Raw genomic sequence first — 129313 nt, 5'->3', positions numbered from 1 at the left:
TGGCTTCTGAGATGCAGGTCCTCAACATCTGAATTTTTTCCCCAGGTACATATGCAAAAATTAAAAATAAAAGTTCTTTCTATTTCTGCTGAAAAACCATCATGGTGTTACACAATTTGTACTGTTATGGTCCCATCTCCCACTTCCAAACGCAAGTCAGATTCAAGCTGGCTCCAACAGGGACCCGCCATCAGTCTAGGTAAGCTAACTTGGAGCACGATGAGCTGAGCCTTGAGGTCCTCGTGAGCTCTTCAGTCGCAGAAGAAAACACCTGGCAGGTTAACACACCTGAGCTGTGGTGTGGCTCCGGTGAACATACCACAGCTGCCAACAGTTGGCTGGGCCTACAGGGGTCCACACGCATCTTTAAGAGGGTTGACAAACCCACTTTTGTAATTCCTCAGTCTGATGAACCCACAGTGTGAAGACATAGCTGAAAGTGGTTTCTGAGCTTTATCGAGTGTTCCTAGTTTGTGCAAATGAGCTGGAAACCTAAAGCCAGGTTATTGAGTTTTGAATATTTACGTAATTGAGTTGGTTATAAATAAGACTACTGACTTACAAAAATGTATTTTGTTCTTGACATTTGACAAATAACAATTCTGCTTCGGTTATTTAAGGTACAGCTTCTTGCAGTCTGTAAGGAAACAGTCCACGTGTGTGTGTGCAAAGCAGTGACATTTGGGTAACATGGGCCCTTAGGGCAGCAGCCATATGGCTCGTTTCTGTGATGAGTAAGATCTCTGAAAGACTGTGTGTGAAGAAGCACAGGCGTTATTGGAATTTCCGTTTTACCAAAGGAGAATTAAGGAATGTTACCGAGTGGGTTTTCTGTGTATCCATCTTTATTAGCAGAATTCCGCAGTGTATAAGGCCATAAAAGTAATCATTTAGTCAGTATTCTGTGTGAGGCATTGTGCTGAGTCCTGACACTAAAACATTTAAGTAAATCTATTTGCTCAATAAAAAAACCACAATATGTCCTACAGAAAGAACAGAATATTTGAAATAACTGTCCTAATGTGTGGTTAGCTTACGTGGAGGACATAACGCCTGTAGCTCTTTGCAGCTCCCAGCATTGCAAAATCTATGCAAAAAAAAAAAAAAGTGAAATAACACTCACACACACACACACACACAGAGCAGTGTGTGATGGGAACGGAGAAGGAAGCTAGGTTTCCTTCCCTTACTAACTGATATATTCTCTAACCTTTTTGATATTTGAAAGCTAATTTAAGCTCTGAAAACAAGATAAGACTCATCTATTAAGTGATCTTTGGGATGCCCAGGGTGACTGTGGATCCCAAATATAATCACTGAAATGTCAGCATTTCTGTTCTTCTTTTCGGTAGTGATACAGAGAGCCCCATTGTCTATTCTCTCCAGCAGCTCTTGCTGGCAGATTCCATGTGAAATCACAGAGGCCAATTCTCCTTCCTTGGGAAAGGGAATGCTGGGGGAGGAGGGCTCCCCTTTAAAGTTCCTTCAAAGTAAAGGGAATTTTTTTAATAGGAGAATGAAATTTAATTATCATATACACAAGCCACGTCTGCTACTGAGAAAATGCTATTTACGTAAAACATTCAAGATTAAGAAGACATTGTATTTTAATATAATAATAGGATCCCAGGATTCTAACAAGAAAGTTTGATTCCCAGTTTGCATTATAGTTATTTGCTCTGCTTCAAGAAACTATAGTGGAGGTAGTCTTTGGCAGTGTATTTCTCAAGATTCAAATATTAATGGATTTCCTATGCATCTGTAGGTCAGATGGAGGGTTTGACCCTTGGTCTGGCTCACACAGCTCCAGCCCCCAGGGAGGAGAATGGGCTCAGCCTCAGGTCATTGGGACAGGTTGAGGACACCTGAAGCTGAGGTTGGACCCTGGCTGGGATCACACTGCTGGGCTCCTGGCAGGCAGAGGCAGGGCCGCCAATGTCCCGGCTTCATTGGGCCAGCCAAGGCCTTGCCTCTGTGCTGAAAATCTGCACTGGAGGGTCTCCTCTCGGATAACAGCTAGAGAGGATTGAGAAAACTGAGTTCTGGGCAAAGGGAATGAACGAGCAAGGAATGAAAGGAAGTGTTGTCTCCCATTTGGGTGCGTGCGCCCACGCACAGGTGTGGATGTGTGTGTGGATGTGTGTGCCTGTGCGCTGAGTGTGCTCTGGTAGGGGGTGGGAGTTAGAAGAGTACATTGCCAACTCTTCTTAGAGCTTGAGAAAAATCCAATTAGATTTTGACCTCACAGGATGCAACAAAAAAATGAAAAGTTTCATATATGTATTCTATGGTGTATCTCCCCACAGAATAAAAAAAGAGAACTTCTTAGAAAGACAAAGAGATTGTGGGCACATCTGAGAAATATTTAGGAGCATCAGCAGGACTCTGTGACTGATTGGATGTGGAAAGCGAGGGAGAAGAAGAGTTATAACCAGATTTTTGGCTTTGGCAACTGGGGGGCATGTGTCCTATTAGAAGTGGAGATAGGAGGACATCGCCCAAGTCACCTATCCACTTCCTGTCACCCACACTTTGTCTGCTCTTTGTCTGCTCTTTTGTCTGCTCTGTCACCAAACTCTCAAATAAGACAGTTCCTAAATTCCTTACTATGACAATTACTTGATTTTGCCACAGATAATAATTTTTTTTCTTGAACTAAAACTTGAGATCCCTATGTGGCCTGACACGGGGGCAGAGCGGTCTTCCAAATGAGTCCTCGAGGTAGTTCTGCTTTTAGGAAGCCAAGGGTGTGCTCCATGGTGGGATCTGAAATGCTAGGAGCTCTTTGGTGGTGTGGACTCTAGGTTCTCAAGGCCTTAGGAGAACCATAACTGACCTCACAAAGGCACACTAGTAAGAAGACTAATCTGGGTAAATCTCAGGATTCCATAATCCTCACAAGAGGCCAATCCTCTTCCCAAAACCATTTTTAATCTCATAAGGCCCAAAGAAAGTTAAAAAGGAACAAAGCTGCTTCTTTCTTTCTTTCTTTCTTTCTTTCTTTCTTTCTTTCTTTCTTTCTTTCTTTCTTTCTTCCCCCTAGGTATAAAACAAAACAAAACAAAACAGAAACCCTAGTGCATTTTCTTTCAATGGGCTACAGTTCCATTTGACATTGGATTGGAAATTGCATGATGATAAAATATCACTGTGGGCCCTTCCGTGGTGACGTGAGCAGGAGGTGCTCTGTTTGTTCCATTCCGCACAGTTGCGGTGCTGTGATGATGTGCGAGTGGTGGCTTCTAAGCCTGTATACGATGGAGCATTAACTGTCTCTCTCTATAGTCTCAGGCAACTACAGGAGCTTTGTTATTTAAGATTCCATGTGAGATTATCAATTTTATTGATTGATTAAATAAATAAGTGTTTTAAGACATCTCACCTAATTGCAGCATTTTCTTTTGAGGTTTGCCTCTGGTCGTATCTTAGTCATTGGAGATAGGGGACAATGCCTGTGGTGTTTTTAAATGTTGTGCGATAACTGTTGTTCCAGATTGTCTTTTCAAGGATATTTGTATACAGAAGAATCTTGAAAGACAGAAGTAGAGTCTCTCTCTGGGGCAAAGGGCAGATTTGTTTCCTGGTGAGGATAATATAGTGTCCCTCTGGGACAATGGTTAGGTGGGTTTGTTAATGTCTGTTAATTATGGGGCCGGATCCAAGGCCCCAGAGAGGATCCAGCAGGATCAGCCACGAGGATCCTTGGCCTCTTGCAGGATAGAAATCCAATGCAAGCCAGCAGGAAGTGGGAGCAGAGTTTATTGAAAAAACAGAGAGTACAGATACAAGTGAAGCACCTGGAAGACTCAGAAAGGAAAGCAGAGTGCATCTTGTCTTTGTTTATGATCTGGGGATTTTTATTGAGGATTGTGGTCCTCTCAGACATCCAAGAACCAGTTCGAACAAAGATGAGGATCCAGGTGTTATTCCTTGGATCCAGGGGGTCTTTGAGGTATCTGGTGGTCTGTATATAATAGCTTCATCTGGTCATTCTCACTGGGTCCTTCTTTAGATGTTATTTATTCTAAAGAGACCATTAACTCCTTGTCCTTTACGAGGAGGACATACGTAATTTGCCCTCTGAGGCGTGTGTAAAGTGAAGTGCTTCTTCCTAGCAAGAATAGAAACAGGAAAAGGAGTAAAAAGCAGACTTTTATGGAGTCCTTCAGTATCCCTGTCTCACTAACACCCCACTATGAGATTGGGTGTTTCCCAAACTTACGGTCTCTTAGTTATGATATAAACCCACTGTGTGCACAGTAGCCACCTGTGTCCACCTCTGCATCATCCCCATGGGACTTGAGCTCATTCTGCCTTCTGTGCTGTGATAAAGTCCTTTGTCTCTGGCCAGGAGTCTCATGTCTTCGGCCAGCTCCAGTGAAGCTGTGATTGGCTGCTTTGTTAGCTTGAGAGCAGGGTAAAAATGGCAGACCCTTCACAATTCTTGACATTATTTTGTCTTATTATCATCTCTTGGGTCATCATTTGACTTGAAGTTAAGAAGAACAGAAGAACAATAAAAGAACAGAAGAACAATAAAAGGCAAATTAAATGAGTTTAATGTTGCTCTCGCTGGGGCCTGCTAGTTTCCTGGTTATCTTTACTTTTTCCTTGCTCCCATCGTGCTGAGCACCAGGCCAGTGCATCAGTGGGCACACAGTTATTATTATTATTGTTCATTTCACCATGTACTGAGTGCCTCTCTGTGCCAACTGCTCTTCAGTATGTGATCTCTGTTTCTTGCCACAGTTTGGAAAATTTGGAATTATCCCCAACAAGAGGCTGAGAAGGATAAAGAAACTTGTCCAATCTCAGAGCCTAGTGATAGAGGCAGGGTCCCTACCTGTACTTACCTGGTAACCAAGCTCATTTCCACTCACTACAACCCTACGCTACCCCAATTATGCAAATGAGGTTTCAGAGCAGAGCAAGAAACATTTTAGGGGTGACTTCAGTCGGCTTTACTTCCTCTCCTCAAATGGCTGCCATTACCCCATTTCCTGATTTGTTTTCCCATTTTATTTGATTCCTGCTATTGCCAGTTCAGAGCAGCTCCTCAGCCCTTACCCATTAACATCTCTTCTGGAGTGTACAGATACTGATAGTATTTTTTTCACAGCTGATTAGAAGTCTGCGTGTGAGGAAATGGGCTAAGGAGGACTGAGTCATGCACGATCTAAGACAATAATGACAGGATGTATAAGTTGAACTGCCCCTTGGTGGCAACGAGAAAGTAATCCATGACCTCAGCTTCCAGGAGGTGGGATTTAATAGGCCGCAACCGGAAACCTGAGTTGGGAGCTCACGTCTCCAAGTCTTCTCCACGGGGGCTCATTTGAGGGATGGCTGCCGTCCAGCCCTGTATTTCCAGGAAATGAGACTTCGATTCCTTGCAGTGTTAACTTGAAAGGAAGGGCATTTCGATGATTCTTGAAAGGAGACACACATTTGCGAGAAAGCTGAATGAAAAGATGGAAAAATCTAAAACTCACTTCCATTTTCAGCTGCCTGGCACCCTCTGCCACATATGTACTGGCTGTGAAGTTCCCCATGGTCTGTGAGTAGGTGGTGGAACATCCACTAAAGGAGCTACCAGCACACACATCCCCAGAATTCACCAAACTCCTCAGCTCTGGGGGTGTCTTGGGGAATGGAGACTCGAAAACAAAAGTATATTTACAAATCAGCTCTCACCACCAGTTGCATTGCTACTGTATTTTCCCAGCAGATTTTTTTATTTGTTGCTGCCTCCAGAATAATTTCAAGGTAAACACACTCAACAGTTAACTGTTAAACTATCAGCAGAGTTGAGTTGGTGAAATTATGCAGCTAAGCCACTTGGAGAGACAGAAATGCCAAAAGACCAGTATACTACAGAAAGACCACTCTACCACAATTCTTGTAAGAGGAATAAGGGAGAGGCTTCCAACCAGTGTAGAATGGGAAATATTGGTACATGGTACTTACAGGATTGATCCACATCTCGGAGGCTATTCGAGAAGAACCAGTCAAGGGCAAGGAATTTAAAAAGCTTTCTTCTCCCTGCTTGGATGTTTCTTCTCACTTGACTATTTCCATTCTGTTCAGGCCATGAAGCACAGCCTCTTGAACAGTGTGGGAGTGCCCTAGAGAGAAGGTGAGGCCAAAAAGAGGGGAGGCCTGGCCAGAGAGAGTGCACCCAAAGCAGGTGCCTAACAGAAAAGAAGAGAAAATCAGAGATTTTCAGAAAGAAGGAGTGCAGGTTTGATTTTGAATACAAGTTTAAAACAGGTTCTGGCCACTTCTACATATAGTCAAAGCAGCTCTAGTTTGCATCCCTGTTGTCCCGGCCAGCGGCTGGCAGATTTTGGGGTGGATGTGAGACATTATCACAGCGAATCTCATTCTGGCTGGCTTTGCAGAGCCACCCTATGGTTTGATCAGTAGAACAGGAGAGTCTCTCATTATCCAAAAACATTAAGGATGTGTGTGTGTGCACGTGCGAGTGTGAGTGCACATAAACGTAGAAGAGAGGAATCCAGTCCATTCAGATTTGGCCTTCCATATTATTTTATTTTAGCTTGTGGAACAGGGTTAATTTCTCATTTATGTTTTTCATTTGTGTTTTCTGTTTTGGTTTTGGTGTGACAAATGTGACACAGCTTTTAAAGCAACAGCATGCTGAAGATGAGGTGTAGGATGTCACAGAAGTTTGGGTATATGACCCCAGAATGACTCTGTGTCTTTCCTTCTCATATGTGTGTGTATCTGTGTCCACTTATCTCTGGGCCTGCGCACATCTTCCTCTGCTTTTCTCTCTGTATTACTTCTCTTTTAAACCAGCTGTCTCTTTCTATTTCTCTCCTCTGGTTTTGCCACGTTTCCCCATTTTCCTCTCCTTTTCTTCCCATTCATTTATTTAAAGTTGGACTGAATGCCAGCTACTGGATATGGTCTCCAGAAATTATGAAACTCCTTCCCCCAACTCTGAATCTATTAGCTTTTTCCTGCAGGCACTTCACTTGATCTTATTATCAAAGTCAGTGACATTTGAGGTGGAAAAAAATTGTTTTGACCATTTCCCTGACCTGTGATAGAGTTTTCTAGCGACATATGCCACATCAGCCCTGTGTTACTCTACACAGAATGTTGATGCACTTCAAGGCCAGTAAGAAATAAGTTGGTAAAAGGAGAACTAGAGCTTTTAGGCCTAGAGAGAAATGAGACAATAATTTCTGTAAAAATGGAACATTTAACTAAACTGTTTTTAAAGTTTTAACAACCTTTTCCAAACATAAAACACATGGCTCTGTAAAGCATGGAGTGGGAACTGAAAATGTGACCAACTGGCCAAAGTTTGAATTTTTTCAAATCTACAAACGAGGCTTTGTGATCTTAAAACAATTCAGATTTGTGTCTGAGATACTTGCTAATTTATTTCTCAGAAAAGAGGCATCCAGTGGCCTCAGCCCTGAGTATTTCCAGAATCCTCCACACAGTGAAGCCTCCACAGCCACCTTGCAGGTAGTTGGCACTAAATAGATGTGGTTTCAAATTCATTAGAGAAAATCATAAATATGCTGGAAATTATTTTCCCCCGGAATACGACTCTACTGCACTTTCTAAGAATCTCTCAATTGCCTGTAACTACTGGAAGGCCTCATGTTTCACACCAATAATTCCAGTGAAGTGGGAAACTCAGAAGACATGAGGAAAGACAATATTCATTATTAATGAAAGGACTGTGCCCTCTAAGGAAACAGTGCACTTAATGTTCGGCTTACCTCATCTTTCCATCAATAAATCCATGCTCTCTAATTGTTTATGGCATCCCTTGGTAGGCTCACTGGAGAGGATGACAGCTAATTAACAAACAACTTTGGCCTTAATTAAGCTGCCCTTTCCTGTCTATGATACTACTTCTGTATAAATGAAGACCGTCCCTGCTTTATTTTACTCCCATTATAGAACTGAATTCCAGATTAATTTGCTTAAAACATGATCCAAGTAGGCTTCACTTAACTAATGAAATGTACATATTTTGTATCTTAAATAAGGAAGGGAGTTCACTTAAAAGATTAATTTCTATTTTGCTTCCCCTGTCTCCTGCTTCTTCTTAACTGATGGTCAATGAGGGCATAGTTTGCTAGGGCTGCTGTAACAAAATACCACAGATGGCATGGCTGAAACAACAGAGAGGTGTTTTCTTAGAGTTTTGAAGACTAAGTTCAAGATCAAGGTGTTGGCAGGACTGGCTTCTTCTGAGGCCTCTCTCCTCAGCTTATAGACGGTCCTCTCCCGCTGTGTCTTCACACTCTCTTCCCTCTACATATGTCTGTGCTGAAATTTCCTCTTCTTAAAAGGCCCCTGGCCAGATTGGATTAGAGCTCACCCAAATGGACTCACTTTAGCATAATTACTCTTTTCAAGGCCCTTTCCAAATACAATCATATTCTAAGGTACGGAGTTTATGAATTTTGAGGGAACACAGTTCAGCTCGTAACAGTGAAGAAGAGATGGTATTTCCAAGGAGAGGTAGTGGAGTGCGTGGTTAAGGGCGCCACTTCTGGAGCAGACCATCTGTGTTCAGATCTCGGCTGTCCCACCTGCTACCTATGTGACCTTGGGCACGTCACTTAAGTTCTCTGTCTTTCAGTTCTTAAAATGGGTTAATAATCATGTCTACTTCAGAGGGCTTTTTTTTTTTTTTTAAGATTTCATTTATTTAATCATGAGAGAGGCAGAGACATAGGCAGAGGGAGAGGTAGGCTCCCTGCGGGGAGCCCAATGAGGAACTCAATTCCAGGACCCCAGGATCACAACCCGAGCCAAAGGCAGACACTCAACTGTTGAGCCACCCAGGCATCCTCTTCGGATGGCTTTTATAAAAGTTAAATAAATGCCTTATACACTTGAAAGCCCTCTGTAAATTGTTTGCACAATTATTTCAAGTTTTTTCCTTAAAATGTTAGAAAAGCACTTACACATTTTCCTCATAGGGGAAATGAATGCTGTGTCAATATACTATAAAAATGTGAAGAACATCTTGATCCTATGGTTAGTGAATTGAGATGATTATCTTTTAAATTTATTTTATAATCACAATTTTTTTCTATACTTAAAACATAATGACCCTTGCATTAGGGCATGAAATGGATTTGGGCCATATGTCACCGATTTCAGTCAAGACATATCCTGCCACCCTCCTTGCCCCTGTCCTCCCTCCCTCATTGAACCACAGGAAGGTTGCAACTGCATGCCTACTTCACCTGAGCAAACCTGGTCCAAGATCAGGTGTTCCAAATTCAGATGTCTGAGTTTATTTTCACAACAAAATTCTAATTCTGGACCAATATCCTTCCTTGTTGCTATACATTGGTATCTAAATATTTCTGGAGAAAATCTGATGGCTATGTGGCTGGTTCCACTAAAATATTATGGTACCAGTCTTTCCTGAGCCCTCTGCACCCCTGAATCTTTTTCCTTATCCTTGGTCCACACTGTCCCTCATTCTTCTAGGCAGCTATTCCCCACTCTTACCTCACATTCAGTCCTGTACCCATGACAACTTTCTTATTCTTCACAGAGAGTACAATAGTTCTGGCAATACCAACTTGTGTAATTCCACACACCCGGGTTGAATCTCTCCCCTGAGCCTTTGCTCTTGCACAGGGAGTGCCTTCTATTCCTCTGAGCCTCCTCTGCATTGGTCTAATTTATGTTTACTCTTCCTTGAAGACTTGGCTCAAACGCGGCATCCTCTTCTCCAAAGACTTCTTCAGTCAGCATCCCCACCTGCCTTCAGCTGGGGTGTGTCCCTCCTTGGCGCTTTCACCACACCCTGCGCATGTTTCTAGCTTTGTCTTTATGACATTGCTATGCCATTATCTGCTGATGAATCCATCTCTCCCAATAGACTGAATTCCTCGTGTTCAACAATCATTTGTGTTCATTATTGATTCTCATTGTTCATTATAGTAGATAACACCAACATGCCCTATCTTTCCTTCATTCCATGGACTATTGAAATCATTTGTATGTGGAGCTCCTAAGTGAAGAGGTCAGAATCTTACTCATTTTTCCTCCTGGGTCAATTGGGGTCTTAGCTGCATGGAACAAAATCTATCTGTGTTGATTTAAGCACACAAGGATTTTGCTAAAAGGAATTGGATAGCTCACTGAACCAGTAGGAAGATCAGAAAGTTAAGCTTGAAAATAGGTGTGAAGAAAGGAAATTAAAAGCAGCTATGGTCACATTCAAAGCCACACCACCAAAGAGACCACTTGCCACCAAATTGCCCTGCCTTCCCACTAGCATTGCCAACTGTTGCTAGAAACTAGAGGCTGTCACAGCATCTGCCATAGCCCTCACCCATGATGGATTATCCACCTTCCCTACTTCCTTCCTACTTCCTTCAAGCCCTCTCTGGCTCACAAATTACACTGGGGTACATGTATCTGACTGGCTTAGCCTCAAAGTACCAATACTCTGAATGTAGAAGAAACTGGGAAGGTGACTTGTTGATGTTTTTAGCCTGGTCAGAGAAGGTGGGGAAATTTCTCAAGTAAGGAAGGTGAATTAGATAATGGTGGTCAGAAAAAAATGACAAATATCTACTATAGATCCCTCAAGATTAGCACTGCCTGGCAAATAGTAAGAGCTAAGTAAAGGCAGGCCCTTTAGTAAAGTTGAATGAATCTCCTCTGTGTTTCTAGAAACCCACATTACCAATGGGAATCTTGACCTGGCCTTATAGCCTATATTTTTGAAGAGGAAGAGACAAGGAGGAAAAGGATGGGAGAAAATGAGTACCATGTGTGAAGTGCTGTGATGTGCCAGGCGCTGTGCAGTCACGTTAGATAAGTCCCTCCTGGTGATATGATCCTCACTACAACATGATGTGCAAGAGGCAGGGACCAGCCATGGCTGTGTTATCACCTAGCACTTCCTCAGGACCTAGCATAATGCTGGCACACAGTAGGTCTTTGGTAAATATTTGTTAGTGTTCAACAATCCTACAGAGGAGAGTCATTTTGTTGGTGTTCAGATTATGTGCTCTGGCAGTCACAAAGCCAGTGAGTAGCAGCTCATCCAGCCCCCAATCTCATGTTCTTTTCATTATCACACCCGAATGGATGCTAAAATATGGATCAGTCCAATGTAGGCTATTGGAAGGAGTGACATCAGCAACATGGCAGCCTAACATGTCCCTCATTTTGTCCCCTTTAACATCTTAAATTTGGCAACTATCTACAAACAGAAGAGCTTCTTTGAGAGTTGTAGGGCCCACCACCATACACCAAGGGACCTGAGAGAGTCTCACCCACCTGTGCATTGGGCAATCGGCAGACAGACCCAGTATGGGCTGTGGAACTGCCAGCAGCCTGTAAACTAGTTCCAACTCCTTTCAGCTGGCTGTAGACTGGGAGCACATGGAAAATGATGACTTGGGCAGATATGCACAGACAAGGGAGACTATGTAGAAGTCCAAGTGTCCAGCACACTGTTGGAACAAAACCAACCAAACAACAACAAAAAAGAGTTTGGATGCATTTGAGTGGGTAAGAGGAATTTGGCCCACATTACCCTTTCTCTCCTCCCCTAAGACAGCACAGCTTAGAGAAAGAGGAGGCCAAGGATCCTTCCCTGGGAGACAGGGAGAGCAGTATGTACCTGGGATGGGTTGGGGCAGTGGGCACAATAAGTGAAAGGGATTAAGAGGTATAAACTTCCAGTTATAAAATGAATAAGTCATGAAGATGTAAGGTATAGCATAGGGAATATAGTCAATAATATTGTAATAACTTTATCTGGTGACAGATGGTAATTAGACTTATTGTGGGGATCATTTCATAAAGAAAAAAAAAACCACAATCTGATTAAAAATTGGGCAGAAGAATAGAATAGATATTTTTCCAAAGAAAACACGCAAATGGCCAACAAGTACATGAGAAAGTGCTCAATATCACTAATCATCAAATGCAAATCAAAACCATAATGAGATATCATTTCGCACCTGCTAGAATGGCTGTTCTCAAAAAGATAAGAAATAAACCTGGTGAAGATGTGGAAAAACAGGAACATTTGTGCACTATTGGCAGGAATGCAAATTGGTGCAGCCAGTAGAGAAAACAGTACGGAGGCTCCTCAAAAATTAAAAGATTAATAATCTCTATGTTAGAGCAATTCCACTTGGATATATACCAGAGCAAATGAGAGCAGAATCTTGGAGAGATACCTGCATTCTTCATTGCAGAATTATTCACAATAGCCAAGATATGGAAACAACACAAGTGTCTATCAACAGATGAATGGTTAAAGACATGTGAGACTTTATACACACACACACACACACACACACACACACACACACACACACATATATATAAAACTTCAATGTAAGTTATATAATGATGTAAGATGTTTATATATATAATGGAATGTTATTTGGCCATGGGAAAGGACATCCCGCTGTCTGTGACAACATGGATGGATCTTTGAGGGTGTTCCAACTAAGATAAACCAGACAGAGAAAGACAAATATTGTAATGAAATTACTTATGTGTAGAATCTAAAATATCTGGACTCATAGAAATAGGGAGTTGAATGGTGGTAAAACAGGGGCTGGGGGGCTGACTGAATCGGAGAGATGTTGGTCAAAAGGTACAAACTTGTAGCTAGAAGATGAATAAATTCTGGAGATCGAATGCACAGCATGGTGATTATAGTTAATAACACTGTATTATATACTTGAAAGTTGCTAAGAGACTAGATCCTAATTGCTCTGGTAAAAAATAAATGATAATTATATGACATGATGAGGGTGTTAGCTAGAGTTAGGGTGGTAATCTTATTGCAATATATAAATTATCCAGCCAGCATGCTACACATTTTAAACTTATACAACATTATATGTCAATTATATCTCAATAAAATGTATGCAGGCTATTTCTTGTGTGAAATTCTGGGAATTTTTTAAAGCTTCTGATTAGTGAAATCTTTCTGAGGATCGTGTAGAATTGGAATCTGACTGCTTGCCCTCCACCTCCCAAAGAAATGACATTATTAAATGCATATTCTTTCAGATTATAGGCTTTTATGAAATGGACTCTGATGTCATCGCTCACAGGGTTTCAAAGCTCAGTTACATCCTGCTCTTTAGGTAGGCATTTTCAGAGCCTTCAGAAGAGGGAGCAGGTTTTCTGTAATGACCAAATGGCATGCCCCTTGTGGCACCCTCACCATTCTCCAGGCCCACTCCTCGGTTGGCCTGTGTGTCTGCTGGAGGTGCCCAAACGAGACTGGTTTTGGAAGAAATGTTTTCATCATGACAGTTGAACGCAGGCAAGCCTCCAGCTTTTGCTGGACAATTTACGCGTTCCAGCCTTTTCAGTTCTTCTATCAGAGAAGCTTCATGCCCCCTAGTGGTGTGAGCCGCAGAAAGAACAAGCTGACCTAGATTCCCTTCCATCCGGGCCATGGGCTCGTTAGAGCAATTGTCAGTCAGTCCAAAGCAAGCAAGTGCAGGAAACCAACAAGCAACCCCCTCCCCCAGGATGGTCGTTCAGGGCCCAGCAATTGAAAACTTTTTTTAATGGGGAGAATTTCTCCATGGACAAAAAAGTATTTGTGCACATTCGATGAAAATAAAAAGGCAACTTTGGCAGGGCCACGCCTTGCCGTCCATATGTGGACGATGCCCGTAGTCCAATACGCTGTGAATGGCCTCGCTGGGAGTGGCACTGGGCAGCCACCTTGCAGCATTGCTGCAACTCTCGATGACCTGAGCCGAGGCCAAGTCATTGGGGCTTCGCAATGTGGGCCCGGGGAGAAAAGGAGACCTGCCATCAGCCTGGCACTATCGTCACAGGTTAGGGACCATGAGGAAAGGGCTTTTCTTTATGGAAGCACACAGCGACTCAATGGGAGATGACTTTGGCCTGGCCCTGATACAGTCACATCTCTTGTGGGAGCTGTCCTGGTACAGCTGACAGTGCACTGGCTTTGAAATCAAATAGATCCTCTCCGACCAGACACCACCAGTTGGTTGTAGGCTCATGAAAAATTAGCTTAGTCCCTCTGATCATGTTTCCACCTGTAAACAGGGTTAATGATACCTTTCTCACAGAGTTCCTGTGAGAACTAAATAAATTATCTATCTATCTATCTATCTATCTATCTATCTATCTATCTAATCTCATAGAGACACACACATTCACAATTGCGTATGTTCTCAAGTCTCTCTGCGCTAGAGAAGACAGCAATCCATACACATCATTGGGTGGGACCCATCGACATTCCTGCAGTGCACATATATGGCTCTTGCTCCAGAGAGAGACAAGAAAACCAGACTCAGTTCACCTGCTTATGAAATTTCTCAGGTCTAATTAAAAAAAAAAATCCAATATAGTTAACCTGTAGTGTTAGAGTACAGTATACAGTATAGTGATTTAACAATTCTATATACTACTTAGTATTCATCGTAAGTGTACTCTTAATCCCCTTTATCAGGTCTAAATCTGTATTTGGCTGGCTTGTTTTTGTTTTGTTTTGTTTTGAAATGACAATGGAGATCTGAGTCTTGGGATTTCTTCTGTAATCTAGCCTGGGTAGGACACAAATATCTTTGGGGTGAATATGAGTTGCCTTTAATGCACAGAGATTCTTATCTGACCCAAAGACTCCCAAGTTCCTCCTACTGGCAAAGGAAGTTAGAATTGGTTGGGGGTGCGAAACACGTAGGGTATGGTGACACCAGGCCTTGCAGTGAGGAGGGGACCTAGTAGTCAGGACCCGGCAGCTCTGGCCACATGGTCTTCCAGCATCCCGTACAAAAATGCCAGCAAGCCCATACCCAGAAGGGGTCTCTCCATGAACTAACACCAGCCTTAGGATCCTAAGAGCTCTCACGGGGACAGAACACAGGGGAGGTGGGCAGCCTGCTGCCCATTATGCTTCTACCTCCACATATGTTTTTCTGTTCAACTTTTGGTCCTGGAATCCTAAGTCGATGTGCATTTGAGAGGCAGGGCAATTTTCTAGGATCAACAGAGTATTTTCTGAAAACTTTCTCATAATTATGCAAGCTGACTACTAAGTGTGGTTAGTGCAGTGACATGTACTACATATGTCCCTTAGATGTGATAATGAGATCAGTTAAGAAAATGTTTTTAAACACCTCAAAATTGACCTTTGTAATAAAATACATTCTATTTTTGTCAGGTGCTTTCCCTAAGTCGTGCCTAACTACCTCCAGGTCTCCCGGCTCTAAGGTGAAGGCAGCTTCTCATGTACAGTCAACACTAGTGAACAAACACTGGGGAGAGAAAAAAAGAGAGGCAGAAACGTGGAAATGTAGGTTAGATGGTCATTCTTCTCTCAAATGTCTTAAATGTCTCATTCAGTATGTATTCAACATCCACTATGTGCCCGGCACTCTGCTAAAGTACTGGGGACACATCAGTGGGTTAAAGGTGATGAAAATGCTATGGAAAATTGGGAAACGGGGGAGGAATGTTTAGAAATTTGAATAGGTTATAGTAGGCTTCACTGAAGTGACGTCGAACAAAATCTTGAAGAAGGTGAGTGTGACCACCTTCAGGGGATGAGCACTGCATAGATAGAACAGTAAGGGAAAAGGCCCGGAGGCTGGTTCATGTCTGGAGAACTACAGTAACAGCAGTGCTGGTGGTAGCAGGTGGTAGCATGTGGCCAAATGTGTAGGGCTTTAGAGGTCATTATTATAAGGACTTTGGCTTTTACCTGGAATGGGTGGGGAGCCCTCCAGGGGGCATCTAGCGTAAAAGTTATCACGACCTGACTTTATTAACAGCATCACTTTGATTATTGTGCTGAGAACAGCCTGTAGGGAGTCAAGGAGGGTGGTAAGGTTAAGAAAGAGTGGTGGTTTGAATTGGGGGGGATAGCAAATTTGGTGAGAAGTGTCTAGATTCTGGATATATTTTTAATAGCCCTTTGGATTTGCTGAGAGATGGGGTGTGAGATACAGGAGAAAGTAAATTGTGAAGGACAATTCAAATGGTTGACCCAAACATTGGAAGGATAGAATATCCGTTTAATTTACCAGGATGGACAATCTGGGAAAGGAACAAATCTGGGGGTGGGGGGTAATTTGGAATACGTTGAGGTCCAGATGTCCTTTAGATAACCAGGCAGATATATTGGATAGGAGTTTGCTACTGGCATCTGGAGCCCAGGAAAGGGCATCATCAGCCAATAGGTAGGCTCTGAGAGCCCCAAGATTCCATGAAAATAACGGGGATAGAAAAGAGCCCTGGGCCACTCAAACATTAAAGGTCTGTGGGAAGAGGAGAAACTAGAGAAGTTGCATAAAGACCGAGGAGGCCGGAAGAGGTCAGTAGGAAAACCACAGGCATGTGCTGTCCTGGAGGACAAATGATGAAAGATTTCAGGGAGGGGAGAGTCATCAGCTCCATCAAATCAAGTTGAGATCAGGCCAGAGAATGAGCACTGAAGGTCACCTTGATAAGTCTGCTTGGATGCAGTGGTGAGGCCAAAAATGCCACGGGGTGGGCTCTGCAGTGGGGATAAGAACTGGAGACGGGGCACAGACAACTCTGAGGGAAACACAGACACAGTGAGGGAAATAAAGTCAAGCGAGGTGTTCTTGTTTTGTTTTTTTGAACCAATGGGGAAATGATACAGGAAGGCAGGGGCCCGAGGAGGGTGCTGGGCTGTGTCCAGAAGGGGCAAAGCGAGGACTTTCTTCTGGGTGATACTTTCCTCTCTCACTGTAGGAATTAACACCACCAACTATGGTGGGAGGACTTCAGTCTAAAGCAGAAAGGAGGATATGAAATGGAGAATCTCATTCAAGTGCCTCCGAAGAACGGAACTTAAGAACAGAGAGCCTAATTTCCTGGAAATGCAAGACACAGCTTTACCTTCTGACCAGGGAACATCTGCCAGGAGTCTCTCCTCATCCTCAAGCCAATGACCTTACTTTTTGAACCCTGGCTGGATGACCCCATCTTTGGACTCCTTGCCCATACATACAGGTCATCCCAAAGCCCTCATCAGAATCCCCGGGACTTGCAATAGCATGTGTTTTCCAAATTGCAATTTCTCTGGTTTCTGGTAATTCAAGCTTGCCTCAGTTTACCTTTTTATTTAGACTGACACTAATAATGTAACTTTGGTCAGGTTATTTAGTATCTCTAGGCTACAGTTACCTAATTTATAAAATGAGAATAACAATACTACCAATGTTAGAGATTGCTGGGAGGATTAAATGAGTTAATACTACTATCATCTAAATATTGAGAAGTGCTTCAGGAATAATTAGCAAATAGTAAGCAATCTAAATAGATAACTTTTACCCTTTATCAGTAGATATTTTTAATGGAGCAATAAAAAGTGAGGGGAGTTGAGAAGTATGTTCCAGAACCTGATTTTTCAAATAGGGTATGTTAAAGACATTCTTTAAAAAAAAAAAATTACTTAGAGGCACCTGGCTGGCTCAGTTGAGAGCATGCGACTGTTGATCTTGGGGTTGTGAGTTCAAGCCCCGTGTTGAGTGTACAGATTACCTAAATAAATAGACTTAAAAAGAACACTCTAAAAAAAGAAACACACATCTCTTCTTTAAAAGAAACTACTTAAATGTCTGAGCTTTTCTCCTATTTGTGGAGAATCACAGTGGATGTCACCTGAATTATGAATAGTATGGATGTGAAAATCAAGTGGCATGTATTAAATATGTTTTGAAAAGTAAGTACTAATATTGATTGATCCTGCTGTGTTGTGATTAAAATTTCATCAGGGTAAACAAGTACTTAAAACCAATTCAGGAAAATTTCAACTGCTATGAATTTAATTCGTGGTCAAAGTTTCTTTGAAATTCAGTTTATTGTAGCATTTTGGAGAAAACTATTGTAACATCCATATGTTAAACTGAAATTAAAAATTCATGGCTTCTATAACTTTAATGAAGACATAATGATGTTGGGAAGAAAAATGACTGGACAGTGTTTGGCAGGTGACTTCCCATTCAAGGATGGGTTGTTACACAGATAACGTTATTTTTCCATCTTTACTAGTTCTTAGGAGCAAAGTCTGTAAATTAAGGAGTCTCTCCAGGAGTTTCCTGTGCTCCAGGGAACAATGTCATCCCCCTTCCAAGAGTCCTCTAGAAGGCGCAAATCAAAGGTCTCTGATGTGCCAGGGCCCTCAAGGCAGCCTGGGGTTTCCCTTCTTACAAAGCAGTTTAATTTCCCGACAACGATAAAACAAGATTGTTAACAATCAATGTTATGTGAATCCTCGATTTAAAGTTATCCTGGACTAAGGGTTACAATAGGCCTATAACACGCATCTTCCTCCCATCACAGTGGATCTAGTCCCCCGCTTTGTTGGCAAAATCATGAAGTCGAAAATTTGGAAAATGTTAAAAATCTATCTTAACTGCAGAGATTATTCCTAAAGCAGAGTTTCCGGGTAATATCCTTTACATACTCCCATCTATTTTGATTTTTGTCCAAGTATTTCTAAAACCTATAGTAGTTATGATGAGAAATTTATGCAGGAAAATGGAAGCCTGGTAACGAGTGACACGGCGAACAGCTCCCCCCGTGGCCGCAAGCCTGAACTGCACTTCCAACAAGCCCAGAGTGGTTTGCAATCCTTGGAAAACACCTGGTGGCTGTCAGGTCAGGTCAGGCCAGAATTTACATGGCTCCCTCAGGAAAGTTGATCCAAGTACGCTTAGAGACAAGCTCTCTCAACCAGTAAATAATAAAGGTTATAGAATTACAGAACCTAAAACACAGAAGTGTGACAGACTGGCCAGGGCAGGCCTCCCACCCCATTGTGGAGACTGACTCTGACTCTGCCCATAGCCCTGGGTGCTACTGGCACCAGGTGGCTGTTCACTCCCACAACCCTCCACATCCTCTTGAAGCAAGTGAACACTGACCCTGAATCTGTAAGATGAAGATGGGTGAATTCTCTGGAAAGATGAGAAAAAGGGCACAGCTGGGAGCCAGGCCCCAAGGTAGATTAAAATCTACAAGGAACCCGGGGCAGAGAAACCCTGAGTTAGCACACAAAGCAAGGCAGCAGAGAGAGAGAGAGTAAATGGGAGCACTCTCACCAAAAGCAGCACGACAAGGGACCTTGAGAACCCCAGAGAGGCCGAGAGAACTTTCTAGTTCTAGGATCATGTAGCCTGGTCAGACTTTGTTTCCTGCTCTTAATGAGATTCCCTTACAGGGAATTTTTTTTTTTTTTTTTGTAAGATTATTTGAGAAAGAGAGGGTGGGAGCAGAGGGGCAGGGAGGAAGGAAGAATCTCAAGCAGACTCCACACAGAGCACGAGCCCAACTCGGGGCTCAATGCCAGGACTGGGAAATCATGACCTGAATGGAGACCAAGAGTTGGGCACTTGACTGACTGTGCCACTCAGGTGCCCTTACAGAGACCCGTTTATTCCAGCCAGCCTCTGAGTTTTCCCTTTTTGTAACTTGGTAATACCTGAATCGGAAATGTCTAATCCTCTGCTTCTCTGGAAAGATCCTTGAAGACAGCAAGGTCACACGGCTGGCTAGTGATCGTTCTAGAACCAGATTTGCCCGATTCTCAATTTGCTAGGCTACCTGGTCTCCTTTAGGTATCAGCAGGCTGAGAAAGTTAGATCTGAAGTATTAAGCAGTATTTCAATACAGGCTGGCTTTTTATGAAAGTCCTAAATTAAACCATGCTTATTTGCACATAAAAATGCACCTGCTACGAATGTTGCTTTCTGGTGGTTCAACTTGGCCAAGGCTTAATTAAGGTTCTAACCAAACACAGAGAAGAGTAGCCTAAAAACTGCTGGTGTTCACAAGATGAATAACATACCCTAATTCTTGTATATCCTATTTGCCTTCTGGGACCTATCTTGAATTGGCATATTTACATGGACACATCAACAATTTAGGTAAGCCTAATTTAACATTTGTCAAGTTCACTTTAAAATATTACATTTAGACTATTTTTAAGCCTTTAAGAGGACAGATAGTATAGAACCAGAGAAAAGCGAATCATAGGGAGAAATTACCACCGCTTCCTATGTAGGTCTTCTGAGAAACAGTGAAGGGGATGTGTGGTAATGGCTACCCATATACCTGGGGGGGGGGGGGGTATGGCATTTACACATGGGACATGGACTCCTATTGCAGTGAGTACTTACATGAGCCAGGAGCCTTCTTTTACCCTTCTTGAGTGTTAACAATATGGAAAGCAGACAAGAAAGGTGTTGTTCTGAACACTGAGGAATATGCAGTGGCCTAGCCTGCCACACTGTTTGTTCCATTTGGAACTAGGCTGTCACAGGGAGTCCCCGGTGCCCTAGGCTTTCGGTGTAGGCTGGTTCTGAATTCCCAAATGTTGTGGATTGGCTAAAAGTGAGCTCTAGGTATCCTCTCTGTGGTTGACCTAGAATTGGTCTTCCAGTCATTCTACCAGCTGGGTGGGTTTAGCGCTTGAGGAAGGAATGGAAGTATAGTGTGTGTTACAATTAAAATTTGTCAACAAGAGTAGATACCTATTATTAAAGTTTTGGAAAAAAAAAATAAAAATAAAGTTTTGGTATACCTTCAGGAAAAGTTTAAGTTTAAATTAAGCCAAATAGTTAAAGATATCAGAATAATGTTTATTCTGTCTGTATTTCTAAGAAACACTAACAATTACAATAAAATCCCTGTTCTAGACTATCACATATTCACTGAAGACACTAACTTTTACAGTGTCAGAAAACTCGTTTCTTTTACATAGTTATGATAGAATTAAAATTCTGGTTTGGTCTTCTCACAAAGAAAATTGGGTATAATTTTCTTGTGCTTAAATAATTTTACATTATTAGGGCACCTGGATGGCTCAGTTAAGTGTCTGACTCTTGACTTCAGATTAGGTCATGATCTCAGAATCGTGGGATCGAGCCCTGCATTGGGCTCTGTGCTCAGCGGAGAGTCTGCTGGAGATCCTCTCTCCCTCTCTCTCTGCCCCTACCTCCCACCATTCTCTTTCTCTCTCTCAAATAAATAAAACTTTAAAAAATAATTTTACATTAAAATGTTTTCAAGGACTTCACTGGCCTAAAATAAAAATGTTCTGACATTTGATTTAGAACTAGTTATTTTTACACTTTCCTTCTCTGACCAGAAATATGATTGTACCTATTTCCCCCAAGATGCCTATGTGCTTCTTTGGTACACACTAAATACCATGTAAGAGAAAGTCTTGTAAAATCACATAGTGTAAAAAAAATAGGACACAGCAGGATTAAATGTGACCTCAGGACATTAGACATTTTCAGCTCTGAAACTACTACAGGGAGCCAACAACAGTGGTTCCTTTTGCCCACTGCTGACTCCTCTGTGCACCCTCGAGACCAGGAGTTGGCCTGTAATACCATAGGCCCATAAAAGGAATAGACTGCCTTAGGGGGTAACTGATTCTAAGACTTGAGGCAGGAAAAAAAATCAAAACGTGTCTGGAGCATACTGTTGTCTTCAGATACTATGGATACTTTTAGAAATGTCAGAGTCCTCAAAGGACATTGGCATCAACATAAAATGGGGCTTCCTATTGACCAACTGTGAGACTTTAGGCATCAAATTCAAGCACAGCAAGTTAATTGTAATACAAGAGTAGGCTGTGATACAAGTTTAATTTTTTGGTAAGTAGGGGAGTGTTCATATTGGGTATTTTTTTTAAGATTTTATTTACTTATTTGTGAGAGAGAGAGAAAGAGAGCACAAACAAAGCAAGGGCAGAGGGAGAGAGAGAAGCAGACTCCCTGCTGAGCAGGGAGCCTGACATGGAACTCCATCCCAGGACTCTGGGATCATGAGCTGGGCTGAAGGCAGATGCTTAACTGAGTCACACAGACACCCCCATAGTGAGTATTTTATTCCTTCTAATAATTTTGTCTGTTTACAATATTTACATATATAGTTATTTCTAACTGGGTAAGCATCAAAGAAAAAATACATGGAACTTGGAACTTGGCCAAGCGATCTGGCAGAAGGTACTAAAATAATAAATAGAGTGGATTTATTAGCCTAAGTAATAGGATGTATGGTGAGCACAAATCATAACCAGGTAGCAGGTGACCTAGGTGGTCATATATAATAATAAAGGAAGAGAGACAATTCAACACTGTATTTTAAAACATGATTATTCAATGTCCTGAAGAGAGAAGTTAACTACATAACCTAAATCCCTCACTACCAAGAAATGAAAGCCCTAGAATCAAGATTCCCAATAAGGAATACAGCCATTTTAAATAATAAAAACAGAATAAATCAAAATGCCCAAGTGACAAGCCAAAAGATTAGACTTGTCAGCAATGCAAAGCTTAATACACCATAACTGCAAGATACCAAGTGTCAAACATTTATAAGAAGAGGAATTAAAAGTTTACCACACACACACACAAAACAAACAAAAAAACCAAGCTCAGCATGGTGAGTCAGGTTTGAATTACCCCAATCTACTACGCAATCAGACCAGATCGTGTCTAGACCAACATTCATCTGGTCATCTGCTCAATAACCCAGATCCTCTCTTTTTCCCTCATTTCTGGTCAGACTACTGAAACTCAGGAAAGTACTAATACTGAGACATTCAGAACAGATCACATTAAGAATCATATCACACTAGGAAGTTATTAAGTATGGAAATAACAAGACATTACCTAAACCATGGTCTTCATGTCTTAGAATAGGTTGAAATGAATGCACATTAACACATTTTATAATCACTGCTTACATATGTCTTTCACCAGCTGTTTAAAGTGTTATTTCAAAAGACTCATCCATACTAGATTTGAACTCACAGTTTAAAATTTTTCAGAAAATTGAATTAATTTTGGAATTAACATTTATTTATTTATTTTTTTGTTTTTTTTGGAATTAACATTTAAATGCTCAGGAAAATTTGGGGTTCCTTGATTTTTTTCTGGTATGAATTTAATGAAGCAACTCTTTTTTTTTAAAAAAAAGATTTATTTATTCATGAGAGACACACAGAGAGAGAGGCAGAGACATAGGCAAAGGGAGAAGCAGGCTCCATGCAGGGAGCCCAATGTGGTACTCAATCCCAGGTCTCCAGAATCATGCCCTTGGCTGAATGCAGCACTAAATCGCTGAGCCACCGGGGCTGTCCTAATGAAGCAACCCTTAAATGAAGTACATATAGTTTTGGGTATTCTTCACATTTATAAGTGCCTCAGACGATGAAAGATTCTTTATTATTTTAAAAATTCATAATTCAGAAGAGAAAGTCTGTAATTATAGAATCCTAACAGCCCTTGCTAGAATCCAAAAGAAGTGATTTTAAAGAACTTAAGACAAAGCTTGAGTTGTCTATTTCTACCAAACAGTCATCATTCGCTTCGCTTTAAAGACAAATGAATCATAATTTAGTAGGAATTACATTTCCATATTAACCACTTGGGTAGATGCCATGATATATGATTGAGATTACTGTACATTCTCCTTCTAGCCACACACAGGATTTAAGTTGTGTTGAAGGTACATCTCCTAATGATACAAAGAATCTGAAGGACAAAATGTTTGCTCAAGAAAACAGGGAAAACTCAAAAGATCAATACTTCTGAAAGCTACAGTTTAACCTTCAGAAAGTTGCCAGATTTTTTAGGAATACCATGTAATTGTAAGGATACCTCTCAAAGGAGGAAAAGCATTAGTCACATCTAATCTGACACATGAGAATAAACAAAAATATTAGAAAAATCACATGATTTTGGCAAAGCATAATAAATATTCACTACACTTTGCACATCTTGGGTGAAGAAGGAAAAAAGAGTTCATCTAACTTGTTAGCTTTACGAAGGCTACTTTCTGGGCATTTGTTTCTGAGTGAATGGAGGAAGCATTCTCGGGAAGATCCAACCCCCAATTAAAAAAATAATAATAATAAATAAAGGAGAACAAAGCCAAAAAAACAAACAACCCCCCCCCCCCAAAAAAAAACCTAGAAACATCTTTGGGAATACAAGTATTCCATATGCAGCAAAATTAAGCACAATGTCAATTCAGGTGCTGGTATCATGTTGCCTGACATTGATTACACAACTTTTCAAGTCACGAAGATAAACCTGAAATTATAAAACCTGTTGGGGAAGCTGGTAATTCAAAATGGTACTCAATATGGCCAAGAGTTCTGCACATATATAAACACCATGTCGATATCCTGAAGGTGGTATGTGGAGTTGGTGTGATGAAATTTGATCAGTAAGCTTTTCATGATTAAGGTTTTTTTCTCATTTCTTCATCCCAATCAAAATCCAATGCTTCGTCATCTAGTTCTGATAAAGAAAAGAGAGATTTTTTGGAAAGAATCAATCTCTCAGTGGACCCTTCCAGCTGAAAAGTTTTCCTTTTCCTGCCAAGCACTGTAGCCACAGCCCCAGGGGAAGGGCTTGGGCCTCTCTCCCCCAGGTTCTTACTTTCAGGAGGAGGAGGGGATTCTGATTTGGATTCAGAGGGGGAAGTAAAGGAGAAGTTTGCCAATCTGGCTAATGTGCAAGCATGAACTTTGCTGCTTTTGTTATGGCATGAGACCTCTTCCTTTCTGTCTCTTTGACAAGCAAGATGAGAATGCCCAGTCTGGTTCCCAAGCTCGAATTCAGGCTGGGTCACTCTCCCTTCAGGGCCATGTTTGCCTTTCTCTTTTGATCTGTCTTCCTCTGGTGCCTGCTGGGACTTCTCCTTTGCCTTATCCTGTGGCTGATTTGAGCTTCTGCTTCCCGAGGTAGACACCAACTTCTGTGGACCCTTCCCAGGCAGAGCTGCTTCTCTTCTTGTTCTACGGGCAATTCTAGCACTCAGAACTGCTACTTTAGTTGCATGAATCACAGAACTGTGGTCTTCAGGGGAGTGGATCAGTTTTGACTTCTGTTTGAAAGTAAATTTTGCCAGTTTGGCCAATGGGGGACCTGGACTCTCAACACTTTCAAGTTTGGGCTCTTCCAGCTGAACAAGGGATTTTTGCCTCTTTCGTTTGGGAGTCTCCAATGTTCCTTGTGGGCTACATACAGGACTGGACGGAGCATGAGAAGGGCTTGTGGGCTGTAAAGGCACCCTGGCGGGGCTTCTGCACAACTCCTGGGCCCTTGCCTTGCGCAGCTGGTGCAGTTTCCTGGAGACATGATGGATTAGCACTGAGTCCGACTCACCTATAGGTATTGCTGCTTCAGAAACTATTGCTGCCTTTTTTGCCTCTTCACCGTCAACATGGTCTGGCCTCAACGGAGCTTCTGTCTCTCCTGGTGCTGAAAGCTGTCCAGTTTCCAATGCATTCCTTTGGCCTGGCTCCCCCTTTTCTTTACCCTGAGATTTGTTCTTGAAGGTCTGCAAGGCCATTTTTCCTCCAATTGTTTTGGGAGATACAGGAAGAGTGTTTTTAGGTTCAGGCTGATAAGTTGCTATGGAGTCAAACCAATCCATACCGTCATCTTTCCTATTTTTGCACTCAGCTGAATGTTTTCTATTTGTTGATCTACTAGGACCCTGATGGGATAAGGGATTGGGACATGGGCTTCCCTCAGGACTGCTTCCAGTAAAGGATGTCAGCATGCTACAGTTTACTTCCTGTTGTGCTGACCAGATTCTGGACTTTGACGCTTCTCCTGAATCACTTTTTGAGGATCCTGGGTTAGTCTCTACCTCCACTGCCTGTGGCTGGGATTGGTACACACTCTGATTCTGTAACCTGTAGCAGAGATAAATAAGGAAAACACGTATTGAAGATAATTTGCTTTAACCTTTCCATTTGCTTAGTCTCTGAGACGCCATCTAAAGGGCTTGAGTCCAACATAATTCCAAGTAAATACCAAATACAGTCTCTTTACAGCAGCAGGAGAAAATTATCCTTTTTCATCAGTATAGAATCTAAGTGCTCCAATAATCATTCTTAAACCTAGTGAAATAAAGGAAATGAAGTAACAGGTTTGTCTACTTTTTTAGCTCTCACTGCAAGCCCATTTAAATCATTTAAGATTGTTTGAAGGTCAATGTAAAATGCTCATTCTTATCTCTCCTGTTAAACGTTCCGCTACAAGACAGACTTGTAGCTATTTGCACACTGGCCAATCACTGATCAAGTTGTTTCATAACTGGTTTGCAGATCAGAAACAAAGTGGAAGAGCAGAAATTATGATCTCCTCACGTCTCTACCTGAGTACTGAATGTTAGTGCACCTAGAAGTCTCCTTCCTTGGGAGTAGAAACCATAATTCCTCTGTACCACAGCTCATAGTGTCCCTGTGGCATCATGCTCATGGTACTCCTCCCCTAGGCAACTGTAACATCTTTCCTGCAGAGGCAGCCACGTTTCAAAATGTGCTCTGGGTAACTACTCTCTATCAAGTTGACACAGAGGTGAAATCTACTGACCTCCCAGAATGAAGGATCTGATCAGTGATATTTATTTTTAATCTTGGGCAGATTAGAAACATGAAATAATGCCAGATGACCAATTTGTAACAAAGATGATAGTTTCTCAAAAGGAAGTCCTTCAGAAAGCCCTTCCTAACAACCCAGAAATAGCTTCTCAGTGTAAGGGGCAACATGACCCTGTTTCCATGTGTTAAATTTGAAAAGGAACTAAACCAAAAAGAAGATGAGTAAATTATTCTAAAAATCATGTGTACTCATAGAAAAAGGCATAGAAGAAAATACATTAAATTTAAATCAATTTTAAATTTAAATATATTTAAATACATTAAAATGTTACTGGTAGGCCTCTCTGGGAAATAAGATTATAAGTGATTTTTGCTTTCTTAATTTATTACTGTTACTTTCCAAAATATAAGGAACATGTATTACCTCTTATGAACAGGAATAAACCCACAAAAAATTATTATAAAAATACTGGGTTATATTCACTCACTGTAGATTTGGACACATCAATACAGCAAAATCCATATTCACTGTAGTGATAACCAAACAAAAATGAAATAGCTTTCAAAATTACTACTATCTACTATGCTCCATAAAAATGTTCTAAAAGATAGGGAATTTTAGAGGGATAGAATAATTTAGCCCTACCATTTTAGTTTAATTCTGACTTTGGGAATTAAATTCTCTTTGATATAAAATGTCTGCAGTTTTACCAAACCTTCCTAAAATACAGCTTATTTGCATTCTGTTTCCAGGTGGATATGAATGGCCACGATTTGAGGCTGGCCATCACTAGTAAGCATTTTCCAGAAGGAAAGTGTAATAAAAATACAAATAAGTGTTATTACTCATATATCATCCCCTTAAGGGATAAGAACTCTTTCCTAAGGGGATAAACCCATATGCTACTTATATGCTACTTGGACTCTTCTCACATGGTAAGACTGGCTTTAGATGTGTCTTGGAGGTCATTCACTTTCATTTGCAAAGCACCCAGTTTTGTGGCTTTCTTTGAGGATCAACACCCATTATGCCTTTGCATTTCAAAGACATACCAGAAGAAAAGTATATTTTAAGGTAGAATCCTGTTTTTTTTTTTTTTTTTTTTTTTTTTAAGATCATTACCAATTCTTTTTTTCTTTCCCTCCAGGAGGGTCATTTTGAATTTTCTATCACATAACACTGATTCTGAGCTTCATATTCCTTTCCTTCTTGAATCCGGCATATGACAGCTTTTGGTAGTCTACATGACCAGCGGACTGGTCAGTCAAAATGAGCAGCCTCTCCAAAAGCCAAGCCAGCCCCACAGTAGGCCTGAAAAGGCCCAGCTATATCAAATCATAAAAGAACTGAAGGAACAGCTTTCATCTTAACACCATGTTCTGGATCATTAAAGACCCAGGAGACCAAAAGTAAAGTGGGTTGATTTCATACAAAGGGCAAGTTTACTGCAAGCTGGCACCTGGGTGTCAGCAACACAAAGCCAGTCCCCACACTTCCCCAGGAAGGCTGTGCTAGAGTTTTAGGATTTTTGGAGAGAATGCTACTGCATGGAGGCAGCGAGCAAAAGGAGAAAAGCAGAAAAGAGTTATCAAGGTTTTACTTATTCAGTCAACAACCCCATGGCAATCCCCAAATCCTCCTTCAGCAGCTGCTCTGCTTCCACATGCATCCATTTACTAGCTCCCAGCTTGAGAGCAATGCCAACTGCTAGACTCAGGGCATTGCAGGGCCATTTGTGTTGATCACAAAGATACTCATATGGACACCTTTGCCATTGCCCAGTCACGTTTCACAGGTATGCACTCAACATCTAGCTTTTTAAAAGCTCATGTATGCACGGAGCACACAAACATTAAAGCTGGGCAAAAATTCTTTAGGTAATGCACACGCCATGTTCCTTCCCATGTGTCCACGTTTCAACAAATCATTAGAAAGCTGAGTTTTGAAACACTGTTTTTGTCATTCTTGAGTTGTTACCCTGTGGGATGAGAAACAGATTTTCCTCTTTAACAAAATACATCATTCTCATTGGGAATTTTTTTAGTTTATGAAATATGTAAAAATTTAAAAGGCATGAATTTGGGCATGTAGGGAAGGAAAACCATGATGCTGAGGGAGGGTCAAGAACTGTTACTAATGAACCAGGAGGGTACCAGTTATCTCCACTTGTCTAACTTTCGCCACATGCTAGCTTCAGCTGGCCTGAAAGCAGTCTGGGCCTCAGTCTTCTGTGATTTTCTTTCACCAGGGTTACATCATAAAGATCACATATTTATTATGCTTGGAAGAAAGCTTTAAACACATTGAGAATAAAATTAAAATATTAGTAAACTCTAAGATTCTTTTTTTAAAACATTTTATTTATTTATTCATGAGAGACGCAGAGACAGAGAGAGAGAGAGTCAGAGACACGGGCAGAAGGAGAAGCAGGCTCCATGCAGGGAGCCCGATGTGGGACTCGATCCCGGGACTCCAGGATCACACCCTGGGCCTAAGGCAGACGCTCAACCACTGAGCCACCCAGGCATCCCGATAAACTCTAAGATTCTTTATGTAAAATCCCTTGCACATGTCCTCTCCTGGCAAGGAAAAATGATAAAGCCAAATTATGAAAATATTTTGTGTCTGGGTCTGGCTTGGGGTAGATCACTTTCCTGGAGTCCAACTTCCTCCTCCTCAACAGCATTCCCAGCCACCTCTCTGACTAGCAATGCTCTACTTATATTGAGCCAAAGAGAGAAGAGGAAGAAGTAGTGGCAGTAAACAGAATGAAGCCCATTTACTGAGATTTCTTGATTCCATGGAAACTGTTTGTCTCGGGGGTAAACTGGGAATAGCCAACCTTGGTGCTTCTTATATAATTGGGAACCAGTGGTATAAATTTGGTAAATTAATTTATAGCTTGCTATACAGACCATAGGAGCAGCCAGTGTTCTCTATGAGGCTCACCAAGCAGCAAGCCAAGGAAACGTAGCTATGGAAGGTGGTCGCCAAAGATGGTAGCCATCAATTCCTCTATTCCTGTGTGTCTCTGTCACTCCTCCCATCAAGAGGTGGTGTCTACTCCCCCCCATCTTGCATGGGGCCTGACCTTGTGACTTGCTCTGAACTATTAAATGTGGCAGAAATGATGTAGTACCAGTTCTGGCCCAGCTCATATGAGGCCTGGCAGCTTCCATTTTTGTTCTGCTTGAGCCGTAAGCTATTCCCCATTATTAGAGGAAGCCCAGCCAGCCCCGAGCCATTTAAGCCATCCCAGCGAAGGCACCGTCTGTGTGAATGAAGCTATTCAGGATGTTCCAGTTCTACCTGGACTCCCAGTTGAACACAAGAGTGATCCCAGACAACACTATGTGGAGTGCAGATAAGCATTTCCACTGAACCCTCCTGAATTTCTGTCTCTCAGAAAAGTGAGCACTAAAATGGTGGTGGTGGTGTTTTTTGAATGACTGAGCTCTTGGGTAGTTGATTATATAGCAATAGATAACTGAGCCTATCCCCTACAGATAGTACACACAGGTTTTCCACTTAATTTCCACTTCCTTCATTTCACTAAATGTCAAAAGAAGGATTTTCCATTATAAGCCTTTCTTAGATCTCTTTTCTCACCTTTCGAGTCTTCTTAGCTCTTCACTCAAAAGGTTGTGCAGCTCCAGCTTTTCCAGAATAAGTTCGCACTGCCTCTGGTACTGCTCCAGAGGGTTTTCAGGAAAGGAAGTGTGGAGTGCATTCACACCTCCCAGCAGTGCACCTCCCTGAAGGGGTGAGAAAATGGAAAGTACCAGGGAGAGACACCAGGTCAGTCTGCTTGGAGGAAGCACACACTAGAGACCACTGCTCCCAGATGAGCCCTCTCCACTGCCATCTTGGATATTATAATCACCTGGGGCCTGTTTCAAATTTCAGCAGTTCTCAATTCCTGGTCATGAGCACTGCTCCAGGAAGCACATTGTCACTAGTGGGACCATGAGCATCCCTTGGAAATGCTGAGGGAAAAGAGTGAAACCCCCCACTGTACACCAGTGGGCAAAAGCAATGCTACTGATACAAAGGATGTTTCCATGATAATTTTTTCCCCTTTTAAATAGTCTCCTTTGGATATCCAAAATATAATCATTTTTATAACTTCTGATATGATATAAATTGTCTTTTTTCTTACAGGCGTATAATTAGGGTTCAAATATTAGGTGCAAAATACCCTTACCTGCATTGAGGATTCCATTACTGACACTGCTGTAATAGCGTCTTCCAGAGTCACAGTGTCACGAAACATCAGGCGAGCATGAGCTAAGAAAATTACGAAGACAGAAAAATTTTTAATGAGTATTTGAGATGATTATGTAACACTTTATCTGATCCCCCTCAAAAATTATATTTAATGAATGAGCTACTAATAACGAATTCATTTTACTAAAACAAATACAAAAGTCTAGTTTCAACTAGCTTTAAAGTGGTTTCCCTAGTAATGGGCCTAATCTTGCACAGCCCGTGGCAATTTTGGGCATTTATATGAAAAAGTACTCTGGGCTCCAAAAACAAAGGGGTTATAGAAGCATATCTCTAATATTCAACTACTTGTCTTTGCAGTAGTTCTTGTCTTATTATCGGCTCTCAATCCCTAACAAAGTACAATGCATTTGTCTTACAGACCTTTTTATTAAGCATATATTCTGTCGTGATGCACTCAGTCCACGTGGAATGTGTTTTTTTTAGAATTATTTTAACAAGGGCTAAATATAAAAGCCAGTATTAGGGGAAAAGTCTTGAGATGTGCATTAGTTGTATGTATGTATGTAAGGCTCATGCCTTGGGCTGGGCTTTGCTACGGTAGTGGTGGGCTGTGAATGGCAATTAGGAAAAAACAAGAGATGCTCTATGGGAAACAACGCTAATCAAGAAAGTGTTCCATCCAAAATGCTAACAGACGGCCATTGAGAAAGAAACATTAGTAAATAAGGCTTTCTAAATGAAGGATTTCAATAAGATTCCTCTTTCTTAATGATACTACATTCTACTCAATACCCATAATCTGTCCCCAGAAGGATGGAGGTTTGTTCCATAGCTCAAAACCTTCACTTTTTAAGTAACCATGAGCACCTTAGAGATTCTTCTTATTCATCTTTGAATTCATGGTGCCAAACTCCATGCCTTGTACATATTGCACACCCAAGAGAAGTATTATTTGTTGAATGAAATAAACCTTCTGCTAATCGGATCAAGCTTTCCAACAGGCGGATGGTGGTCCGGGCAGCATTCCGGGAATCACTCTGCCTCTGCATCTGGTAGTACCGGAGAAGGACCTGATTACCCACGTCAGACAGTGTGGGCTGTAGATTCCTAATTAGGCAAAAGTAGGTTTTCATCTTTTCCATGCTCCAGAGCTTCTCTGATTTGCTTGGATAACCTGTACATATCAGGTGTTAGGTCAGTAATTTCTAAGAACAGGCAAACACCTTACTTGAAGGGTTCTGATAAAGTTCTTACACTCATTTTTAAAAAGATAACCTCCAGGTTTGTGGCCACTGAAACCTAGATCTGACTCTGCATAGCATATAGTTCAAGAATAAGTAGCTTTAGGATTGAAGTTTAATAAAGGTAAACTTCCTAAAGGTGCTAAAATTACTGATAATAACTCTCATCTGTCCTAGTAATACATAGTATTTGAATAAATCTAATTTAAAGTTTACATTTAGGGGTTTGTTTCATAAATCAGTCCAGTTTTCTTTGTGTACAAGAGGTGAGTGGCAATTATGTATCATGACGTTGCCCCCTTTCATCACAAAGAACATTCTTACCAACTATAATATCATCAGTAGGCCCTTTTCCTTCTGCTCATTATTTTGGGTGCACTAAATGGCTTCCCTTACTGCCTTCTGTGCAAGCGTCTATTGACCGTTAGATACAGTACCTTGGGTATTTACCTAATTTTCTTCAAAGAGAATTTCATTTGGTTATGTCTACTTTTTCTTTGTTACCTTGAATGATTTATCTCCACGTACCTTTGTTTTCTAAGATAAAGGAAGAAATTATACGATCCCAGTCTTCATTCTTGGTATCAAGCAAAACCAGGATCAGGTCAAATCGACTTAAGAGTGGGCTGCCAAGGGCGATGTTCACAGACACAGACTCGTGTGGATCATACTGGCCTTTGGGGTTAGTTGCTGCCAGGATGGTGGTCCTTGTGTTCAGCTTACACACAAGGCTATTAAAAGAGAGGGTACAATTCACTGACTGTTGAGATTAAAATGAAAAACAAAATTAAACTTGTTAATGAAAAGGGGCTGCTCCTGTAGCTTAAAAATTGAGAGAGACTTGTGTGAAAGAGCATGTGGAATGATACAAGGACATATCACAAACATTAAGTTTGAAGGCAGTACGTTTATAGAAGCCTATCCAGAATGGAAGTAACTACTGAATAAACATTTCTAATGCCCCTACAATGAGCAGATCCCTCTACTGGGTGCTAAGAGGTATACAAAATTAACATGGATACTGCTCTGAAAGAGCTTGTAATCTATGAGCTATAATGAAAGACGACTATGGTAAATTCTAGAAGGATAAAATTCCCAGGGGAAGTAAAGATGATGTGTATTCATTTATGTGGATGGAAGAGATAATTAAAGAAACATGATCAAGTAGCTTTTGAACTCCTTCATAACATCTGGACTTCTTTAAGTGAAGGTGTCTATCTATCTATCTACATACAAATATACACACATACATGCACACACATGTATTTGTGAAACTGCAGGTGAGGGGGTAAGGGTAAGGGTGACTTTGGAGAACAGTGAGTAGTTGAAGTAAAAACTTCCTGTGTGGTCACTTCTCTTGATTTTTCTAAAGTTAAAGAAACAAGAGTCAGAACGAGAGAGAGAGAGAACGAGAACAAGAAAGAGACAGAGGGAGAGAAAGAGGGGAAAGGAGAGGGGAAAAGGAAATCAGGAAAAATAAGGATTAATTGGTATCACATTCGTTTGGGTATAGTTGACACACAATGTTACATTAGTTTCAAGTACATAATTTAAGTGATTTGACAAGTTTATACATTATTCCATGTTCACCATAAGTGTACCTATTACCTATTCCATTACATCTCTACTACAATATCATTGACTGTATTCCTTATGCTCTTCTTTTTATTCCTGTGACCTACTCATTTCCAAATTGAACTCATTCCCTCTTCCTTTCACCTATTTTTCACAAACTCCCATCTCTCTCCCCTTTGGCAACCATCAGCTTATTCTTTGTATTTATAGTTATAATTCTGCTTTAGGGCAGCCCAGATGGCTCAGCGGTTTAGCGCCACCTTCAGCCCAGGGCCTGATCCTGGAGACCCGGGATCGAGTCCTGTATCAGGCTCCCTGTGTGGAGCCTGCTTCCCCCTCTGCCTGTATCTCTGCCTCTCTCTCTCTCTCTGTCTCTCATGAATAAATAAATAAAATCTTTAAAAATAATTCTGCTTTAATTTTTTTTAGATTTCGTTTATGAGTGAAATCATATGGTATTTGCCTTTCTCTGACTTGTTTTACTTAGCATAATACTCTAGGTTCATCCATGTTGTCTCAAATGGCATGATCTCATCCTTTTTATGGCTGCGTAATATTCCTGTGTATGTGTATATACACAGATCACATTTTCCTTATCCATTTATCTACTGATGGACAGGACACAGGCTGCTTCCCTATCTCGGCTATTATTTATAAGTAAGGCTTCAATAAACATTAGTGTGCATATATCTTTTTGAATTAGTGTTTCTGAATTACTAGACCATATGGTATTTCTATTTTTAATTTTTTGAGAAACCTCTATACTGTTTTCCACAATAGCTATACCAATTTGCATTCTAACCAACAGTGTATGAGGGTTCCTTTTTTTCTACATCCTCACCAACATTTGTTGTTTCTTTTTTTTATTCTGGCCACTCTAACAGGTGATATTTCGATATAGTTTTGATTTGCATTTCCCTGATCATCGCTGCTGAGCATCTTTTTATGTGTCTGTTGGCCATCTGTATGTCTTCTTTGGAAAAATGTCTATTCAGGTCCAGAAAATCCTAACGCATCTACCCAAAGTACTAGAATAAACAAATAAGTGAAGTGGTAGGATACAAAATTAGTACCATGAAATCTGTAGCTTTTTTATGCACTAAAAAACGAAATTGCAGCAAGAGAAATTTAAAAAACAACACCATTTACAGCTGCATCAAAAAGAGTAAAATACCTGGAAATAAACTTTACCAAAGAGGTAAAAGACCTATACTCTGAAAACTATAAAACACTGATAAAAGAAATTGAAGATGACACAAATGGGAAGATTTTCCATGCTCATGAGTTGGAAGATCAAATACTACTAAAATGTCTACATTACCCAAAGCAATCTATAAATTCAATCCAATCTCTATCAAAATGTCAACATTATTTTTCAGAGAACTAGAACAAATAATAACAAAGAATCACAGAAGACCCCAAATAGTCAAAACAAACCTGAGAAAGAAGGAACAAAAATGGAGGTATCACAATTCTAGATTTCAAGGTATATACTACCAAAGCTGTAGTAATCGAAACTATATAGCACTGACACAAAAATAGACACAAAGATCAATGGAACAAAATAGATTCATAGAAATAATCTATGAATAGAATAGAATCTATAGAATAGATTCCAGAAATAAATTCATGATTACATGGTCAATTCACCTATGACAAAGAAGGCAGGAATACACAATGAAGACAAGATAGTTGTTTTTTTTTTTTCAATAAATGATGCTGCAAAAACTGGACAGCTACATGTAGAAGAGTGAAACTAGAATACTTTCTAAAACCACGCACAAAAATAAAATGGATTAAAGACCTAAACATGAGACCTGTCACCATAAAATCCTAGAAGAGAACACGGGCAGTAATTTCTTTGACATCAGTCATAGCAACATTTTTCTTTCTTTTTTAAAAAATTTTTTATTTATTTTATTTGACAGAGGGAGAGTGAGAGAGCACATGCTTGCGTCAGCAAGGGGCAGAAGGTAAGGAAGAAGGACGATCAGATTCTGTGCTGAGCAACTGAAGTGGGGGGCTCGATCTCAGAACCCTAAGATCATGACCTGAGCTGAAACCAAGAGTCAGACGCTCAACTGACTGAGCCACCTAGGTGCCCCAAATAGCAACATTTTTCTAGATATGTCTCCCAAGACAAGGGAAATGAAAGCAAAAGTAAAATACATCAAAATAAAAAACTTCTTCACAACAAAGGAAGCCATCAAGAAAACAAAAGACAACTTACTGAACAGGAGAAAATGTTTGTAAGGGATAAATTCATAAGGGATTAATATCCAAAATATACAAAGAACTTAGACAACTCACCACCAAAGAACCAAACAATCCAATTAAAAAACTGGGCAGAGGATCTGAATAGTTCTTTTTCCAAAGAAGACATCAGATAACCATCAGATGTATGAAAAGCATCATGTTCTTGAGGAGCAACAGGGAAGGGTAGACTAAGGAGGTCTGGGCAGGTAAGATGGGGAACTGTGGACATGAGGAGAGGCATGCAACAGAGCAAGGGTGCCGCAGGTATGGATATGCCATCACATAGATACTGTTTTTAAACTTATTAATGATGGGCAAGTCCTCAAAATAACATGGCATATTCATTAACAACAACAAATGTAGGTTCTTTTCTCTCTATAAATTTGTATACTCTTCATTCAATAGCCATTTTTAGTTATAGTGGCATGTCTGCCTCTCAGCAGTCACAGCCCGGTGACATCAGCAAACATGTGCTACATTCGTTAATGTCTGCTCTATTTCCAGTTGGCTCTAGCGATCAGACCATGCTGTAAGACGGAAAAAGTTTGAGAATCTTTATTTGTGGTAAAGACACTTATCAAAGAAGAGAACGACAAACAAGGCACTAAATCCCCCTTTAAAACCAAATCCCCTTTTAAAAAATTACTGAAAGGGAAAAATGCTGAACAGACGGTCTACATCTTATAATTTATGTGCCAGAATGGGTTTGTAAAGGCAGTTGTTTGGAACCTGGAATCCAGTTTGCCAAAAAGAATGTAGTAAATTGTTCCTAACTAATCCCACAAAGCACATTTAATCCCATACTGAAGCGAGGCTGTTTGCATTTATCATAGAAAAGGAATACTGCTGGAACACTGGCAATGAAACAAAATACAACTGCATATAAAGTGATACTTAAAAAAATTATTTTCAATGTGAGGTGAAATTGACTGTTCTTCTCTCTGATTGACAAATATTTATAAACCATTTCCTGTGTGCAAAGGACCAGACTGAGAATTCAAGAAGGTGTAGTGGTCCTTGCCCTCAGTTAGTTTACAAGAGAGCTGCTGGAGGACAGGGAGTTCCTATACGGCGCCTGCCAAGCAGCAGGATGATGGCATCCGTGTCAGCATTAGCATCAGCAAAGAGACCTTCTAAGGAGACTCCTGAGTATCTATGAGGTACACAATCTTACAGCTATACATGATGATGTGAGAAGGAAAATGAACTGGCAAACACAGAAAGAAGGTGGTGAATTATTCCAAATTGGGACAAAATGAATATGAGTTAGTGTAAGGAAGGGGGCCAAGGACAATTCACATGTGAAGAAAAAAGGCTGCCTCATTGGCAGTTAGTGGAAATGTGAGCAATGAAAAATAGAGGCGTGGTCATCTGAAAGAGGGGAAGGAAGTATAAATGCCTGTGATACAAACACTACTGCATAAGAACAGATATGCAAACACAGTATAATCCCAGGTACTTTGTGCATAGTGGTGGCTTACTAAATAACTACTGAATGAATGAACTCATGAATTTGTGTAAGGTAATGGTGATTTTTCCAATCCAGTATGACCTCCACCTTCTTTGATAACAATAATAAAGGGAACTACCATATCTGTAACATCAAGCATTGTGCTAGGCTGTATGTATACATACTATCCCTAATATTCACAATCACAATTCACAATTCACAAGGTAGGTAACATATCACCAACTTAGAAATAAAAGTAGAAGTTAAAAAATGTTAGTAACTCCCCCACCAGTGAGAGCAGCAGAGCTGCCATTCAAACCCAGACCTGCTTAGCTCAAAACCAGTACTCTTTCATTACCTGTAGACTGTCACCCCGATGGTTTAACATCTTAAACAGTTCCTGTAGTCTTAGAGAACCTGCCTGATGGTTTAGGTGTTTACTGACTTGCCTTATCTTTTTCCTACTTGATTCGATACTCCTTGAGGGACTATGACTTATTGTTATCCTCACATGCCTGTCACATAATAAATGCTCATTAAACATTCACTAAATACATGATAAATGAAAAATTACTTAGTTCAGTGTTTCTAAAATTCAATGCCATTCTATACTTACAGATTTCAACATTCATAAAATAATCACGCTAATATATATTGTTTTCTACATGAATATCAAGGAATGAAAACATCCCGGTTTCTAAAAAGCTAGTTTTTAAAAATTTCAATTAATTAGCATATAGTATATTATCAGTTTCCACACATTTTCATATTATCAGTTTCAAAGGCAGAGTTTAGTGATTCATCAGCGGCATATAATACCCAGTGCTCATTCCATCACATGCCCTCCTTAATGCCCATCAACCAGTTACTCCATTCCCCTCCCCACTCCCCTCTATTGATTCTCAGTCTGTTTCCTAAAGTTAAGAGTCTCTTAATGGTTTGTCTCCCTCTCTGATTTCATCTTATTTTATTTTTCCCTCCCTTCCCTTATGGTCCTCCATTTTGTTTCTTAAATTCCATACATGAGCAAAATCATATGATAATTTTTCTATTTGTAGTCCACAAAAATTTTTAAATATTTATTTATTTACTTATTCATGAGAGACACAGAGAGAGAGAGAGGCAGAGACATAGGCAGAGGGAGAAGCAGGCTCTATGGAGGGAGCCCAGTGTGGGACTTGATCCCAGGACCCAGGATCACGGCCTGGCCTGGGCCAAAGGCAGACACTTAACCACTGAGCCACCTGGCATCCCTTTAGTCCACACATTTTCACTTTCCTAAAAGCATAGTAATAACTTTTATAAACGTTGTAAAAGTTAGGTTACATAAATTATATTTAGTATTACAGGCTCCCTGGAATGTGCTCTTGTTTTTGCAACGCTCTCCCAGTACTCTCATTACATCTTTTACAGGGCGATCCCCATCCCCACTCATGGCTTTAATCACCATTGATATGCCGGTACCCCTAAATTCAGTTCTTGCGTGAGATAGTGGCCGTTGTGTGTTCACCAGGCCTTGTTTCCCTTTCTCCCTAGGAGCAGAGCTGGGCCATGTTTCGCTTCCTCCTTTATGGTTGAGTAGAACTGAAGTAAGTGCTGCCAGTGGAATGGGGGTGGAAGAACACATGCCACTTCCAGGTGGGTCCCTAAAAGCCTTCCTGTGCAACTCTCCTCCTTTTCCCGGTCTTTGCCAGTATCGACCAGGATAAAGCCATGGAGTCAGAGAGCCACCTGAGGGAGGAAGCCTGGGCCCTGGATGATTGTGTGGAGGAGAGCACCCCACCCTCAACCTACATCAGACCATGACAGGAGCTAGAAAAACTGCCTTAAGCAAAATATTGCAGGAAAGAGACGAGCATAAGAAAGAACTGACCAGTTCCCAAGGAGTAATGAAAGAGAACAGAAAGCTCAGAAATTTGAAGTTTTGAAAGGCTATAAAAAAAACAGTTTCTAGACCCTAGAGATTAAGAACAAGGGCTGAAAAGGCTTTGATCAACAAACAGAGTCCTAATAAATCTTCTCAGTTGTATAAAATGACCCAGGTTAAGGGTGAAGGCTTCAGTTTAGATGGCCTTAAGGCAGCCGCAATTAGGTTGAATAAAAGAGGAATGGAGGCCACACCCACTTTCACGGGGATACTATTCACAATGGCCAAGAGGTGGAAGCAACACAAGTGTCCACAGATGGACGAATACATAAACAAAATGTGATATACACACACATACATGCACACAATAAAATATTATTCAGTCCTAAAAAGAAAGGAAACTCTACTATTAACTACAACAGGGATGAACCTTAAGGGCATTATACTAAGTGAAATAAGTCAGTCACAGAAGAAAAATACAGAATGATTACACTTATATGGGATTTCTAGAGTAGTCAAATTCATAGGGACAGAAAGTGAAATGGTGATTTCCAGGGACTGGAAGAGGGGAAAATAGGGAGTTGTGGTTTAATGGGTATAGTTTCAGTTCTGTAAGATGAAAATAGTTTTGAAGATTAGTGATATGACAATGTGAATATGAATACACTTAACAACACTGAACTGTACACTGAGAAATAATTAGGATGGTGAACGTCACGTTACGATTCTTTTTTTACCACAATAGAAAAAATGGAGGCTATAGTAGCCTGAATGTTTGTGATTCTCCCAAATCCACATGTTGAAGCCTTAACCCCCAATATGATATTGAGTTGGGGCCTTAGGGAGGTGATATGTATAGATGAGGTCATGAGGGTAGTGCCCCCATAATGGGATTAATGTTCTTGTGGGAAGAAGAGGAGAGACCAGGGCTCTCTCCGTCTTTCTCTCTCTCTCCACACAAAGATACATACATGCACACACAAGCTCACACACATACACACAAAGCAAGGAATGACCATGTGAGCACTGCGAGAAGGCAGCTGTTTACAAGCCAGGAGGAAGTTCCTCCCTAGGAACCAAACCTGCCAGCACTTTGATCTTGTACTTCCAGCTTCCAGAACTGTGAAAAATAAATGTCTGCTGTTGAAGCCACCCAGCCAATGTTATTTTGTTACAGCAGCCCAAACTAAGATTAAGACAAAGAAGAAAAGAAAACAAAAACCTAACAAACCAGGCTTGAGAAATGTGAAGAAAAGAACTCTGGATACTGACACATACAATTGATGGGAAGCAAAGAGATGAGAAAGGCCTAAGTTTCCAGGGGATCAGTGCTGCTGAAGAAACCACAATCTCACTCTAAAGAAAGCCTTTGTTGCTTTCAAGTTGTAAAGCAACCTGTGGCAGATAAGACACCAAAAGCACAAGCAAAAAAAGACAAAACCAATAAAATTGACTTCATCAAAATTGAAAACTTTGTGCTTCAAAGAACACCATCAAAGAAGTGAAAAAACCCACAGAATGAAATTATTTGCATATCATATATATATGAAAGGACTTATATATAGAATATACATATAACTCTTAAAACTGAACAAGAAAAAGAAAACCCAGTTGAAAAATGGGCAAAGGATTTGAATTAGCAATAATCGCGTCTCGGATAAACCTCATTGGCTAGGATACTGCCACTGGGCAAAGGACTTGAATAGATATTTCTCTAACAAAGATACAAATGGCCAATAAGCACATGAAAAGATGCCCAGTATCACTAGTCATTAGGGAAATGCAAATCAAGACCACAGGTAAGGGGGGTCCCTGGGTGGCTCAGCGGTTTGGCGCTTGCCTTGGCCCAGGGTGCGGGACTGGAGACCTGGGATCGAGTCCCACGTCAAGCTCCCGGCATGGAGCCTGCTTTTCCCTCCTCCTGTGTCTCTGCCCCTCTCTTTCTGTCTATCATAAATAAATAAATAAATCTTTAAAAAAAAAAAAAAAAGAAAAGAAAAGACCACAGGTGAGATACTACTTTAGACACACTAAGAGTGTTATAATCACAAAGACAACAAGTGTTGGCAAGAATGTTGAGAAATGAGAACCTTCTTACGCTGCTCCAGGTACTGTAAACTGGTATAGTGGCACTGGAAAACAGTTTGATGGTTCCTTAAAAAGTTAAATACAGTTACCATATTACCCAGGAATCTCTATTATATACCTCAAAGCAATGAAAACACATATCCACATAAAAACTTCTATGTCAATCTTCTTAGTAGCATTATCCATAATAGCCAAAAAGTGGAAACAGCCCAAAGTTCCATCAACTGGTAATGGATAAACAAAGTGGTTAAAAAATAAAAATAAAAAAACCCAAACACCCCTGGTATATTCATATAATGGAAAACTACTGGGCCATGAAAAGGAACAAACTATGCAACAACTTGGGAACATTATACCAACAGTCTTCAGGACCAGTTCCAAAGGCTAAAGAGCCCTAGGAAGGGCCAGGGCCCCTAAATGATTTCATGGGCTAGAATAACTCCTTTCCCACACACACAGGAGCAAGACACAACTTAGAATGTGTTAAGCCACTGTTTGCTACAGCAGTTAGCTTATCCTAAATAATACAAGACAAATCTAATGAGCTCCAGATCCTTTGGCTGTGGCAAACACTACTCCAGTGTTTGAGTAGTCTCCTTGCCAAAACAAGCCAAACAACAGCCTGCAATGCAAAAGTCATATATGTTTCTAGATTATCCAATTATCCAACATTTCTAGACTAGGGTCTCAATTTTTTAAAAAACAACCTGTTAGCACCCCCCAAAAATGGGGTAAAAAGCCTTACAAAACTATACAGAATAAAAATATGTTAGTGATATTCTCACAATCCATTATATACATATTTGGTAATCTTAAATGCCAGATATACACACACTCTCGCTTTTTAATAATAGGCTGATTAAGTTAACAAATTGCCCTTTACTCTAGATTGATTCAGTAAAGGGTAACAAAGTCATAAGCCAGAACAGGAGTCAAAATACTGCTTACATGGAGCATCCAGAAAGAACAGAAACTCTCAAAGTACATGATCTGAACTTACATCTTCACATCCAGGTGGCATACTGAGATGCCTCTAAGGATACTTCTCAACCTGCTCCAGTGTCTCCTAGTCCCCTAGGAGTCAGAGCCCTCTCAGTGGGACTGGGTAGGAGGACTTGCTCCCACCTCTCCCTGTCTCCCCACCTTCACCTGAGGCTCTTCCGAGGAGGATGCCACCAGAGATGCAGCTTCACAAGATCCAGAGGAAGAGGAGGACAGGTTGCCTGGTGTGTAGAGCAAACCTGGGGGCTCATCAAAGAAAACTAAGGTGGGTTTTAATAATACAGATTCCCAGGTCCCGCCTCTGAGAGGCCAATGCATAGGCCTGGCATGAGGTAGAAAACTAAAGATCACCTAGGTGGGACTGGTGCTGTGGCCCTTCTATGGCTGTTAGAATCGCATGTACAATAGATGTCTACTTGTCTGTCTCACTATAAAGTTCTGAGTATCTTGAAAACAAATGCTTTGTCTTTTCATCCTTGTGATGTGAGGAGCTAGCAGAGAGCATGATGTTGCTTAGTGCTCAAAATAGGTTTACTGAACAAAACAATAAATGGCCATCATGCTTGTTTTTGATTTTTTTTAAATTTAGACTGTATTTCTTACCTGGCCTTATGAATATAATTTAGTAGCACAAAATATATATTTTGGTATCAGATTTTCACCTACTATGGTCCTCAGCAAATAGCAAAAGTTATTATTTATTACTGAAGAGTCTATGATACCCTGCCCTAGAATCCTAACTCCTGAGCAGTGTAAGCAAAGTGACACATTAAAAAATAAAACCTCCAAGAAATCCTCTGTAGCTGTGGAGGTCAGCCAGCTATTCATTCCATGGTTCATACTAATGTCCTTAAAGGATATTATAATTCAGGTTTAAAAATTCTTCACAGAGAAATCAGATGTTAGTCACTTGAAACATGAGAGAAAGAGAGACAGAAAGCAAAAGCAGACCCATTTAAGAATTCCTAGATATGATGTCATAAAGGTATCAAACATCTTAAAGAAAAACTTGAAGTGTTCCCAAGAAAAAAAGGCCCAAAACATCAGGATGATGATGGCTTTTGTATTACTGGCCAAATGAAGAAGGCTTTGAACTGAGAAGTGAGGAGGAGGTAAAGTGTTTTAAGGTTAAAATTCAGAGTATCTTTATTTTACTTTGGTAGAATTTATGATTAAGTATTCCCTTTTCACACTTAACCCTTCTAATCTGCTTACTAATTAACAACTTGGTATGCTTTATGCCTCTAGAGACATTTTCTCAAGAGCTCTGCATTTGGCAAATAACTATATACCTTACATCAGGAAAACTAACAGGCTTCTAATTAGGGAAAGAATGAACTGAAGATTATGAAAACTGTTAGCCAAAAAATTAGATGAGCTACTGTTGGAGGCAAATCCAATTCTTTCATAAATTGTAGAGTGACACACAAAGTAAGTGTCATGAAAAATGAACACAAGGGGCTCCTGGGTGGTTCAATCGGTTAAGTGTCTGCCTTCAGTTCAGCTCATGATTTCAGGGCCTTGGGATTGAGCCCCCAGTTGGGCTCCCTGCTCAGTAGGGAGTCTGCTTCTCCCTCTCCCTCTGCCCCTGTCCCCCTCTCCCCTACTCATGCTCACTTGTGAGTGCACATGCTCTCAAATGAATAAAATCTTTTAAAGAAAGAAATGAACATGAGCTACAGGGGAGCTCAGATGTTTTCGTTGCAGATGATACATGAACACTGTGCACCAAAGGCAAACTTGATGGCCATCCCAAGAGCAAAACCAGAGTGTGCTTTTCTTCCACCACTCTGTAAGTGGTATTATGTCAATTGGGACAATTCCTCCAGCTGGAGGGAAAATATCCCATAATGGTGGTAGATGTGATGTGGGAAAAACTGTAAAAACTACTACAGAGCTTGACTAGGAAGTGACTAAGTATTGTCTTTATAAACCCCACCATCCTTTTAATCTGTCTCTTTGAAACCCACTGAGCTCAAGACTTTCCTCATCAAGAAGTAACTCCTAGTTAGATTGAGTCACCAGGCTACTCTGTCTACACTCCTGGTCCCCAGCATTGACAATTCCATCAGCACGGACAACTGTTGTATGACTTGTTCTTCAGTATATTCCTGAAGTGATTCTTTTGTCCTCATTACAGATCTGGACAGGCCAACCACTGGAACGTCCACCAAGCCCATAACTCCACACTCCAAACTCCAAACTCCACTTTGTGAACGCCATGTGAACGCAAACAGCAGGCTCGACTAGGGACTGGGAACCCACTAAGGGCAGCCACTCCCTAGGCTCCCCAGAGGACTCTGAGCTGCTGTGGCATGAATCTACTAGAACAATCTAATTGTCTTTCTTTTGAGGGTATCTGAAATGGACACAAGAGGGAGAACTGAACTACTAAAGGGAGCTGAACAAATCTGAGAAACAGAAACAGTCATAGGATAGTATGAGTCCTAATAATGAGAGGGCAGGAATGGCTGCTGTTTTATATCTACTTTAAACAAACTCCCATTCCCCAAATTATGTTTCAGTCACCAAAAGAAATGGCTTTTTTTCTGTTCCTCTGTTTCCACATTTGTAAAAAGCAGGTTATAATGATGGTGGTCTGATATAGAACTATTGTGAGGAAGAAAAAGTTACATGTGTGCAATACTTAAGAATAGAGCCTGGCACCTACTAAGTACAAGATAAATACAGATATCTCTTATTATCCAAACTCCTGCTTTCTGAAAATAGGATTTGAATATAGTAAGATAAATCTGATAAATTCCTCAACTATCCAAATTCAGGAACAAAATAGATTTGGCCAGAGAAAGATACTTGTGTTACTTACTATACTTAAGCACCTGATCATGTGCCAGATACTATGCTGTGTGATTTACATGTAAGAGTAAACCAACTTTTTTTCTATTGAATTCTATTTAACATGTAACATTATATAAACTTAAGGTATACAATATATTGATTTGATACATTTATATATTGTAATAGGGCTGCCAATGTAGTGAAAGTCACTACCATCATGTTATGTAATTACCATTTCTTTTTAATAGTGGGTGTACATCTTCTTTGGAAAAATGTCTATTTGGTTCTCCGCCCATTTTTTTTAATCCAATTGCTTGTTGTAGGAGTCCTGTATGTATTTTGGATATTAACCCTTTATCTAATATATGGCAAGTATTTTCTCCTATTTTGTAGGCTGTTTTTTGAAGATACTATTGCAGCAGAACATGTTCTACATGATTGAGATGGGTACAGGCAAGTAGAGGCACATGTTCCTCTTTGAGCAAACTGTCACCTTAAGCAAACTACTCAAGAGGGGGTCCTTCACCCTGGACTACATATTCAAAAGGAGAATCAAGATGAATTACTTGGTCCTGGATGAGAACATGGACAGTGACCCTAGCAAGTCTGCATTTATGAACAGGGAGACTTCTGAGAAGACCATTCTGTAAGCCACCGATACAGACACATAGCAAACCTGGGCACAGAGCACTAATCAAGTCTTAGAAACACAATAAGACTCCTTAAATGCTGCCACAGGACCTCATTCATCAAAGATTATTATGTGCTGACAGAGAGTGACATCTGTGTGAACCAAGGTGAGGTGGTCCAGGTCCTCACTGTCAACAAGCAAAATATGTGCCTGATGTTATCACCCTGCCAGCAACCATTCCCCACAGCTGAGGGCTGGGTCTTGGTATCCCTCACCAAAGCCACCGTAGCAGCAAAAAACAGTAACAAGAGCACTAAATAAGTGCCTCATTGGCTTCCTGAGGAGTGTGTAGATTTAGAAAACTGAAAAAGTAACAACACAAAAATATGAACACATGTTTGGGAATTACTACTGCTTATTCTCAATGGTGTCACTGGAACCGATGTTTTGAGTGTTGAAACCACATGCAGCAGGCCATCCAGGTTGGATCTTTCCAATTTTTGTTGTTGCTGTTGGTGGTGGTTTTTCTTTCCTTTTTATTTATAATCTTCTGTTCATTTTTTTTCTTTTTTTCCCCCCACTTCATTAAGAAACGTCCTGAAGCCCAAGGTGATGCAAGGCCTGCCTTTTGTTGTTCCAGTTGACCACAGGATTCATTGGACTGAACTTCTATTTTTCTTGTAGTAAGTTACCCACATATATACACCTGAAGGTGATTTTCTTCCCACTTCAAAACAGGAGTTTAGATATCAGCTGAAGAAAAAGTAAAATGAATCATACAGCTTTAAACACCAGCAGTACCATTTATATAGAATTACAGTTAGCAAGTACTAACCACTAAAGAGATCTGAATGAGTCTGAAAGACCCACAGACACATATAAAGAATCAGTCAGAGAAAGCATCTGAGTCAAAATAATGGGAAGGCAGGTTTGAAGGTGAAAACCTTTTTGATGCTAAGGCAGTAATGAAATAATACAGATGCTATTTTATATCCACTTTGAACGTTCCCGTCACCAAACGATGCAGCTTTGGTTGCCCGAGGTACCCTAGACCCTAGCAGGCCTGGTGTAAGATGCACTTCAGGTAACAGGAGCTCTTCTCATTATAACTTTAAAAAGGCCTTTCCAGTTATCATCCACCCTGTAGCACTTGATATTTCATCCTGGAGCAGAATCATGTTTTGGCTGACTGATCAAAGTTCCTGGACAGATGGAGGAGGCCTAATGATGACAGTGACAATGGTCCATATTCATGTATCCCAGTTTCAAAATCCAAAAAGTTCTGGAAAAGCAAGCTGTTCAGAGTTAATTTGGCAGGAAAATCTGACCTAAATTTATGTGTCTTTATTCCATTTAGTGTGAAGTTTCATAAATTTCACCACAATAGGATTAAAATGTTTGATTACCGGGTGCCGTCTGCAGTATTGCTAGTAGGTTTCATAATATAGGACATATGCACTGAGTTACTTTCTTAAAATGAAAACAAATCTGAATTTCAACATGTATTTGGCCTCAAAGGTTTCTAAAACGAATTGTACACCTATAACAATAATGCTTAACTAGCATTTATTATATGTCAGGTTATATCAGAAGCACTTTATATGGATTAACTCATTTAATTTTCACAGTAGCCCTATAAAAATGTAGTAATTCTCATATCTTAGCAATGAGAAAGCCAAGGCAGTAGTAAAATGCCGTAATTAGCTAGTAGGTAGTAGAGCCAAAACCTCAGCCCAGCCAGACGAGCTTTGAGACTCTTCCTCTTCATTATCATAATTCTTTCAATACCCGATGCATTATTGTGGTCACTAAAGAAAGGTGGAGCTCTTGATGCCGTTTCCTGAACTCATTCCATGTCTAGCATAGATCATGTTCAGTATTTCATGATATAATTTGACACTGTATTTTATATAAGTACATATTCTGCAATAAACCAGCTAGCAGCTGAATTCATTTGTCATGGCTGAGGTTTATAGCATCTCAGGTGGCACCTTAAATGCTATTTACTCATTAGATGCTTGAATTCCTTACACAATTTTTTTCTAGTCTACACTGGAATGTCTCTACAACTGTATAGGCAGCCTACTTGGGCTCTAGGCAGCTCTAATCACTAAGAAGTCTTCCTTGTGCTAATTCTAAAATGCTTCCCTGAACTTTCTAGCCATTGATTCTAAACACAGAAAAGGTCATTTCCATTTCCATATGTTTGAACCCTTTAAAATCATTATAGATAACTATTTCTCCAATTACTCTTTCTAGAAATGGTTCAAATAAAACATGGGTAATATTTTTAAAATACACAGCAGGGATGCCTGGGTGGCTCAGTGGTTGAGCATCTGCCTTCGGCCAAGGGCGTGGTCCCGGGATCCAGGATCGAGTCCTGCATCTGGCTCCCGGCAGGGAGCCTGCTTCTCCCTCTGCCTGTGTCTCTGCCTCTCTCTGTGTCTCTCATAAGTAAATAAATAAATCTTTTTAAAAAATACACAGCAAAAGTTGATATGAGGAGTTAAACAATGAGAAAGGATAACTTAAAAAACAAAATGTTGATTTCCAGGTTTCCAGATGATGGTAGCTGCTTATACCCAAATTTCTCCACATATCCTCCAGAGACTTTATAGATAAACAAGGAGAACAAAAAAATCCATAAAACAAAACTAAAAAATAAGAGTGACGGAGAATACTGCAAACTGCAATTTACATGGAAATCAACAAATGGACATTAAAAACCAGCAAAGCTAATCTAGAGCTCATAATGGAATAGAAAAATCAGTGGAGAATAAGTGAAAAGGAGAAGAGACCAATGGGTTCCTCATGATGGCAGAACACAGCTAACATCACCCTTAGAAGGACAGAGTCCCACAGGAATAGGGAAATATTGAGAAAAGGTTTGAGACCTTGTGGATCAGAGCAGTAACTACTGGGGAACAGAAAGAAGGACCTGAAAGTTCTTGAGAACAGAGGTGGCGGTGACCAGCAGGAGTCCCTTGGAATCTCGGTGATCAGGGGAAGGGAGAGAGAAGCAGTGGATTTTAAAGATCCTATTAAACAAATAAGAAACACAAAATCAGAAGACCCATCAACCACCACCTTAACTTTTAGAAAAAATGCTACCTGTTAAATAATAGGCACTCAGCTGAGATTACTCTAAACTAAAAACTAGTACACCATCCAAACTTCTCACCATCACCATAGTAGAATAACTACTCTTGATTTAGGAAAAGATAAGACATTTTAAAAGTGATGGGAATAACAGGTAACATCCATATAAAACTACTGTAAGAATCAAAATACCTCAGGTGATAAAGCCCCTTATCTGATACCCTGCCATAAAACCCACAAAGCAGAACTCTGTATATAATCTGCTCACATTAATATCCTTAAACAAATATTTGCATATGTGAAAAAAACACTCTAAATCAGAAATTCAAAAACTCAAAACAGAAAAGTACAAAAAAGATCCCAGAGATGACTCAGGGAAGAAAAGGAGAAGAGAGAGGAAGACAAAATAATTTCAGAAATGAACATTCAAATCTGAGATGCCAAAGAGACAAGACTGGAAATATAACAGCAGGTGCTATGAAGAGGAATAAAAATGCCAAGAGAATAAAAACAAAATACAAAAGAGCTAAAAAATCTAAGACACAAATTGGTTGCTATAGAATCTAAGCAAAGAAGACCTAAACTGTATGTAATTAAAATTTCTGAAAAATAAAAACAAAGGACAGAGCCTGTATATATATAACTGTAATTCAAAAAATATTTTCAAAGGGCTTGCTAACATCTAGACAAATTGACCAAGAATAATCAATCATCTGAGACATAGCCTACTAAAAATACTGCATTTAAAACAAAAGAAAAAATCCTTCTGGACCTTAGGCAAGAAAATCAAATCACTACAAAGCAAAGGATATCATAATGGCATCGTATTTGTCAACAGTAACACACATAGCAAGAGTACAGGAAAGAAAGTATAAGGCTAGGTCTTTATATCCAGCCAAACTGTTTTCAAGTATCAAAGCTATGAAAAATAGTTTGAAACCTGCGCAAACTCAGTATAGTACTCAGGAGCCCTCTCCATGGAATCTGTAAGAGAATGAACTTCATTTAAGTATGAGGTGTCAGTGATGTTCTGGACTATGGTGAACACTGAACACATTTAATTTTTTTGAAGATTTTTATTTATTTATTTGAGACAGAGACAGAGAGAGAGAAAAGGAACAGGGGGAAGGGCAAAGAGAGAGGAAGAAGCAGATTCCTCAATGAGTGCAGAGCTTGATATGGGGCTCAATCCCAGGACTCCAGAATCATGACCTGGGCCAAAAGCAGACGTTTAACCAACTGAGCCATCCAGGTGCCCTTGAATACATTAAATTTTAGATCAAAGACCAAAACATAGGAAGGGATAGAAGTAGAAGAGTACATGTTATCTGTCCTGTCAAAGTATAAATAATACAATCATTTATTTAATAGTAAAGAGAAGGGAGTAGAGGGAAAGTAGAATAAGCTCATTGGTTATCATACGGGTATAGAGTCAATGGTATTATTTAAAGCTCCCAACCTAGGATAAAGGGGCTGCTGGCATTACAAAAGGTCTTTTTTAAAGGTAAATCCTAGAGTAGGTGTTGGCAATCTTTAGGTGGCAGGTCAAATACAGTTCACCTTTTTTGTAAATAAAGTTTTAGTGGCACACAGCCAAATCCATCCAGTTACATATTGCCTATAACTTTTGTTCTGTCTACATCATAGACATTAATGTAGTCGTACTGTCCAAATCAACAGAGGTATTTGTAAGAGATGGTATGACCCACAAAGCCTTAAATACTTACTATGTGGGCCTTTACAAAAAAAGTTTGCCAACTCCTAATGTATAACAAAAATACAAAACTTTCCTAAAGGCCAAAAACACAGAAAAAGAAACATAGTAAGTTTTTAAAAAAATGAAACAGTTAATATCAATCATATATGTAATATCAATAAATGTAAATGTGCTTAATTCATACATTAAAAAAAAGGGTTTTGGGGCCATTCATAAAGCAAAATAAAATAAAACCAACTGTATGCTCTTTAAAAGAGAACAAATTGAGGCAGCTTTTTCTGCCCACAGATCCCATCCCCATGATATAATAAAAGCACCTCAAAAGTAAAATAATTTAAAAATTTAAAAAGAAATCTAAAAGTTAAACATGAAGGAATGAGCAAAGATATACTAGGCAAATGCCAATAACATGAAATCAGGAGTTGTGATTTTTTTTTTTTAAAAGATTTTATTTATTTATTCATGAGAGAGAAAGCGAGGCAGAGATGTAGGAAGAGGGAGAAGCCAGGCTCCATGCAGGGAGCCCGATGAGGAACTCGATCCTGGAACCCCAGGATCATGCCCCGAGCCAAAGGTAGACGCCCAACCACTGAGCCACCCAGGCATCCTAGGAGTTGTGATTTTGATACCAGGCAAGGCAACATTCAGACCAAAAGCATAAAGACAGAGAAGTACAAATGCCAAAACCACAGCAACTATCTTTATAAAGCAGAGGCTATGAGAGATGCAAAGAGAACCCGGAAGAGACACAATAATAAGAGACTAAAACACCATTCTGAGCCTGAGACATGTCAAACAAACAAAAAGTAAATAAAGATATAGGGGACCTAACCAACATCATTTATAAGACATACTGTACATGTGTGTATATTACATTGATTATAGAAAATATAATTTCTCAAGCATACACAGGCCAGTCATGAAACTGTCCTTATATTAGGCCATAAAAAAGCAAAACAAAACAAAAACAAAAACACCTCATGAAGTTCCTAAAGTACAGACCTTTTCTGGCCACAATGCCATAAAACTAGAAATTAATAACATCAGAACACGTAAATTGAAAAAGGTTCTTCTACTTGAACATTAAAAAACTCTTCAAAGCTGGGATCCCTGGGTGGCGCAGTGGTTTGGCGCCTGCCTTTGGCCCAGGGCGCGATCCTGGAGACCCGGGATCGAATCCCACATCGGGCTCCCGGTGCTTGGAGCCTGCTTCTTCCTCCGCCTGTGTCTCTGCCTCTCTCTCTCTCTGTGACTATCATAAATAAATAAATAATTAATTAAAAAAAAAAAAAAACAAAAAACTCTTCAAAGCATCCTCTTGCGAGAAAGGGGGATATACAAACCCAAACTGCAGTATTTCTAAAAAACATATGAAAAGATGAGAATGAAAATACTACATATACTAATTATTGAAGCAGTACCAAAGAGAATATATATAATATCTTTTGCATAAGAGAATAGATGCAAACATATGCACACTCAACCCCCCTCCCCAAGTACTTTGACTTATTTTTTCCGAAAAAAGAAATATAAAAGAAACCAATGAAAACGGTATCTGTAAAGGACAGGAAAAAATAGAATGGATGAGGTAGGTATAGGAGTGTGATACCTTTGGTATATTTATTTATATAGTTTTGACTTTTGAAACATGTTTTACAAATTCAGAAAATAAAATTTTAAAAAGGTTGAAAAAAACAAACTCTAAAAGTGGACACAAGCGTAAATTTAAAACTCTATTTTCCAACTGTATATCAAGTCAATAACATGATCACACAAAGAAAACAATTCAAATTAACTTTGAAAATATACTCTGATCAAATATGACTTTAGTGGAATATACTCTAAGCACAAGAAAATCTGCAAAGAAGGCTTGAATATTACTTAGTGTTTTTTGTGTGGTTGTTGTTATGCAACAGTGTTGGTGTACTAATTCTGAAACTATTTTGCAGATTCAATGGAGTTCAGAAATACAAGGAGTTCTGTAAACTTTCATATACATATGAAATAAAGTAATTTTGGAGAGTGTATCTTCTCACTCTAACCTAAGGATTGGCTAGAAAACGTTTTTTTTAAAAAGTACATATATATTAAAAAAAGTACATATATAGTTGCACAACAATTTAAATGTATTTATTACTGCTTAACTATATGCTTAAAAATGGTTAAGATGGTAAGTTTCAAGTTATGTGAATTTTACCATATGGTAGGCATGGAGCCAGGATATTGACATCTATCAACCCTAAACTGAGATTATCCCTGGAAGAAGGATATTGTTATTTTCCTTTCACAGAGGACTAAACTGAGGCCCAGAGTTGGTAATTATGTCACATAAGACGAGAAAGTAGTAACAGAGACTAGAACTACTGGCTGTTTTTCTGACCCCAAAGCTTATCATGCTCTTTCCACCATACCCAAATGATTTTTCAAAAAGAATATTAACAATTTAGTTTTGATTTATTTTTTTAAAGATTTTATTTATTTATTTTAGAGAGAGAGCGCGAGCAGGGGAGGAGGAGGGAGAGGAAGAGGGAAAGAATCTCAAGCAGACTCTGCACGTAGTGTGAAACCGGATGTGGGGCTCGATTTCACAACCCTGAGATCATGACCTGAGCTGAAACCAGGAGTTAGACACTTAATGGATTGAGCCACCCAGGTGCACCATACTTTTGCTTTATTTTAAATGAATGGACATTCACTGCTTTTGTTATTGTTGGATATTTGTTGTTACTGAGTAGTGATAGTGGCAGTTTTAAGGACTTTTGCCAAGAATTTGCAAGAGAAGGAAATAATTCCAGAAGGGTGTTTGGTCTCTTAGATAATGACATCTGGCCTTCCCGAGTGTTGTTGTTTCAGGTCATATCCTCTGCCTGGAAAAAATGGAGCCTAATAGCTCAAGGTAGAAGAGATTCGAATCCAAGGTATATGCCTAATCTGCTTTTAAATACAATTTTAAATTTTTGAACAGTGTAAAAATGTTAAGTCTGGTTGAAACACATGTTCAAGCCAGCATATATTAGAAACATTATGTTCAGAAGCCAAAGCAGCCTCTACTAAAAGCTCATGCACATGCGGTGGCCCTGTTTCCCCTGGGAATTGGCTGTTCAGTAAGTTCAGAGACCATAGGAACCTAAGCTCTGTTAGTACAAGGTAATTAAAAAATATCTTCACTAAATTGCTCAACAAACTCTTTTAAGATGGAGAAAATTTAAAAACAAACCATTGGAAATTATTACATAATACAGTTATGCAACATTTACAAACTATGTCTTAAAATGCATGATAAAAATTAAATAGTATAAATGTCTTTGTGAATCCAGAAACAGTTATATAGGGTGTGGAACAAATCAGAATGCCACCAACATCCACACCTGGATGAATAAAAACTAGTGTAATGATAATAACTAGATGAGAACAAAGATGCTATAATTCCTGGAATATGGTAAATTACAGTTATCTGTAAATGAAATAGATATGCCAAAAAGCTTCAAAAAGTAAAAATTCTTACATAAGTGTAAAGAAGCTGAAAGGCTAAAATATCAAGTCTGATCCATACCACAGTTCAAAGAGGTATTAAAGTCTGGATAGTAGCCAAGACAAAAGAGAAAGATTTGATGAATTTTATCTTGAAAAGATAATCATACAAATATTTACCACAATAATAACCATAATGTCAATGCCTATTGTGGTACAATGGTTAAAAAAGTAAGCCTTTCAGAAAAGTTCTTAAGATCAAAGCATTCAAAGTGCTTTTCGTGCAAAACTCCTTTTTGTACGTGTATATTTGACAAATGGTTTAAAGAAGAAGTAATTTAAAGCTGATTGAGAATGAGTAGCACATGTCTTCTGGCTGTAAATTGTCTCCCTTCCCAACAGGCAAAGAAATCCAATCTGAAAATTATTCATTAAAATTATTTCCTTTAGAAGATGTCACTACAAGTTTAAAAAAGGGTTTTACTGATCATAAATGTATCATCTCCCCTGGCACTGTTGTTCCTTCCCATTTCCTTCATGTATACTTATGTGGTAGTTTACTATCCAAGTCCATCACCAGCAGTCAAAGTGTGGGCCATAAACTTATACTTATTCTATATACTGCTACCCTGAATTAGGGAAGAGATACATACAGAAAAAGTAAGAATTTAGAAATTTCAATAGCAATTTAACAAAGTGATTTCATGCCTGCTGAATCTAAAAATAAGGGGGATCCCTGGGTGGCTCAGTGGTTTGGCACCTGCCTTCGGCCCAGGGCGTGATCCTGGAAACCCGGGATTGAGTCCCACATCAGGCTCCCTGCATGGGGCCTGTTTCTCCCTCTGCCTGTGTCTCTGTCTCTGTCTCTGTCTCTCTCTCTCTCTCTGTCTCTCTTTCTCTCTCTCTGTGTCTCATGAATCTAAAAATAAAATACATGGAAAAAATAAAAATTAAAAACATATTTACATATTTTTTAAATTAAGGATTATCGTGATATAATTTACATATAGTAAAATCCAACTTTTTTAGGTGCCTCTCTGCAATCTCTTCTCCTAATGCCTTATCCTTTGCAACCATTGATCTGATTTCTCTTCTTATAATTTTGCCTTTTCTAGAATTTCATATAGGGGAATCATAAACTAAGTAGTCATTTGTGCCTGGCATCTGTCACTTTACATAGCAGTGCTTTTCAGATTCAATGCTATTGCACGTACCAATAGTTTTTATCTTTCTAGTAGTATTCTACTGTATAAATTCATCAAACTGCTTATCCATTCACCAATTGATCGATTTCTGGGTTATTTTCAATCTTGAGTGACTATGAATAAAGCTGCTATAAGCATTTATGTACAAGTCATTTTTTGTAAATGAATATCCAGGTGTTCTAGCACCATTTTTTAAAAATGACTATCCTTTTTCTATTGAATTGTCTTGGTATTGTTCTTCAAAACCAACTAACTTTATACCTGAGTCTATTTTTGGACCTATAGTCTCTTCCATTGTTTTATGTCTATCTTTACACCAATGCTACACTAGCTTGGTTACTGAAGCTTTATTGTAAATCTTGAAATAAAGTCCTCCAGATTTGTTCTTTTTCAAAATTGTTTTGGCTATGCTAGATCCTGTGGTTTTCCATATAAAATTTAAAATTAGCTTGTTGATTTATGCAAAAAGCTTGCTGGGATTTTAATTGAAATTGCATGGATTCTACATATCACTTTGAAGAAAACAGATATTTTAACAATATTGTCTTCTGGTAAGTGAAACTTGGTATATATACCCATTTACTTAGGTCTTCTTTAATTTCTTTCACCAACGTTCTGAAGTTTTCATTGTAAAAATATAGGTTTCATATTTGTGGATACTATTGTAAATGGTATGTTTTACTTCAGTTTCTAATTATTCATTGCAGCATACAGAAATAAAAATTTTTATATAACCTTGCATCCTATGATTTTTAAAAACTCATTTATTAGTTCTAATACCTTTTCATTGATTCTTTGAGATTTTGTATGGAGACAATCATGTCATATTGACAGTTTTAGCTTCTTTCTTTCCAAACTGAATGTCTTTTATTTCTTTTTCTTACATTACTAAACTGACTAGGACTTTCACTAAATACTGACTAGAAGTAGGAAGACTGGACATCCTTAACTTGCTCCCAATCTTAAATGGAAAACATTTCACTTCATCATAAGGTATGAAATGTTTCTTTTAGGTTTTCCATAGATGACATTTAAACAGGCAGATGAACTTCTCTTGCTGTTTGCAGAAAATTTTTATCATTATTGGGTATTATACCAACTTTGCATTCCTGGATGATCTCCACTTGGTTATAATGTATAGTCCTTTTAATACACTGCTGGACTTAGTTACTCAAGTATTATTAAAAATTCTCATGTCATGGGGCACCTGGCTGGCTCAGTCGTCAAGAGTCAAGAGTCAGAACGTGACTCTTGATCTCAGGGCTGTGAGTTCAAGCCCCCCATTGGGCTTGGAGCTACTTAAAAAAAAAAAAAAAAGAAAGAAAGAAATTTTCATGTCTTATTGTTCATGCAGGATATCATTCTGTAGTTTTATTTTCTTGTAATATCTTGGTCAAGTTTTGGTGTTTCCATGGAATATTTTTTTCCCGTCCCTTTAACTTATCTATGTGTTTGAAATTTTTTTTTTCAAATCTTTATTCATTTATTCATGAGAGACACAAAGAGAGAGGCGGAGACATAGACAGAGGGAGAAGCAGGCTCTGTGCACGGAGCCTGATATGGGACTCAATTCCAGGAGCTTGGAATCATGCCCTGAGCCAAAGGCAGACTCAACTACTGAGCCACCCAGGTGCCCCTATCCATTTGAATTTAAAGTCAGTTTCTCAAAGGTAGTATTTAGTTGGGTCTTGCTTTTCTATCCAATCTGACAATCACTGCCTTTTAATTGTTTATAAGATAATTAATATAATCATTGATAAGGCTGAATTTGGGTCTACCATCTTGCTAATTATATTCTATTTGTCCCATCTATTCTTTGTTCTCTTTGGTTCTCTTATTGCATCTTTTTGTGTTATTTTTTATGATTTCATTTTATCTCTACCACTGGTTTATTAGTTATGTGTCTTTTATTTTCTAGTGGTTGTTCTAGAGTTTACATCTTTAATTTCTTACAGTCTACCTTCAGTTTTTGTATCCATGAGGTCATGATAGTTGATCTACATTTTGGTATTGTTGTTAACTTTGCCCTCAATGGACCAAAGATTTCAAATTCTTTCACTGTTGAGCTGCCATTACTTTGCGCAAGTTATAACCCAGTACTGGAAGATCATTCTCAGTATTTCTACTCTACCTTTAGCTTTCAGCAGTCACTGCACACGTGCACCACAGTGGAAGTCTCTAGTCTCTTTCCATACTCCTGTACCTTCCCCAGTGATGGACTGCTTGTTACTAGGTGTTAGGTTTACTTGGGGGCCAGATTCGGCTTTTGGTCTCCTAGTGTGAGGCAGGGTCTGTGAGCCTGCTTTTGGATGGGATGGGCTAGAAAGCTGTAGGCCTTTCTACCCTTCCCACAAGAGGTCATGGTTGGAGACCTGTGGAGAAGGAGTTGCCGTTGGGTTTGGAGCTCCCAATTATTCCAAACTAAAGCTAGCCCATGATTAGACATCAAGGAATTTAAACTATTTTAGTTGTTTTTTCTTATTTGCTTCTATGGCAGCCACTTCTTCTAACGCTCTATTCAAAGGTGAACAGTTTGTGTGCCTCATTCTCCTCAGATGGGCTTCTCAAACTTTAGAATTAAGTTTCCTTGATTTCCTTATAAACTCAGCTGTTAGCTGTCTGATACGTTCAAAGAAAATTATGCTTTTGGGGGCTATTTGATTTTTCTTATTAGGATGGGAGTGATCTGCTCTTACAGTTTTCCAGACCCTGGAAATGGAAGAAGAACTTAGGCTTATGTTTTGTATGTCTTTGCTTTTTTATTTCATTTTCTAAAATAATTAATTTTTATTGTATTTTATAAAAATATTGTTTTGTGATGGATTAAAAAAGACAACAAAACTGGTCCCTCATCATAGTGTGAAAATCATGGTTCCAGTGCATAAAGTAGTTAGAGTTAGGACAAGATTGTCTAACCTATAGGTGCCATAAGTGAACTATTCAACTACAGAATATTTTTTTTGGAACTTATGACATATTTATGGATAGCAAAAAGATTCATACTAATTCACACCTAGCAGAGAGTAAGGTATTAGGAGTGGTTAATCAAATATTTTCACTCTAAAAAATTTATTCTGTAGCCCATCATATAATATTGCTATTTTTTCTCTATCTCAAATAGATTAATAGAATTTGTCCCATTTTTCCCTGATGTGAGGGTTAATTTATTTAAGAATATTTCAACACATCCCAGATTTTCTCTGGAAAAGGCACATCAAAATAAACCACAAAGTCTACCAATCAGCAAAGGTGCTAATTAAATGAAGAAATGAAAAGAGAAAGTAGCCTTGAAGATATTTAGGAAACTATACCTCTAATTTCCCCTGATAAAGATTTTAGAAGCAATAATTATTTTAAAGTATGTTCTCATAACACTTTTATTATGAACCTATTGCTATGGTGCTCTTTTTGTCTATCTTGCCCAACAAAATAGCAAACACCTCAAGAATAGTGCTATATTCGTCTTCGTACTTCTCAGTGTCTAGCACAGTGCCTGGCATACATCAGGCTCTTAATGAATATACACTGAGTCAGTGAATATTGAATGAAATGAATAGTTCTGGTAATTGTTCTACCTAGCTTTTTCTTCTTTTTCTACAGGCTCTATCCTCTTTACCTCACCTCTTTTGTCTTTCCAAGCACATATAATTAGATCTCCTGGAATCTATATACACCAGCATCTCTTTTAATACCCACTACTGTTCAAAGACTCTGCTGGCAGCCCCACCTACCTCATCAGCTGGCCTCATACCTATAATAGTAGCAGAGGGCTGAGGTAGTTCTAGCTCTGTCCTTTGTTTGGATGACCCGGCAGCCTATTTGGTGGTCAGCCTTTGTAGCCAGGTAAGTTTCTCATAACCACGTCAGGTACTGGGTGAATGGATTTCTATCTGACATCCCTATTTTTCCTCCTCAGTGGTCATATGTTGCAAGTGACTCACATACCTCAATGCCTAAACATCTTTGAGTCAAAAACAGGCACTTCATTTTAGCTAATATAGTTTATGGTTTAGTTTTCCACATCCCGTGATCAACCTTCTATTAGGGTAGATAAGGAGAATGCCACTGAAAGCAGAAATTATGTTATTTCTTTTTGAATCTTTAAAAATTCCTAACATACTAATAATATGCCCATAGCAGATATACATTATAATGAGAGAATAAGTTGGATCTTGCATGAAAGCTCTTCATAAGTTTCCTTCACGAATTAAGTCAACTTACATTTATACTTTAGTTTTTCCTTTCACTGCCCCACAATTCACTTTTACTTCCTCATACACCTCTGTGGGGATGCTAATGTGTGTCTTGGTGAGTGCACCTGATAACCCCTGATAAGACCAAATATACCTTGCAGTGCAATAAGGTTCACATTTTTCCATAATCACATATTAACTAATCTCATTATTCCCATAGACTTTAAAGAAAAGAAACTCTTACCCAGCCTTAGCAACACTTATAGTTTGTTGCTCCATTGCCTCATGGATACTGGTTCTGTCATGTTCTTTGAGGCTGTTAAACTCATCGATACAGCAAAGGCCCGCATCTGCAAGTACTAATGCCCCAGCCTCCAAATTCCATTCTCCTGAGTCTTTCACAGCAGTTACCGTCAGACCTAAGAAAACAAGCAAGCTATATTAACTTTTATTTTCAAAACCATGTCTTATACCTATGAGCGGACAGTACCTACATTTTAAACAAAAAAGAGTCAATTGCCTTTATTTGTAATCTGTCAAGAATGAATTACATCAGACAAAGAATGGGTGGTTCCCAAGGAGAGGAGGAATGGGAGGATGGGCAAAATAAGTGAAAGGAATTAAGAGGGACAAACTTATAAATGAGTCACAGGGATGTAAAGTATAGTATAGAGGATATAGTCAATAATATTGCAATAACTTTAAACGGTAACAGATGGTAAGTAGATTGATCATGGTGAGGATTTCATAATGTATATAACTGAAAAATCACTGTATTGTATACCTGAAATGAATATAATATTGTATGTCAACTATACTTCAATTAAAAAAAATGGATGGCATCAGGACAACTATTTCTGGTTTCCAGGCACTGGAAAGCCTCAGAAGATCCTATGTTCTGAAAATATAAGATGCGTTATTGAGTATTTTATAGCAACCAAAAATCCCCAAATTTTCTTTCCTTGGTAGGTACCCTCACTGAATAGAAGGAGCAAACAGATCTTCTGAAAAGAGGTTCTGTATCATATGCTGTTTAAAAAGGCCTATAAGGGGGCAGCCCCGGTGGCGCAGTGGTTTGGCACCACCTGCAGCCCAGGGCGTGATCCTGGAGACCCTGGATCGAGTCCCACGTCGGGCTCTCTGTATGATGCCTGCTTCTCCCTCTGCCTGTGTCTCTGCCCCTCTCTGTCTCTATGAATAAATAAATAAAATCTTTAAAAAAAATAAAAAGGCCTATAAGTCCAAAGACAGAAAACAGTAGATATTAGAGTCCAATGATGAAAATGAAGAGTTTGTTCCCAGTCACAGTGTGAGAAAGAAGATTCCTTTAATTATGTTTTTTTCTGGATTTGATTCATCCTTTATACCACAGTGGTCAAAAGCAAAGGCTTTGGGGGCACCTGGCTGGTTGGCTCCACTGGTTAAGCATCTGAGTCTTGGTTTCAGCCCAGTTTATGAATTTGGGCATCATGAGATGGAGCCCCACAGTGGACTCCACGCTCAGTGTGGAGTCTGCTTGAGATTCTCTCCCTCTCCCTCTATCCCTCCCCCCACTTGTGAGTGCATGTAAGCACTCTCTCTCTCTCTAAAATAAATGAATGAATGAATTTTTTTTTTTTTTTTAAAGCAAAGGCTTTTGAGTCACACAGACTTGGATCTGAATCTTGGATCTGTCATTCTGGTTGTCCTACTGTAGGCAAGTTTCCTAATATGTCCTGGCCTCTATTTATTCATTTATGAAACAGGATAACAATGGAATGTATCTTATAGAGTCTTGGATATTCAAATAGAATATAATAAAACTCTTTAACAGGTGTATGACATATAATGAGTACTTATTTTACAATACCATTGATAAGCCAGACTGACCAAGAAAAAAAAAAAAAAAGAGGAAAAACAACTTACAAATATTAGGAATGAAGGGGGATATCCCTATAAACCCTACCAACACTTAACTGGTAGTAAGGAAATATGATGAACAACTCTATGCACTAAGTTTGGTAACTTAGATGAAATGGTCAGATTTTTTGAAATATATAAACTGTGAATGTTTATCTATAGATAGCTTGCATACTCCTATACCTCTTTTGAAAATTGGCTATATAGTTAAAAATCCTGCAACACATAAATCTACAGACTGAGATGACTTCATGGTGAATTCTACCAAACATTCATGAAAGAGATAATACCAATTTTACAAAATTTTCAAAAATACAGAAAAACAAGGAACACCTCCCAACTCATTTACTATAGCCAGCACTATTAAGATACCAAAACCAGATAAAGGTATATTAAAAGAAAACTACAGACTAGTATCTCTCATAAACATAGACACAAAAATCCTCAAAAAATACAAGCAAATCAAATACTTAAAATAACAGATTATAAACAAGTGGGATTTATTTTGGGATTACAAGGTTAATTTGACATTCAAAAATTAACCGAAATAATACACCAAATCAATAAACTAAGGAAGAAAAAGCAAATGACCACCTCAATATATTCAGAAAAACACTTGATAAAACTCAACAATTATTCATGATTAAAAAAAAAAACCTCTCAAAAAGCAAAGAATAGAGGGAACTTCTTCAGTCTTATAAAGGGTATTTACAAAAATCGTACAACTAACATAGTTAATTGTAAAAGACTGAATGCTTACCACCACACCCACCCTCATTCCCAAGATCAAAACAAGGCAAGATGTGCTCTCATCATTCTTATTCAAAATCTTTGTGGAGGTTCTAGCCAGTAAAATAAAGGAAAAGAAATTAACAACCATCAGATCAAAAGGAAAAAACAAAACTTTATATTTTCAGACAATATGATTACGTATGAAATTCCAAAAAATGTACAACAAAGCTACTAGAACTAAGTGAGCATAGCAAGGTTGCAGGATATATGTCAATATATAAAAATCTGTCATATTTCTATGTACTAGAAAAAAAATTTTAAACTCCAATTAAAAGTAATACAATTTATAATAGCACCTGAAAATATGAAATACCTGGGTATAAATCTTTAAAAATGTGCAAGATCTAGGCCTTGAGTTGAAGCCCCAGGTTGGGTGCAGAGATTACTAAAAAAAATAATTTTAAAAATAAAAAATATGCAAGATCTATATGCAAAACTACAAAACAATGATGAAAGAAATCAAAGACAACTAATTAAATCAAGAGATATTCCATGTTCATGAAATTGAGAAACTCAGTACTTTAAAGATGCTTCCTCAAATTGCTCTATTAATTGTCCCTAAAGATTCAATGCAATTCCGAGCAAAAAAAATTTTTTTTAAAGATTTATTTATTTGAGAGAGAGAACACAGTAGGGACGGGGTAGAGTACAGAGGGAGACAGGGTCTTCAGCAGAGTGTGCACTGGGCATGGAGCCTGATAAGAGCTTAATCTCAGCACCCTGAGATCACGACCCAATAGGAAACCAAAAGTCAGACTGTGCCACTCAGGCGCCCCCTCAAAAAAATTCTAATGGGATTTTTCTTTTTACAAAAACAGAGTGATTCTACAATTTATATGGAGAAGCAAAGGAAACTGAAGAATCAAACCAAAAAACAAAGTAGAAGGTCATGATTTAGTTTCCACATTTACTACAAAGCTACAGTAACCAATTCAGTGTGGTACTAGAAAAAGGAGAGACAGAGAGAACAATGGAATAGAGTCCAAATACAGGCCCACACATATCTGGTCAAGTTATTTTTGATAAAAATGCAAAAGTTATCCAATGAAGAAAAGATAATCTGTTCTACAAATGTGTTGGAATAATTGGATAGCCTTATGCAAAAAGAAAAAAAAATCAACCTTGATCCATACCTCAAATGTGATACAAAAATTAACTGAATGAAAGAAAAGATCTAAATGAAAAATGTAAAACTTATAGACGAAAACTCATAAAAGAAAATACAAGAGAAAATCTATGTAAGTTCTTCTGTTTTCCAGTCCAGCATTTAAGGAGCTCAGAGGTTGCCACAAGTTGCCATTTGTTTAATAATAAGTAAAAACCTGAACAAACTGGAAAATCAATAATTCTTCTAAGATGCATTAGAGAAATGAGGTCATGAGGCAAACCAATGTCCTCAAAATTAGAAAGATAGAATCACAACTTACCAGAGCTGATACCTCCATGGGAACCAGTAATGGTATAAGAAAACCTGAGCTGTAATTGATGAATTGCTGGAGGCTCAGTGTGGATAACTCTCAGAATTACAATCTCCATTCATGGGGGACCCTCACACTTTTGTGAGTTTTACCTCCAAGAGCCCTCCCAGGTTAAGTATCACCTTAAGTATCAGCAATTTTTCTCTGAAACTGTAAGCAGAGAGATGGAAAGTCTACGAAAAAAAATTTATTTTTTTAAATTCTAGAGGTCAAAAACACTGTAAAATAAAGGAAGAATGCCTTTGATGGGCTCATTAGTGGACTGGACACGGCTGATTAAAGAATCTCTGAGTGTAAAGATAGTATAAGCTTCAATGGAAACTTCCAAAACTAAAAAGCAAACAGGAGAAAAAATGGAAAATAACAGAGCACAATACCCAAGAACGTGAGACAACTACAAAAGGTGTAATATAAATGTAATGGGAAACCAGAATGAGAAGAAAGAGAGAAAGGAAAAGAAGCAACATCTGAAGCAATAATGACTAAGAATTAGTCATGAATTGATTAATTAATGTCAGACAACAAACCATGGATCCAGAAAACTCAAGATAACACTAGACAGGAAAAATGTTTTTTAAAAAACTACATGTAAGCCTGTCATATTCAGATGTCAGAAAATCAAACATAAAGAAAAAATCTTGAAAGAAATCAGAGGAAAAATTCAACTTACCTGTAGTGGAGCAAAGTATGCAGGTAACAAGAGTAGAATTAAATATTCAAAGTATTGAGAGAAAAAAAACCACTAGTCTAGAATTCTGTATCCTTTGTGAAATTACCTGCAAAGTGAAAAAAAAAATAGACTTTCTCCACAAAAAAAAATTCTCGAGGTAATTTGTTGCCAGGAGACCTGTCTTGCAAGAAATGTTAAAAGAAATTCTTAGGGAGAAGAAAGTGATATAGGTCAGAAACCCAGATCTACACAAAGAGACCAGTTGGTCTGAGCATGTAACTCTTGGTCTTGAGGTTGTGAGTTTGAGCCCCACATGGGCTGTAGAGATTACTTACATAAATAAATAAACTTTAAAGAAAGAAAAAAAGAAACTCAGATCTACATAAGGGAGGAACAAAGGAAGACTAGGTAAAACAACTTCTATTTTTCTTATTTTTAATTAATCTAACAGATAGTAGTGTGTTAAAAATAACAGCAACAATGTATTCAAATATGTATGCTTATATATGTTTATGTTCAAGTAAAATGAATGAGAGCAAGAATATAAAGGATGAGAGGGAGGAATTAGAAATATATTGCTGGTTGTAAGGTACTGTGCTACCTATGAAGTGGTACAGTGTTATTTGAAAGTGGACTTGGGTTAATTGTAAATATATATTGCATACTCTAGAGTTACCAATTACAGGACTAAAAAAAGAAGTATAATTGATACACTAAGAAAGGAGAAAAAAATGGAAGCATATAAAATGCTCAATTAAAACCATAAAAGGCAGAAAAACAGTGGAAGATAAAAACAGGAACAAACAACAAGGGCAACAAATAGAAAATGCTAACAAATATGGCAAGTATTAATCCAGCTATATCAATATTCACTTCAAACATCTATAGTCTAAATTACCAGTTGAAAGATTATCACCGTCGATGAAAAAAGACCCAACTGGGATCCCTGGGTGGCGCAGCGGTTTGGCGCCTGCCTTTGGCCCAGGGCCCGATCCTGGAGACCTGGGATCGAATCCCACATTGGGCTCTCGGTGCATGGAGCCTGCTTCTCCCTCTGCCTGTGTCTCTGCCTCTCTCTCTCTCTCTGTGACTATCATAAATAAATAAAAAATTTAAAAAAAGATTTAAAAAAAAAAAGAAAAAAAGAAAAAAGACCCAACTATATATTATCTATAAGAAACTCACTTTTATTTTTATTCCTTTTTTGAAACCCACATTAAATATAAGGACATACAGATTAAAAGTAAAAAGACAGAGACAGATATATCATGCAAACACTAATCCAAAAAAATATGGGAGTAGCTATATTAATTTCAGAGAGAACAGATATTAGGGCAAGAAAAATTATCTGGGAGACAGAGAAGCATTACATAATGAAAAAAGGGGGTCAAAACTGCAAGATGATATAACAATCCTTAATATTTATGGGCCGAAGAATATAAGAGGTAAGAACTAGTGGAACTCAAAACAGGAGTAGATTATAGTTGGAGACTTCACCACCCCTGTATCAGAAATGGACATATCCAGCAGGTAGATAATCAGAAAGGCCGTAACTGAACTCAAAAGTACCATCAATCAACTGAATATAACAGGCATCTATAAACAACTTTATCCAACAACAGCAGAATGTATTTTTTTCCTCCAGCACCCATGGAATATTCACAAAGATAGATGATAAAACACACCTTAGCAATTTATAAAAGAAATCATAAATCTTCTCTCAGACCATAATGTAATTAAATTAGAAAGCAATAACAGGAAGACAACTAGAAAATCCCAAATTATGTGGAGATTAAACACCACACTTCTAAATAACATATGGCTCAAGAAAGAAATCTCAAGAGAAATTTAAAAATGTTTTAACTAAGTCACAATAAAAACATAAGTTATCAAAATGTGTGGGATACAGGGAAAGCAGTGCTTAGAGAGTGCTTAGAGAGAAACTAAGTGCATATATTAGAAGAGAAGAAAGATCTAAAATCAATAATCCAAACTTCCACTTTAGGAGACTACAAAAAGAAGAGCAGATAAAATCCAAACCAAGCAGAAAAAAAGGTAATAGTAAAAATTTCAGCAGAAATCAATGAAATTGAAAACAGGAAATCAGGGGTAGCCCTGGTGGCACAGCGGTTTAGCGCAGCCTGCAGCCCGGGGTGTGATCCTGGAGACTGGGGATTGAATCCCACATCGGGCTTCCTGCATGGAGCCTGCTTCTCCCTCTGCCTGTGTCTCTGCCTCTCTCTCGCTCTCCCTGAATGAATAAATAAATCTTAAAAAAAAAAAAAAAAAAAAAAAAAGGAAACAGGAAATCAATAGAGAAAATCATTGAAACCAAAGGGTATTCTTGACAAGATCAATAAAATTGTTAAGCTAAGAAAAAAAAAAGAGAGAGAAAAGACACCAATTACTAATATCAGAAATGAAAGAGGGGGGCATCACTACTGATCCTATGGACATTAAGCAGATAATGAAGAATTATTACAAACAACTTTATGCCCACAAGTTTGATAACCTAGATGAAATAGACCAATTCCTTGAAAGACATGCTGCTAACTCACAGGAGAGGAAACAATCTGAATAGGATCATATCCCATAAAGAACTTGATCAATAATTAATAACTTTCTAAAACAGAAAGTACCAGGCCCAGATGACTTCACTGGTGAATTCTACTAAACATTTAAGGAAGAAATGATACTCATCCTCTACAGTTTCTTGCAGAAGACAGAAATAGAGGTAATACTTCCTAATTCATTCTATGATAGCAGCATTATCTCCATACCAAAATCCAACAAAGACATTACAAGAAAACTACAACTTATGTTTCTCATGAACATATATAAAGATCCTCAGTAAACTATTAGCAAACTTCTGCTTGCTTCAGCAGCACATATACTAAAATATTAGCAAATTAAATCTAACAATGTATAAAAAAAATTATACACCATGACTCAGTGGGATTTATCCGAAGTGTGTAAGGCTGGTTCAACAAGCAAAAATCAACTGATGTTATCTATCAAACTGACAGACTAAAGAAAAAAAAAATCACAGAGCAGACTCAGAAGCCCATTAACAGAACAGATAATGAATTGTTACATATTCATACTCTGGAATAAGACAGCAATAAAAACTGAAGTACAGCTAAATAAAATACAGATAAAATATTACAAACATAATATTGAGCAAAAGAATATTCTCTACAATTTCATTACTGTAAAGCAAAAATATCAGGCAAAAACAAAATAGTGCAAATAGACCTGACCTATAAGAAATACTAGGGGAATCTTTCAGGGTGAAATGAAAGAACACTAAGACAGTAATTCAAGTACACATAAAGAAATGAAAAACACCAGTACAGTTAACCACATAGGTAAATATTAAAGATGGTATCAATGTAATTTTTTGGTAACTCTTTTCTTCTGATTCAAGTAAAAACTACAGAAAGCAAAAATCATAAAACTGTGCTGACCAGCTTAAAATGTATAAAGATGAAATTTGTATGACAATAATAACACAAAAGAAGGTGGAGGGAACAGAATTACATGGAACAAAATTTTTATATACTATTAAAATTAAATTAGTAGTAATCTGAACTACTTAGGTTTTAGATTAAGATGTTATAAGAACCACCAAGATAATCACTAAGAAAATAACTCAAAAAATACAGTACAAGAAACAAAAGGGTATTAAAATGATACACTAGAAATTAAACACAAAAGAAGGCAGTAACGGAGAATATTGCAACAAAGACATAAGCTGTATAGAAAACAGAGTGGAAAATAAGCATTCATAAATCCTATCAGTAAGTACATTAAATGTAAATAAACACTTTAATAAAAAGCAGTTTGTAGAATGAATACAAAGACTTGATCCAACTATGTATTGTCTAAAGGGACACACTTTAGACAGTAACCAAAAGGGGATTACAGTGGCTATGCTAATATCAGAGAAATATTTTAATACAATTTAAAAAATACATTAATGTGAGAATAACATTCACAAGTGAAGATATAATCACACTGGCTTTTGCACTAGTTAGATAACATCTACGGCAGAAGTCAGCAAACTATAATCTGTGGGGCAAAATCTGGCCCAACCACTTGTTTTTGTAAAAATAGTTATTTTGGAACACAGTCATGGTCATCATTTACTTACTGTCAATGGCTACTTTCACACTACATAGCAGAGGTAAGTAGTTGTGACAAACACTGTATGACCCTCAAAAATCTAAAATATTTATAGCTGGCCTTTTACAGAGAAAAAAATGGTTGCTGACTCTTAATCTAGAGTATTAATGTTTACTTTGGGGACATCAAATTTTAAAAGAAATACTAATAAAAAGAGAAGGGTAAACATAATAAAGAACAAGGAAATAATGTCATTTAAAGACTAGTTTACGGCACAGGGTACGATTAGCCTGAAAGAAAGATTTAATTTTTACGTATTTACGTATTTAGAGAATAATTTTTACGTATTTAGAAAACTAGCTTTTAGAAGAGAAATTAGACTAATTGGGAGTAGCTTCAAAAGAAATAGAATAAAGGATAAAAAGCACATGATCATCTCAACAGAGACAGCAAGAGCATTTGACAAAATTCAATATTTCTTCATGAAAAAACAACAAACTAGGAAGAGGAGGGAACTTTCTCAACCTGATAAAGGGCATCTATAGAAAACCCACAACTAAACATCATTCTTAATGGTGTAATATTGAATGTTTTCCTGCTAAGATCAGAAACAAGATAGGGATAGTCACTTTTGCTATTTTTTTTTTTTAAGATCTATTTATTTATCTGAGAGAGATAGAGCACACACGTGAGGAGGAGGTAGGGGCACAGGGAAGAAAGCATACTCTCCACTGAGTACCAAGCCCCACACTAGTTGGATCCCAGTCCCCAACCTGGAGACCAGAACCTGAACCTAAGCCAAAGCCAGGAATTCAACCAACTGAGCCACCCAGGTACCCCACTCTCACTATTTCTATTAAACACTATACTGGAAGTTCTGGAAAGGGCAATTAGGCCAAAAATGAAATAATAGGCATCCATGGGGGAGGCAAAGAAGTAAAACTATCTCGATTTGCAGATAATATATAATCTTGCATGCAAAAAATCCTAAGGAATCCACTAAAAATGTATTATAAGTAATAAATGAGTTCAGCAAGGTTGAAAGGCTACAAAATCAATTTTTAAAAATCAATTGTATGCCTACACACTTTTTAAAAAAGATTTTATTTATTTATTTAAGAGAGAGTGGGCACAAAAGAGCATGAACAGGAGAAGGGGCAGAGGGAAAAGCAGACTTCCCCACTGAGCAGGGAACCTAATGTAGGCCTGGATTCCAGGACCCTGAGATCATGACCTGAGCCAAAAGCAGACGCTTAACTGACTGAGCCACCCCTATACTTTCAATGAAGAATACAAAAATGTAATTAAGAAAATAATTCCATTTACAATAGCATTAAAAAGAATAATATACTTGGGCACCTGGATGGTTCAGTGGTTGAGCGTCTGCCTTTGGCTTGAGTCGGGATCCTGGGATCGAGTCCCACATCAGGTTTCCCACAGGTAGCCTGCTTCTCCATCTGCCTATGTCTCTGCCTCTCTCTCTCTGTCTCTCTCATTGAATAAATAAAATAATAAAAAAAAGAATAAAATACTTAGGAATAAATTTAACAAAAAAAAGTATACCCTATACCCTAAAAACTATAAAACACTGTTGAAAGAAATTATGGATGACTTAAATAAACTAAAAGATATTCCATGCTTAATGACTGGAAGACTTAATATTGTTAAAGACAACAATATTCCTCAAAGAGTACTACAGAGTCAATGCAATCCCTATCAAAATCTCAATTATCTTCCTTGCACAAATTGACAAAGTGATCCTAAAATTCATATGGAAATTCAATGCATCCCAAATAGCCAACATAATCTTGAAAAAGAACAACTACAAAGCTACAATAATCAAGAAAATATGGTAATGGCATAAATATATAGACCAACAGAACAGAACTGTCCAGAAATAAACCCATACATTTATGGTCAATTCATTCTTGGGGGAAAGAATAGTTTTTTCAAATGATACTGCTGGAAATTGGAGATCCACTTGCAAAAATACGAATTTGGACCCCTACTTCACATCATATACAAAAAAATAATTTAAACTGGATCAAAGATTTAAATATAAGGTACTAAAAGTATAAAACTCTTAGAGGAAAACCATCCAGCAATTCTACTCTGGGTAATTATCTGAAGAAAACGAAAACATGAACTAGAAAAAGATACGTGCACTCCCATTGTTGGCTGCAGCATTATTACAAAGATCAAGACATAAAAACTACCTAAGTGTCCATTGATGGATGAATAAAGAAATTGTTGTATATATACAGTGGAATATTATTCAGCCATAAAAAAGAATGAAATCTTGCCATTCACAACATGGATAAACCTTGAGGGCATTACGTTAAGTGAAATCAATCAGACAGAGAAAGACACTGCATGATCTCTCATACATGTGGAATCTAAAAAAGCTCATAGACATAGAGAATCAGGCTCACAGACACAAAAGATAGATTGGTAGCTGCCAATCTATTGGTGGGGAGGGAGAAATGGGTGAATTGTCTTTTTTCTCTTTTTTGGTTTAAGTACATTGAATAATTTGTAATAAAAAACTTCTAAAAATGAAACTACTAAAATTCTTGAAGAAAACAAAAATACATGTATAAAATGCTTAGAAAAAGAAAAAAAACAGGTGTAAATCTTCATGACCCTTGATTATAATGGCAGTTTTTTTGAGAAATGACACCAAAAGAACAAGGAAAAAAAGCAAAACAGATAAATTGGACTTTATCTAAATTAAAAGCTTTTGGGCAGCAAGCCACCACCAAAATTAAGAAAAAAGAAAAAAAGGAGAGAAACCTCACAGAATGGAAGAAAATTTTTCTGAACCTGAAAGTCTCTGATAAGAAACTTGTATTTAGAATCTACAAGGAACTTTACAACTCAATAAGACAAAAACCCAATTTTTTAAAAGATCAAAGGATCTGAATAGACATTTCTCCACAGAAGATATACAAAAAGTCAATAAGCAAACGAAAAATGTTCAACATCTCTAGCCATCAGGTAAACGTAAGTCAAAACCACAATGAGGGGCAGCCTGGGTGGCTCAGCGATTTAGCGTGGCTGTCAGCTCAGGGCCTGATCCTGGAGACCTGGGATCGAGTCCCACTTCGGGCTCCCTGCATGGAGCCTGCTTCTCCTTCTGCCTGTGTCTGTGCCTCTCATTCTGTGTGTATGTGTGTGTGTGTGTGTGTGTGTGTGTGTGTCTCATGAATAAATAAATAAAAATCTTAAAAAAAAAAACAAAATCCACAATGGGATCCCACTTCACATACAATTCATGGCTATAATCAGAAAGACAGGGGCAGCCTGGGTGGCTCAGCGGTTTGGCACCTGCCTTCGGCCCAGGGCGCGAACCTGGAGACCAGGCTCGAGTCCCGCATCTTTCCTGCATGGAGCCTCCTTCTCCCTCTGCTTGTGTCTCTGCCCCCGCCCCTCTGTCTCTCATGTATGAATAAATAAAATTGTAAAAAAAAAAAAAAAAGGACATAATAATAAGCCTTAGTGAGGACATGGAGAAATTAGAATGCTCAAATACTGTTGGTGGGAATGTAAAATGGTACAGCCACTATGGGAAAGAGCCTGGTAGCTCCTCAAAAGGAATTACCATATGACCCAGCAATTCCACTCTTAATTAAGCATATAACCAAAAGAAAGGAAATGCAGGTCCTATGCAAAAACTTGTACACAAATGTTAATAGCAGCATAGCTGTTACTAAAAAAAAAAAAAAAAAATTACTGTGTAATCATACTGGTTCCGAATTGGATTCTTTATATGCTAGATTCAAGGCTTTGGCAGGCACAGATTCTATCAACCTAAAATCTATCAGTATTTACCTGTTAGCTCCTTTGTGAAACCATTCCCCTTCCTATCCTTTCTAGTTTTTGGCCTTTTCCACATGCCCCTGCATACAAGCTCTCCAATCTCACGAAGCCTCCTTTCCTAGCTTCTGTCAAGCGAGGCTCCATCTAATGCTGATTGTCTCTATAGTAACCAACTAGAAATGCTGCTATGCTTAGCAGTGGCTTTGTGCAAGTAGTGCTCTAGCCTAGAGAGGTTTTAAAGATTTGAGTCCTTTTTCTATTTATCACCCATTTCTCCTGATACTGGAGAAAGAGAGCATTTGATGATGAATGAGAGAGGTAGAGGGCTAAAGAGAAAAAGACTGAATGTAAAACATGAAGGAAGCTGGATGAGTGGAGACTGAGACCAAGAGGAAAATGAATTTAGAAGGAGCTTTGTTTCATACAGGAGTAAGAACACATGGTAAGAAACTAGATACGAAAAGCAGAAAATAATTATTAAGCATTTCCATTCATATTCTTCTGGTCAGAACCGATATAATGATATTAACATCAACAAACTGTCAACAGCAAACATAATTACAGTGCTTTAGAAAACTAACTGACGTATGTCACTGATAGCTCTACACAGGGTGTTTTACAGTAGAGTCCCATTACGGACAGGAATCAGAGAAGTGACACCAAAAGAACAAGGAAAAAAAGCAGAACAGTTTTATAGTTTATATCTTCAACAAACTCATAACCTAATGATGGATAGCAGTGACCACCAAACAGTGAAACTGTTATCAATGAAGTGGAACACAGAATGGGGAGAAAGAGTCATACTTTATGTAACAAATATGGAAACCTCTTTAAAAAATATAGGGAGGCATTTTAGGATGTGTAGCTCCATCCTCCCCCAGACATCCCTTCTGCAACAGGAGGCTTGACCTCTGTAGTGCCTCAAGGGGGAGACTCCCACAGCTCTGCCTGGGCTGAGCCTCCCTTCTTACTCCCCATATATACTACGCTAACCTCATTCATGGAGCTGGGTTCCTCAAGAGTTCATTAATCAAGATATTACTACCGTGTCTGCCAGCCTGTGGGTTCTTCAGGAAATGATACCAATTGCTTTTTCTACACATAAAAGCCACTTTAAATATCTGACAGAGGAGAGCAGAGAGGCACTAGGTCAGCAATAACAAGAACAGGGTTTCTGAGCACCAGTGTCTGATTCATTTGTTATGTAGGAATGGTAATACCTTACCCTCCCACCATACCAGGATGTTTTGAGGCCTAAAAGCAGGTTATTTAAAAGTTCTTTGCAAAGGATAAAGCATCATACTATATATAAATATACACATGCTCCATATATATGCACCATATATATACACACACATACTACACACATGTGCGCACACATACACACATAGCTTTTATTGTGATACCCTATTTTGCCTCCCACAGAACTTTAACAATAACTGGTTAAGGTTGCGTCTAATACTTTCTATTGTGTACCATACTCACTTGGTTACAGTTATCTATTTTTTTTTAAGATTTTGTATTTATTCATGAGAGACAGAGAGAGAGAGAGAGAGAGAGAGTGAGTCAGAGACACAAGCAGAGGGAGAAGCAGGCTCCATGTGGGGAGCCTCATGTGGGAATTGATCCCGGGGCTCCAGGATCAGGCCCTGGCTGAAGGCGGCGCTAAACCGCTGAGCCATCTGGGCTGCCCTGGTTACAGTTATCTTTCCAATAAATTCTATGTATGTTTTATCTTTGAATAATCCATAGAGCCTAGCACAATTTCACATAATAAATGCTCTCTCAATATAATGAGTTATTATTTAGTTATTACTAAATCATTTAGGATTTATTCCTTTTAGAAACGTAAACTCCAGCAAACCTCAACATTCTACATTTATATAGAAAATCTTATTTAAAACTGTCATTAAATGTTGACATCCTATAACTAATAAGTGGAAGCCCTTTAAACTAACTAAAGATCATACTACAACAAGCCTTACATGAGAATTTTTTTAAAAGATGGGAACAATAATGCAAGTGTCTCTTTAAAGAGAATTAAACGCAGGGCTAATATAATCACCCCAGGTGGAAACCCAGGATTTGAACAAAAGCAAGAGGTTAGCACTTCCATTCCTATGATAACTTCTGCAGTAGACAGGAGCTGAGACTTGATTTAAATCTTAGTTATAATACACTTTAATTCAATATATTTTAATTTAATTCAATTTAATTCTAGTTCATTTTAATTCACTCTTTCATCTTGTTTTTTGTGTGACCTCAATTTAATTTCAAGCTTAAGATTCTTAGAAGCCCTCTGCAGAGAAGCTTTGGAGCAAGGAAGCAAGCTGCATCTTGTCCCTTCAGATTTTAAGATGTACGCCCAACACCAGTAGGTACTTTCTCTGAATAGCTACAGCAGCACACCACTCCACACCCCGCCATAATCTATTGGCGTGGTTAAATGACCACCCCATTTCACACCACAGAAAGCACTTGATAACAGCCCAATAACTGGATTAAATAAACCTGGATTGCCAAATAAGCCTAATTATGAGGGAAAATACTTATAGCTGTATTTGTTTGCCAGGGCCACCATCATAACAAAATACCAGCCCAGGGAGCTTAAGCAATGTAAATATATTTTCTCACAGTTCTGGAGGCTAGAAATACAAGATTAAGGTATCAGCAGGGTTGGTTTCTTTTAAAGCCTCTCTTTGGCTTGCAAATAGCTTCCTGCTTGCTGTGTCCTCACATGGTCTTTTCTCTGTGTATGTTACCCTTGGTGTCTCTTTTTACGTCCAAATTCCCTCCTTGAGCAGGGACATCAGTTGACTGGATTAGGGCCCCACTTTAAGGAACTCATTTCAACTTAACCACCTCTTTAAAGGCCCTATCATCAATACAGTCACATTCTGAGGTACTGAAGACTTAGGGTGTCACCACACGAACAGGGTGAGGGGACAAAATTCAGCCTATAACAACAGCTAACTAGGTTCATTTATCTCTGTTTGAGGCACTAGTTTAGGCTTTGTTCATCTTAGAACCCAAATGATCTCTTTCAGCCATCCCTCCCCCATGTAATCTGTACAGAGAGAAGCAATTTTGGAGATTATATTCTATGTAGCCCTCCAAGCATCACATGGATCTCCCCTTGGGTATTTAATAAGACACTCACGATGCCCCCATCTGCTACAACACGGTTAGCTCTTTGAGTGTCACCAAAAAGTTGTCCAGTGAGAGATCTCCTAGATAGTAATGCTAGTAACCAGAGTAATGCTTTTACAAATTTTTTCCCAGTATGAGACACCAGCTCATCTGAAATATGCCATGGCACATCCTGAATCCCTTTGACTTATCTTGTAAAATATTGTCAAAGGTGAAGAAAGAAACTATTGGAGAAAGTGCTCAAAGGCTCTTTAAGATTTCTGAGGAGCAATAATAAGAGTTAGGAAGGCAGCATGAGAGGCCCAGAGTCAATACTTGTGGCTTCTAGTGGACTACTGAGGAGGGTCATTTTCCCCTTAATTACTATTGTATATGACATGTTAAACAAAAGGTTTTTAAAAAAATAAGCCAGGGGATCCCTGGGTGGCTCAGCAGTTTAGCGCCTGTCTTCGGCCCAGGGCGCGATCCTGGAGTCTCAGGATCGAGTCCTGTGTCGGACTCCCGGCATGGAGCCTCTTTCTCCCTCCTCCTGTGTCCCTCCTCTGCCTCTCTATGTCTATCATAAATAAATAAATAAATAAATAAGTCTATTTATCTATCTTTAAAAAAAAAGCCAAACTAGTGGTATTCAGATAGATTTTTTTCAGTTCTTGACGTTTCAAGTTTTATGGAAGATGTGCCTTATTATGTCATACCTATGCTCAGACTGCAAAATACACTTTATTTTACACCAAGCTTCTAAAGTCATTTTTATAAAGCAAGTGAATTAGAATCTCTTCAGAGTGCCTGCAATATCAGAAATTGCGTACACCGTCCTCAAGGCTCTCTCACGTTTTAAACTTCAAATGGCCATATATTACCTTATACATCTAGTGTATCTCAACAGCATACACAACAATTAACACGTTATCTTGGCTAGTGTTTGGACCAGCACTATTAGGAGTGAACTGACAATACAGCTTATCAGTAACAGTAATCTGAATCTATCACCACACTAAGACTCATAGTCTAAGGTACACAAACAACTGGGCTTGAGGAAGCCTTCTCTGGTAGGTCCTATTTTACTGTTTAATCCATTGCCAATAAAATGAGAACCCCTGCTCTAAGTAGTTTCCCTAAATATGGGGAGGCCTGGTATTACCTTTGCCACATTAACTTTCAAAAGACCATCAGATAAAGAAGCCAGGTCAACAGCAACCTACCTAAGTATGAACAATGTCCAAAGCTTGACGACTCGAAATCCTGGGCACTATTCTAAGCAACAACTCTTTCAGCCCCGATAACACCTAAGAAATAATATTCTCTCTGAATTTAATTAGCCAAGGTCAGTGGTTTCATTCAAAACAGTGAAAGACAAAAAAAAAAAAAAGATGGTTTATGAATAGCAGATAATCAAGCAAATCTTTATACCACTCCTTACTAAACAGAAATTGTTCAACAACCCCACAAATGTGTTAAAAACGTCTCCCTTTCCCCACAATGGTAGTCAAACAGCATAAATGATTCGACATGAAAGCCGATGAATCAAGCAAAGACTCCTGGAAACTTGTCTGTGGTGCCACAAATTTTCATTTACTAACGGTTTAGGTCATAAATTTTTTGAGAGTCACATGTCCCGGTATGCCGCTGTGTTCTGTACTCTTCCTTTCCCTTTCTTATCATATTTTTTGCCCTTTGGTTTCCTGACACTTCCATTTTCTCTTTTTATGTTCCTGTTATGCTCACCAAACGGCAGAAACGTGGGGTGCAACCGATCACATCTCTAGCAAGCTTTTTCTTATGCTAGGGCTTTCCAGAAGAGAACGGGAGACCCAGGGCAGCCCAGATATTACCTATTCAGGTTTTCCAAGCGAAGTGCGCGTGGAAAAGCCTCCCTTCGCCCTTCATTTTGCGTCTATTTGACTAACGGCGCGGTAGCGCCCAGACGCAGGTATTGACCAAGAACTACACTTTCAAAATGGCTTTGCTCCTTTCGAGCTGGCACGGGGTCTATAAAATACAATTTATTTCCACTGCAACCAACCCTTCCGTCCACCCGAAATGTTACTCCGTACGGAGGCAGCTGAACCTAACCCGGTGTAGACAACAACCGAATCACAGCTGCTAAATTCAGTAGAGGGACGGCACAGCCGTTGGACTAATGTAAAAAGAGCGTTACGGGGGGCGGGTGGTGAAGAAAAAGGAGAAAAAAAAAAAAAAACAGAAAACCCCAACCAGAAACCACACGGAGCCTACACCCAGGGGCGGGCGCCGCCCCAGCCGCCCGAGCCGCCCGAGCCGCCCGACCGCGCCCTCCCGCCGCCCCGCCGGCCGCGAGCACGCCTCCCCGGCGGCCACGCCCCCGCCCGGCCCCGCCCCCGCCCCGCCCGCCGCGGCCACGCCCGACGTGAGGCGCGGGAGCCGCCGGGCCGGGGGCGGGGCCTGCGCCGCCCCTCCCCCCGCCGCCGCCGGCGGCCTCCGCGCGGGCCTCCCAGCCCGTATTCCACTCACTTTGTTCTCCGCCTTTGTCCTAATCCACACCAGCAGGTGGAGCCGCAGTTAAAGTTTCCGAGTCCATTCCGGGAGCGGGAGCCCATCTTGCTCGCCGCCGCGGCCCTCGCTGGAGGAGGAGGGTCAGAGCTCGGGTGCAGCCAATCGCGGGCAACGCTGCTAGTTATCAGAGCAGAATGGGCTGTAGTTTAGTGAAATAGGAAAGCTGCAAAACACTGTGGAGTGCTCCCGTGTAAATAAAAAGAGGAAAAAAAAAAGTTTCTCAAGTCGCCGCTGCACGACGTCGGGCAGGCGCCGGGGCGGGGGTCTGCGCTCTCCCGAGCGGCCGCGCGCTGGACTTTATTGTGCCGCAACAAGCCCCCGTTCCCATTGTTTGTGTTTTTTTCAAAATATGGCAAAGGTTCAGGTGAACAATGTAGTGGTGCTGGATAACCCTTCTCCTTTCTACAACCCGTTCCAGTTCGAGATCACCTTCGAGTGCATCGAGGACCTGTCTGAAGGTGAGTCGGCGCCCGCCCGCCGCCGGGCTGTCAGTTGCGGGCTGCAGACGTTGAAAGTTTCCCGGGCCCGGCCTCGCGCGGGCGGCCGGTGCTCGGCGCCGGACGGGCGGCGGGCTCGGCGCCGCGGAGGGAAACTTGAAGTTGGCGGACGGCGGCCACCGGGGCGCGCGCCGCGTCCTGCCGCCGCCGGGGCGCCTGCCGCGGCTCAACTTGCGCGGAACTTGCCCGAGCGGAGGTAGCCATGTTGTCAGCTTTGTCTGGCGGGCGGGCGGGCGGCGCGCGAGCCCCGCACTCGCCCGCGCCGCCGGCCGGGGGGCGTCCCGGGCTGGCCCCGCGCCGCGAGCGGCCTCCGCGGGCCGGGCCGGCGCGCGGGCCGGGGAGGGACCGGCTCGCGTGGGGTCGCGCCGGCGGGTCCGCCGCGGAGCCATCTTACCAGAGCGGAGAGCTGGGCCACCGACCCCGGCGTCACGACGCCTCCTCTCCGCGCCGCGGGTGACGAGCGCGGCGCCCCGCCTGCCCACCCCCTGCCCCCGGGCCGGAGGCTGATCCATTTTTAGAGCCTGCGCCGGCGCTGCCCCGCTCGGGGGTGGCCGTGGCCGGCCGCTCGGGGAGGAGAGCGAGGCTGTCCTCGCGCTGATTTCTGGCTCCCTGGACCAACCAGCGGGGGAGGCGGGCGCAGGCTCGGGCGCCGGCGCTCCCCGGGGACGGCGCCGGGATGCTCGGGGCGCCCGGTGCAGGCGCGCAGGCCCGCCCCGGCCGGCGTGGGCTCCCCTCTCCCGGAGGAAAGACGCCGCCAAGCCAGAAAGTTGCATTTAGCCCGGGAGCAGAAATAAAGTCAAACACCGAAATCGTTTCCAGGACTTAATCACTGGCTTCTCGGTAGTCTGAGAGGACTTTGCTTCAAGACCCGATTGGGATCTAATTTAAAAATCGCCCCACGTCCCAGCACCCTGAGCATAAAACACGAAAGTGCGCTAGGAAATAAAAGGAAGTCCTGATAGCAATGCAAAAATTCTTACAATTTTTTTCTTAAGTTCGTTTTAAGGTCTCCAAAGATATTTTTGTCGTGTGCAGTAATAAATATTTAGAAAGCTAAAGCTTGCCAAGGTTTTCATCTTTGCACTTAAGAGTTTATAAAATAATCCAGTGGTTCACTTTCGAAATTTGAAGAGAGGAAAATTTGACTCCATCAATGGTAAGTTTACGATTAAATAAGGGACGTACTTATTTGAACTTACAAGTTATTTAACAAAATGCATTTAAAATTATGCTAATCATGGCATCTAAAGTGTTTCACTTTAAAAATTAGTTTTCAGTCTCCACAAAATGTTTTATGTAGGGTGTTAGATTTTTAAATTATAAAAGCAATACATGCTTATTGGAATAAACTTTTTAAAAGTTGTACATACATATATAAAGTAGTCCTCTGCCTTCAGTGCCTTCCACCATCTCCTGTAATTTAGAACACTTTCATCTGTGCTCTTCCAATAAGCATTAATGCATACATAAAGCATGTATGCATATGTATATAATATGTAGGTCACATTTTGAGAGAACTCATTTATTAAGCTAATTTCTAATAGGCCACTGATAATAAAATTAAAGGGGATTTTGTTATTATTCTAAAACTATTTGATTACTTTCCCAGAACAGTGCTATAATCACTGAAAGCTACCAGGCCAATTTTTCATACCCAACAGTAAGTTTTCCTTTTTATTGCCAATTGCATATAAAAATGGGCAAATGCAAGAGAAACCATTATCGGGTCCTTTCCAACGTACTATATATTTTAAGCTTTAGAAGTTCTTCAAATTATAGGTATTTCTTAAGTGAGGCCTTCCATTTTAAGAGCCAGTTTTGGACAAGGATGATAGATGATTCAAGAGGTTACAGGGCTTTGACACTGGATGGCTGAAACCCGCCATTCATGGAAGCCGAATTATGTTCCATCTTTAACTGGCATCAATTGAGTACTCAGCTGAATCACGTCAGAGTTTTTAGGGTACTAGTATTAACAGTACACTTCCCACTTGTGTACCTCTTCCCAGGGCACTTATACTGGTTATTTAGCATTTTTCAAGAGTTTAAGCTGAGTCATACTGAAGCTGCAAAGGAATCTTTCAAAAAGGTGCCATGCTTGTGTACTCCACCTAGAGGCTATGTGGATTATGGAAATTGAGTTTATTTAGTAAAAGCTTTTAACAAGTTCCATACTTTTGTCCTGCAGTCTAGAGAATATTCTGAAGAGAAATTTTCACTTCATAATTTTGTCTTAGTCCCAAGCCAGACATTGGCCACCATTTCTTAAACTTAACAGGAGACTCAGGATGTTTGATATGATGGTTCCCAAGCTTGTACAAGTTTGGATTGATCTTCCTGCTAATCTTGTATACCCTCTGTGGACTGCTGATTCTTTGTTTCTCTCACAGAATGGAGCCATTTTTTTTAAGTTGGTCAATATCGATAATTATAAACTACTGTCAGTTGAACCCTTAAAAGGTACCAGAATTGAACATGGTGTTTCATGCTTTTAAATTTCAGGCTTGCTCTAATCCCCAAAGATTACGTACTTCACAGTAACCACAGATCTTCCCAAGTAGGGTAATTAGTTTAAAATTCCCTTGCTCACTTCCCTCACTCCCAAACATAAATGCAGATACTCGCAGATTGGGATTACCATGATTAAGTCAACAATTGACTTTTTAAATAAATGAATAAAGTCCTTCAACAGATAACCTGTGCATCAGACTCTACCCCTTTCTCCTTTGAATACAGGAGACACGGGAATGGAAGTGGAGCTTAAAAAAAAAAAAAAATTAACAACTGATGCTAATTTATAAATAAATTAAACTCAGCTATAGCAAGGATTCCATTAGCTTAAGGGTACAGGTGTTCCCTGAGTTACAGCCTGTGCTCCTTGAGGGTAGATTATCTTTCCATGGCCTCTGCCCTCACCCATCTCCCCCCACCCCCGCATAAACAATTAAGTTCCTTTATTCCACTATCCATTTGAGAGCCAGAAACGGAAGAATTTATCTTCCTAGTTTCGGTTTTGGAAAGAGCCCAGGCTTTGGAGTTGCAGAGACATAGCTTGGGTTCTGATTCCTGAGTTTGCTAGCTGTGTGAATTTGGGTAGATTACTTAGCCTCTCAGGGCTTTCTTGTTTGCATAATAGAATAATTCAATCCATAAAATAAAGCTGTTGAGATTTAAATAACAAGTGTGAAGTTGGCAAGACCAATGCCCAGCACGTAGTAGAGTTTATAAATCCTGACTATGTTCCTCTGCCAGACCACAACTGCCACCTTACCTTTTACCAATTAGGAGGCCAAGAGCACTAGATGTATGGTACAAATAAATACATATGAAATGAACAAAATATGAAAACATCCATGTGACAATTCCCAGACTTACTCTCACTTGGCTAGTTTAGTAGATTTTACACTCCTTTCTTAAAAAGTTTCTCCACTTAGCTTTTGGGTTTCCTATGTCATTGATACCTGTATCTAGTAAATAACTCAAACTTATCATGTCCAAAACTAATTCTTGTTGGTTTTCATCCCCTACCCCTTGAAAAAAAGGTGACTCTTGCTGCCTTGATCATCAAGATTTATCCAGAGTGTGGTAGCTTCTCACCCCATGGCTACACGCGGTCCAAACTACCATCCCTTCTTGCCTCAGTTGTTTAAATATCTACCTGTTTCTTCCCTCCCTGTCTTACAGTCTGTACTGAACACAGGATCTAAAATGATCTTTCTGAAATGAAAGTTGGATCATGTTATTCCTCCAATCAGAACCCTCCCAATGGCTTCTCATGCCACTCAGTGTAAAAGTCAAAAGTCTTTATGACACAGCCTTTGAAACTTTGCATAATCTGGTCATGCCCCTCACACCCAATCTAATGGTCAGTTATTTTCCCCTTTATTCAATTTGTACCAGCCCGGCCTCCTTGCTTTTTCTTTTTTCCTTAACTAATTTATTTATAATTAGAGAGAATGTGTGTGTGTGTGTGCACAAGCAGGAGGAGCAACAGAGGGAGAGGGGAGAAGCAGACTCCTGGCTGAGCAGGGGACCCCGGGATCATGACCTGAGCCAAAGGCAGACTCTTAACTGACTGAGCCACCCAGGCGCCCTCTCTTGCTTTTTCTTGAGCAAGCTAAGCATGTTCCTACTCCAGATATTTGTTGTTCCTTCTAACTAGATATACATATTGCTTCTTTCCTCTTAATCTTTATCAACAAATAGATGATCTTGTGAGATGTCAGATGCAGGACCTTGCATCTGGAAATGTGCTAGAAGATGGAGATACAAGTGGTCTAGGATGGAGTCACGAAATAGATAATAGGGTCTCAGAAAATGCTGACTTAGAAAGAGAACCTAATGTAGTAATAGTAATAAACCTAAAGTAGCTTTTCAGTAAATTGAAGATTATATGGTATGAATAAGTAGTACCTATGCTATTTCTCTTGTCTAGGGAACAAAAATATTTACACAATTACACAAAAGTGGCAATATACAGCAGCACTAAGTAAATTCTCAACAAGTGACCTAGAAACACCCCCGTGGTAGTGGTGCTGTAGCCTCAGCTTAGTGAATCCAAGAGGCAGGCCGCACAGTGCTTAAACACCCTCGGATGATCAAAAGGTCTCAGAGGTGATCTGTATTTGCAGTTGTCTTCCTCCTCCTACTAAAGAGGAGGCAGCTTCTTTGAAAAAGCAGTTGTTTTACTCATCTCTGGGTTCATTGTCACAGAGCACTCTGTAAAAGGTGCTCAATAAATGCTGAATTACGTAGAAGAATTAAATTACATGAAATGTCTTGGGTTGCACTCAGTGTCTCATTCTTCCTCATGCCTGTCCCCACCATCTATACTCTTGTATCAAGTGGTTATAAGGATCCTTGGTTTCCTCTTTCCAATTTAAAAGAATGTACAACATGAAGAGGTGCCATGAGGAAAAAACCGACTGTGGTCCCTTTGCCAGTGGATGAGCTGAAGCCCCTCCTGAACCACAAGGGACATTTGCTAATAAGGATTTTCCCCCACTTTAGAGCTTTTTGATAATTTGGATCTGTGCAACATAATATGGAGCAGCCCAGCCCTTCCAAAGTGTGCTTAGTAGCTTGTTAAAAGATGACATGTAAAAGTGGGGAGGAATTCCATAGCAAAACAAACTTGGGAAATCCTAGATTAATGTTACTAGTGTTCCTTACTCTGCCAGTGTGCTTTAAGAATCCTCAAAACAAGGTGGTAGCATTTCCCAAGTTTTTGGCCATGCTGCTTTGTTTGCAAGGAGTCCTGCCCCAGGGACTAGCGTTTCACCAAAGAAATTTTGAGAGACTCTGGTAAGAAACCTAAGAATTTTATAAGAGCAGTCCAGTGCCTTTCTGGATTTTCTATGAGAAGCCAATTTTAGCAGCCAATTAATGGCCTAAGTGGACATTAAAAGGGTCTTTGATAGCATCTCATAATGTAATTACTGAATATGAAATAATGTTTTGGTTTTTAACCCTAGACTTGGAATGGAAAATTATCTATGTGGGCTCTGCAGAAAGTGAAGAATACGACCAAGTTTTAGACTCTGTTTTAGTGGGCCCTGTTCCCGCAGGAAGGCATATGTTTGTATTTCAGGTAAGATTATTCTTGGTAAATAAGTATGCCAAATACGTTTCTAACCTATGATTGCATGGTCCTTATCCATTTCCTTTTGCGTTAAATCACTCTGCTTCTGCTGCATTTACTTTTTACCTTCTATTGTGTGCTGTGGGACGTTAATGTGATGTTTACTCCAGAGTTTGCACAGCATGCAGTAAAGCTTATACTGTGTCACAGCCCATGTGGTGGTTAATTTGGGGCTCTTCCTGTGAAAAGTCCTATAGTATCAGACTTTCAGAGTGGCTGTCCATCAGCCCAATACAGGGATTCAATGCATACTACTAACTGGTATAGTTAGTAATATGCATCTTCAGTTTATGGTTTCAGCCATTAGGAGTAATGATCACAAAAACAACAACTTCATTTCAGCATAATCAGTCATTGAACTAGGTTATAAGTATTCTGCTAGATAGAGATCTACTGCATAAACAAAGTAGAATTAAGGTCCAGTGGTTTACTAAAGCATCTAATCCACATATATTATAGAGGATTACTATTACAAATCTGTTGCTCTGTTTATTATTTGTTAGGGGAAATTCTAATACAAATTATGTTCTCAGATATCACTGACAGTATTTGGGTCTGTGCCAAGGCTTTAGACACTGTCTTCTGTATTCAAAGTGTTACTTCTTTTAATCATGTTAAATTGTTGTATAAGGCTATTCATTCACTTCTCAATTATCCATGCTTACTAGAGGGAGATCTTTATAAGTAGCCCAAAGAGTAGCCATAGGTTTAAAAAAATTTTTTTGTTACAAGTGTTTCTACACAACAGAGTCCCATCAGTTAAGTAGAACCTACTGAAAAGACTTTATCCAGAAAGAAAATTCACTCTCTACCCCTGACCTCCTTTTTTTCCTCATTTCACAGATGGGACCAATTTAAATGAATACTATTGGTCAGCTAATCCCATCAGATATGGGTCAAGAATCAAACGTATGGTATCTCTAGAGCTACTACCCATCCTTCCTTCTACTGAACACAGAATTCAGAATCTTGGTCTCCTAGCCTTAGTGCTTTTTATTAAAAACCAACAAATAATTTACTACATTTAAATAGACGGTTAAGAAAAGCTCAAATATATTAGTTCAGATCTACTCATTAAAAGTGCTATTACCCTGAATTGTGAGTGCATAAGCTTGGTGAAAGACATGGGTACCAGAGAATGTGTAGGGGAAGGCACTGCAGTTATAAGACCTGCTTCAGATCCTGCTCCATTGCTTATTTAGACACGTGACATTGGACAGGCTCCCTAGCCTCCCTTAGTCACTCTAGTCATCTATAAAATGTGGGTAATATCCTACCTCATCACAATGTTATGAGGATTAAATGAGGAATAAAGCAGTTAAGTGCCATCACTGACAAATAGCGCCCTACTACTATAATTAGAACTAAATTTTTATTCTCTTAAGTTCTTGAAATTGTTACATAAAAGAAGCAGTATCTGCTTTGACCCACAAGCTTGGAAAACCTATACTTCACTGATAATTCATGATGTGGTATGTAGTGGTATACCTTTTTATGTTACTATAAAACCTGCAAATAAATCCCTTGGCTTTGAAACAAACCTTTAAATGTCTTTCCTATGTGTTTACGTTGTTAAGAACACTCTTAAGCTTTTGGCTTAGAGTGAATAATTTGTTCAAAAGTATTTCCCTCCAGTGATTTTCCAGTAGTTTTACCTTGTATCAGTGTTCATGTTGCCAAAAGCACAGAGAAAGCACCATGCGATTTAAATCCGATGGTCAGCCTGTACATTTTACAAAATTCACCATTATCAGCAAAAAGTGACTAAAATACAGTTTTTGTTTTGTGCTTTAAACAAACTGCCATAGTATCCTCCTGGTCTGCCGTGAATAAATATGCCTTTCTCCTGAGTGTATCAAAGGCTAGCAGGAGGATGTCCAGACATCTGCCTAGTATTGCTGGTTGAAGTTAAAAATCTCTACCTCTCACTTCTTCCTAAGTGATTTGAGAAGCCTTTGGGTTTTCCTACTTGAATTTGAATTTGCTCAAGTTGAATCCTTTGGCAAACAAATTTTAAAACCCAAACATGGCCAGAACTAATTTACTGAGGGGATGGGAAGAACTATGGAGGGAAGGTTTCCATAGCAGTACTGAACTACCTCTGTTTCCCATTCTCTCTCTTCCAGGACATTAGAATCTCTTTGGGTAACCTGGAAGTAACCCGACCCCTCTGGGGGAAGGGAGGTACACAGGATCTGTAGGACCAACAGAATACTCTCAGGACAGGCCCTGAGTCCCCCTGCTGATCTTGATCTCTCTTCTATTACTCAAATTACTTCAGCCCAGGAATTGAGTTATGAATGAATTTCAAAATACTAAGTATATACAGTGTGTCCAGAGCTGTGCCAGTCATGAGATTATCAAGATGAACTGGACAGGACTTCTGCCTAGGAAAACACTTAAAATCCTAGCGAAAAATGAAGGGTAAAGATATTTACTTAGATTATTGGACATATGTTAGTAGAGGATGTGTGTCAAGTAATTTTAAGTGTAAAGACAGAGTATTATTAATTCTACCTTCGGAATTAGAAAGGGCTTCACTAGGAGCACCTGGGTGGCTTGGTTGGTTAGGCATCCAACTCTTGATCTCAGCTCAGGTCTTGATCTCAGGGTTGAGTTCAAGTCCCATGCTGTACTCCACGCTGGGCATGGAGCCTACTTAAAGGGTTTCACTAAGGAAATTCATGCAAACTTAGATGAACTTTTTAGGATGCTAGGGAAGAACCTTACAGGCCAAGGGAACCAGTACATGCAAGGCACACAGGCAGGAAAGATTACCGATACATTTTAAAGAACTCTAATTCTAGAACAAGAGTAAGAGGTATAGAGTTAAAGGGAATGTGAACAGAGATGTTGGTTGAAGACAAATTGTAAAGGGCCTTATTAATGAAGTTAACAGATTTTTATCTCAAATGGGAGTAGTCATCTGGAGTTTTTAAAACTGGTAAAGGGATAGGAATGGATCTTTGCCTAGCTAATGCTGGCAGCAGTGCAAATAGCAAGCGAGCTGGGGGAGGCCGGTTAGAAAAGTGTCAGCAGTATTCCAGGTAAGAGATGAAGACATGAATGGAGTCTGCAGAGATGAGAAACGTTGAGACTGGCTGGATATGGGAGGGAGGGAAGCAGAAGATGAGTGAAGTTTTTAGCCTACATCAATGTTTTAGACTAGATAGGTATTGTGTGCCTTTTTGTGTCATCTACACGTGGTGAGGTACATGATAATCATTAGTGTTTGATGATAATGGCCTGATTGAGAATACCAGCCAGGGGTGTTGCCAAGCTAAGGCACTGGCTGAAGTGGTCACCCAGGTCCAGGATGTTCTTTAGTGTCCTGGCAAGAGTAAGCTAATCTGCTGGGATAAGCTTCATCCATTCACCACTCAATGGCTGCCTCAGGTCACGCTCAGATGCCTCACAATCACTGCCCATCAGCCTGGGACTCCTTCAAACCCGTCTCCCTACTGCCTCGCACACTGCTGTGGACAGGACCCTACTAGCCTTTGCTCATGCTGTTAGCCTTCTCTAGTTCACTTGCTTTCACCTTCTGCATTCCTCAAAATTCAGCGGCTTGATTTAAAATAATGTCATTGAGTATATCTGCTTAAACCAATCTTTACCTTAATGTATTTCCATAATATATGTGGTTTAAATAGTACATGCTATGTTTTTAGTGCCTATCAAAGTCATTTACAATAGAGGATTAATATTTTTGAAAATCTATGTAGCTATTTCTATGTCATTTTCAGTCTTGTTTTAATTTACTATTAGAATATCTGTACAGGATGGGAGAGTGGGTGTGAGAATATGTGTCCTGGGTATAAGAAAGAAACTGATATAGCAAACCTTTGTTGCCAACCGGCTGTGTGGAGATCACTGAGTATTTACTAATTTAGGTTTGAAAATATGACTGGAAAAGGTTAGAATCAATTAGACTATTGGCTTAATCGTTTGCTGTATTTTATAAAAGGCTTTGTAATTGAGTATTGTATAATCCCTCATTAACTACCACACAGTCTGGCTAGATTTATCTTCCTATAAAAAGAGTGAAGCTTTCAGGTGCCCAGAGCAGTCAGGTCTGTTGTTTGGACTAATATTCAAACTACATTTTCTGGCAATAAGTCAGTCTCAAAAATGAGCATTTGCCTTGCTAGTTTTTGTTGCTCTGCCCTTAACCAGTGGTGCTCAAGGTAAGTAAAACTTCAGTCAGGCTTGCAGTTAACAGCCTTTTAAAAGATCTGTTTCTTTCCTTTTTAAATGATCCTAGGCTGATGCACCTAATCCAGGACTCATTCCAGATGCAGATGCAGTGGGTGTAACCGTTGTGCTAATTACATGTACCTATCGAGGTCAAGAATTTATTAGAGTTGGCTATTATGTAAATAATGAATATACTGAGACAGAACTAAGGGAAAATCCACCAGTAAAACCAGACTTTTCTAAGGTAATGTCCGAACTATTCCTTTTTCATTACTTTTACTATACTTTTTTTTTTAAGCAAATGTCATTTCATAGTATATTGTGAAAACAGCTTGGAGACAAAATAAATTTGAGGCCGGTGTACCAACTGGGCAAACTAATCATTCCATTGCCAGACGTGACCCTCAGACCCTACCTCCAGAGAGATCATTAGTAATTAATGTTGGTCAGGCACCTTCAGGGTCTCTGATGGTTTAGAAAATAGAAAGTGCCTCCTGTAAGAAACAGTTGTTTACAACTTTCTCTATGGCATTTCCCATATGTCAATATGTATTGGAGGTTAAACTAAAGGTCTTAAGTATTTCTGGTTAATGGAAATAGCTTCTGTGTAAGAAGCTGAAACCCGTGATTCAGAAATACAGATTCTCAGAAATACTCACTATTTTATGATTTTTCATTGGGACCTATAACAATTTAGTAATTGGTGACTTATATGAGATTGGAACGCAACACTCCATCTGCTGGATCATGCAAGAAAAATTACATGAGAGTAGCATGGAATGTTCTTTCTGATAATTAGGCTGAAATGTTTAATCCTGGTGTGGGACCTTCTACTGATTCAATGTTATTAGTTACATGAATGGCATCTTGTGTAGCAAAAAGAAAAAACTAGAATACCGTTTTCTGAGAATGAACCACAATAATTTAAAGGTAGGAAACCACTAACCATGAGAGGTTATATTTGAGGAAATTTTTATTTTCTCTGAAAATATTACTGAAGAAATATCACGTCAATCTAAAAAGCATACTAGTTTGTTAGATAAAGCATCTTGTGAAGAACGCACCCTCAAAAAAGAAATTCTCTCCCTTCAGGAAACAGAAGTGTAGAGGGATTAGATATTTTGTTGGTTAGTAAATAATCTGCATGAATTCCCTCAGATTTTCCATGTCCTGTTTCCATTAGGCTACAATAATTTATTTTTTTATTTTTTTATTTTTTTTTTGCTATAGCCTTAGTCATTGTGTATTAATTAAGTTTAAGGTGCTTTACTTAATTTTACCCTTGTATGAGAACTTTAAGGAGTAGGATATAAAGAACTATTCTATTAAGCTTCTTTTTGTATATGGTATCTAACTTTAATTTATATATTTCCTTCTTCCTTTAGCTTCAAAGGAACATTTTGGCATCTAATCCCAGAGTCACAAGATTCCACATTAATTGGGAAGATAACACAGAAAAACTGGAAGATGCAGAGAGCAGTAATCCAAATCTACAGTCACTTCTTTCGACAGATGCATTACCTTCAGCATCAAAGGGATGGTCCACGTCAGAAAACTCATTAAATGTCATGTTAGAATCCCATATGGACTGCATGTGACCACCTGCCATCCCTTTAGTACAAATTAAGCTATAAAAACACACAGAACTATTTCCCTGAAATTCCGTAAGTACATAGTCAAGACACAATGTGAAGAATTTGTTTAAAAACATCCTGTAGAAAGTTTATAAGAAAACCAGTATTTGAGCAAATTGTGGAATATAAATACAACTATTTTTAAGTAATTTTTTTCTCTAATGTGTTATTTTATTTGTTCTGAAACTAACCTGATTAAAACATATATATTATTTTCTTCTCCTCTATATGTAATTAAAGCACTTATAAAGAAAAATAGAAATCATCAGAGTAGGTTGTAAAGCTGTCAGCCTTTTTGACAATAATCTTTGGACCACTATTTTACTGGCCTTCCAAGAACAAACTTCAACTAAAATGTTTCTTCCAGTGATAAATAGTTTGGTTTAATGTGAGGGGCAAATTTCCATTCTTTTTTTTTTTTTTTTTTTTTTGTCCTTAAAGAAGGGATTTGAAGTCAAATATATGCAACCGCGAACTTTAGGACCTGATTTCCCAGGCCACCTTGAAGCCTCTTATGGCTACTATCATATGGAATGTTAGCATTCAGTTTGGTTTCTAAGATAACAAATGTAGTTAACTGTTTTTAAGGTCCTCTGGCTATGGATTTTGTTTTATAATAGTTTGGAACATCTGAATACTGAATACTCCTTGAATCATACATCATTTTTACTCAGTGAATTCAACAGGTCAAGAGCAGATACAAACTTGCTAAGTTTAAGAATAGGATATTATAATGACTTATAAAAATACTATGAACTTAACTCTTCAAAACCATTTGGTGGATCATCTATTGTTGGCAGCATTTATAAAAAACAAACAATGGATTTGGGAAGGTGTTATTAGCTTTATCATAATAGATAAGTCACTATTTTGGAAATATATATATTTTCACACATGTGGTACTCTTCTCCATATCCCTTGACACTCATGTAGAATAAGATTAGGCATGTTTGTGGTCAGCATATTTTAGATAGCCTTTCCAGGTAAGTTTCTTAAAAGCCGTCTTGGAAAGGAATCCATTAACTGGGCCAAAGGGATCTTTTTCTTTGATAAGAGCTAGGTCCTTCCTCAAAGTTTCTTATGCTTCATTAAATTAAGTGTAGAATATTCTCATTACTCTTGCTGCTAAGCAAGACATTAGCCATATGATGCAGTTATGCAGTGCCTTCATATCTAAAACTTTTATACTGCACTTTTTAAAGCTTTTATTTTGAGGAAGGGAAAAGGGCATTTGTCTGAATATGGATTCTAAGTTGTATATATTTCCTGTCATTCTAGAAAAGAATTTGTGAAGCAAAATTTTGCTAAATGTTAAACTTTGAAATTTAATATACCAGATTATTAAAATACTGTCCACTAACTAGTTCATAAATTTTAAAAATAAAATACATCCAACTGTTAAAACTATATGAAGAAAATTTCATTTTTGTCTAATTGCAATTATAGGAAAATGTTAAAATATTAAAATGAAAATAAAATTTTCCAACAAAGAGCTCAGTGATTAATATAACAAGATATGTGCTTGTTAGAAATAAAGCATATATAAGCCAAATTACCAAATAAAGCAATTTACTGCTGAGTTTTTATTCTGACTAATTATAACGATTGATTTGTATTGACACCAAGGGTAGGTTTTTACATCAATTTGTAAACAGACAGCTAATTTTCACAATAGGTTACGACTTAATTTTTAAATCCTATCCTAAAATTTTTATGATTCTATGAGATTTAGAATTCAAACATTAGAGGCTAAGAAGATCTAGCACAGTCATGTCATGCCCCCCCCCCCCCCACCCCCGGTTTGGCTTCATTTATAGACACTATGAATTTTAGCTAAAATGTTTGGAACAATTTTTCTCCTTTATGATCATAACTAGCTCGGTCATGAAAAGATAAATTACTTATGCCACAGAAGACAGAAGCAGGTAGCTTGGATGGAATGAGGATATCTTGAGCTAAGAAAACATTCTGGAAATCTGAGGAACATGCATGTATTTGCTCATTTATAACCTTAGGCTTCCATGTGGTCTTATCCTTTGGTTTTAAGATTTGGGGCTTATAGTTTTACCAAGAAAGTCTACGGCAGCAGTTTTCAGAACTTTTTACTGTAATCTATGATATATATAAAGTATGACCCTTTTAACACAAGTATTTATATTAATTTTCATAAAAATGCACCCATATAGTGCATCTTTACTATGTGCTGTTACATTCTGGTATGTTTTATGGTATTTTATTTTTAAATTGCTGGTTTTGATTCACTGAACTGGCATCTATGACTCTAAGGGGTTGGGATACATAGTTTGAAGAAAGGCTAGTCTGACCTTTTGAGTAGATGAGACATAGCAATCTTTTTCTATAGTTCTAAAATTTATATTCCCTGTACCTATCTTTTTTGTCTTGGATTGGACATGATCCTGACATTTAAAAAAAAGAGGGTAAAGGGCTACTGTAGTGAATCAGCAGTCATTCACTTAAAAACTGTCCAAATTACTAGTAAGCCCACCACCATAGCCTGTTCTCATTTCCTGGCACTTGGTATAATTAACTTAGGAAACATTCCACATAATTACTTGGCAAACACTTCTGTTTGTTACTGGTATCATTTTATACAGAACTCTAGAACACTGGGTCATAAAAATTTTTAAATGCACATAAAGTGTGCATACCCTTCTAGTATGCTGAAGCTTGTCTATGCCTCTCACATTCACAAATCCCTTCTCATCAATGCTTAATGTACTATTTAGTTATATTTCAAAATCTGAAAGCCCCTTAGAATGGGGCTCTCCTTATGTAGGACTATTAATACAGCATTTCCTGTTTTATGGTAAGTTTTGTGGTATAAGCTTCTCATAAGAAAATTTCAGTACAGGCTTCCCTTAGTAAAGAGCAAAGAACATTTGTATAATGTGTAAAACCAAAGGCCTATTACAGACAACAGTGCAGGAGAAGTAATTCCCCAGTCAAAACAATGTAAAACGCAAAATGGCATCAAGACATGTTTTTAAATTTTTCCTAAAGTTACTTTATAATCAGATCCTGATATTTGTCTCCAAAGGCTTTTAAATAGACTTGCTGAAGAATCATCACAACGTATGAATGAAGCTCCACAATGCAATTAAAGTATGCTTTCCATATATTAAGACAAATTTTCTACCTAAGAATTTTCAGTGGAAGCTACCATTGCCCATAAGATCTATGAGCACAAAAATGCCTCAAGTTCTACTTTGGTAAAGTGAGATTTTCCCCATTTATCTCAACATTGTTTATTGGGTCCTCATAGAATGCCAGATGATGCTTTTTCCACATTAAATAGGATCTTTCAAAACCAAGATGCAAAAAGATAAATGGGATAAGTTTTAGGAAAAGAAGTGAAAGTACAGCTTTTAAAATATTTTCTTCGAGCTACAAAAGAACTGCTACATATTTTCTTTGATTTTTGGCAGTAGCTACAAAATTAGCTTGAAACTTATCCTATTTTAGGTACTTTTTTATCAGGAAAAAAAAAACTGTTAGCGTCTGTAGTAAAGTTAAATTAATCGAAATTATCATGTAAAATACCTGCACTAGTAGATCCAATTCCTGTGGTGAGCACAGATCTTGGTGTAATCTTTGCTGCATACTTGAGGAATTGAGATTTCCCTGTGCCAGGATCCCCAACCAATAAAAGATGAGATTCACCTAGGAAAAAGTTAAGTTTTACATTTCTATGAAAAGACCCATGAGTAAGTGAATTATTTTTAGTATATGTGCTGCCAAAGTGAGCACGAGTAAGTGAATTAATCAAAAAGAAAATGGTCTTCTTGGAATGCCAACACAATTTGCATTTTATGCTTTTGCTGTACACTTAAGGTCACTTAAGGATTTAACTAGATATCCTTAGAAAAGTTAACTATCAAAAAAAAAAAAAAAGTTAACTATCATAAATAACAATCCTTAAGTGATTTCTGAATGTGACATTTAAAATCTAAATTAATAGACTGCTATTTACAAATGTTTAGACATGTTTAACATTTTAAAAATTGGGGCCTTATAAAGTTTCTGATTTTAATCTATTTTTAAAAGCAAACTACTTGATTAAATCTTTCCATACAAGCTATACAAATATTTTATTCCATTTTTATTTAAGTATTTTTAAGTGTTCAGGACTTTATAAGTGCTTTATAAGTATCGAATTGCTATAATTCTAACAGTTAAGTGAAGACCTTTTCATTTTATGAAAATCTTAGTAATTTAATGAAATATCTATATTAAAGTACTTATTTTCAAATGTAACATAAATGAACATATGAATATCTTGTATGTATTATCTAACTTATCAAATTTATTCAGTAATATTCAAGTATTTTTACCTTAATAGGAAACTCCTACTTAAGCTCAATATTTAGCAGAGTGCCTGCAATCAGCAGGTGATCAAAATATAAAATACACATAAACCTTATTATACTTACTATTCTATACTGTACCATATGGATTTAGAAATCTTACTAATAGCCTGCCTTGCTTATTACAATGTCCTTTTAGTCTTTGGTTATTATGACCCTCAGGTGGCCTATATATGGGCCATAATAAACCTACTGTATGCCAGATTCAGGTCAGTTAAATGTGTTAGCCGCAAAAGAGCTTTCCGCCATTTGAACATAATTATACATTTAGAGTAATCTTTGCTTGAATGTGTGACCTACAGCAGCACCTCATGGCAGATGGCACTTTTGCTACCTACCAGCAGAAGGGGAATCAGCAGGCAGATGACTGGGAGCAGCAGTCTGAGAGAAACACACTGACAGTCACAGATGGGGAGACGCTGACTTGGAGACCTTAAAAAGCACTATTTCTAATCTTTTCCTCTTGAAGACAGACTGGGAATCCAATGAAAAACATAGTAATCAAAATGTAATGATTTTATTTTGTGGCACCCTTACAGAATGGAGCAAAAATTTATATTCATCAAAAAACTTAACATTTCTTTTAGTCCTTGGAACTCTAGAAATTACCTTTTGACATTTGGATGTTAGACTAAGTATTAGTCAACTGTCAGCTTTAAAAGATTATGGCTGGAAAATAAAGCTCAAGTAATTTTTATTCAGGAAAGAAAAATTCTAGCTTCTCACCTTGTATGTATTAACATTTCTCACAAAGTTTTAAGTAGGTACTAACCTCTGACCCGTGTTCCTGAAGCATCAGTCCTTTGAATCCCACCAGCCAGCACCATAGCCACAGCAAGCTTTACTAGGTACATCCCAAAAACTTGAGGGCACAAGCTAGCCAGTATTTCGTTCCTTCCTAGGAAAGGCAGAAAGGTCAGATGTTACTAACAGTTTTCATGAAATCCTATCTGAAATTTCCCTTCCTATCCTAACTTCCTATAAACATACTCTGCCATCTAAAATGATCAAGAAGACTATTTCCAAATGCCTAAAAGGAGTGAATAACTGTTTTGGCCCTAAAATTCCTCTTTATCCATGACATGATAGGAGAAGTCTGCTTTTTAGTCCTTGCTATTTATTTTTAGACCTCTACTTAAGTTGCCATAAATTTATCATACTTTACAAGGGACAGAAAGCAATCTCCTTTATCCCCTCATTAAGATAATATTATCCCTTTAAAATAACACAGCACTTCTGTGCAGTAATTCCATTGCCTAAATAAAGTGAAGGTGCTTGATCTCAAACAGTAAGATGCAGAAACCAATAATTTTTAAATACAACAGGTACTTGGAGCTCAACGGAGCTTCTTCAGAGGTGTAAGAGAAGTAAAATCAATCTACCTGTGAGTCAATTCAGCGTTTGTTCTGAACAATTTGGTTAAGTCTGTTTTACCTAGAATAAGTTACCAGGGAATCAGTATTAAAAAGATTATTATAAACTACAATTCTAGTAATCTAAGCTGGAAGTCTTGGATTCTCCTAAGTACGTGTTTTTTGTTTTTTTTTTGTTTTTTTTTAAGATTTTACTTATTTTAGAGTGCACGCATCACCACATAAGCAGGAAGGGCAGAGAGAAAGAGAGAATCTCAAGAAAACTCTGCACTAAGTGTAAAGTTTGATGCAGGGCTCCATCTCCTGAGATCATGACCTAAGCCAAACCAAGAATCAGACACATAACTGACTGCACCACCCAGGTGCCCCTGGTCATGTACTTTAAATAAGAGAGTATCACTGTTTGAGTTTGTTTTCAGAAATATCAAAACATCAAATCTGAGAATCTGCCTATCCACATATAAATTAGCTATTTCATTCAATCACTGGCCCAATCAACCAGCAGGGGCTCTTAGAACCTATAATATCCTAACAAGCCTGTCCTGAGCTTGTCTTAACTTACACGGAATTCACTGCTGTGATGGTACTCTGTATGTCTACATGCTGCCAACTAATTTGCATGTTTCAGGGACTTCCAGGTTTGTATTAATGTTTCAGAGGTAGCTCTTTTGAAGAGGAAAGTAATCGTGTAAATATTTAGCTAATTATTCCAGTTCCAGAAGCTTTTCTGCCAAAGCATTAAGGGAAAGGAAAGGGCTTCCTCCAGAATTTATGGCCTTAAACACAAGGGCTACTTTTTGTAATGAATCAAAATTGATCCATTGGCAATACAGGCAATGATATGACCTGGGATGGCAGACATGGTGAAGAAAGAAAACCTTTTAGTAAAATGGGGATCAAAAAAAAAAAAGAATTAGTAAATCCTGGAAGGCAGTTCATTAATTACCAGAGGGAATCCCTCCCTTTTCCTGAGGTAGAAAACCCAGAGAAAAAAGATGAAGAATATCTGGGATCTAAGCAAATAAGACCTTAAAGCAGGTATGTAAATTCTGTCCAGAATCTAGGGATTAACATTACAAAGAAAGAAGGAATAGCCCCCAAAAAGGTTTAGGAGTAGGCAAACTGACCTGGGAGACTTCTATGCCAGCTTTCCTGAATAAAGGTGGATTTAGTGACTGATATGCTGACAGAAAACATATCCCTGTAAAGAGCACAGGCTCTAAAATCAGGGCCTGGATTCACATACCAGTGCTATTACTTACTACCTGTCTGACCTTGGCAAGTTTCTTAACCTCTCTGCCTCTATTTCCGTATCTGTAAAATGGTTATGATAATGGTATCTTGTAGAATTGTTGAGGATCAAAGGAGTTAATAATTGTATAGCACAGAAACAAACAATACCTAACACACTTAACTGTTAAACTATTATATTACTTGTATTACTTGTACTTATTTCTGATCTCAAGATTTTCTCACAAAAGATATACTATAAAGGCAGATCTGATACCAGAAAAAAATAAAGGGGAAGAACCATTCCCTTAAATTTGCGGTCTAAAGTTCCTTGAATCATGACAGTAGATGCTCCCATGGCTGTATCATAGAAGAGAACGCATTAGAGTGACTGCTACCCCCAACCCTTTCTCGCTCCCAAATTTCTGATTCTAGACCATGTTTATAGTGTGTCTATGGCCTATTAGCCCACTCTTGTGGTATGGCCCTCAGTTACCCAATGAAGAGAACTTCCTAGATCTAAGATAACTGAGTCACCCCAAAATGGGTTCAGATAGCCCAACAGACTCCAATGCCTACATGTGGGTTTATAACCAGCATCTAAACACCAGGGTCAGAGAATTCCTGAGGACACTGTAGACTGGAAAAAAAAAGCCTTCAGCTTCTAGACAATACCCACAGTATCAGATCTTAATGAAGCAGATCAACCTCTAAGAGCTGAGCAGTGAAGTAATCTCTGACTTTAGACTAGCAAAATGAAAACACCCTTCTGGATACAGCTCCCCACCTTCACCATCCCCGTCTTCTTCCCTGCAACTAATACATATATACTTTCATTGGTAAAGTACAATATACTGTGCTTGGGAAACTAAGAAAGCAGAATCCACTCAGACTAAAAAGAAAAATGTTGCCTCATTTTCTTTCTGTCTTCTTAACTAATGTTTCTTACAAGATCATTCATTATATTTACTTCTTCCTTTTATCCAGTAAATCAGTTGTACATCCATAACTTTCTAATTAAAACAAAACAGACTCTTTTTAATTGCCAGCACAAAGTATTTCTCATGGTCTGGTTAAAACACTGTATAATAATACCCTTCCTTCACTCGTTACAGGAATTAATAAGAAGTGATTGTGGTCCAAGGAAGAATTACAGATTTTTGTGAGGACCTGATCCTAAGAAACAATTTTAAATTAAAAAATTCATTTAAAAATATAAATGATTCTTAAAGGGCTTGCTTAATAAAGCCACAATGTGGAGAACTTTAGTTCCTTTTGTACAGATTAGATAAAAGAATGATCAGGAACCCCCTACGTACATGCTATTTGCAGATACAAAAAAAAAAAAAAAAAAAATCCATCCACAAAATAAAAGCAAACAATTCATAATGAGGCAAGTAAGAACCTTACTTTGTGAATTGGTGTCTGTCCAGTTCAGTATTTTATTTTGTTTTAGGATGTTATTCAGGGAGAAAGAACACAAGCAGGGGCACAAGGAGAGGGAGAGAGAATCTCAAGCAGACTCTGTGCTGAGTATGGAGCCTGATGTAGAGCTTGATCTCATGACCCTGAGATTATGACCTGAGCCAAAACCAAGAGTCAGATGCTTAAGTGACTGCACCACCCAGGTGCCCCAGTTCAGTATTTAAGAATAAAATAATCAATATGAGTGAGACTTGAGGTGAAGTTTATTACAAATAGTCTATCACTGACTTGTTTAATTTTCTCAGAAGATGCCTCCAAGGAAGAATGAAAACAGACATTTAAAGATTTAACTGGTATTATACCTTTGGAATTTTTAAATAAAAAATAGTCCATGCACCCAAAAGCTATGATGTTTTAGTCTACATATTTTAGTGCCATAGTCATGTTTTTGCTATGATAACAAAGCTTATTTTTGCATCTTTCTATCTCTCATCTCTTTCCTACTGATTGTATACTTCAAAATCTTTAGCTAAGGGATGCCTGGGTGGCTCAGTGGCTGAGCATCTGCCTTTGGCTCAGGTCATGATCCTGGGGTCCTGGGATGGAGTCCTACATCAGGCTCCCCACAGGGGACATGCTTCTCCCTCTGCCTAGTTCTCTGCCCCTCTCTATGTGTCCCTCATGAATAAATAAGTAAAATCTCTTTTAAAAAAATTTTTTAGCTAAAATAGGGTGAAGTTGTCTTTATTATCTAAGTACATCAGAAAAGGAATAAAGCTTTAATAGAATTAGGTTTCATAGTAGGATGTGTTTTGCCTATATAAGGATGAATTGTATATTTGATTGGTTAAGGGAGAAAACTGGCAGTACAAGAGACATCTAAAATAACAGAAGTGGAAGATGGCTTGTAATCCAGCCTTGATTTTCCAAAAAAGATTTATAACTGAAAAGACTATACCAGAAAAGGGCTCTTCAAAAGGAAACTATGGCTACAAGTACTGATGAATTCTGCCACCCTTTGAATTCAGCCATTGAGTTTTGCACCATGTAAGGCCCCTCCTAATCACAGACCTCATATTTAACTACTGAATGAAATGCCATTAAATCACAAACCTGCAAAGGGATCACTCTTATAGGATTCCCAAAAATCTTCAAATTCCTTTTGGACCTCCTCATCCATGACGATTCCTGCAGACTGCTCATTATTTACTTGGACGTAATTGGCTTTCAAGACTATCTCCACTTCACAGCGCACATCTTGCTGAAAGGGCTTCCACCGTTGCATTACAACTCCGTAAATAGTGAGATCATCACCTAGGGAAGAGCACCAAGTAGCAGCAAAGTCCAGGAGTAGCATACTGCTTGCTGGGCACAGGGTTGCATGGCAAAGATCCGGAAATAAATAAACCACTCTCCTACACTCAGTGAATGGTAAACACTCATCTAGAAAACAATCTGGAGGCAAAGGAACACCACAGATTTCCTACTTTTTCTTTCTTCTTTTTTTTTTTTTTTTTGGTACAGGCACTTATATCTGCATAGCCAAAAGCTAAAGTCGGCATTTTTATTTTTCTTAATCTGCACCATGATAATCATACAAGATTGTCACCCTTCACTGGAAAAATAACTTATTGGATGATTTATTCATTCTTACTATATTGGATGAAATGTCCATCCTCTCATAATCCCTAACCATACAGTTCTCATTTAAAGAATAGGCAGGAGCTACAGCTAGAAGGTTAGACTATGATCAGTTTGGTATCAGGAAAGGAGACAGTCTTCTGGTAAGTGACACTAGTTTTAGTTTCTTATATATTAGTTTTTACTTATCACCTTTACTGATATTTTACTTATTGCCTAAAAAAAACCCAGATGAATGAACTAAGAAATAAGTAAATGCCTGTTCTTCTTCAAAGCCCTTTTCCATAAACTATGAAAACAGAAGATAAATACTGCCTGTTCCTTCTTGGTTTCTTCCCACCTAAAGAAACTCTATTCCTAGGGAGAATATTTAACTTCTACAGGTTTTCCTAAGAGGTCTTGGGTAGTTTATGGGCACATTCTCCAAACACTTAACATCTGTGATTATTACATACAATTCAGTGCATCAATTAACTGGTATATATGAATGAATGGTTGGCATTCAGTATTTTGGTGTTAGAGAAAAGGGAGCCCCAAGAAGAAAAGATGGTCCTAGTTCTCAAAATCTTGTTGAATAGAAGATGTTGGACATACCCCAAATCCAATCTGGTATTTATAATTTGTGCAACAAACAGCGTCTCTGAACTGACAAGTCTTCACATCCAAGCTTGTGTCAAATACATGATATTTGCTGATGCAAAATGCCTCTCTAAATATCAATAGCAATGTATAATCTGCAGAACTTTTGATTTTCTGAAGAAAAACATTCTGTAAATGCTAAACGCATGAAGAAACTGGTGGTAGCAATTACAGGATAGAAAGATTTCTAGCCAGAAGCAACTTTGTAACAAATGGTGACAAATTCAATAGGTGCTCTGCATGTGTTTTCAAGATCTTTGGAAGACACTGCTTGGAAGGATTTTCAAACCAAATCAAGATAGTGATCATTTACTATATTGTTTGCCCCCCATTTTTAGATGAAAACAACTGGGGTAACCCTTCTATGAGCACTTAGAACAGTCCTTTACTGTCATTTTAATGGATTATACTTAAGTTGTTTCTGAATTAGTCAAATAAGAAACAACCTTTAGATACAGCACCCACAAATAATCTGACTTGTGATTATATGGAAATGTAGAGTACTGAAGAATGGCCAAGAGCACTGATCTCCTCAGATCTGGGTTCAGATCCCAGCTCCACAATTCACTTGTTTATATCCTTGGGCAAATTATCTAAATTTGCTGAGCTATGCTTTGACCTACAATAATGGGAATAGTTATATCACGGAACCATAGTGAAAATTAAGTCAGATGATGTTTGTAAATTACTTCATACAAAATGTAGAATATAAGAAGCACTCAACAGCTAAATATTAGCTGTTACTTATACTTTAACTTTTCTGTAGTAAAAGTTATAAATGATGTTATTTGCAGGAAGCTAAGATTTTTGCTTTTATATAATCTTATCTCTTTGTCCTGCTCTGTCTTCGGCAGCTTATTTACCACTCAGCTACCCACATTCGGACCCATTTCTGATCTCCTGCTGCACTGGCAGTTATCAGGACACAACCTCCAACTTTATTACTCTGCATGTGTCAGACTGGGGTTCCCAACCAGACTGTAAATTCCTGAAGGGCAAGGATTATGCCATTTATCTTTTGATTCCCACAGACGTTTGTAGCTATGGATAAATGAAAAAAGCACCGTTGACAGACTGCTTCCACCCATTATTATTAGTGACATGTCAGAGAAAAATAGCTTTAGATTTTTCACTGAAGAATTCAGTTTAGATGAACCGCATAAAAACATCTTATTTTCCAACAAAGGGTACTTTCATGTTCAGGCTAAGCTTATATAAGCACTACTTTGCTGATCCACATATCATAGGTTTTGATTAAAATCTAGAGTCCTATATGAAAAAAGTACTTTACACAGCCTGGTCCATTCAGCAGGCAATCCACGATCACAGTTATTTTCATGGAGAATCGTTTAGACAATGATAAACTGTTAATATATATATAATACATGTTATATATATAAATTTAATATATTTGATATATTTGATATTATAAATTTCAAACTATGGGTTGGTGATTCTTAGGTGGATGGGGGCAGTCTTGGTTCTAGATAATGAACTCTTACTTCCATAGGTGTTGGTTCTAGATAATGAACTCTTACTTCCATAGGTGTTTGCCTCATCATTTATTTTTTAAAGATTTCATTTATTTATTCATAGACACAGAAAGAGAGAGGCAGAGACACAGGCAGAGGGAGAAGCAGGCTCCATGCAGGGAGCCGGACGTGGGACTCCATCCCGGGTCTCCAGGACCACACCCCAGGCTGCAGGCGGCGCCAAACCGCTGCGCCACCGGGGCTGCCCTTGCCTCATCATTTTAATGAAATGGTAGCTCAGCAAATATTTCATAAATGAGGCATCTGGAAAAATCTAGAGTTAGAAAAGGAAACGATGGAATTTGGAGAAATGATCTGTCTGGTAGGCGAGAACAGGGATGCAGAGTAAGAGGTTAGATATACCTGTTTCTGCCAGGGGACACATTTGTGCTTTGTGTTTTCTATACAGACTAAGGGTGAGTGAGATTAAGGTGTGAGTGAGAACAGGAAATACTTTATAGCAGGGAATGTTGAGGTGAATTAAGAAACAACTGTTGATGCTTAGTTTAAGATTACCAACCATTTTCACTTTCTGACCCACCTTCAATGCAATTTAAATGTTAAATAGCAACTGGAAATTCCTAGGGAAATAGTGAAAGCAACCGTTTTAAAGTTACTTGGAATAAGAAGAGAGAAAGAATAAGCTCTCATATCTTTTTCACAGACAAAGGTCGGTCAAGGACTGGGAATGTGTATTGGGAGAACATACTGGCTTTAGGGGAACAGGTTGTCATCTGTCTTTTCTAGGGGTAGAAAGAGTAGCTTCAGAGAAGCTGACTCAAGTTTTGCAGTTCTAGACAACCTTTTTTGGATCAAAGTTCTGTAAATCCAAAAGACTTTTAAACTCCACATTAGAGTCTTTAGTGCCTGTCAGTTCTGGTAAAAGTTTCTGATTAACTTTCAGATTATTACTTTGAAGGCAATCTGCTTGGTGTCTGAGATCTTTACTGTTAGCTGACCAATGCGCCATGTAAATTTTATAGCCCTAGCCCCTACCAACAACTGAAAAAAGCTCCCTTTATTCTTTTTGCATTATATATGTAAAATAACACCATCACATTGGTTTAAAAAACACACCAAATTTTATTAATATCTCACGATATTTAAATGTTACTGCAGAGACAGAATAGTATTTACTCTCCTGAGCAACACTGATTTACAAAACCTCCCAACATCTTAATTTTTCTTTTTTTTTTTAAAGATTTTATTTTGGGATCCCTGGGTGGAGCAGCTGTTTGGCGCCGGCCTTTGGCCCAGGGCACGATCCTGGAGACCCCGGATCGAATCCCACATCAGGTTCCCGGTGCATGGAGCCTGCCTTCTCCCTCTGCCTGTGTCTCTGCCTCTCTCTCTCTGTGACTATCATAAATAAATAAAAATTAAAAAAATAAAAAATAAAAAAATAAAGATTTTATTTTATTTTATTTTATTATTTTTTTTTTGAGAGAGAGAAAAGGGAAAGGGGGAGAGGAAGGCAGAGAGAACGTGAGAGAGAGAGCACACAAGCAGAGGGCGGGAGAAGTAGACTACCACTGAGCAGGGAGCCTGATGTGGGGCTCAATCTCAGGACCCTGGGATCATGACCCGAGCCAAAGGCAGACGCTTAACAGACTGAGCCACTCAGGCACCCCACATCTTAATTTTTCCAATAAAATTCCTCCTTAACACTTTTGTAAAAATAATTTAAAAATTCAATGCAGAACACTTCTATACACAGAAGCTGATATTAATCCTTGCCCTTCCACAGGACTTTTTTTTTTTTTTTCCAGATTTCATTTATTCTAGAGAAAGAAAAAGAGAGCACAAGCAAGGAGCAGAACAGAGGGGTAGGGAGAAGATAATCTCTAGCAGATTCCACCCTGAGTGCAGAGCCCAATTTGGGGCTCAATCCCACAACTGTGAGATCATGGCCTGAGCTGAAACCAACAGTCAGGTACTCAACTGACTGAGTCACCCAGGCTCTCTTTCCACAAATACTTTTGATTCCTTCTCCCCGGTGAGAAGAGAATAGGCAGGGCAAGATGAGTTGAAATGGGGCAAAAGAGAGCTAATGAGCTGTCTAGTCAGCCTCAAGATCAAAATATAACTAAGAATGACATCATAATAACCCCTTCTGGAGCCCTCAGATCTCCAGAATGGCTCTGAAGCTCAGAGTCTTTGACTTGTCTGCAACATTGTAATCATCCAGACCAACCGCCATCATAAGGCATAAGTCACTAACAAGATGCTGTATACCCTCTGCTTGATTGTCTCTGAAAAAAGAAACTCAACCATTATCTGCGTCCCATGGTAGACACCTTATATTATTAGATATGGAGTCAAAATCTACCTTCTGGAGCTTCAGCCTACCGAAACCCAATAGTATCTTCTATAACTATAATTCCATCTCTGTATGACAACCTTCCAATTAATGAAAAGTTGGCTGTCATGTCCTTCCTGAGGCTTCTCTGTGACAAATACCCACAGTTCTTTACAGTATTTTTTTTTTTTTTTCAGTATGGTTTTAAGTTCCTTTCCAATTTGGGCAATTGGCCAATGAAAACACTGAGAACCCTCAGAGGACAAAATCAATGTGACTCCTGTAGTGCTGTCACCAGCACAGAGGAAAGAAGAACAATCACTTCCTTTCTTCTAGGTAGCAATAAGAGTACAAGAGCATCTGACAGAGTCATACGTCTGATCCATTTTACTTAATTCCTCACTAAATCTGCTATAATCTTTAAAGCTGCTGCTGTTAGGCAAGCATATACTGAAGAGACTCCTGGATGAAAAGTCAGCGGACTTGGGTTCATGTTCTAGTTCTGCCCCTTATTCTCCAAGTGACTTGGGCAAGTCAAGTTCTTCATTTACAAAACAAGTGGCTGTACTGGACTGCTAAGCTACTGGCCCAGCTTCTTCCCTGTTATGTATCACCTCCTGCCTCTATGCCAGTTTCTATTCTCAAGGTGAGCAATTAAGCCTCTACAGTCATTTCCCAGTGCTCTCGGGAAAATAAAAAGTGGCTTTTTCCTAATCAGCACTTTAGGACATCTTACATAAGTTAGCAAAAGTTAATTCTCACCAGATTTGCAACTGTCTACTAAATCATCTTCCAGGATAACCTTCATAGATCGTGGAATACTTCCAACAGACAGCCTTTGTACCTAGCAAGGAAAAGCAGATACATTCTGAGTATGCTTAAATACATGCTAAGTATTCAGAAGCTAGCAGTTCTTGAAATTACTGTTTTCTATTTCCCTGGTATTATCATACAATTCAATTATGATGGGGATTTACAGAATTTTCTTGAAAACTGTGCCTACTATCCATTTATAAACTAAAACTAGAGTAAAATAAAAACACCATTACAGAAAATATCTCGAAATGTAATCTACCTTGTAGATGGTCAAAATAAATGTATACTCCATGATTAAGTAGAATAACAAAATTACTTATCTAGACAAGACATGTAGTTCTTTCCTCTGCAGTCGTAAGACCCAGGACAAATTACTGTTCCTTAGTGACAGAACCCTGATTTTAGTCCATGTGGACATGTACCCAGTAAAAAGATTGTATTTCCCAGGTTACTCTGCCCCTGGGTATACTCATATGGTCCTACGACTAAGCTCTGGCCAAAGAAATACAAGTAGACCTGCCCGGGGAGACTTCAAGGAAGACTACTCGAATGGAGACTTGGGGTAGATGACTGATGCTCTCATCTGTCCTTCCCTCTCCCTGCTCCTTGACTAGCATACAGCAGTGACAGAGTTGTAAACTACCATCCTGGACTAAGAATAGAGGCCATGTGTTAAGAATGGTGTAGAAAGATAGGAGTTTGAGTCCTCAACACTGAATATGACTTTAAGTAGCAAGTAAAGGAAAAGCTGGCATACTCTCAGTGTTAAAGTGTCTATGTATGTCTCATTTGACACGGCATATAAAATCAGGCCTAAACCCCAAATCCTGACCACTCTAATGTTTAATAATCACTTAAACCCATTTAATTTTCTCCTATCCCTTAAATACAGCTTATCTGAACTTCTTAAATATTCCCTTAATTTTAACATAATTATTAAGCCATTCTACAACCCTCTCACCAATGTTCTCTATACAGAGATGACTAGGGCGCTTGATGGGATGAGCACTGGGTGTTATGCAATATGTTGGCAAATCGAACTCCAATAAAAAAATATACAAAAAAAATACAAAAATAAATAAATAAAATAAAATAAAATTGCATGACTCTAAAGACTGTATTCTGATGTATGGGCAACACACATCCCATGTGTAATCCTGTATGCGTTCCCTATCCTGGTAATTTGTCCAGAGCTAAAAAGGTTGACCTTCAGCTTCTTCAAAGTTGGTTTTGTTTTTTCATTTGATCATTTGATCATTTACCTGTTCCTGAATTTTGATTTCCTGATAATCTCTACACCTCGCTGGAGATGAAGACAAGCCTGAGAGGCAAGTGAATTTGGAAGAATCACAGCCCTCCAAGCTCGGGCAGGAGGATGGCCGGCAGAAGGTATAGTACTGCTCAAAGTCAGCCTTGACCACAAATACATGTTTGCATTTGTTACACATGTAATCCCGCTCGAATTCCAGGATCTTCACCAGACTTGTTCGAATCACTGTCCCCGTGACAGATAAAAAGTGTCCCACATCTTTGGTTTTAGGGATGTGCTCCCTCACCAGCTCAGGACAAACAGGCAAACCTGATGGAGAAAAACAACAAAACCATATCAACTTATTATCTTGGAATTTGACTCCATGGAATATATTCTTCTTATATTTCCTGGCGGAGAAGGTATAATTTCAGGAAAAAAAAAATTGAGTTTGACTTAAGAAAAAAGAAATCAGATCAACTCAATTAAGAAAATAGAAAAGGATTTTTTAAATAAAGATGATCAGTGGACTCTTTTTAAAAGTACATATCCAGATGACATAATAATAACCAGGATTAAAAGAAAAAAAAAAAGGACTGATTTTCATTAAAAGGGCTGAATAGAATCTAAATAACAGTAATTGTAACCTCATTCAACAAAAAAACATACTGCCACATGCAACACATAAAATCAACTGATGACTGAATAAACCACAAAGCTAACTGATAAAGGGAGGGTAGCATAATGACAGAGCCCCACAGTGCTACAAGGCTATTCCTTTTTTAGGTTCAGAATTCATTAATACATAAATCTGACTATTTCCAAGCCTTGAATTACCTAGAGGTTTAACCACAGCAGCACCATTTTATCCCTTAAAAAACATGTTTTTCACCATTAATAAACAGGCAACTTCTTAAAAGGTACAAAATACCAAAGAAAATTCTTAGTAGGAATGCCCACTTTGGGGCACCTGGGTGGCTCAGGTCATGATCCTGGAATCCTGAGATGGAGTCGCAAGTGCCCATATCAGGCTCCCACAAGGGAGCCTGCCTCTCCCTTTGCCTATGCCTATGTCTCTACCTATCTCTCTCATGAATAAATAAAATCTTAAAAAAAAAAAAAAAAAAGGAATCCCCACCTTCTCATGTTTGGCTACCATGCATCACTGGAGTACAGAAATGCTGCCTATGATGGTCAAAGGCTGCCTTCTAACAGGTTTATAAGGCAGCAGCATTTGTTACACTGGTTTAACAAATGAACCCATGGTCCACTGTCTTGTCCTCAGAATTTAGCAGCTCTGAAATCTGGCAAACGTGCACCTCGAAGATGGATCTACTAGATTTGCCACGCTCTGAGAAAGAGCCATAATAGTTACAATTATACTTTAAGTTTCTATGGCCAGCACATTTTCTTCCTATTGGTAGATCTATTCTGAAAACCAAATAATAGTAATAATAAGGTAGTTTGTGAATTATGAAACTAAAGGGGGAAAAATCAAATCAGTGACATGAACTGTATGCTTAAGGCATGAGACTACATCTGGTGTTACAGATTACAAGTCTACAGACTTAAATTTTCTTTTGATGGCTGAGACTCTCTCTCTGTATACTGTATATTGTATTAACAAGATAAGCACTGCCAATTATTTGCCACTATAACTTCTTTTCCTATCCAAGGCTGACCCCAGGGCTGACAAGTGTGGTATCACATGCACAAGAATAGAGAGGTTGGACCTGGATTAGATACTTTATCCATTAAAAATATCCATTCTATTAATTTCATGTTGATTTCAGGCACCTGTTAATTCAGCTGTGGGTAGCTAAATGTTGAACTATACTGATACAATCGAGTAAAAGCCTTACCAGCAACCAAAACTTCTCATTAAAAACAGGTCTTGTTTTCATGCCCGACACTACTTATGTTTTAGTTTATATCACAGAATGGTAAGAAAGAAATGACCAAATGGAAAGCCTTTTTATTGGGTCTTAACTGGAATGTATATTATGGCAATCCTTAACACTGCTTTAGAGATTCTGTTACCTTTCTTTTGCTCCCCACATGAATATATTTTCAAAACTGAGTTATAATTTGCATTCCATAAGTTCCCTCTTTTAACACGTATAATTCAGTGGTTAATAGTATATTCACAAGGCTATACAGCCATCACCACTAATTTCAGAATATTTTTATCACTTCAGAAAGAAACCCTGTACTCGGTAGTGGTCACTCCCCACTCCCTTACTCCCAGCCTTGGTCAACCACTAAGCTGCTATCTCTATGGTAAATCTATTTTGGACATTTCATATACAGTAAGTGGCCTTTTGTGTCTGGCTTTCTTCACTTAGCATAATGTTTCCAAGATTCATCTATGTCGTTACATGTATCCATACTTCATTACTCTTTAAGGCTAAATATTCCACGGTATGGATATGCCACATTCTTTATCCATTCATCAGCTGATGAACATTTGGATTGCTTACACTTTTTGGCTATTATAGTGCTGCTACAAACATTCATGTTCAAGTTTTTGTTCGATTATCTGTTTTCAATTTTCTTGGGCATATATCTAGGAGTGGAATTACTGAGTCATATAACTACGTATACTTTTTGAAACAATTTTATTTTTGCACTTGCAAAAAAAGTCACTAAGTGTTCTCTAATGTAAGTATAGAGAGGATGGAAAAATAGCATTATTCAAATGGGAAATAAGATTATTACTCCAAATTCCTTCATGAAGAATAGACAAAATCTACCAACAAGTACTCCTAAGAAAAATGAGCAAAGTAAAAAGAATAGGAAAAAAAACGGATTAAGAAACTTATTTTAACAACTGCCTAGGTTTTTTTCAGTATCCATTCTCTCTTCCTAGGCCCCTAAAAAAATATCATTTTTGCATCCAATTCCTACTCCTCTCATTTTAGTTCTGTTTCAGATGCAAAGTGATTGTTCAGTTTAAATTATATTATGAATATATTAGAACTTAAGAAAAACTAAAATCACAAGAACCAGGTTGTAGAAAGTGTTGCGTTACTCTGATGGCTTGCATAACTGCAGATAAAAACTATAGACTGCTAGTGTTAATTTAGCAGAGTCTTTGGATATTTAATATGATGAAATCCTATGTAACTGATGAAAACTTACATAGTTGTTTAGATAGATGTTCGCTATCTCTGGCTTATAAATTTTGCATTGAAAACAGTAGTAAGTGTAATTTTATTGCAATTTTTTCCTAGAAAGCGATTTTTAACTTGGTATTATCTTATTGTACATAGTACTTTAGAATAGAAAAATAAAATCCCCTACCTTCATTGCTTCTGTAGTAATCCAGAAAGAAGTAATGAAGGCCTAACTTCAAACCTCCTCTGCATATAATCCTTCCATTGCTGCCTACAGATCTAAGAATAAGGCACCAAATCTGTACTGGACTACAGGGCCTTCCTCTCATACCAACTACTCTAATCACTCACTCATTTACATATATTTGTCTCCTTTGCCTCAACACTCTCCTCCTGAACTGCTCCTCAAAAATGTCCACACAAAGAAACAATATAGAGGTTAAGAAGATAGAGTCTAATGCCAGCTTTGAGTCACAGCTCTATTACTTACTAGCTATGTGACCTTGGCTAACTTATAACTTCTCATATTTTCCTTCTATAAAATGGCAAAAACCATAAAACCTACCTCATAGGTCATAGGATTAAAATAATTCCTATATGTAAAGTTTCTTAGAATAGCACCTTACATATAGCAAATACTATTTAAACATTAGTTCTTAATACATGATTACTATCATTTTTCCTCCTTAAAAGATCAGCTTCAATATAATTTTCTTAATAAAATCTTTTCTTAACCCACTTCAGGTTAAATTTTCTCTTTTATGTGCTTTAAACACAAAAGAGGAACACTGTTCCTCTCCTTCATACCACATACTGCAATTTATTTATTTTTAAAGATTGTATTTATTTATTCAACAGAGAGAGAGCATAAGCAGGGGAGCATCAGCAGGCAGCGGCAGAGGGAGAGCAGGCTCCCTGCTAAAAGGAGCTCAATGGGGGAGACTGACCCCAGGACCCTGGGATCATGACTTGAGCGGAAGGCATATGCTCAACTGAGCCCCCCAGGTATCCCCCACTTACTGCAATTTATTACACTTCCACACTAGAAATAAATTCCAGAGAATCAGGATTGAGGTAGATTTTATTCACCACTCTTATTAGAGTAAGCACCATGCTTTAGAAGATACTTCAGAGAAAGATGAAAGGCAAGGCTAGAAAGTGGGGGGATAGATATGAGAGATTAAGGTTACTGTGTGAGCTTCGAGATCAATTAGAGATAAGGGATGAAGAGGAGGGTGAAATTTAGAGTGACTCTCAGTTCTCTGGTTCCATTAACAAGAAATTCTGCAAGCTACATAGTAATCAATCAGTAAATACCTATTGAAAGAAAAAGGAAATACCACTTTCGGTTGGAGTGGGGCAGAGAGAGTAAAATCATTACACTTTTCAATCACTGAGTTTGCAAGAAGAGATTTAGTATGAGACATTTGATAAGCATGGTGATATTTGGATACAGAGCTTAAGAGACAGATTCTGGCTAAAATTAAGAAAAAAAATAGAGTTGGCATTTGTTTCTACATAGGTGGCAGCTGAAGCTCAGGTTTGGGATAGAGACCACCCTATGAGAGTGTAGGATCCAGGAGAATGTGACCACATCTGAATCCTAAGGACCTACCTACCACCTACAGGCCAAGTAAAGGAAGAGGCGGCACCTAAGAAGAGGGAGAGAAGCCACAGCCAGAAAGGGAGGAAGGAGCAAGAGAGTGCTGTCGTGGGGCCAACGCTGGAATTTTATAAAGTGGGAGGAGTCAATAGTATCAAACTCAGCAGGGAAATGAAGTGAAATACTGAAAAGTGACCCTCAGTTTGGCCATGAGGCTGTCACTAGTGACGATGGCAAGAGCGGTTTCAGTATGGTGGACGTGAAAGGATGAATAGGAGATTATCATGAAGATTGGATATACTTTGTCAGAACATTTACTTATGAAAAGAACAGTGGATGAAGGGGGACTGATGGTTGAAAGAGATCTTTCTCCTTCTACAAAATGGGAGAAACCTGAAAGAGAAAATTCAGATAGAATTGCCAAAAGGATTCACAGTCTAACCTACCACCGCCCCATAGAGTCCATGCTCCCCCAGGGGTTTGACCTGATTGGTGACTGACTTTAGAGCACATAGTTTACCCACCTTCCTACCTTGGTCACTTACTCCATCCTAAGTGACCTTAGGATGCGGGGTAATGTCTCATCTAAATCAAGGTTTTAATTATGGGACATGGCTGAGCTTTAGTAAAGCTCTAAATCTCTTGAAATTCAGGTACAAGGTTATGTATATACACATATCTGTACTTTCTGGAGAGGGTCCATAACCTTCTCAAGAAAAACCCTGAAGAACTTATTTAAATACTCAGTCCCATAGTTCTATTGGCTTGCATGACTCCAAGAACAGAAGAAACTTACATTGTGGAAACAGTTACTAAATCTTCCTCCCTTCCCCTAATTTAATAGTAATGCCCTAATCTCTCATATCTCTATTCATATCCCTGGTTTTAGCTCACATTCTACAAGGCTTCCTCCAAATGCTTTAGCATGACAGTGACTTTCATAATCACCTACTGACTGTACTGCTCACTTATGGCCTCTCTCTGCCTAGCCCAGTGCTTTAATAAGTACTTTCCCATAAGGAGAAAATTAATGAATAAATGAGACAGGGGAATGGGCTTCCCTCTCTCTCTAGCCTCACTTTTAGCAAACGTGGCCTCAAATTTCCCAGTTCAGAACAAAATGCTTGATTTTTCTGTGCAGAGAGGGACTTTACACCTCCGTACCTTTCCTTAGGCACTTTACTTGGTCTGGCAAACTCTCTCCAGCCAGGAAAGTACATTCGAGTTTTCCTTTCTACAAGAAAACCTCCCCAAGCCCAGGCTAGCACCCACAACAAAACAAATGGAGTAAGCAAGCAAAATGGTCAAATGAATATGCCATTATATAAATAATGCCTTTTATGTCTAGAGAAATCTATTGCCAGAGTAAAAACGAAGGTTCCAGAGACACCCATCCATTCCTTGCAAATGATAACCCTGGCCGATGCAAGCTGGGTCATGACAAGTCTACACAAACTGGTTTTATTTCAGTCAACATAAGGAGATGTGCTGGAGAGATATTACACACTTGCGAAGAAGGCAGGTGGGAGGTGGAGGAAGGTAGGACTCAGTTCCAAGGGTCTCACATATGCTCACCAACCCTTTCTGTGTTATTCTAGAAGTGTAGCCAGGATGAATGAACTCCCTGCTGCTCACCCCCAGCAACGGTCCTATGTCTAACACAATTACAATGTCTCTGAAGGAAAAACTATGTAAAGATTACAACCAAATTTTCTAAGAAAATCTGCTTTCAATTATCCTCTCTACTTTTCAATACAGGGCAATATATCACTTTTAATGTTCTTGCACTGGAAACAAAAGAGCAATTTACATTTTACTGAATCATGTACATAGTACCTGTTAGGAGAAATTTGCTTTTTTTTTTTTTTTTTTGAGCAAATGTGTCTAACATATGAAAGATTAAGTGATTATTTTGTTTTTGTTTTTTTTTTTTAGGTAAGTGATTATTTTGTAAAGTAACTGTATTATTTTAAGAAAAAAATAATAAAGGTGAGTATATTTCTGGGTCATCAGATTCTTTTCATTTCAGAACATTATGATTTTTAGATAAACAAAATATAAAGATAAAGGCAACAAAATGTTAGCAAAACAGACCATATAACAATCAAAATTTTAATACTAAAAAGATACTAAGAGACAATGTTTTGATGGAAATGTCAGTGTATGTTAATCTTTCTGTCTTACTATCTATGTTACTAAGTATGTTCTTCAACTGTACCAGTGAAAGGGTGGTGGTAGTGGAGTGTGGCGGACATCAGGTGCTAAGCCACCATTAGTGAACACAAAAACCTTTACCATTCCCTGATTCATTCAATGATCAAGAACAAAAAGAAATTTTGGAAATAGTTTGTGATCTGTCCATATCTATGCTAGTGATACGTCCATATCAATGATTTTAGGCCCCTGGTTTTCAGCATGTAGTTCCTGGAACAGCAGCATCAGCATCACCTGGGAGCTGTTAGAAATGCAAATTATTGGGCCCCATGCCAGACCTTCACAATTAGAATCTCTTGTGGGTGGGGCCTATCAGTGTTTTAACAAGCCCTACAGTTGATTCTGATTGCCATTAATGTTTGAGAACACATGAATGCTATTTTTTCCTTCTCATTTAGTTTGATGCTATCTGGGTATTAGAACACCTTTCATCAAAACCACGGAAAAGGTAAGCAAACTTTAGTCTAATAAAAATCCCAGAAGACAAAGAGCAATGTATATCCTAGAAAGACAACTGGAAAATGTCTTAGGTTCCTAAGGAGCCTGAATCACAGAGGCAACCTATGTTTTCATAATTGAATGCCTTGCCTGGAGTCCACAATGAAGGTGCAATATAACTAAAACCAGACTATTTCCATCTCTGGTTCATTCTGCCTGGGACACCTCTATCCTTGCCTTACCCTCTCTTCTTGACATCTCCAGTGAATCTGCTAGAATTCATTCCCTGTTCTGCTAGCACATATCCTGAGTGAGGCACAAATCATATAACATAAAAGCTGCCACTAAGCTCCTTTACGATTAAGTTTAATATACAATAGGCCATGTATCTTTGGGCATACATACACCAATTATTAAATATTTGACATAACATGTTTGTAGGATGAATATACCATGGTAGTAACATAATTTGTAATTTACTTTTTCAGAGAAGAATTGGGGGAAAAAAATAGGCTAAATTTACCCAAAACCACCTAGGCAGGCAAAATTTTGGTATTTAAACTGAACATGGAAAGATATCTAAACATAAGGATAAGGACAGCCTAAAACCATTCCTAAGTGCCATTTCAATAACATTAACTAAACCCTCTTTTAACAACATTTTTGCAACATTATTATAAGGAATCATTTATTCTTGATCCTACCAAGAGATGATCTAGTGTCCTGTCGCTTAAAGATTTATAATATTCATAATTTTATTCTAGATAAAATACTTTTTTTCAATGAAATCAAACGTATGGTCTTTTGAGGGATCTTAATTGGTCCCCAAAGAGTTGTACTATACTGATTCATCTTTTTGGAATCATAAAAAGCATTTTTATTGATTACAAATCCCCACCTTTCTGAAATGTACTATATATTTTTTTGACATGTACTATATTTTTAAACAAAATGATACATGTGTTCTCCAACTTAATCTGCAGTAATTCAAAGATAGAGCTTTGCTACAAGCTGACTGCTCCACTGGAGCATCTAAAAATTAAGGTACTTACTCTGTCATTCATTCAACAAAAATTGAGTGCCTAATAGGTGGCCAGCATAATGCTAAACTTGATATATAAAAATAATAAATTCCCTAAAATAGTTTTGAAGATTACAGGGTAGAATCTACCACTTTTCAAGTTCTTTGTGGTATCAATTTTTTTGTTAGTAGTTCAAAAACTTCTGAATTCCAATTTTAAACACACATACCCATGTGTGTATATGTGCATATTAACATACTGTCACCTACATTCTCTTTCCCCTCAGATGGAATGGCTAGTATCCCAGCCTTCCAAACGTCCAGAGGAAACAGTTTAAAACCATTACTTTGCTTTAAAAGTGACCATCAACTATATAGTAGATATATTTTTAAGTATAAATATAAATTATTTTTTAGTGCTCTGAATTCAGTGTGTTAGAATCTCTTCAAACATTCCTGGAGAGTATGTGGCAGTAAAATCTTTAAGTGATTCACCTGATATCCGGGCATGAAGATTCTGCTTCATAGAGGCACCCTCAGGCTGAGAAAGGGACTGGAGAATTGTCAAGGCTGATCTTCGCAGAGCACTATCAAACACTGTTAGTACTTCATTCGGGAATGCATTGAAATATTCCCCAATTTCCATGTTGGTCTCAAAAAGGGTCATGGCATTAACCACAACTGGGTAATGAGCATCTTCATCTCTTTCCTTCAAGATTAGAAGAATATCATTCTTATGGTATTCCGATACATAGGACTCAAACACTTGACCAACCAGTGTGACTTGATCACTATTCATCTTGAATCTAGGTGACTAAAGAAAAAGACCATATTATATCTCCGATATTGCAGACTTAGACAAAAATTAACAAAAAAGATTGGTCGTATACTTTTGATATAGCAGACTCAGACAAGTTTAAAAAAAAAGTCTGACTGTAAATTGTTATGGGTCCCACCATAAACTGAAAATATTATCTGAATTGAACTCTTAATTAGATCTGCATTACTTGTTATAATCACTTAGTAAATGTATTTTTTAATAAAGGGAAGTCAAACCAAAGAATTATGTTGGTACTGATCACTGAAATCCACATGGTCCAATGCCTTTTCCATATCTCTTCCCCAAACTTCCTCATTAACCCTATGATATGTTATGTAAAAGGCCCTTCTCTTTTCTTTAACCACACTCTATATACACATTTGCTCTCAAGTGTAAAATCTTAAACAGCAGTCTTTTGGCTAAAGTTTCTTCCAGTAGACTTCTTTGCATGTGTCCAGATTCTAGGTTTTATCCAAAGAACGGATCTTCCCCTCTCTCTTTGACTCTTGCTCATCACACATATTCATGTGTTTTCTGCTACATAAATGGAACATACATGGATAGCCAGTTCTGACTTGAATAGCTAACAAATTGCTTCTGAAATTTACATTTTGAGGTGAATTTGCTTCCCATTTTCTCTATGTAACCTAGGAAACCTATTGGCCTTAGCAAAAACAGCTGTCAAAGAGTATAAACTAGATAATTAAACTGAAGGAAAGGAAATAAATGATAACTAGGATTGAAAGTAAACATATTATTATTTTTTAAAATTTATTTATTCATGAGAGACACACAGAGAGAGAGAGAGGCAGAGACACAGACTCAGGGAGAAACAGGCTCCATGCAGGGAGCCCAACGTGGGACTCGATCCTAGGTCTCCAGGACCATGCCCTGGGCTGAAGGCGGTGCTAAACCGCTGAGCCACCGGGGGCTGCCTGAAAGTAAACATATTATATTGTATTCACCTCTCATTCCCCTAGTAATATATATATGTGTGTGTATTTTTAAATTTGCACCTACAGATTAAAAGGGCCGAGCTTCATTCTACTTTCATGTACACAGATATCAATCATGTTCAGGGTACTATGTTGGGAAATAAAAAGCACAATAAAATATCCTTAATAGCCTCAGAGAAAAACCAAGGGCCAGATGAAATGAAACAGTGCCCTAACAGTGGTAAAAATGCAATATGAATAGGAGCACAAAGGAGAGAAGGATTAAATTTAAGTGGATTGACAATCCCAGACGTGGCAATGGGCAGTTCCAAATAAACTGCTGAAATCAATCATCTAAGAAACTCTTATTTGGGTTGGAAACAGAAACTGGAGGACAAACGTACTTTGACTTATTTATTTTGACTTACTTCATTCAACCAACAGTTTTGTATTCAGTTCAACAAACGGGTGATAAAGACTTACAAAGTCCACATTTCCGCATCCTAACTACATGTTACAAAGGCTACTTATTAGCAATATTTTGCCTTTTCTGGGAACCAACTATTGGAGAAGATGTGGAAGGAGTCAAGGGGGGTATGTATCATAGACCAGGAAGTCTCACAGTTACAGGATGCCAGTGTGAGCCTGACAGACCGGTATGTGTATATCCGGAGAAGTGAGAGAGAGCAAATTACGGCCACTGCATTGATAAGTAAATTGTTCTGATTAGATAACATAAATCCAGCCAAGCGTAGAGCAGAAAAACCACTTAGAAATAAGTAATGAGGGGAATCCCTGGATGGCTCAGCGGTTTGGCGCCTGCCTTGGGCCCAGCGCGTGATCCTGGAGTCTCAGGATCGAGTCCCACGTCGGGTTCCCTTCATAGAGCCTGCTTCTCCCTCTGCCTCTCTCTCTGTGTCTCTAATAAATAAATATTAAAAAAAGAAAAAGAAAACCTAACCGGACTCCCAAGAGTTGCTGCTACAAGAGACTCTCGAAGGTTCTCTAAGTGCATAGTAAATTCGGAGCCCCAAGTTTAGCAACTTAAAAGACGGCTCCACATGGGGCAGAAGAGGGGGTGTGTGTGGCTGCAGAATTCGTGGCTCAAGCTAAAGCCAGATTACATTCGCCTACTGCTTTCTGAAATGGAAGCTTAAAAAAAAAAAAAAAAAGATTCCCTTTCAAAAATCTGTGTAGAAGTGTTCGACTGCCTCTACGCAGCTCCTAGCCCCACGAACACGCCCCCCTACGGTCGTACAACTGCTCTGAAGCTCCCGGTCCTTTCACTCGTGGAGCGTCCGAGGCGGAACCGCGAGGACGAGCGAGCGGCTGCGGCTTCGGGGCCACCTGAGGCGCCCACCCGGCCCCGAGGCGACCCCAGCCGCAGCACCGCGCCCCTCCGCCGGGCGCCCGCCGCAGCCCCCGGGCCACGCCCCCAGCCGCTCCCCGCCGCCCGGGGCCCGCCCCCTCGCCGGCGGCCCGCGTCTCTCGGGCGCCGCCTTCCCGCCCGCCCGCCCGGCTCCCCGCGGGCGCTCGGCGGACGGAGCCGGCTCGTCCTCGGAGGGGGCGGCTCTCCGCGCTTCGGCCTCGGGACGCGGCCCCCGTCCGGCCGGCCCCCGGCAGGGCCCTGACGGGCAGCGCGGCCGCCCCAGCCACCCCCGAGTTGAGGAGTTTGGGAACTACCCAGATGTGGGCGACACGGGACCGGCTGCGGGAGGGACGGAACGGCGGGGACGCCGACTCGGGGCCGCGGCTGTCACTTACTGGCGGAGACGCAGTGTCGGCGGGCACCGGGAACACGGCGCGCCCGAGGCCGACGGGCGCCCAGGGCTCGGGCCTGGCGCCGGGGGCTCCCGGAGGCCGCTGGGGGCGGGGCGGGCCGCGGGGGCGCGCAGGCTCCGACGGGGCCGCCTCGCGCCCGAGCGAACTAGGCGCCGCGCGGGCTCCTCGCCCGGGCCCGCGCCCCCGACGGACGCCGAGCCGCGCGCCGCCTCAACTTCGCCGCTCAGGCGGCTCTTCCGGGTGGAGGGGCGGGCGGGCGCGCGCTCCGCCTGGTGCCGCGGGACGCGAGGGGGCGGGGCCGGGGGCGGGGCCCGAGGACTTCCGGGGCGGGGCCAGGCTGCGCCTCCCGCCCAGGTGGAACCGGAGGAGCCGGGCTGGCGGTGCGGTGGCTCAGGTGGCCTGTGCGGTTCCCGCTTTTGGTCCTGGAACTCCGGCAGACGCGAGGTCGCAAGGGGTTTCTGCTGTGTTTTCTTGTAGAAGTTTTAGGAGGAAGGTACAGAGTTCCCATATCCCCCGCCCCCGCCCCGTAAACCGTATTCCCCGCACGCCCAGGGGCAACATCCTTTCCCGGGAGGGGAGCCTTCGTTACAACCAGGGAGCGCGAATTGAAACATCACCCCCCAGAGTTCGTGGTCCGCAGTCTCGTTCACTCGTAGTGGTGTACCTCCTATGGGTTTTAACAGACGCGGCGTAGTAACAGGTACGTAGTAACAGTAACAGGTACCTGGGTAACAGGTGCACAGCGCGGTGGTCGGGTTACGCAGAAGACTTTCACTGCCCTGAAAAGCTGTGCTGTCTCCATCCCTCTCTCTCGCCGCATCTCTAGCAACGGCTCATCTTTTTTTTTTTTTTTACCGTTTCCATCGTTTTTCCTTTTGCAGGATGTCATATATAATTGACTCAAATAGCAGGTTTGAACTGTAGGGTTCCACTTATACTTTTTTTTTTTTACAGTACTGTAAATAGATTTTTTCATGATTTTCTTTTTAATTTTTTTAAATTTTTAAAATATTTATTCACTTGAGACACGGAGATACCGAGAGAGAACGTGAGAGCAGACGGAGAGGGAGAAGCAGACTCCCCACTGAGCAGGGAGCACGACGTGGGGCTCGGTCCCAGGACTCCGGATCGTGACCTGAGCTGAAGCCAGACTCTCAACCATCTGAGCCACCCAGGAGCCCCTCTTTCCTTTTTTTTTTTAAATATATTTTTTATTTGTTTATGAGAGACACACACAGAGAGAGAGGCAGAGACACAGGCAGGGGGAGAAGCAGGCCCCACGCAGGGAGCCCAAGGTGGGACTCGATCCCTGGACTCCAGGATCACGCCCTGGGCTAAAGGCAGCGCTAAACCGCTGAGCCACCCAGGCTGCCCCCCTGTTTCCTTTTTTTAAAGATTTATTTAAGAAATCTCTATACCCCACCTGGGGCTGGAACTCATGATCCTAAGGTCAAGCATCCCTGGTGCTTCTGAGTCAGCCAGGCACCCCTCCTTATGATTTTTTTTATCCTTATGATTTTTAAAGTAACATTATCTTTTCTCTAGTTTACTGTAATAATACAGTATATAATATGTATTAATAGTTTATGTTATCACTAAAGCTTCTTGTCAACAAGCCATTAGTAATTAACTTTTTGCAGCAGAATCAAAAGTTGTATGTGGATTTTTAACAACCGCAATCCCTGTGTTGTTCAAGCGTCACTTGTGGTAAGTACCTTTTTCAGATTGTCTTCTTTCACTTAGTAATATACATTTAAGTTTCCTCCATGTCTTTTCATGGCCTGATAGCTCACTTCTTTTTTGGTGTTGAATACTAATTCATTATCTGGATATACCATACTTTGTCCACTTACCTACTGAAGGATATCTTGGTAGCTTCCAAGTTTTGTCAGTTATGTATAAAACCAAGTATATCCATCCATGGACAGGTTTTTATGTGAGTATGAGTTTTTAGCCCCTTTGGGTAAATAACAAGGAGCATGATTTCTTCTTGAATGAATTACCTGGTAAGGGTATGTTTAGTTTTGTAAGAAACCACCAAAATGTCTTCCAAAGAGGTCGTACAATTTGGCATTCCTGACAACGAGTGAAAGTTTCTATTGCTCTGCAGCACTTGATGTTGTCAGTATTTTGGATTTTGGCCATTCTAATAGGTGTATAATTGTAGCTCATTGTTGCGTTAATTTGCATTTCCCTGATAACAAGGGATGGTGAACATCTTTTCATCTGCTTATCTTTGGTGAGATGTCTGTTTGCATGTCTTTTATCTGTCTTTAAATCAGGTTTTTTCTTATTGTCTAGTTTTAGGAGTCCCTTATCAGACGTATCTTGCAAATATTTCCGGTCTGTGGCTTATCTTCTTTTTCTTAACATTGTCTCTCACTGAGTAGATTTTTAATTTTATCCAGCATATCCATGGTTTCTTTCACGGATTGGGCTTTTGGTGTTGTATTTAAAAAGTCATCACCATTCCCAAAGTCATCTAGGTTTTGTCCTGTGTTTTAGGACTTCTGTAGTTTTGTGTTTTACACGTAGGTCTATTATCTACTCTGAGTTAATTTTTGTGAAGGGTGGCAAGATCTGTGTCTAGATTGTGTGTGTGCACATACGCACACATGTGGATGTCCGGTTGTTCCAGTACCATTTGTTGAAAGACTGTTTTTGTTCTATTTGTTAAAGATCTATATTGTCTTTGCTCCCTTGACAAAGATCAGTTGACTGTCCATATTTATGTGGTCTATTTGTGGGCCCTCTATTCTGTTCCATTAATCTATTAGTCTGTTCTTTCAATGATACCACACTGTCTTGATTACTGTAGTTTTATAGTGAGCCTTGAAGTCAGAGTGTGTCAGTCCTCCAAATTTATTCTCCTTCAATATTGAGTTGGCTATTCTAGGTTTTTTGCTTCTCCATATAAACTTTAGAATTCTTTTGTCAACATCCATGAGATGACTTGCTGGGATTTTGATTGAGATGGAATGAAACTATAGATCAAGTTGGGAAGAACTAATGTTTTGACAATATTGAGTCTTCCTATTTATGAATATGGAGTATCTATCTCTCCACTAATTTAGTTCTTCTTTGATATCTTGCATCAGAGTTTTGTAGTTTTCTTCATATAGATTTTGTACATACCTTGCTAGATTTATTTATTTATTTTAAAGATTTTATTTATTCATGAGAGACAGAGAGAGAGAGAGAGAGAGAAAGAGAGCACAAGAGCAGAGACACAGGCAGAGGGAGAAGCAGGCTCCATGCAGGAAGCCCGATGTGGGACTCGATCCCAAGACTCCGGGATTATGCCCTGAGCCAAAGGCAGATGCTCAACCACTGAGCCACTCAGGTGTCCTGAGATTTATACCTAAGTATTCCTTTTTGTGTGTGAGGGAGGTGCTAATGTAAATGGTAATATGTTTTTAATTTCAAATTCCACTGCTTCACTGCTTATGTGTAAGAGAGCAGCCGCGTATTTGTATCATGCAGTCTTGCCATAATCAGTTATTATTCTAGAAGTTTTATATGTAGATTCTTTCAGATTTTCTACATAGATGATCATGCTATCTGCAAATAAATAGTTTTACTTTAAAAAAAAATTAAAGAAAAGATTTTATTTATTCCTGAAAGACACAGAGAAAGGCAGAGACATAGGCAGAGAAAGAAGCAGGCTTCCTGCTGGGAGTCTGATGTGGGACTTGATCCCAGGACCCTGGGATCACGACCTGAGCGAAGGCAGATGCTCAACCACTGAGCCATCCAAGCACCCCAATAAATACAGTTTTATTTCTTTCTTCCCGATCTCTGTGATTTCTATTTTCTTTTTTTATTGCGTTAACTGGGACTTCTAATATGATATTGAAAAGCAGTGATGAAAGGGGACACCCTTGCCTTGTTCCTGATCTTAGGGGACACCCTTGCCTTGTTCCTGATCTTAGTGGGAAAGCGAGTTTCTCACTAATAAATATGATGTTAGCTGCCAGGATTTTCAGTACATGTTCTTTATCAAGTTGAGAAAGTTACTCTCTATTTCTAGTTTGCTGGGAGTTTTTATCATGAATCAGTGTCAGATTTTGTGAAATGCTTTTTCTGCTTCTCTTTAAAAAATCCCATGATTTCCTTCATTAGCCTGCTGATATGATGCATTATAGTAACTGATTTTCTTTTCTTTTCTTTTTTAAAAGATTTATTTATTTATTCATGACAGACACAGACTAAGAGAGAGAGGCAGACTTCTCACAGGGCAGCCTGATGCGGAACTCGATTCCGGATCCCAGGATCACAACCTGGCCTGAAGGCAGGCACCCAATCACTGAGCCACCCAGGCAATCCAGGAACTGATTTTCAAATATTGAAACAGCCTTGCATACCTTGGATAAATCCCACTTGGGTGTGGTGCTTAATTCTTTTCATACATTATTGGATTCAATCTGCCAATATTTTGTTGAGGATTTTTTTGCATCTAAGTTCTTAAGAGATACTGATCTCTATTTTTCTTAGAGTGTCTCTGTCAGATTTTGGCACTAGGGAAATGCTGCCCTGAGAGACTGAGTTAGGAAATAGTCCCTCTACTTCTGTGTTCTAGAAGAGATTGTAGAGAATTGGAAAAGTTTTTTATTTAAATGTTTGGTAGAATTCACTGGTAAACTCAAGTAAGCCTGGTCCTTTCTGTTTTGGGAGTTACTAATTATTGATTAAATGCCTTTGATAGATATAGACCTATGTAGATTGTTTCTTCATCTGTGAATTCTGACAGTTTGTATCTTTCAAGGAATTAGTCCATTTCATCCTGGTTATCAAATATATGGACATAAAGTTCATAATATTTCATTATTATCCTTCTAATGTATAGGGAATCAGCAGTGATAGCCTCTCTTTCATTTTTTATATTAGTAATTGGTGTCTTCTTTTTTTTCTCCTTTAGTCTGGCTAGAGGCTTATTGATTTTTATTCTTTTTAAAGAAACAGCTTTTGGTTTTGTTGACTTTATTGTCTTCCTGTTTTTTGTTTTATTGATTTCTGCTCTAATTATTATTTCTCTTCTTTCATTTACTTTGGATTCATTTTGCTCTTCTTTTCCTTTTTTACCTAAGGTAGCAGCTTAAATGATTGATATTAGGTATTTCATTTCTAATACATGCATTCAATGCTATAAATTTTGCTGTAAGCACTATTTCTGCTGCATCGACAAATTTTGAGAAGTTGTGCTTTCATTTTCATTTAAAGTTCAAAGTAAAAAAAAAACAAAGTTCAAAGTATTTTTAAATTTCTCTTGAGATTTCTTCTTTGACCCATGTGCTGTTTAGAAGTGTGTTGCTTGATGTCCAGGTATTTTGTGATTTTTCCAGTCTTCTTTCTGTTATGAATTTCTAGTTTACTTCCATTGTGATCTAAAAAGCAGCCATTTATGATATCTGTTCTTTTAAATGTGTTAAGTTTGTTTTATGGCTTAGAATGTTGTCTCTCTTGGTGAATGTTTCATGTAAGTTTGAGAAGAATGTAATCTGCTGATATTAGATGAAGTAGTCTGTAGATGTTCATCATATCCAGTAGATTGATGGTGGTGTTGAGTTCAATTCTGACCGTAACTGATTTTCTTCCTGCTGGATCTGTCCATTTCTCTACTGGGGTGTTGAAGGCTGCAATAGGATACAACTATTTCTCTTTGTAGTTCCTTTCTTTTTTTTTTTAAGATTTGATTTATTTATTTGACAGAGCAAGAGAACACAAACAGGGGGAGTGGCAGAGGGAGAAACAGACTCCTACTGACCAGGGAACCTGATGCAGGGCCTGATCCCAGGACCCTGGAATAGTGACCTGAGCGGAATACAGGTGCTTAACTGACTCAACCACCCAGGTGCCCCTCTCTTTGCTATTATATCAATTTTTGCTTCACATATTCTGAGGTCCATACACATTTAGGGTTGTTATGTCTTCTTGGAGTGTTGACCCCTTTCTCATTACATGATGCCTCTCTCTAGTCCTGATAACTTCTCTTGCTTTGAAGTCTGCTCTGTCTGAAATTAATATAGCTACTCCTGCTTTCTTTTACTTTGTATTTGCATGGTATATCTTTCTTCATCTCTTTACTTTTAATCTTATATGTCTTTATTTTATCTCTATAAGATTTCTTATAGATAACATATAGCTGAATGTTGTTTTTTAATCTCCTCTGACAGTCTCTGCCTTCTAATTCATATATTTAGACCATTGATGTTCAAAGTGATTATCAAGGGGATCCTTGGGTGGCTCAGCGGTTTAGCACCTGCCTTCGGCCCAGGGCGTGATCCTGGAGTCCTGGGATCAAGTCCCACGTCGAGCCTGCTTCTCCCTCTGCCTGTGTCTCTGCTTCTCTCTCTCTCTCTGTGTCTCTCATGAATAAATAAATAAAATCTTAAAACCCAAAGTGATGGGATCCCTGGGTGGCGCAGCGGTTTGGCGCCTGCCTTTGGCCCAGGGTGCGATCACGGAGACCCGGGATTGAATCCCACGTCGGGCTCCCGGTGCATGGAGCCTGCTTCTCCCTCTGCCTGTGTCTCTGCCTCTCTCTGTGTGACTATCATAAATAAATAAAAATTAAAAAAAAAAAAACAAAGTGATTATCAATATAATTGCATTACTATCTACTATATTTGCTAATCTTTTCTGTTTGTTGCCTTTGTTCCTGTTACTGTCTTCCATATTTTTCTGTCCTGTGTGGTTTTAATTGAGCACCTTATATGATTCCATTTTCTCTCCTTTGTTGGCAAATCAATTATGCCTCTTTTTTAAAACTTTTTTATTGGTTGCCCTAGAGTCTGCAACATACACTTATGGATATCCAGGTCCATTTCTAGGGTAGTGCAAGCAAGTACCTTAACAGTGACAAAGTAAGCCTAATTCTTCCTTTCCATCTCGTGTATTAGTGGTAGTTCATTCATTTTGCTTAGATAAGCCTATAAGACATAAACATACAAAAATACATTGTTGCTGTTATTATTTTGAATAAATTGTTATCTATTAAATCAATTAAGAAGAAGAAAAATAAAAATTTTTATTTTACTAGCCCTTCTTCAGGGCTCTTCCTTTAGATCTGACTTTCTGACCTATATAATATTCCTTCTTTCTAAAGAACTTTTTTTTTTTTTAAGATTTTATTTATTTATTCATGAGAGATACACAGAGAGAGAGAGAGGCAGAGACGCAGGCAGAGAAAGAAGCAGGCTCCATGCAGGGAGCCCGATGTGGGACTCCATCCCCGAGACTCCAGGATCACGCCCTGAGCCAAAGGCAGACGCTCAATCGCTGAGCCACCCAGGTGCCCCTCTTTCTAAAGAACTTCTAACATTTCTTACAAGATAGGTTGACTTGTAACAAATTCCCTCAATTTTTGTTTGTCTGAGAAAGTGTTTATTTCTACTTCACATTACAAGGATAATTTCTCAAGGTACACAGAACTCTAGGTTGTTGGGTTTTTTTTTCTCAACCATAAATATTTCACTGTACTCTCTTCTTGCTCATATAGTTTGAGAGGTTGAATATAATTTTCATCTTTGCTCCTCTATAGGTGTTTTTTCTCCTCTGACTCCTTTTATGAACTTTTATGTTTGTCTATAGTTTGAAAATAATATGCCTATGTGTAGTTTTTTGACTTTTATCCTGGTTGCTATTCTCAGAGCTGCTTGGATCTTTGGTTTGGTGTCTGACATTAATTTGGGGATGTTTTTAAGCATTGTTGCTTCTAATATTCCTTTTTCTTTCTGTCTTTCTTCTCTTTTTGGTAATTCCCATTACAGATATGTTACACCTATTGTAGTTGTCCCAGGGTTCTTGGATATCTTGGGGCTTTTTATTTTTCAGTCTTTTCGTCTTTTCAGTTTTGGAATGTCTATTGACATATCCTTAAGCTCAGAGATTTTTTTTTCCTCAGTTGCGTGCGATCTACTGATGAGACCATCAAAGACTTTCCTTATTTCTGTTACAGTGTTTTTAATCTCTAATATTTCTTTTTGGTTCTTACAATTTCAGTCTCTCTGCCTGAATTTCCTATATGTTCTTGATGCTAGCTATCCATTAGAGCCCTTAGCATATTTTTTTAAAGATCTTATTTATTCATGAGAGATAAGACAGAGAGGCAGAGACACAGGCAGAGGGAGAAGCAGGCTCCATGCAGGGAGCACAACATGGGACTGGATCCCAGGTCTCCAGGATCACACCCTGGGGCTGAAGGGGGGCGCTAAACTGCTGGGCCATTGGGGCTGCCCAAGCCCTTAGCATATTAATGATAGTTATTTTATATCCCAGTCTGATAATTCAATATCCCTGCCATAGCTGAGTCTAGTTCTAATGCCCTGTTTTTTCAAACTGTTTTTTCTTTTAGGATGTTTTCTAATTTTTGGTTGAAAGATGAACATGATGTACTGGGTAAAAGTGCTGTAAATAGGTTTTAGGAATGTGGTGGTAAGCTGTGGGTCCAGGGAAGTGTTTTGTAGTCCTATGATTAGGTCTCAGGCTCCAGTTAGCTTTTGCTTCTGGACTGTGAACTTCACCTCTCCTCACCCCCCCATAAGTGGGACACGATGATTATAGTGGGCATGAGTTGGGTATTTCCCTTTTTTCCTCTAAAAAGGCTAGAGCCAGCTGGAGCTGAGGGTTTCTCTACCCCCAGATCAATTGGGCTCTGATAAGCCCTAGTAGGTTAGGCTCTGGTTAACTAGTTTCACCTGAAGGCAGAACTTTTTTTTTTTTTTCTTAAGATTTATTTATTTACTTATTATGATAGAGAGAAAGAGGCAGAGATACAGGAGGAGGGAGAGGCAGGCTCCATGCCGAGAGTCCAACGCAGGACTCGATCCCGGGACTCCAGGATAGCGCCCTGGGCCAGAGGCAGGCCCCAAACCACCGAGCCACCCAGGGATCCCGAAGGCAGAACTTTTTAAGAACAAAATGCCCTGGTATGTTTCTAAATGGTTCCATTCTCCCAAACCCCGCCAGAAGCACAAAGGGATTTTGTGAGGACCCCGTGAACTCCTAGAAGTAAAACTCTCAGAAGTGTGACTGTGCTCCTCTGAAGCTTTTTATCTTTTTTGGGCTTGCCCACACCAAGCCTCCAGTAATTCTTCAGTTGCAGTTCAAGTTTACCTACCCTGGCATCCGTTCTTGTGGAGGTTTTCAGTTTCTACTCCGGTAAGTTGTGATTTTCTGTATTAGCCTATTATCCAATTTTGGGGGCAGGGAGCAGTTGTTTGCTCTGTGACCTCTCTTTTATGGATCTAGGAAAAGTTGTTGATTTTTTAGCTTTTCAAGTTTTTTTTTACTTCGTAAGGTGAAGTGGCAACTTTCAGGCTTCTTAAATGCTGACCAAAACCTGGAAATCTCATTTGTCTTTTAAGGAGACTTAAATAGGGGCACCTGAGTGGCTCAGTCAATTAAGCGGCTGCCTTTAGCTCAGGTGACGAACCCAGGGTCCTGGGATAGAGCCCACATCAGGGATCCCTCCTCAGCAGGGAGCTTACTTCTCCCTCTCCATCTGTCGCTCTCCCTGCTTGTGCTCGCACTTGCTCTCTCTCTCAAATAAATTCTTCTTCTTTTTTTTTTTAAGATTTTATGTATTTATTCATGAGAGACAGAGAGAGAGAGAGAGGCAGAGACACAGGCAGAGGGAGAAGCAGGCTCCATGCAGGGAGCCCGACGTGGGACTCGATCCCAGGACTCCAGGATCACGCCATGGGCCAAAGGCAGGCGCTAAACCGCTGAGCCCGGGGTGCCCTCAAATAAATTCTATTCAAAAAAGTTTGCAATAACAAGAAAGTAATCATATGTATTTACTCATGTGGTTATGATTTCTAGTCCTTCCATTATTTCTTCAAATATTTTCTGTACCTCCCCCCTTTGATGGTTCAATTACGCATGTATTCTTTTGATGTAATTTTTCTTTTGTCTGATTTGCCATTAATATTTCTTGTAATACAGGTCTTTTGGTGATGAATGCATACAGCTTTATATGTCTGAAGATGTTATATATATTTTTTCTTTCTGAGGTATAGTTGATATACACCATCATATTAGTTCCAGGTATATGACATAATGATTTGATATTTAGGTATGACACATACATATATATATTTTTAATTGAAGTGTAGTTGATACACAATGTTATATTAGTTTCTGGTGTAACAGCAATTTGACAAGGTTATACATAATGCTGTGCTGCCACACATGTAGCTACTGTCATGATACAATTCTATTATATTGACTGTTCGTTATGCTATACCTTTTGTGATTTATCCGTTCCATAACTAGAAGCCTGTATCTCCCATTCTCCTTCACCCATTTTTTCCATCTCCCCCACTCCCTTCCCCTTTGGCAACCATCAGTGTGCTCTCTGTATTTTTGAGTCTGTTTCTGCTGCTTATTTGTTTTTATATTCCACATATAAATGAATCGCGTGGTATTTGGCTTTCAGTGACCCTTCACTTAGCATAATATCATCTAGGTCCATCCATATTGTTGCAAATGGTAAGATCTCATTTATTTCTATGGCTAATATTCCACGGTATGTGTGTGTGTATATATATATATATATACATACACACACACACACACACACACACACACCACATCCTCTTTATCCATTTGTCTACCAGTAGGCACTTAGCTTGCTTCCATATCTTGGCTATTGTAAGTAATGCTGCAATAAATACATGAATGCACGTATCTTTTTGAATTAGTGTTTTTGTTTTCTTTGGGTAAATACCCAGTAGTGGAATTCCTGGATCATATACTGTTTCTTTCTTTTTTTTTTTTTTAAATAGGCTCCACACCCAGCACAGAGCCCAATGTGAAGCTTGAACTCAACCCTGAGATCAAGATCTGAGCTGAGATCAAGAGTTGGACACCTGACTGAGCCACTCAGGTGCCCCTATTTTTAATTTTTTGAGGACCCTCCATACTGTTTTCCATAGTGGCTGCATCCATTTACATTACCATGTATGAGGTTTACTTTTTCTTCACATTTTTGCCAACACTTATTTCTTATCCTTTTGATCCTAGCTATTCTGACAGGTATAAAGTGATATCTCTCTGTGGCTTTGATTTGCATTTCCTTGATAATTAGTGACATTGAGCATATTTTC

The 129313-nt window shown here is 39.0% G+C and overlaps 2 protein-coding genes, 1 long non-coding RNA gene and 1 pseudogene across 5 annotated transcripts; 2 read left to right on the top strand and 2 right to left on the bottom strand.

The window, feature by feature from the left end:
- Window positions 1-22986: 22986 nt before the first annotated feature.
- MCM9 (minichromosome maintenance 9 homologous recombination repair factor) lies at window positions 22987-118395 on the bottom strand. Of its 3 annotated transcripts, none has more exons than XR_012002869.1 (13): window positions 118188-118317; window positions 115164-115482; window positions 106290-106606; window positions 104974-105055; window positions 99214-99414; window positions 94845-94970; window positions 93249-93368; window positions 59498-59672; window positions 32429-32631; window positions 31527-31833; window positions 30634-30716; window positions 30039-30184; window positions 22987-25738 (listed from the first exon to the last, which is right to left on the bottom strand). XR_012002869.1 is itself a non-coding variant. In XM_072765329.1 (13 exons), the coding sequence occupies exons 2-13, from the start codon at window positions 115465-115467 to the stop codon at window positions 24274-24276; spliced, it is 3426 nt and encodes a 1141-aa protein (XP_072621430.1). In that variant the 5' UTR covers window positions 115468-115482; window positions 118188-118395; the 3' UTR covers window positions 22987-24273. The 3 variants fall into 3 exon arrangements, 2 of the variants coding, with proteins under 2 accessions (XP_072621430.1, XP_072621424.1); XM_072765329.1 differs by having other exon boundaries at window positions 31630-31833; window positions 118188-118395; XM_072765323.1 differs by lacking the exon at window positions 31527-31833.
- On the bottom strand, window positions 40615-40745 carry LOC112922788 (U4 spliceosomal RNA; annotated as a pseudogene).
- On the top strand, window positions 77627-94274 carry ASF1A (anti-silencing function 1A histone chaperone). Its single transcript, XM_026002420.2, has 4 exons — window positions 77627-78176; window positions 83690-83805; window positions 88121-88297; window positions 89439-94274. Exons 1-4 carry the CDS (start codon window positions 78068-78070, stop codon window positions 89649-89651), a joined length of 615 nt encoding a protein of 204 aa, XP_025858205.1. The 5' UTR covers window positions 77627-78067; the 3' UTR covers window positions 89652-94274.
- A 1656-nt stretch (window positions 118396-120051) lies between the features above and the next one.
- LOC140599872 (uncharacterized) lies at window positions 120052-129087 on the top strand. The gene is made up of 3 exons (XR_012002866.1): window positions 120052-124031; window positions 127173-127364; window positions 128993-129087. It is a non-coding gene; the product is annotated as an uncharacterized lncRNA (long non-coding RNA).
- The last annotated feature ends 226 nt before the right edge of the window (window positions 129088-129313 follow it).

Source organism: Vulpes vulpes, chromosome 1, assembly GCF_048418805.1.
Source record: "Vulpes vulpes isolate BD-2025 chromosome 1, VulVul3, whole genome shotgun sequence".
Taxonomy (NCBI): domain Eukaryota; kingdom Metazoa; phylum Chordata; class Mammalia; order Carnivora; family Canidae; genus Vulpes; species Vulpes vulpes.
This window is presented reverse-complemented; position numbering and strand designations above follow the sequence as displayed.

Bases quoted from the DNA above. Each gene is read 5' to 3' on its own strand.
- ASF1A (XM_026002420.2), top strand. From the start codon at position 78,068: ATGGCAAAGGTTCAGGTGAACAATGTAGTGGTGCTGGATAACCCTTCT. The intron at 78,177-83,689 runs GTGAGTCGGCGC...TTTTAACCCTAG, and splicing joins CATCGAGGACCTGTCTGAAG to ACTTGGAATGGAAAATTATC. The intron at 88,298-89,438 runs GTAATGTCCGAA...TTCTTCCTTTAG, and splicing joins TAAAACCAGACTTTTCTAAG to CTTCAAAGGAACATTTTGGC.
- MCM9 (XM_072765329.1), bottom strand. From the start codon at position 115,467: ATGAATAGTGATCAAGTCACACTGGTTGGTCAAGTGTTTGAGTCCTAT. The intron at 31,834-32,428 runs GTACGTGGAGAT...TGATATGTACAG, and splicing joins CTTTATCTTAGAAAACAAAG to GTTATCCAAGCAAATCAGAG. The intron at 25,739-30,038 runs GTGAGAAAAGAG...TCTCTGCTACAG, and splicing joins GAGCTAAGAAGACTCGAAAG to GTTACAGAATCAGAGTGTGT.